General features: G+C 35.3%; 1 long non-coding RNA gene and 1 other non-coding gene across 2 annotated transcripts; one reads left to right on the top strand and one right to left on the bottom strand.

Annotated features, from left to right (window-relative positions):
- Window positions 1-55,362: 55,362 nt before the first annotated feature.
- LOC136393272 (uncharacterized) lies at window positions 55,363-136,802 on the top strand. Its single transcript, XR_010749071.1, has 3 exons — window positions 55,363-55,893; window positions 57,592-57,652; window positions 135,357-136,802. It is a non-coding gene; the product is annotated as an uncharacterized lncRNA (long non-coding RNA).
- LOC136396208 (small nucleolar RNA U54) lies at window positions 133,620-133,685 on the bottom strand. The gene has a single exon (XR_010749604.1). It is a non-coding gene; the product is annotated as a small nucleolar RNA U54 (small nucleolar RNA).
- Window positions 136,803-144,179: the final 7,377 nt, after the last annotated feature.

Here is a 144,179-nt window from a genome sequence, read left to right as displayed (position 1 = left end):
GGATAACTTCTCTAGTAGATGTCTTATATTTTGAAAGACAAGGATCCAAAGTCTGGAAAAAATTATTCCCAAGTAAAGGAAAAAAGTACCCTAATCTTGGTATTTATTTCACTACTACAAGTATTGTTTTTAAACAATCAACTTTATATTTTGAATCACAAATGTTCAAACTCGTTCTGTTCAAATACGATCAAAAACCATGATCAAATGTTATGCAGGACTTTTTTCTAACAGGTTTTCTTTTTAAATAGTTTTATAGCAATCAACTTAACAAAAAACAATCTTCTCAAAGTGTGAAGTTTTCGATGATCAAACTCATTCAATATTTTTGTTTGTATTGGCTCATTAGAAAAAGTGCCAATGCCTGACCAGGCAGTGCTGCAGTGAATAGAGCGTCGGACTGGGATGCAGAGGACCCAGGTTTGAGACCCCAAGGTCGCCAGCCTGAGCGCAGGCTCATCTGGTCTGAGCAGAGCTCACCAGCTTGGACCCAAGGTTGCTGGCTCGAGCAAGGGGTTACTCAGTCTGCTGAAGGCAACAGTCAAGGCACATATGAGAAAGCAATCAATGAACAACTAAGTGCCACAACGAAAAACTGATGATTGATGCTTCTCATCTCTCTGTGTTCCTTGTCTGTCTATCCCTATCTATCCCTCTCTCTGACTCGTGCTCTGTCTCCGTGAAAAGAAAAAGAAAGAGTGCCAATGACATAAAAATAAATGAAAGTAAAAATAAATTAAATATTTGACCTTATAAACATATTGCTCAACTCTTATTTTATGTGTCCTTCATATAAATTAGTATAACCAAGAAGATTTTGTTTTCTACACTATAAAACAAAGTTACAAGGCCCTGGCCGGTTGGCTCAGCGGTAGAGCGTCGGCCTAGCGTGCGGAGGACCCGGGTTCGATTCCCGGCCAGGGCACACAGGAGAAGCGCCCATTTGCTTCTCCACCCCTCCGCCGCGCTTTCTTCTCTGTCTCTCTCTTCCCCTCCCGCAGCCAAGGCTCCATTGGAGCAAACATGGCCCGGGCACTGGGGATGGCTCTGTGGCCTCTGCCCCAGGCGCTAGAGTGGCTCTGGTCGCAACATGGCGACGCCCAGGATGGGCAGAGCATCGCCCCCTGGTGGGCAGAGCATCGCCCCATGGTGGGCGTGCCGGGTGGATCCCGGTTGGGCGCATGCGGGAGTCTGTCTGACTGTCTCTCCCTGTTTCCAGCTTCGTAAAAAAAATGAAAAAAACAAACAAACAAAAAAAAAACAAAGTTACAGAAAGGTTAAATGACCACAGAGACATAGTCTAAAAGATTTTTTTTTTTCCTTTGGGAATTAAATACATTGTAGGCAGCTATTACATCTTATAAAATATATTTTAGTCCAATATTTTAGTCAAGCTAATATTTACCTTTTGATTAAACTTATACACATTAATGAGAACTCTGTAAGATCAATATTATTAAGACAATATTAGGTAGTATGCCATAAGAATGAATCAATCCATTGCCTTGATTCATTATTACTTAGCTTTTACTATATTTGATCATCATTAAGATTTAAACAAATCAATGAACTTTTATCAAAGCTAGAGACAAAACCTAATTACCTAATTTGATAATAGCTTTTTTCTAATTATGTTGTCAGAAAATTTATAACATTTTTATTACATTGTCATAATCATCATTTAAAAAAATATATTTTGGGCCATGTCTAGGTCATAAGTAAACAGATAAAGCTTGTATCTTTTATAATAGTCATTTGTATTTATAGTCAAAAACTTAATTAAATTTTTTTTAGAAATTTGCATCACCAACAAAAATAATATATTATCGAGGTATTTTGATGAACCCTCATTCTTCATGAACACTGGATTGATCCTTTATCACACAAATTCTCACATAAAGCTCTGACCTGTGTATGGTCAATAAATATCATGAGGATTTGGATTGCTTTGAAAAAACAACTTTTTTTATTTTTTTTAATTATTTTTCCGAAGCTGGAAATGGAGAGGCAGTCAGACAGACTCCCGCATGCGCCTGACCGGGATCCACCTGGCATGCCCACCAGGAGGCAATGCTCTGCCCATCTGGGGCATCACGCTGCCACAATCAGAGCCATTCTAGCGCCTGAGGCAGCGGCCACAGAGCCATCCTCAGCGCCCAGGCAAACTTTGCTCCAGTGGAGCCTTGACTCCTGCACGGCAGGCCAACGCTCTACCACTGAGCCAACCAGCCAGGGCTAAAAAACAGCTTTTTACACTTTCTGAAGGAAAAAAATAAAGCCAAATTTAAAAGCAAAGGGAAAAAACCTCTGTTCTTAAGTTCTAACCTTTCATATGTTTTTTTTTTTTTTTTTGCAAGAGGACGGGGCAGGAGTGAGAAGAAGGTGAGACAGAATGGTTGTTTGAATGTTGAAGAATTTTATCAACTAAGACTGCTTTTTTTAAAAAACTTCTTTTTTTTATTTTTTGACAGACAACCAGAGAGAGTGACAGAGAGTTGGACAGATAGGGACAGACAGACAGGAAGGGAGAGAGATGAGAAGTATCAATTCTTCGTTGTGGTGCCCTAGTTGTTCATTGATTGCTTTCTTATATGTGCCTTGACCAGGAAGGGGGTGGGGGCTACAGCAGAGCCAGTGATCCCTTGTTCAAGCCAGCAACCTTGGGCTTCAAGCCAGCAAGCGACCTTTGGGATCAAGCCAGTAACCATGAGGTCATATCTATGATCCCATGCTCAAGTCAGCGACCCCAACTCAAGTGATGAGCCCATGCTCAAGCCGGATGAGCCTGAGCTCAAGCAAGCGACCTTGGGGTTTTGAACCTGGATCCTCTGCATCCTAGTTCGAGGCTCTATCACCTGGTCAGGCTGAACTTCTTCATGCAATATATAATTAAAATGTGTTGCTTATTTTAATATTGTTCCAATCTATTTTGAGAAAGAGGCTTGTATTCAATTTTATGGACTGTATCTTATTTTTTTAGCTTTGAATTTTATGAGCAAAAATATTTGTATTTTTAACATCAATAGCCCATTAGAATATAAAAGTTTTTGTCATCTTAAGTTTAAAATAAAGAATTAGTGTATTCATGGAGATTAAAAATTAAAAATGCTTAGGAAATAAGTTGTATTGAGAGAATGAAGTGTTCTTTTTGTAAAAATTAGACTTTTCCTCCTATACCAGGGGTCCCCAAACTACGGCCCGCGGGCCGCATGCGGCCCCCTGAGGCCATTTATCTGGCCCCCACCACACTTCCAGAAGGGGTACCTCTTTCATTGGTGGTCAGTAAGAGGAGCATTGTCCCCATTGAAATACTGGTCAGTTTGTTGATTTAAATTTACTTGTTCTTTATTTTAAATATTGTATTTGTTCCCGTTTTGTTTTTTTACTTTAAAATAAGATATGTGCAGTGTGCATAGGGATTTGCTCATAGTTTTTTTATAGTCCGGCCCTCCAATGGTCTGAGTGACAGTGAACTGGCCCCTGTTTAAAAAGTTTGGGGACCCCTGTCCTATACCCTAATTAACCAGATCTGCACTTTTTTCAAGAAGCATTTTTGTGATGTTTATTTTTTTATTTATCAACTTACATCTACATTTCTTTTTTGACACATTCCATTCAGCTTGAGTCAACTCACTCTCTTCTGGATCCATGGTTAGCTTCTTCTTACTCCTTTGAGATTTCCATTATTTTGCTTAAAAGGTTCTCATTTTATTCCTTGATATCCTTCTTCCCTCACCATCCTTGCAAAAATGGGCCTCACAACCTTCTCCAGAAGAGCCACCCTCTTTCTTTATTTTTCTTCCTACTTTCTCTATTCTCTCCCCACCCTGTGTACCCTACCTTTGCCTCAGCATTGCCTGCTCAGGGCCCTCCTTTCCATGTCCACACTCCCCTAATCTATGAATAGACATCAAGAAGAGAAGGTCATTGTACTTATTTGGCATCTGACTATCCCTAATTTGTTATAAGTTGAATTATTTTTGTGTTTTTAGAACCATACTAAATGATGACAGGTATGCTCTAGATGGTTCAATATTGTTTATTATATAAAGGAATAAATAAGTCCAGCCAGAATAAAATATGTACAATTGTCCCTCACCATATCATGGTTTACATTTTATGGTTTCACTGTATCACGGATTTTTAAATTGTATATATTTAATTTTGTAACAGATTTTTTGCTATATCATGGGATTTTGTGGTATATAAGTATTTTTATATATTTATTATTTTAATTATTTTTATGATAAAATAAGCATTTTCTAGTCTAAAAATTTGAAAACAATATAAAACATGTAAAATATTAATTAAAACATATTAAAAGAATATTAAATAGAATAAAGCCTTAAAATATATACCAATAATAAAATAAATATAAGGTCATCACTACTTTCCAGATTTTCACCTGTCATGGGGACTCTGGAACCTAACCCCCATGATAGACGAGGGACCACTGTACATGAAAATACATATAATTCCTATACACATTCTGCCTGTTTAATATTAATTTAATAAGTGTTTTGTATGATTATCAAATTGCTTTTTAAAAATTTTACAACTCAAATTTTATTTTATGTACACATTATTCCTCTAATAGAAATATTTTTCTGTATTTTAATTTTTCTTATGAAATATTTTTAGAAATAAAACTACTATCATCCTGAAATTTAGGTCTTTTGATATATTCTGCAAAATGTCTTTCTAGAAAGATAGTACCAAATTACAGTATCATGAGAAATTTGCAAGACTTCTAAACCCACCCGTCTCTTGCAAATATTGGAAAAACCTATGATATTTAATTAATGCTGAATTATATAAATTATTTAAAAATTATAATTTTAAACTAGATTTTTCATTTATACTAGGTAGTAGATGTTTATAAATGTTAACATCATTTTTGTAATGATGTTACATCATTACAGTCTTTTCACTTTTGTCTCTAATCCTCTACTATGACAGTGTACTTTCTATAGCACACTCTGACTACATTGTGTGGGAAGTATCAACAATTCCTAGTCTTCCACAAAAAAAATTACACATTTGTGGTTCATATTATTATCACCTTTACAACCTATTTAGAAACTCCTTTCTCTTTGTTACCTTTTTCAACAACTTCTTCACATATTCTATAATTGTGTCAAGCTGGTACATTTTTCAATCCCCCTTTTCCTATAATTTTCCCCCTATATCTACCAATTGAACTCTTACCTATGGTTCAATATTTGGTAAATATGTCCTAACATTTATGTGAGATACTGGTATTTAATACTTCATTTAGTTTTACATTTTCCTGTTCTTGGTGTTTAATTTTACCTGAAAAGTTTCAATACTGACATTTCAAAATACTTTTGAGAACATGTTCTATGGTTGTAAGATTTAATTACAATCAGTAGACCCTTTTTAAATCTTATGTTTTAAAATAACCTGAGGTCTACATATCTAAAACTTCCCAGTAATATTTGTCAAATTTATTTGCTGAGACTTTGAAAAATAGCTTAAGGATATATAAATAATAATTTGAACCAATTAAGATAATTTAAAATAATTTACATATGATAGTTACATTCTGTATGAGTGTACATTTCAATTTAATTCAAAGATTATGCGAAGTAACTTGCATAACTGTCACCAAATGGCAGTCATTAAACCCTGTTTATTTCTGTAGTGTCCTTGGGATATATATGCTTCACTTGTGGCATTTTGCTTTCCATTCAGCCAAACGTGCTTCCTCCCAAAGAAAAAAATTGAGACATAATAATCAAAATATACACTCAGTTTACAAACTACCAGTTATTGATGGAAAAAGTAAACCAATTGATTTGATAATCACTTCTAGTGGCTGGTGTTTAAAGCTGTAACTTCAAAAACTAGAAAACAAATCAGATGTTATTTTCTTCCACCTGTTAATACACCTGTCTCATTTGGGTATATATTCATATATGCATTTAAGTGTATATTTATATCTTATTTAGCATAGTATTTACACCAAGTCATTAATAAATTGTGGTAGTTCTCTTAATATAAATTATAAAATCTATATATAGAAAATCAGTAATTTTTATTTTTATTTTTTAAAAGTACTCTCTGAAATATACTCCCTCTTCCTCTAGTCTAGGTAAAGTCTGAATTCTTTGAAAAAGAATAAAAGAAAAGTGTAGTTAATGGTTTAGTTCAACTAAGAGTGGAAAGTAGCAGAGATGAGATTCTTAGGTCATACCCTGAGTTATCAGGATCTACATTTATTAATGATTGTTGACATATCAGATGTAATTGTTAATTAACTTTGCTAAAGAGAAAATGATATTTTTATATTACACAGCTTAAATCATTTAATTATCTAAAATAAAATGACTTTCTGGCAGAAAATAATTTTTGCTTTGCTGTTAAGCACTTTTTTTCTAGAATCTTCAAACATATCAGTCACACAAAGTACAATTCCAGTAATCTTCAGACCTCACAAATAATACAATGTTTAATTCTTGATTTAACAAAATAGAGGCATTAGCACTCACAATTTTGATTCATTATATATATATATGAATATATATATTCACACTCACAATTTTGATTCATATATATATTTTATTTTTTATATATAAAAAATAAAATAAAATTAAATTAAATTAAATTAAATCTTAAGCCTTAAATGTTGGCTTTTTAAGAGCTCAAACCTCAATTTTTTTTTTTTTTTTGTATTTTTCTGAAGCTGGAAACGGGGAGAGACAGTCAGACAGACTCCCGCATGTGCCCGACCGGGATCCACCCGGCACGCCCACCAGGGGGCGACGCTCTGCCCACCAGGGGGCGATGCTCTGCCCCACTGGGGCATCGCTCTGTTGCGACCAGAGCCACTCTAGCGCCTGGGGCAGAGGCCAAGGAGTCATCTCCAGCACCCGGGCCATCTTTGCTCCAATGGAGCCTCACTGCGGGAGGGGAAGAGAGAGACAGAGAGGAAGGAGAGGGGGAGGGGTGGAGAAGCAGATGGGCACTTCTCCTGTGTGCCTTGGCCGGGAATCGAACCCGGGACTTCTGCACGCCAGGCCGACGCTCTACCACTGAGCCAACCGGCCAGGGCTCAAACCTCAATTTTTGCGTTAGCTCCTATTTCAAACAAAAGGGAATTTGTCAAACCTAAGTGCTGTGTGTTGCTAACATTTTCTGGTCTTATTGTAATATTTTTTCCTTTTATCAGCCTGCCTCCTGCTTTTATTATTTCCTTTAACCTATGTTCTCTTTTAATTTTTCTTTTTTTTTTTTCTGTGTAGCCTCTCTTTTCTCTCACTTTCTTTATCATCCTGTTAATCTTTGTACTTGAATCGAATACTTAGACCTTTTAGTAATCTACTACTATACGTTTGATTGCTTGGAATCAGCTTGTAACTTTCTCAGTACCTTCGTCCCACCTCCATTTTTTTTTATAATTGATAAAACTTTAAGAGATGACATTTAAGTGAATATTTTCAATAAATAATTTCCATCTTGTTATTCTCAGTACCAATTTGTACTGTCATTTATCTGTATCCTTTCCATTGACAAATGTTATTGGAATCCTTTCCTACTCCTCAAAGGAGTGATAGTTTTCATCTCTAGATTGTTTCCAGTGTTTTCATCTCATATCACTATGACTTCCTTTTGCTTTATTAAGAAAAGAGATATGCACATATAGGAAATATGCTCTGAAATCATGGGATGTAGAAAAGTCTGAGAACCAAAGTATAATAGAATTGCATCTTGCCAGGTGGCACTAAATCACAGTCCTCCAGGCCATACAAAGTACTTCATTAGCACTTGTGTTAAACTGGCTTAATATATATATTAATTAGCCTGACCTGTGGTGGCGCAGTGGATAAAGCGTCGACCTGGAAATGCTGAGGTCACCGGTTCAAAACCCTGGGCTTGCCTGGTCAAGGCACATATGGGAGTTGATGCTTCTAGCTCCTCCCCACTCTCTCTCTCCTCTCTCTCTCCCTCTCTTTCTCCCTTTCTCTCTCCTCTTTAAAATGAATAAATAAAATAAAATAAAAATAAAAATTTTAACAATATATATATATTAATTATATATTATTAATTTTTATATATTATTAATATATATTAATTAATATATATTAATTTTCATTTTTTGGTTGGTAGTCTGGAATCCAGTACATTGGCTTTAATCATAAAAATGCCTTTCTTATAGAAGGATACAAAATGCAAACTCACTAGAGTAAAGCACATAAAAAATTATCAAGTTGAACAAGGCATTCAAGTAAACACCATGGCAAGGAGGTTAGCTCTTCCTTGACTCAAGGCTGCTCTCCTCTCTGTTTGGTCAAGGCTGCCCTCCTGTCTGTTTTTGACAGTTGGAAATGATAACTGAGTTTATAAGGCAAAACTAAATATTGTCCTTTCTAATGTGAGGACAGTATGAAATAAAGATTCCTAAAATAGAATTTATGAATATAAGTATGTGCAATATTGGAGGAAAAAAAATACTCATTACTATACTAAGTCACTGATTTGAGTTCAGGAACCAATACATTTAGTTTATTTTTTTTAATTATTTGGATATATATATATAATTTTCAGGGAAATGAGTGCCTTCATATTACTGCACTTGGGTTTTTACTGAAGGGTTGCTGAGCTGGACATTGGTTAGGAAAGGGGACTGCTAGGCATTGCATTATTAATTGTTGAGATTTTTTTTTTCCTGGGCAGGTGAAACAGAAGTAGCAGTATACCATCTCCTCTCTTTAATATTGACATAGAAATAACAGTTATTTTAGAAAATTAGGAGCGGGAAGAAAAGAATAAGATTTTAAGTTTAACACTGATGACCTTTCTAGAGAAGTAAAAAGAGACATTGTAGATTGGTGAAATTTTCTTTACTTATTTCTTTGTTTGCTGAGCTTTTCCTGTGTAGTAATGTTGTTCAAAAATTAAAAGTAACCCAGCATTCTATCAAGAATACAGACCACCCCTTTATTGGTTAGTGATTTTTAAAAATGCTTTATTTGAATTTGAAACAACAAAATTACATTTCAGGAAACAATTTTATGATGCTGAGATGAACACATATGGAAGTAAATTGGATATCACAGCTGTCCTCATCACTTGCACATTTATATTATATACACCAGAAAAACGTGTTCCACTAGTCTCCCTAGATCATCTCATGACTTTGATCTTTTCAGTCTATTTTATTAAAGCTTTCACATTTCTCAGTCCCTGTCCCTATATGTTATAAACAGTTTCCTAAACTGCATTTATTTCTGGAATACTAAGCATCTCATCATTTGATTATTATTAGAACTATTAGTTAATAAAATATCTATGATTAATATTATTAAAATATTATCAATATTAATATTATCTATGTAATATATCAGTGTTCATTATCCTGCATTCATAAAAAATAATAGATATGCAGGCAGATAGCAAGTTAAACCAGAGACATGATGGAGTTGTGTGAACACAGGTAATAATGAGACCCAGAGAAATTAGAAATCTCACTTAAGAGAGCTTCTACCAGACTCCTTGTTGCTGTTTTGGTTGTTTGGGGTAATTTACCACTGATCCCTGTGTTTTTAATGTAGTAATTATAAAACAGAATTGCTGTACCTTTTGACTTATAAAATGTCACATCTTTGTAAGTCTATAAAAATTTTTACCAGAATTCCGATGGGAGCTGATTTCTAGAATTATAGGTGTCATTTAAAGAAATGTAAAAACAGGCCCTGGCCGGTTGGCTCAGTGGTAGACCGTTGGCCTGGCGTGCGGAAGTCCCAGGTTCGATTCCCGGCCAGGGCACACAGGAGAAGGGCCCATCTGCTTCTCCACCCCTCCCCCTCTCCTTCCTCTCTGTCTCTCTCTTCCCCTCCCGCAGCCGAGGCTCCATTGGAGCAAAAGATGGCCCGGGTGCTGGGGATGGCACCTTGGCCTCTGCCCCAGGCACTAGAGTGGCTCTGGTCGCGACAAAGCGACGCCCCAAATGGGCAGAGCATCGCCCCCTGGTGGACGTGCCGGGTAGATCCCAGTCGGGTGCATGCAGGAGTCTGTCTGACTGCCTCCCCGTTTCCTGCTTCAGAAAAAATAAATAAATAAATACAAAAAAAATGTACAAACAAAATAATAAACTGAATTCTTATCAAAGTACAAAAGGCCTTTTAAAATGGTTAAATGGTTAAATTCTTTAGTGCAGTTTAACAAGACTTGATCACTCCTGAGGTATGTGTCATTGTTACTGATCATGGAGTTTGAAAACTAATTGCTAGCTTATTTAGTTTTATAAAATGAAAAGAATTAGTAATTTTAAAAAAAGTTTCTTCAGAGATCCAAAAATAATACCTTTCTAAAAAATTATTAAAGTTGTGCTTATTGCCAAGCTTCACTATACTATTATTATATTTGTGCTGATTTTTGATAATTAGAAAAAGTCTTAAATGGTGTGTAGTGTTTTGGAATTAGTTTGTATATTGTTGAGTACGTGTACACAGAAATTAAGTTATTTACATGGATTTTCATTGTTCTGAAATACAGATATATGTATTAATGAAAATTCAAAAATCATTATAAAGAAAAGTTCTACCATTTAAAGTCAATGCCATGTAAGAAATTTTAATGTTCATAGCAAAAATATAATAATAATTTTTTAATTTTTTTTAATTTTAAAGGTTGACATTAATAAATCAGGGTACAAATGTTCAAATATAACATGTCCAGGTTATCTTGGCATTCAATTATGTTGCATACCCATCACACAAAGTCAGATTGTCCTCAGTCACCTTCTATCTAGTTTTTATTGTGCCCCTCCCCCTCCCCTTACCATCTCCCTCCCTCTCCCCCCCACCCCGTAACCACCGCACGCTTGTCCATGTCTCTTAGTCTCATTTCTATGTCCCACATATGTATGGAATCATGCAGTTCTTTGTTTATTCTGATTTACTTATTTCACTCTGTATAATGTTATCAAGATCCCAGCATTTTGTTGTAAATAATCCGATGTCATCATTTCTTATGGCTGAGTAGTATTCCATAGTGTATATGTGCCACATCTTCTTTATCCAGTCATCTATTGAAGGGCTTTTTGGTTGTTTTCATGTCTTGGCCACTGTGAACAATGCTGCGATGAACATGGGGCTGCATGTGTCTTTACGTATCAATGTTTCTGAATTTTGGGGGTATATACCCAGGAGAGGAATTGCTGAGTCAAAAGGTAGTTCTATTTTCAGTTTTTTAAGGAACCACCATACTTTCTTCCATAATGGTTGTACTACTTTACATTCCCACCAACAGTGAATGAGGGTTCCTTTTCCTCCACAGGCTCTCCAACATTTTCTATTACCTGTCTTGTTGATAATAGCTAATCTAACAGGTGTGAGGTGGTATTTTATTACAGTTTTGATTTGCATTTCTCTAATAATTAATGCAGATGGAGCATCTTTTCATATACCTGTTGGCCATTTGTATTTCTTCCTGGGAGAAGTGTCTGTTCATGTCCTCTTCCCATTTTTTATTGGATTGTTTTGTTTGTTTGTTTGTTGTTGAGTTTTATGAGTTCTATGTATATTTTGGATATTAGGCCCTTATCTGAGCTGTTGTTTGAAAATATCATTTCCCATTTAGTTGGCTGTCTGTTTATTTTGTTATCAGTTTCTCTTGCTGAGCAAAATCTTCTTAGTCTGATGTAGTCCCATTCATTTATTTTTGCCTTCCCTTCACTTGCCTTTGGAGTCAAATTCATAAAATGCTCTTTAAAAGCAAGGTCCATGAGTTTAGTACCTATGTCTTCTTCTATGTACTTTATTATTTCAGGTCTTATATTTAGGTCTTTGATCCATTTTGAATTAATTTTAGTACAAGGGGACACACTGTAGTCTGGTTTCATTCTTTTGCATGTGGTTGTCCAGTTTTGCCAGCACCATTTGTCAAAGAGGCTTTCTTTTTTCCATTTGTGTTGTTGGCCCCTTTATCTAAAATTATTTTACCATATATATGTGGTTTTATTTCTGGACTTTCTATTTTGTTGCATTGGTCTGAGTGTCTATATATCTGGCAATACCAAGCTGTTTTGATTGTCGTGGCTCTATAATATAGTTTGAAGTCAGGTATTGTAATGCCCCAGCTTCATTCTTTTTCCTTAGGATTGCTTTGGTTATTTGGGTTTTTTTATAGTTCCATATAAATTTGATGATTTTTGGTTCCAGTTCCTTAAAAAATGTCATTGGAATTTTGATGGGAATTGCATTAAATTTGTAAATCACTTTGGGTAATATGGCCATCTTTTTTATATTTATTCTTCCTATCCAAGAACAAGGAATATTCTTCCATCTCATTGTATCTTTTTCGATTTCCCTTAACAATGCTTTTTAGTTTTTGTTATATAGGTCCTTTACATTGTTATGTTTATTCCTAGGTATTTTATTTTTTTTGTTGCAATTGTGAAGGGGATTATTTTTTTGAGTTCATTCTCTAATGTTTCATTGTTAGCATATAGAAAGGCTATGGACTTTTGTATATTAATTTTGTATCCTGTGACCTTGCTGTATTGGCTTATTGTTTCTAGTAATGTTTTTGTGGAGTCTTTCGGGTTTTCAATGTATAGGATCATATCATCTACAAAAAGTAATACCTTTACTTCTTCTTTTCCGATATGGATGCCTTTTATTTCTTTATCTTGTCTGATTGCTCTGGCTAGAACCTCTAGCACCATGTTAAATAAGAGTAGAGAGAGTGAACAACCCTGTCTTGTTCCTGATTTAAGGGAGAAAGCCTTCAGTTTTATGCCATTTAATATGTTAGCTGATGGTTTATCATATATGGCCTTTATCATGTTGAGATATTTTCCTTCTATACCCATTTTGTTGAGTGTCTTAAACATAAAATTGTGTTGTATTTTATCAAATCCCTTTTCTGCATCTATTGATAAGATCATGTGGTTTTTATTCTTTGTTTTGTTGATATGGTGTATTACGTTAACTGTTTTACATAAGTTGAACCATCCTTGAGATTCTGAAATAAATCCCACTTGATCATGATGTATTATTTTTTTCATATGTTGTTGTATTTGATTTGCCAGTATTTTGATTAGTATTTTAGCATCTGTATTCATTAGAGATATTGGTCTGTAGTTTTCTTTTTTTTTGTGCCATTCTTGTCAGGTTTCAGTATGAAGGTTATGTTTGCCTCATAAAATGTGTTTGGAAGTATTGCTTCTTCTTCAATTTTTTGGAGGACTTTGAGTAGAATAGGAACAAAATCTTCTTTGAATGTTTGATAGAATTCATGAGTATAACCATCTGGGCCTGGACTTTTATTTTTGGGGAGGTTTTTAATAGTTTTTTCTATTTCTTCCCTGCTAATTAGTCTGTTTATGCTTTCTGCTTCTTCTTGACTCAGTCTAGGAAGGTTGTATTGTTCTAGGAATTTAATCATTTCTTCTAGATTGTTGAATTTAGTGGCATATAGTTTTTCATAGTATTCTATAATAATCTTTGTATATCTATGATATTTGTGGTGATTCCTCCTCTTTCATTTTCGATTTTGTTTATATGAGTCCTTTCTCTTTTTTCCTTGGTGAGTCTTGCCAAGGGTTTGTCAACTTTATTGATCTTTTCAAAGAACCAGCTCCTTGTTCTATTAATTTTTTCTCTAGTTTTTCTATTCTCTATTTCATTTATTTCTGCTAAGATTTTTATTATCTCCTTTCTTCGGTGGGTTTTGGGTGTTTTTTTGTTCTTCTTTTTCCAGTTCCTTAAGGTGTGAAGTTAAGTGGTTCACTTGGGCTCTCTTGTTTGTTCATATATGCCTGAAGTGATATGAGCTTCCCTTTTATAACTGCTTTTGCTGCATCCCATAGATTCTGATATGTCGTATTGTCATTTTCATTTGTCTGTATATATCTTTTGATCTCTGCACTTATTTCTTCTTTGACTCATTAATTTTTTAAAAGTATGTTGTTTAGTTTCCTCATTTTTATGGGTTTTTTTCCATCTTTTTTGCAGTTGAATTCTAGTTTCAAGGCTTTATGATCAGAAAATATGCTTGGTACAATTTCAATTTTTCTGAATTTGCTGTTGTTATTTTTGTGGCCCAACATATGATCAATTCTTGAGAATATTCCATGTACACTAGAGAAAAATGTATACTCTGTCGCTTTGGGGTGAAATGTCCTGTAGATGTCTATCATATCCAGGGGCTCTAGTGTTTTGTTTAAAGCCAATATATATTTATTGATTTTTTGTTTGCATGAAAATCTAGAGCCGTCAGCGGTGTATTGAGGTCTCCAAGTATGATTGCATTTTTGTCAGTTTTTGTTTTAAGGTTAATAAGTAGTTGTCTTATATATTTTGCTGCTCCTTCGTTTGGTGCATATATACTAAGAAGTGTTATGTCTTTTTGATTCAGTGTCCCCTTATTCTTTATAAAATGACCATTTTTGTCTCTGAGTACTTTTTCTGTCTTGTAGTCAACATTATTAGATATGAGTATTGCTACACCTGCTTTTTTTTGGATGTTATTTGCTTGGAGTATTGTTTTCCAGCCTTTCAGTTTGAATTTGTTTTTATCCTTGTTGCTTAGATGTGTGTCTTGTAGGCAGCATAGAGTTCGATTTTCTTTTTTAATCCATTCTGCTACTCTATGTCTTTTTATTGGTGAGTTTAATCCATTTATATTTAGTATAATTATTGACACTTGAGGGTTTCCTATTGCCATTTTATTAATTGTTTCTGTTAGTTTTGTATCTTGTTTGATTCTCTTCTTTTGTTTTTCTATCCTTTGTTTTTGCTTGGTTGTATTCCATACTTCTTTCCTCCGTTGCTATCTTTTTAAATTCCTGTGCTTCTGTGGTGGTTTTTTCAAGAGTGTTTACCATTAAGTAATGAAAAGGGTACCTACCATGTTCATTGTAGTACACTATCTTATGAGTACTTCTACACCCCATTGTCCTTTGCTACTGTTAATCTCCATCCTCTCCCCCTTTGTTTTTTGTTGTTGTCACAGTTTAAATTTGGTTTCATTATATTCTTGGTGGAGCTTTTACTTGTGGTTTTGTTTTGTCTTGTTCTTTATATCTGGTTGGAAAACCCCCTTTAGTAATTCCTGAAGTGGGGGTTTTCTGATGATAAATTCTCTCATCTTTTTTGTATTTGTGAATGTTTTTATTTTCCTTCATATTTGAAGAATAGCTTTGATGGGTATAGTATTCTTGGCTGAAAGTTCCTCTCTTTTAGGACTTTAAATATTGAGGTCCACTCTCTTCTAGCTTGTAGAGTTTCTGCTCATAAATTTGTTGTTTATCTAATAGGCCTTCCTTTATATGTTATATTCTTCTTTTCCCTGGCTGCCTTGAGAATTTTTTCTATGTCGTTGGTTTGTGCCAGTTTCATTTTGTGCCTTGGAGTAGGTTTGTTGGGGTTAAGAAAACTCAGTGTTCTGTTTGCTTCTTGAATTTGAGGCTTTAGTTCTTTTCACAGGCTTGGGAAGTTCTCATCTATTATTTGTTTGAATATATTCTCCATTTCATTTTCTCTCTCTTCTCCCTCTGATATACCTATTATTCTTATATTATTCTTTTTGATGGAGTTAGACAATTTCTGAAGGGGCTTCCTCATTTTTTTTTTAATTTTTGAGTCTCTTTCTTTTTCTCTCTGTTGTGCCTGAAGTTGCTTGTCTTCTATTTCACTAATCCTACCTTCTATCTGGCCTGTTCTATTAGCTAAGCTTGTTATTTCATTTTTCAGTTTATGAATTGAGTTTTTCATCTCTGTTTGATTTGTTTTTATAGTTTTAATTTCCTTCATAATATATTCTTTGTGTTCATTGAGTTGTTTTTTGAGTTCCCTAAATTGCCTTTCTGTGTTTTCTTGTATATCTCTGAGTATTTTTAGGATTTCTATTTTAAATTCTCTGTCATTTACCTCCAAGGTTTCCAATATATTAAATTTTTTTCCATAGGTTTTTTCTCATCTATCTGTGCCACATCTCTGTCTTTTTTATCCATGATATTTGATTTCCTTTTCCTTAATGGCATCTGAGGGTGGTTTTGTTGATAGTACTAATGAGATTAATATAAAAATTATTATTTCCCTTTTTTTCTCCTCTCCTCTCCTCCTTGAGATAAAATTGTGATAAACTGTGAATTATATTGTGCTAAATGAAACAAAAACTACCTATAACAGAGGGCCTAAGTTAGGGAAAAGTGATAAAGGGGCAAAAAAGGAGTTATGGACCCACAAAATGCAAAAAAGGAAAAAATTTTGGTCAATAATAAAATGATTTGCTTGTAAGTGATGGTCGACTAAGAAATATAATGAGAGGGATAAGAGGGCAACTGGAAAAAGGGAAAAAAATTATTGTTTTAAGTGGAGCAATAACTAGATAAAATGGAGCGCCAGGGTTGGCAGGAATGCTTATGAGTTAAAAAGCAAAGTAAAAAGCACCCAAAGTGCCACAAAGAAAAATTTGAGTCCCAAATAAAATAATTTGTTCCTGATTGAGGATTGAATGAGAAGAAAAATAAAGGAGAAAATAAGAAACTCATATAGAGGGAGAAAAAAAGAATGAGGAAAAAATGAAAAGAAGAAAAAAGAACAAAGAAATAAAGAGAGAGAGAGAGAGAGCTAGGGGGTTTGGAGTGTAACTCTCATAGAGAGAAACGAAGATGAAAAGAAAGAAAATGTGAACTGTAACACTTATGGGTAGTGTAGTTCAAGAAGAGGAAAGGATAAGACGGGCAGAGACTAAAATGACCAAAGTGGCAGAAGAAGAAAATAATCAAGACAAGAAGATGAGAGAAACAAACAAACAAACAAAAATGAAGAAGGTTATAAAGTCTGTGGACTTTTCTTGATTTTAAGAGGCTATCTTCTTCCTTTTTCTTTCCTCTTCTTCTTTCTAGTTGGTGACTCTGTACCCCAAGCTCTGCCCCTGTGGCACGCTTAGGTAGAGATTTGCAGTTGATAAGTGTCTATGGCGATGTCATATATTAGGCTTCAGTCTCATTGGTAGTCGAGGCTTGTTAGCATTTGCAGGTTCCGACAATGAGAGAGTTCATTTTCTTTTAGCCTCTCTCCTAGTCTATTCTTCCTGAATTAGCAGCCTGATGATCGAGCTATGGGGTTGCTGCTGCCTCTGCCTGGAGAATAAGAGGCTCAAAGAGCTGGCAAATCCCCACTCTACCTCCACTCAGTGCAGGGTTCTGGGTAAGGCTCTGTCAGTCAGAGCCACTAGCATAATCAGGCGGGGCTGGGAGCCAGTTGCTCTCAAGATGGCTTTCTATGTGCCTCCAGGCATGTTCAGTATGCCTCAGCACTCTCTGGGACCACTCTCCCCAGGCTTTTTGCACTTTGTAACCTGTTTTGGCTGGGTAGAAGATGCCCTAGTCACTGTTTGCAAAACAGGAGATCTTACAAGCTACCAAATCCCTCTTTTTAACATACAGCCCTGAGTATGAAAGCTCTGCCAATCAGAAGTTGCCCTCACTCCTATGTGCATAGCAAGAGGCACTAAAAAATATCATGGCTCTTGTCTTAGATCGCTGAACTGAGAGAGATCTTGTCAGAGCTGCGTAGGTCAGTTGGGAGTGGGCAGACTGTGGGTTAAGCTAATCCTTCTTGGGCTGTTAGCTTAAATGGTTGGGTGAGGTGCCCCACCCACCTGGAGAAGTTCAGGTTTAGGGAAGTTTGCTTTCACGCACTCCCCCTGCGCCGCTGTTCAGGGTGCAGGAACCACACCAAGACTCTGGTCACAGCCCACACAAAGGCCTCTGACTCTGCCCCTCTGTCTGGGAACACGGGCGCCCACTCCCGGAGCTCTAGGAGGAACCTCTTGCACATTATTTATGCTCCCGACCACTCGCCCATGGTGAGGAACCCCGCCCGCCCGGAGAGGTTCTGGCATAGGGAAGTTCGCTTTCCCACGCACTTCCCACATGCCACTGTTCACGGTGCAGTGGCCACACGGAGACTCTGGCCATAGCCCATACAAAAGCCTCTGACTCTGCCCCTCTGTACGGTAACATGGGTGCCCACTCCCGGGGCGCCAGGAGGAACCTCTTGCACACTATCCATGCTCACCGACCAGGATATCGGAGCTAATGGTGGCCACTACCCGCCCATCTTTGTCAGGGTCCTGCGCGGGTGTTAGCTTTTGTTGGCTGGGTCGCCACAGGCACAGTCTTTCCTTGGCTTGGACGTCTGTGCCGCTGTCCAGTTCCCTCCACACCCTTAGCTCTCTATCTCAGTTCCCAGTGAAAGCAGCCCTAGCTTAGGTTAGTGAGGAAGGCAGAGTGTTCCTTTCTCCATCTTATTTCCAACAGGGTTGGTTATATATTTAGTCAATTTTTCGCTTCATGTTCAATGTGTGATACTTCTAGACGCTCCAAGTATAAGATTTTTTTTTCTGTCTCTGGTTGAAGAACTTGTTGAAATTTTGGGGATATTTAGCGGTATCGCTCCTCATGGCACCATTTCTCTGATGTCACCCAATAATAATAATTATAGCTTAAAAACCACTTCCATTACTGGAGAAGCAAGAAAAAAATGTTTTGTGAATTCAGAAGTACACAGAAATATAATGCTCTGATTTTTTATTGCTTGTGGAAATGCACTGAAATTGATCAATAATTTTTAAGTGCTTTTAGTATTTTAGTTTAGTTTTTGTTATAGGAAAAGGTACCAAAGTAAATAGCATAGTACCTCTCCTCAAGTATGGTACAATTATGGAAATGTGTCTAAAAGCCACAAAAGAATCTTGAATAATTGTCATTTTACCAGGAAGAGTTATTAAGGATATAGGTGTTGAGAGGAGATGGGGTCAAAAATAGTGGTCGTAATTCACAGAAGCCTTAGGATCATAATGATGAAGACTATGTAGAACTTCATCACTGGAGTGAGGGGAAAGGTGGAAGACATCTGTATAAGATGTAGCTCATGAATGAAACAATGCAGTTCTCAATGGATATAATCATCCATGAGACAATGAAAAGGTGACTCAGAAGAATTTGTTGGTGAATCTCAGTAAATAAATTTAAATCAGAGTGAGGGAAATAGTTAATGTATGGTCTTGACATCGAAATAGAAAAGTTTATCGCCCAAGTCAGATAAGGGTTAGAGCCTTGTCTTGATACACAAAGATTGTTGATTCATCCCTGGTCAGGGCACATACAGAAACAGACAGATATTTTTCTCTCTCCTTTTTCCCTTCCTCTCTCTCTAAAATCAATAGGGAAAAAAAAATTGTGTTTGGAATGGTTTGAAATAAAAATTCATGGTATATTTCTAATCAAAGTTTTAATATGATGAAAGTAGCATTTAAAATGGATTAATCTGGCAAAGGTGACAGTTTCTAGGTGGTAGTTGAAGGGTGGGAAGAAAGGCAAAAAGGCGTATAGGAAACTGTTGCAGTAATGCAGGTGTGGATTGAATGATAAACTTTAGCCTCAGGTGGCAGCAATTAGAATGGTGTGAGAAAAGAGGATGCCTCAGGCGTTTAATTTACAATAACAGGACATATCTGTATTTTAATCTTATAACTACCCTAATGTTTGGTCTGAAGGTTGTTGATTTAGTTCTGTGAGCAAAATATGGTTTTGTTAATGCATTTCTTATCTCTCAGTTAAAGGTATTATTAAATGCCACATTGTCCTGTCTTCACAAAGATAAACTGCGTAGTATTATGGAACTACTAAGAGCAAGCACTTGGAATTATTTTCCAACAGTGGCAATAGAATTTGCTGAACCAGGCCTATCCATCCTTATTATGTACCATCACTGGAATATTTGAGAGGTCCTTTTTGGCAAGGGATAGATAGTGCATGGCTTGGGACCAAAGACTCTGTATCTATAGCATAGAAGGTAGCAAGTACATTATGAATCCCATCCCTAATAGTTTCATAAATTTCATCTATTAAGCACTTGAACCAATCTACCATGTATGAAGGGTAAACTAGCTTCCAGAAAGATGTTTTTAAAAGTAACACAATTTCTCTTTAAGCTTACTGTATAGAAGATCTTTAAACTTATCACAAATTTTGTATATTGTCAGAATTCAGGCTCCAAATTAAATTATTAGCATATTTGACATGAGGTTGATGTTTATTTAAATTTATGAATGATAAAGGAGTATATTTTTCATTTTTAAAGTATTAACTCATATTGTACTTACCAATTAGAATGCCATTTAGAGGTAATTTATGAGATGAGTTCAGCAAAATGGGCATGAGAATTTTTTCCACAAATAGAAAATTTTTCTTTCCTTTCTATTGGATGGATAAAGTCTATATTGTAATAAAAATGTAGATATTGGCAACAGTGTTTTGCTGGGTCATTGCTGTTGCTGTTTTGTTTGATTTCAGACTTGGACCAAAGAGCCTTAAACATTGTATACTAGCATTTGCTAGAAAGCCTCTAACCTGACTAAAGGAGTCACATTAGGATGGTTTTGCTGTATCTTAGATTATGTATGTTGCCTGACCAGGTGGTGGCGCAGTAGATAGAGCATCAGACCAGGGCACAAAGGACCCAGGTTAGAAACCCCAAAGAATTGATGCTTCTCATCTTTCTCCCTTCCTGTCTGTCTGTCCCTATCTTTCCCTTTCTCTGTCTCTCTCTGTCTCTGTCACAAAAAAACAAACAAACAAAAAAAACATTATGTTGTATCAGCAATGGCATAGTCAGTTCCATTTGTCCTACTTTTTTTTTTTTTTTAAGTGAGAAGAGAGGAGATAGAGAAACAGACTCCTGAATTGTCCCAACCAGGATCCACCTGGCAACCCCTGTTTGGAATCGATACTCAAATCAACTGAGCTATTTTATCACCTGATGCTGACACTCTCTGGCTCAATCAACTGAGCCATCCTCAGAGTCCAGGCCAATTCTTAGACCAGTAGAGCCAGTGACTGAAAGAAGGGAGGGGAAGAGGAAAAGAAGGAGGAGGTAGAGGGGAATGAAGGAAATGGTCACTTCTCTTGTGTGCCCTGACCAGGGACTGAACCCAGGAGTTCCTATGCCAGGCCAAGGCTCTATCCACTGACCACCAGCCAGGGCCTGTCCTAGTGTTTAAAAATTGATTTCTCATATCAATAAATTGACAATTAAGTGATCTAAATAAGCTGCTTTCTGTGGGGGGACATTTTTAATTTTTTTAGTTCAAAGAATTGCTCTTAATATACGTTTTTCTTTTGGGCATTTACACAACTTTATACCAAATTCTATGTTTCTAATATTTTTGCCATTTTTGTATCTCCCTAAGAAGAATGTTACATAACAGATATTTATGGGTTAAATTGCTGTAGCCCATAACTCATGTTGCATGTAATTTTGCCGTATATTATTTCTACATTGTGGATCCTAGAAGAATTCTAGAGATGTAAGTAAGATATTGTGTGGATTCTATTTAATGAAGCAAGTATTTGTATGGCTCTTTGAACCCTGTGGTTTCAATTTTTGTTTTAGAAAGACATGAGTGACCCATATATGAAAATCTCTAGAAATTTGCTCTGGGCAGTACAAGTCTTTCATTTTTAAAAGGGGAGTATAAAACTTGACTTTATGAGTTGTACTTGCCTGAAGAAAAACTGTATTGGAGCTTTGCCATGATCCTGACAGGTAGTCTAATTGTCCTTGGCTCTGAAATGTCTAAGAAACTTGAGGGGAAAATCAATTTAAAATACATAGACTTCCTTTTTGGGGATCAATCTATCTTCTTATATAGGTACAGTGATAATTAAAATTTACTCATCAATGTGGGAATTACCTACTTAAAGAAAATAATTTTTTTTAAAATAACTTCCTTATTTATGATAAAGAGAAATTATAAACAGTTTAGAGGGGAACGTTAAAATGGTAGAAGTGAAATATGTCAGAATCATGGAGAGGAAAAACATCACAAGCTTCTCAAATACCCCAACTAACAAATGATGAATAAAATGTATAACAATAGTTATTAAGTGTTTTGATAGTTTTGATGACTACTTTAGGAAATGAAGACTACTGTATAGACCATTATAAAGTATATTTAAGATATTAAATCAAAATGCAAAAATAAAGAATTGATTTCACCATACTTAAAGAAAAAAATAATCTGTTTTAAAAATTCTAACTCTGCTAAATTAATACAAGTTAAGGTAAATTTAAACCAGAGACTTGATTATTCTCTAAAATATATTAGAATTAAGTTTATCTGAAAATAACTTATTTCTATCAGAAAAATTCATATAAATAAAAAAGTTAGTGTGAGAAGCTATAATTAAAATTCACAAGTTATAACTTTTGTATTACAATACAACTTTCATTCAGAGAATAAGTCAGGAAAAGAATGTTATATATTGCTTAAGCTCTAAAAACACAAGTATCTCATTGTTTTACAGCATAGAATAAATTTTTTTTTGTATTTTTCTGAAGTGAGAAGCGGGAAAGCAGAGAGACAGACTCTCACATGCGCCTGATAGGGATCCACCCGGCATGCCAATGAGAGGGCGATGCTCCGCCCATCTGGGCCATTGCTCCGTTGCAACCAGAGCCATTCTAGCGCTTGAGGCAGAGACCATGGAGTCGTCCGCAGTGCTGGGGCCAACTTTGCTCCAATGGAGCCTTGGCTGTGGGAAGGGAAGAGAGAGACAGAGAGGAAGGAAAGGAAGAAAGGTAGAGAGGCAGATGGGCGCTTCTCCTGTGTGCCCTAGCTAAGAATCGAACCCAGGACATTCACACACTGGACCAACTTTCTAGCACTGAACCAATTGGCCAGGGCTAGAATAAAATTTTTGAAAAAGGAATTTCTGGAAATACAAGGCATTTTTTAATTTTTTTGCCTCTGATTAACTACTTATAGTTCCAATCATCCAAACAGATTACTCATCATGAAACAATCAATTAAATATTTTTGGTTTTTTGTTTATTTATGTGTTAATATATTTTAACACTATAATGGATAAAATTTATTTGCTAATCTCACAATGTGTATTCTCAGGATTCTCTGTCAGTAGTCACTTTTTTATTGAAAAGTTATTTTGTTAAATTTACTTAGGTTTACTTTTGTTTTTTTTTTTCAAGATATTATGTACTGTATTTTTTGCTCCATAAGATGCACCTGACCATAAGACACACCTAGGGTTTTAAGGAGGAAAAGTAAGAAGTAAAATATTTTGAACCAAATGGTGTGTTAAAATATTTCATGAAATAATGCATTTTTCACTCCATAATATACATGGCCATTTTACCCTCCACTTTTGTGGGGGAAAAAGTGCATCTTATGGAGCAAAAAATATGGTATTGTGCCTGACCAGGTGGTGGTGCAGTGGACAGAGTGTCAGACTAGGATGCAGAAGACCCAGTTTCAAAACCTCGAGGTCACCGGCCTGAGCGCTGGCTCATCTGGTTTGAGCAAGGCTCACCAGCTTAAGCCCAAGGGGGTCACTTGGTCTGCTATAGCCCCTTGGTCAAGGCAAATATGAGAAAGCAGTCAATAAACAACTAAGGTGCCACAGGGAAGAATTGATGCTTCACATCTCTCGCCCTTCTGTCTGTTTGTCCCTATCTGTCCCTGTCTCTGTCTCTCTCTGTTTCTGTCACACACTCAAAAAAAGAAATTATATATTGTTATAAAATAATTTTTCCCATGAGTCTGTGTGTAATAGGAAAAGAATGCAGAAAAAAGAAAGAAAAGATGGGTCTTGAGTGAATGAACTAGAAAGTATGAAGACCTTTAGGAAGGAATTAGGGTACTGCTTCATAAATAAGAGAAATTGGTAATAAAAAAAAAGAGAACTGGTCAAACTTGTTATTGATATGTGTGTTATGTGCTGTTGTGTCAGCAGCTCTGACTCTGGCAACTCCATGAATGAATGATGTCTATAGTGTCCTGTCCTCAACAGTTCTGTTCAGTCCCTATAGATTCATGCCAATAATTTTTATTATGGAGTCAATTCATCTCATATTTAGTCTTCTTCATTTTTTCCTTCCTGCTTTATTTATTTCCAGCATTACTTTTTTTCCCAAAGAAAATTGTTCCAAAGGCAATTGTTTATATAGAATACTGTATACCATGAGACAGCTTAGAAATGTACCAAAGCATGTTTACAAACATTTGTGTATGTGTTTATGTGTGTGCCTGTGGTATGGGAAATACAGTCGTCCCTCATCATGTCGTAGTTCACTTTTTGCAGTATCACTGTATCACAGATTTTTAAATTGTATATATCTAATTTTGTATTGCCAATATTTTGCTATATTGTGGGATTTTGATATATATATGTATTTTTATATATTGATTATTTTAATTATTTTTCTGTAAAATAATCATATTGTATCTTAAAAAATTAAAAACAATATAAAATATTAAAAATATTAATTAAAACATATTAAAATAAAATACATAGCATACAGAAGAGCTGTAATGCTCTTCTTGGCTGTGCAGTACATTCATCTCATCATCATCACCTTTATTGTCATCAGTACTGCACAGCTAATTTATCATCATCTTTACCATTCAAGTTGTAGTATATTCACTTCTGAGTACCCATATAGGATTTTATGTTGTTAAAATCATGTAGGTTTAAGAGTGTAGAAACTGTTTACAGTGTTTATAAGAGTGTGGGAAAGGTTAATAACAGTGTGGGAAAGGTTTATAAGAGTGTGGGGAGGGTTTATAAAGCCTTAAAGTATACATAAATAATAAAATAAATATAAGATCACTACTTCACCTATTTTTGCTTATCACAGGAAGTTCTGGAACTTAACCCTATAATACAGTGGTCCCCAACCTTTTTTGGGCCACAGACTGGTTTAATGTCAGAAAATATTTTCACAGACCGGCCTTTAGGGTAGAATGGATAAATGCACAAAATAAAATTATGCGACCGGCATAAAAACTAATATTTTTAAATATAATTGTCAAACTTACGAGACAAGTGTCAAGAATGAGCCTTAGATGGATGTAACAGAGGGAATCTGGTCATTTTTTTAAAATAAAATATTGTTCAGACTTAAATATAAATAAAACAAAAATAATATAAGTTATTTATTCTTTCTCTGTGGACCGGTACCAAATGGCCCATGGACTGGTACTGGTCCGTGGCCCGGGGGTTGGGGACCACTGCTATAATAGACAAGAGACCACTGTATAAAGGAAGAGGGCATTGGTGTATTTTTTATTCTGGGTCAGTTTTCTGTTAGATGCAGTTACTACAATGGTGTTAAGATTTTGGGGGGGAAAAAGACAATAAAATATTTTTATTTTGCATATATATTTAACATAACACATCCAAGTTTATCTGAAATACATTTTGATAAAATTTGTAAGCCCATAATTCTTCAAGATTTGGAAGCAGTGGTTGATAATAATTATACATCTGTTATTAATTATCTCAGTTGGTTGAGTCATGGAGCTAATGAGGCCAAAGCCTGAGTCGGATCCCTGTGTGTGGGCCAGTGAGGTTTGTTCTCTTCTCGGGTCACTCCCAGACTACAGTTAAAATTCAGGCCAACTATCACATAATTGAATGCAACTAATTATAAAAAAATAACTGGTCAAGAGAAAGTAAATCCAACAGCATTCCTAAAAAAGTCCCCAACTATACAAAGTATCTGTGTGTTAATGATTTATCAGTCATGTGCATGTATGAACAAAAGAATACACAGGAAACTTTCTGTAGTCTTCTGGCACATTGTAGAATCAGTAATATTGAGACTTATCTTTTTTTTTTTTTTTTTTTTTAATTTTTCTGAAGCTGGAAACAGGGAGAGACAGTCAGACAGACTCCCGCATGCGCCCGACCGGGATCCACCTGGCACGCCCACCAGGGTGCGACGCTCTGCCCACCAGGGGGCGATGCTCTGCCCATCCTGGGCGTCGCCATGTTGCGACCAGAGCCACTCTAGCGCCTGGGGTAGAGGCCAAGGAGCCATCCCCAGCGCCCGGGCCATCTTTGCTCCAATGGAGCCTTGGCTGCGGGAGGGGAAGAGAGAGACAGAGAGGAAAGCGCGGCAGAGGGGTGGAGAAGCAAATGGGCGCTTCTCCTGTGTGCCCTGGCCAGGAATCGAACCCGGGTCCTCCGCACGCTAGGCCGACGCTCTACCGCTGAGCCAACCGGCCAGAGCTGAGATTTATCTTAAAGGAGCATAGAAGAAGACAAATTCATAATCACAAATTCAATCTATTTCAAATCGCAAGGGAAGCAAAACTCCACATGTTGATTTTTCTTTAATAGATTATAAGGGTCATTGAGAGATCTGCTAAAACACACACTCTGAAGGCTCTTTCAAGTTCTGAACCAACTGTGAAATTAGACAAAAGAGGGAAAAGAGGATGGAGGTGGAAAACCAAATTATAACATTTGTGTGGACTAAACTGGAGTATAGCTTCAACCTGCAGGGGTATGGGCTTTTGGATAATTTCAGAATTAGATAAATTTAGCCACCCATTCAGACTAAAAAAAAAAGTTATAGCAGTAAAGAAGATTGATTTATTCATGGATAGTAATTTTTTTCTTACAAACTTATCAGTCAGATTAGATCACTGGGAATTGAGTAAGAGGCAAGAGGACTAGATCATGCTACATGGAAGAAATCATCAGGAATGGAAAAGAATTCCTGCCACTCCCTACCTCACCTACACACACAATTTTTTTTTTTTTTGGATACATGGTCAGTATAAGATAAAATGTGGGGGAAATGCCAGAAATGACAACTAAAACTGTTTTTAAACTCTGGTAGATAAATGCTTGTAAACTGTTTGAGAATTAATATAGCCTCTTTAGTTTGGTGGTTCTTCCTAATGGTCTCACAAATTTTTGAGGGTGAGTGGTTCAAATGATCATAAATATGATCATAAACAAATGCTGGGCTCAAAATATCGACATAGTGTGTTAGAAAAGTCAAACCCAAAGCAAATATTATTGTGAAATCATTTATTTTACTCACTCTTCATAATTAACAATATATTCACAAACCATAGTCTAACGAGATATCCCATACAAAGTATTTTTTAAATACAGTGTGACATGTTCCCTCTTGGAGATTCAAAATACTGCAGTGCATTTCAGTTCTTTCATGTTTGACTAGATCTGTTTCCAATACTATGACAAGGAACTTCTTTGGAACTGGTGTTTGGAAAATTTTAAATTGAGAATCACTCATCAAAATCATGATATGACCAAGGTATTTGAAGTAAGATTTTATAGTGTCTCATTTATTACTACTGGGGAAGGGAGACTTTATCCTCAAATTATGTTTGTTTAGAAAACTTCAATGCATGGCATACCAAGTGCATTGTTTTCATGTTGTAGAAATAATAAAAGCTATTTTATATGTACACTACATTGCAATCTATAGGAAAGTCTATAGGTATATATTTGTATTGCTGGAATTATACAGGTATATATTGTAGGTATATATTTTTTTATATAATTGTAGGTATATATTTTTTAGCATAAATGACTACCAATATACTAATGATTTTTATAAAGCAAATTTCACATTTGTCTTTTTTTTCAGAATATTATTTTGGTCAATGAAGTTTAAACTTTGGAATAAGAAGGTATTGTGTTTTTCCCCAAGGAGAAAAACCACTTTGCAAGGTTAACTTGGTAATACAAGTGAGAACAAATATATGTTGATTAATTTGACAAATATTTAGAGAGCACCTCTTTTTTGCTCAACACTCTTCAGAGCACTGGGGATACCGCAGTGGACAAAATAAACAAATATCCCTGTTCTCATGGGGTTTACATTCCAATGGGAGAAGCTAACCTTTCCTCTACTTCTCAAATATTTTGAAGTAAATACACCTTCAAATTTAATAAATACAAATATTGGTCATTATCAGATTAAAATCCCCCAAATGAGTGTTTAAGCTCTCAGTAATAAAGAGGCAGAAGGATTTAATAAATACAAATATTGGTCATTATCAGATTAAAATCCCCCAAATGAGTGTTTAAGCTCTCAGTAATAAAGAGGCAGAAGGATTTGGATTGGTTGAAAATATTTGTTTACTCTTTTACAGAGAGGCAAAGAATTATAAAATTACATGCATTACAAAACCTCTTATGTATTTTAGAACCTGTAGAAAGCTCTTATATAGAGAAGTGACTAAATATTACTCATTAAGTCTTTTTTGTAGCATTTTGCTCTTTTGTCCTCTTCTCAATCTTAAAAAACTTCTAATAATCAATGCATCATCGTTGACTATCTTATTCATCTGCACAGTATGACTAAATATAGCTAAATTTTCAGTCACTAAAACAATAAACTAAATTATTAATTTCACAATTCAAACTCTTAAACTCTTATGTTTGACATACTAGTTTTATTTTTAATACACATGGTATTTTGTCCAAATATGAGGTTTTATGATAAGTGTCAAGTGTGAACCTTTACTTTCTGTCTAAAGTCTATACCTTTTCAACCATCTTGGATTAATATAGGTTAGGACAGAAAATATATCCTCCACTAGTAAAGAAAAAATCTTATAGCCAGAGATTCATAATTTTCTATCACAACACTAAGTTGTAATTATACTTTAAATACATGCAATTCAATCTAATAGGATAATTGTAGGTGTCTCTATGGATTTTTTTGATTTTTATTTGCTTTAAAGAAAACTTTATAACAGATACTTCAATATTTAAAAAAATAAAATACCAGACAACACTACATATTTTAAGTAAAGGTTTATTTAATCATGATAAAGTTGTTTTATTCAAAAATCATTAAGAATCTTCATTTGTGGTTTACAAATAAAAATTAGTTGAATTTATATAGAAATATTGATTAGATTTAGAACTCAACCTTGAGTTTCCATTAAAGGTGGATATATCACTGGAGTTTTGTAAAATCTAAGAGTCACAAACATTAAAGATTATACAGTTCTCTTTACTAATATATTCAGTTTTACTATTCTTTATAGGTATAATATGATCTTTGGAGAATTTGTTAAGACAAATAATTCTGCTACATTTGAAAGTAGTAAAAATTAATCGTGAAGATTTATAGAAAAATACCTTTAAAAGGCTTTTCAAAACCAAGCCTTTTTTGGTGAAATGATCACAAAAAGTATTTTTGGTATGTTTAGTTATTATGTTGATAAAACTGGATGACAGGATAATGCAACTTGAATTCTTACTTAATGCTTTTCAGGTGTTATCGCAAAACAGAACTATAAACACTCCTCACATTCCTCATGCCCTTCTCTGCAGAAAGCAAGCAGTCTGGAAAATCCAGGTTTCACCAAACTCAAATCCACTTACTTTCATTTATTTCTAGTAAATTTTATTTTTCCACCTCAAAAACCTCAATATCTAGTGCCCTAACCAAGACTAAAGAATATTCAGTATGCTTATATGGGAAAGGGAGGAAGACAGGGGAAGAAAGAGAAACAAGAACACAGAGAGAGACTGAACTAGAGAAACAGAGAGAGAGGAGAGAGACAAGAAGGAAAAAATATAAGCTAAATTATTTACTTTAAAAATAACAACATGCTTAATGAAAAAAAAAACACTATACTTTGTATAAGAATCAGATGACCTGTGTTCTTCTACTTTATGTTTAGGATACATTACTTTAAGCAAGTATGTTAATTACTCTGCCCTTCAGTTCATTGATTTGTAAAGGACAATAATAGCACCTGTCTTGCTTAACTTTTAAAGATGTGATGATTATCAAATGATAGATGTAAAATATAGCATTCTGTCAATGTACCATAATGGTAGGCTCATCGACATAAGTAATGTTGGTGGAAAATATTGCTAGAAAGATTTTTGTTATTAAATATTTTCAATTTGGCATAAAGCTCTGAGGCTTAAAAAATAGCTATAATAGCTAATGTTATTTAATGCTTGTTACATACTAGACATATTCTAACTCATTTAGGTGAGTTTATTTATTTAACTCTTTCAACCACCTAATAAGGTCATTATTATCTTCATTCCTATTGCAAAGGTGAGAAAAGTGAACACATTTTGGCTAAATAAATGACTTACCCAGCATCACTGTATAAAATGGGCCTCAGATTAGCTGGTTGACTGTGTCTCAACTGGCAATCTCTTCTATAGGATTCTTCCACACAGTTTTCCAGCCTCAACTGAAACATATCTGATACTATGAGGTGGAGCATATCAATGTGTTCCTGTTGGGGAGACTTCCACAGTGACTTTCCAGTCTTTAAAAAGCACTTCCTTGAATTAAGTTGATACTTATTTCCCTGGTACTAGCAAGCATACATATCTGGAACTGTAAAAAAAAAACTACTTCTATAATTCACTAATTTTTTTTAGTAAAATATTTCTTTATTTGAATCAGGTCAATGTCATTTCTTGAATTCTAGCTAGCATCGAATAACAACGAGAGAAAAACACCTGAAAAAACGTTATCCAAGTAAAATTATGGTGGATAGAAAATTCTTTTAAACTTTAAAAGAATATATATATTAATTAGGCAACATACAGATCTAAAAAGTTTTGGTTTATACACATGCACATATTAACATTTTAGTAACTAAGACTGAATAGTTAAATAGATCCATTTTCCACTACTTGGAAATGTATCCTCTAAGAACCTCCATTATCAAATTTAAATCCTTCAGTTAACCACAGTGATCACTGATGCATTGTTTGTGAAGTGAACAATGCAAATGAAATTAAATAGTCAACTCTGACCCTATCTCTGACTATACCAGGGGTCCCCAAACTTTTTACACAGGGGGCCAGTTCACTGTCCCTCAGACCGTTGGAGGGCCGGACTATAAAAAAAACTATGAACAAATCCCTATGCACACTGCACATATCTTATTTTAAAGTAAAAAAACAAAATGGGAACAAATACAATATTTAAAATAAAAAACAAGTAAATTTAAATCAAGAAACTGACCAGTATTTCAATGGGAACTATGGGCCTGCTTTTGGCTAATGAGATGGTCAATGTGCTCCTTTCACTGACCACCAATGAAAGAGGTGCCCCTTCCAGAAGTGCAGTGGGGGCCAGATAAATGGCCTCAGGGGGCCGCATGTGGCCCGCGGGCCGTAGTTTGGGGACCCCTGGACTATACTCTCAGCTCTGTTTTCTAAAAACAGGTTTGATTTCAAATTGTTAGATTCCTTTTATTAACCCAAAGTATATATTTGACATCTAAATATTTCTTTACTTTGTTAATTTAGTCTCTCTCTTTGTACCTTAAAATAACAATATGCTCTTTTAAATTGAAAAAAAATATAAAGAGTAGTCTTATTAAACTGTAAGTAAATAATACACACATATTCTTCCTTTGGAATATTATTTCCCATTTTAACAAACAATGAGTGGATTTTGTTCATTAGAAATAAATTTCACAATTATTTTGAAAACATAATCTTGGTACATAGTCTACCTTGTAGCACACTTGAACTATTTAACCAAGCAATATATACAATTAGCAATGATTTTATTCATGTATATGTATTGCACCTGAAGTTTATCTTTATCTTTTCTATCTTCTACCCCAAATCAGGTATGTTACTGCCTGCAGGCTAAAATAGACACTACACCAAAAGCTTCCTCCCTGGGAGCCTTCTAGATCTCATCACATTAAATTTTATCAAAGCTGTGCAATACGTACATTCCATCAGTTGTATTATTTTTATAATATCTAAAGCACAGAATGAATTTTGAAATATCTCATAGAATTGTTCTGAATTTCCAGGTTTTTATTTAACCATCAATGTGTAGGCACTCATAAAGCTCTTCTAAATTTTGTCTTTACCCCTTGTCACCCAACCTGTGTATACCTGTTCTCAACCACATTCTACTTTTAAAGGTAGATGTGACTTAACTGTCATAACCTATTAAAAGGGGGAAAATGGCCTTATGTTAAAAACACTAGGACAAATTTTATCATTTCCACGAGATTTTAAGTATTTTTAAGGAATGAGAATCTTTCTTGAATCACACATTGTACATATGCAGCATTCATTATTTATTAAACATTAAGAGTCATGATAGCTTTGACACTTACATTGTCTTGGTTATCCACCTTTTTACTGGGCAACAGAAGGTAAATAAGGAGTTTTAAATGGGAGTTGGCATAGACTCTGATAAACAGAAGAAAGATAACATCCTGAAACAAAGGAAAAAATGTATATGAAATTGATAAAACTCAAATTATAACATATATATAGTATAACATGTAATATAATGTGAAACATGAATATATCAAAATATAAAGACCATGTAGTTTAAGAATTAATAACCAAATTCTACTTTTAAAAAACTGTATCGACTTTACACTACATGTATACAATAGGCTACATAAGTACTGAATAATATGGCAAGTTAAATAAGCACATTATTTTTTTTAATATATTTAATTTTTACAACAAAATTGAGAGAAGATTCAAAGTTGAGTTAATTTCCTGGCCCAACATATACATAATCTCCTCCATTATCAATGTTGCCCACCAGAGAGTTACATTTGTTATAGTTGATGAACCCACATTAACACATCATAATCATTCAAAATCTAAGAAGTTTACATTAAGATTTACTTTTGAGGTTATACATTCTATGGGTTTAAACAAATGTATAACAACATCTCTCACCATTATACTATACAGTACAGAATAGTTTCACTAACCTCCTCTGTGTTCTAATTATCCTTGTCCCCTCCCACACAGCCTTCTGCTATAAATGTATGTGTGCAGGTGTTCTGTGAACTTATGTTTTCAATTGTTTTGAGCAAATACTGAGGATCATGCTTGCTGCATTGTCCCAGTAAAGCCCAAGCTCAAGGGCGATCAGGTGTCCCTGATTCGACTTACTCATACAGCGGGACACTCCTGCTTAACAGCAGGGCTAACAGCCTCTTCGAGACTACTCTCGAGGCGGTTATGAGAATTTTACTTACCAGTGCCCACACCAACTGCCACCAGAGGAAAGACATGACCCACACACAAGTTAGTTAAAAGAATCACACAGGCAGTTTATTACTTACAAATCATATAGTGTGCCTGGGTACAGCTTAATGGGGCCTCATCAACGTGTTCTTCTTGGCTGCCCTTGGTCAAAGCAGCATGAAGTCAGTTCACATTAAATGTTGGACTCTGGACAACTAACTGCAGCAGGGGGGCCCTCAGCTTTAGTACCCTTTTCTAGTTTATGCTTTCTAACAGGTATTAATCTATGGAATTATTATACCAAACCACTTTTTGGGAATTCCTTGCAGGGGTTTCTTTTTTATGTTAATCTACAGAGTTGTCATCTCAAGACACTTTTAGGGAGTTCCTCACAGGAAGTTCTTTTATCTATATAATTTCACACACATTAACTGAGCCTTGCACATAGTCTGCCTATTATATCTGTACACATTAGATTAGCTCCACCCAGAGGGTTTAGCCTTATTCACTTCCCTTAATGGCTTTTAATATTATATACTAATTTATTTCTATATATATTCTATATTTTTCTATATTTCTATATCTTTAATTACTATAACATTATATTCATGCATTGTATAGAAAGAGTGTGTTTGTTTTGTAAAAAAACCACCAAACTTTCTTCCAAAGGGGCTATACCGTTTTGCATTGCCACCACCAATGAATAAGAGTTCTTTATATTCCACATCCTTACCAGCATTTTGGTTTACCAATGTCTTTAATTTTGGCCATTTTACTAAGTGTGTGGTAGTACCTCATTGTTATTTTGACTTACAATTCCCTGATAATGTATATTATGGGCCATCTTTTCATATGCTTATTTGCTATCTATATATCTTTAATGAGGTATCTGTTATGGTCTTTCACTCATTGTTTAACTTGGTTCTTTTCTTTTTGTTCAATTTTAAGAGTTCTTCATATATCTTGGGTGACAGTCCTTTATCACATTACTTTTATAAACATTTTCTTCCCTTCTGAGGTTTGTTTTTGATTCTTTCATTGCACTCTTTTTCTATGAAAGTCTACCTTGCTCCATTACAAAACTGAGACATTGTGTGTTCAAACAAAGTTCAATAACAAAAGCCCACAATAACATATTTTTATTTATGATTTTAATTTGTGTTTACAGAGATTCAAATGTCCCCTCACCCCTTTACTCCCTGTCGGCCCCACCTTGCGCCCTCCCCCAATGCCTTTTCCCCTTCACTCCAGGATTTGCTTTCCTGTTCTCTATAATGCTGTTATGTATATATAATTTCATTAATATCTTTCCTCTCTGATCCCATCTTCTCTTCTACTTTCCCTCTGACTTCTTCCCTCTGGTCCCTTTGATCCTGCCTCTGATTCTATTATACAGCTACTCAGGTCACATTGTTCATTGGATTCCTCAAATGAATGAGGTCATATGGTATTTTTCTTTCTCTGCCTGGCTTATTTCACTTAGCATAATAGTTTCCAGGTCCATCCATGTTGTAGCCCTCAGGTATTAATCTATGGAATTATAACACCAAACCACTGCTTTTTAATTCATTCATCCACTGACAGACACTGGGCTGTTTCCAGATCTTGGTTATTGTAAACAATGCTGCAATAAACATGGGGGTGCATTTAGTATTCATTCAATATGTTCCTAAAAGTGGGATAGCTGGGTCAAAAGGCAGTTCCATTTTTAATTGTTTGAGGAATCTCCATACTGTTTTCCACAGTGGCTGTACCAATCTGCATTCCCACCAGCAGTGCAGGAGGGTTCCCTTTTCTCCACATCCTTGCCAGCACCTATTGTGTGTTGTTTTGTTGATGAGCACCATTCTGACAGGTGTGAGGTGGTATCTCATAGTGGTTTTAATTTGAATTTCTCTAATGGTTAGTGATGTTGAACATTTTTTCATATGCCTATTGACCATCTCTATGTCCTCTCTGGAGAACTGTCTATTCATTTCTTTTCCCCATTTTTGATTGGATTATCTTCCTGGTGTTGAGTTTTACAGGTTCTTTATAAATTTTGGTTACTAACCCCTTATCAGACGTATTGGCAAATATGTTCTTCTATTGTGTGGGTTGTCTTTTTATTTTGTTAATGGTGTCTTTTGCTGTGCAAAATCTTTTTAGTTTCATATAGTCCCATTTGTTTATCTTGTCCTTTATTTCACTTGTCCGTGGAGATAAATCAGCAAATATATTGCTACGAGAGATATCGAAGAGTTTACTGCCTATGTTTTCTTCCAAGATGTTTATGGATGGTTTCACGACTTACATTTAAGTCTTTTATCCATTTTGAGTTTACTTTTGTGAATGGTGTAAGTTGGTGATCCAGTTTCATTTTTTTGCAAGTACCTGTCCAATTTTCCCAACACCATTTGTTAAAGAGACTGTCTTTACTCCATTGTATGCTCTTACCTCCTTTGTCAAATATCAACTGTCCATAAAGGTGTGGATTTATTTCTTGGTTCTCTGTTTTATTCCATTGGTCTATATGCCTGTTCTTATGCCAGTACCAAACTCTTTTCAGTATGATGGCCTTGTAGTTTAACTTGATATCAGGAAATGTGATACCACTCACTTTATTCTTCTTTTTTAGGATTGCTGAAGCTATTCGTGGTTTTTTTTGTTTGTTTGTTTCCATATAAATTTTTGAAATATTTATTTTATATCTTTGAAGTATGTCTTTGGTATTTTAATAGGAACTGCATTGAATTTATAGATTGCTTTGGGTAGTATAGACATTTTAATGATGTTTATTCTTCCTATCCATGAACATGGTATATGCTTTCATTTGTTTGTATATTTCTTGATTTCCTTTAACAATGATTATTAATTTTCCAAGTACAAGTCTTTAACCTTTTTTAAATTTAAAGTACAAGTCTTTACATTTACTCCTAGGTACTTTATTTTTTTTGTTGTGATAGTGAAGGGGATTGCTTTCTTAATTTCTCTTTTAGACAGTTCATTATTGGTGTATAAAACTGCCACTGATTTCTGAAAATTGATTTTATATCGTGCTACCTTGCTGAATTCATTTATCAGGTCCAGTAGTTTTTTGATTGAGACATTAGGGTTTTCTATGTACAGTATCCTATCATCAGCAAATAATGATAGTTTTACTTTTTCTTTTCCAAATTGGATGCCTTTTATTTCTTCTTCTTGTCTGATTGTTATGGCTAGGACTTCTAGAACTATGTTGAATAAAAGTGGTGAAAGGGGACACCCCTGCCTTGTTCCTGATCTTAAAGGTATTTCTTTTAATTTTTGGCAATTGATTATAATTTTGGCTTTGGGTTTCTCATAGATGGGCTTTATCATGTTGAGGTATGTCCCCTATATCCCCACTCTGCTGACAGTTTTGATCATAAATGGGTGCTGTATTTTATCAAATAATTTTTTTTGCATCTATTGATATTATGTGATTTTTATCCTTTCTTTTGTTTATGTGTTAAATCACATTGATTGATTTGCAGGTATTGTAGCAGCCCTGTCTCCCTAGAATAAATCATACCTGATTATGATGTATGATTTTTTTTCATGTATTGTAGGATCCGGTTTGCTAATATTTTGTTGAGAATTTTAACATCCTAGTAAATCAGGGATTCTTTCTTTGTACTGTCTTTGCCTGCTTTTGGAATCAGTATTATGATTGCCTCATAAAAGGAATTTGGATGTCTTTCCCCCTCTTGAATTTTTTGAAATAGCTTGAGAAGGATAGAAGTTAGTTATTCTTTGAATATTTGGTAAAATTTGCTGTTGAGGCCATGTGGTCCAGAACTTTTGTTTGTTGGGAGTTTCTTCATAATGGTTTCTATCTCATTTGATGAAATCAGTCTGTTTTGGTTTTCTGATTCCTCTATATCAATTTTTGAAAGATTATGTTTTGAGGAATTTGTCCATTTTGCCTAGGTTGTCTAATTTTATGGCATACAGTTCTTCATAGTATTTTCTTACAAGCATTTGTATTTCTGCTATCAGTTCTTACTTCTTCTCTCTCTCATTACTAATTTTATTTATTTGAGTCCTCTCTTTTTTTCTTGGTGAGTCTGGTTTAAGGTTCATCAATTTGTATACCTTTTCAAAGAAGCAGCTCTTGGTTTCATTGATCCTCTGTATTGTTTTTTTAGCCTCTATGTTATTTATTTCCACTCTGATCTTTATTATTTCCTTCCTTCTACTTTCTCTGGGTTTTAGTTCTTTTCTAGTTCTTTTAAATGCAGGATTAAGTTGTTTATTTGAGCTTTTTCTAGCTTCTTAAGGTATGCCTGTAGTGTTATTAAATTTCCTCTCAGGACTGCTTTTGCTTTGTTCAATAAATTTTGAGTGGTTGTATGTTCGTTTTCATTTGTTTCAGGGAATTTTTTTTTTATTCTTTGATCTCATTGTTAACCCATTAATTATTTAATAACATGCTATTTAGTTTCCAAGTGTTTGAGTTTTTTCAATTTTTCTATTGCAGTTGATTTCTAATTTTATGCCATTGTGATCTGAGAAGATGCTTGATATGACTTCCACCTTCTTAAATTTTTTGAGATTCATTTTGTGTCCTAGCATGTGGTCTATCCTAGAGAATGTACCATGAGCACTTGAAAAGAATGTATATTCTGCTGAATTAGGGTGAACGTTTCTGAAGATATCTATTAAATCCCATTGATCTAGTGTGTCCTTTAGGTCTGCTGTTTCTTTGTTAATTTTCTTTTTTGAGGATCTATCCAGTGATGTTAGTGGGGTATTATAATCCCTTTTTCTTATAGTATTTCTGTTGATCTCACCCTTTATGCCCATCAAAACCTACTTTATGTATTTAAGTTCTCCTATATTAGGTTCATAGATATTTATAATGGTTATTTCTTCTTGTTGGATTGATCCCTTTATCATTATGTAGTGACCTTCTTTATCCCTCACTATATCCTTTGTTTTAAAGTCTATTTTGTCTGGTATAAGTAGTGCTATCCCTGCTATTTTTTTCATTTCCATTTGCATAAAATATTTTTTCCAACTTTTTACTTTCAGTCCCCATAGCATTTCTTGAAGCATTGGTTTTTTTGTAGTGAATTCCTTAAGTTTTGTTTTGTTTTGTTTTGTCTAGGAAGCTTTTTATTTCTCCTTCAAATTTAAACCATAGCTTTGCTGGATAAAGAAGTCTTGGTTGTAGGCTCTTTTTCTGCATTACTTTGAATATTTCTTGTCATTCCCTTCTGGCCTCAAGTGTTTCTGTTGAGAAGTCAGATGTCATCTTTATGGGGGCTACTCTGTAAGTAATAGACTGCTTTTCTCTTACAGCTTTTAGTATTCTTTCTTTATTTCTTGTATCTTTTTGATTATGGTGTGTCTTGGTGTTGGTCTTTTTGAGTTCATCCTTAATGGGACTCTCTGTTCTTCTTGAATTTGTGTGACTTTTTTTTTCATCAATTTAGGGAAGTTTTTAGCTATGATTTCTTCAATCAGATTCTTTCTTCCTTGTTCTTTCTCTTCTCCTTTAGGAACCCCTATGATGCAGATGTTATTTCTCTTCATGTTGTCACAGAGCTCTCTTAGAGTTTTCTCAGACTTTTTTAGCCTCTATTCTTTTTGATGCTTTGCTTCCATGCTTTCATTTTTCTTGTCCTCTAACTTGCTGATTCAATCCTCAGCTTCATCCATCCTGTTTTTAATTCCTTCCAGTGTGGTATTCATTTCTGTTATTATATTTGTCATTTCTGACTGATTCTTTTTTATTATTTCAATTCTTTATTTATACTTGCTATCTTGTTACTTAGGTGCTTGTTATGTCCATCCATTTGTTGCTCTAAGATCTTTGAGCATTGTAACACTCATTATTTTAAATCCTGTATCTGGTAATTTGGTTATTTCTGACTCATTCAAGTCTTTTTCTGGGGATTTCTCTTGGTTCATTTTGGTTGCATTTCTCTGCCTTCCCATTTTATCTGTGTATAAGAATGGTGTAGACACAGGAGTCCAATGGGTGTGGCCTCTGTGTTCCCTAGGTGTCGGGAGCCGATCAACAACTGCTGGCTGACAAGGTCACAGCAGGAGAAGACCCACAACTGCTGGCTGACAAGGTCACAGCAGAAGAAGACCCACAACTGCTGGATGACAAGGTCACAGCAGAAGAAGATCAAAAACTGCTGATTGACAAAGTCACAGTAGAGAATACCAATGGCTGCGGGGTGAAAAGTCACTGCAGTGAAGACCAATGGCTGTGGGGTGACAAAGTCACCGCAAAGGAAAGGCACAACGATACTTCCCCCTTTGACTTTTTGAATTAATCTGGCCTTATATCCCCCCTTTTCTGGGTGTGTGCTATTATTTATGGCACAGGGATAATAGTACCGTACTTTCCCTGTAGATTCGTAGTGATTTCTTTGGAAATGAGACAGAGGATGTGAGTTCCACAGAAAAGCCTGTAAGCCCCTTGAACTGGGCTCATAGACATAAGAGGCTGGCTATGATATCCCTCGTAAAGGGTTAAGTTTGTAGGAGAATTCCTTCTTAATCATGTTAGAAAGAATAGATTGTGACTTGTGAATGGGTAGGAGGCAGTGGCTGTGCACAGAGCACCTCCCGGCCTTCACTTAATTCAACATTTTTCCTCCCTAGCCTTTTCATGTGATAGAGTAAAGAAACATTCCTTTCTTCTTGCTTATTTGATCTGCAGATAGTGGTACACTCTGAGAAGAATAGAGTCAGAACTTACCTAGTGTTTAAATATAATAAATAAGTAATATTTGACTAGACAATAGTATCTTAGGTAAGGTATAGTAGAATGGCCCATTGTATGGCCTAGGATGAGAGCGCAGTCAGCAAGAAAATAATGTTTTACTAAAAGAATTGTCTTTTGACTAAAGGCAGTTACTGGGCTTTCTCAATGAGAAGTTCTCATAAGATTTATATACTTTCCAAAATTTTTTAATAATAAGAGAAATGTAGGGAAATCCATAGAAGTAATAACAATTAATGTCTTATGTTGCTACTAGGCTATCTTGCAAGTGCACTCTGTATATCTTTGGGTGAAAGCTACTCTTAATGTTATGTCAATTTCTTTATAGGCAAGTCTTTTAGAATCTTGTGAGAATAAGTAGGACACTGCTTAAACTCAAAGCCATTTACCTGAGCAAACGGTGGTCCATTGTTAGTCCTTAATAATCTCGTCTGCTAATCTCTCTCTGCCCCTTAACTCACAAAAGCAGTAAAGTTAGTTAACTATTAGTACTAATACCTTAAAAGCTTTTACCGATGTTGTTATCACTATTCAAGTTATTTTGTATTTTGAATGATTTGCTACCTGGTTTGTAATTTATAGATATAAATTAACTGTTATCCGGAAACATGTAAACATAGTGAAACAGAAGCAATGATTAACACCATGTAATTGTAACTCAGTGTGTGTGTATAAAAAGGGAGCTATACTAGCATTGAGCAGAGATGCCTGGCAGTAAAAGAATTCGGCTCTCTTACTCGATTTCGCCGACGCCGTCTCCTCCTGTGGGACCCCTGGATCCCCCCTGGGGCTGGACCCTGGCACCTAGGTGTGGTCTGTCAGCAGGCCTGCAACCTCCTCTGTCATGGCCTCAGCCATTTGTTCATGGGCATTGCCGGTGCCCAGCTCCTTCCGTGGTCGCTATGGTTTCTGCCTCACCTCTGTGGGTGGGACTGTGTTCGTGTTCCTGGGCTGCAAGCTTTGGCCTGCCTTGCCTTTGCACCTACCTTGAAGATGGGGCTGCATACACGTTTTGGTTGCAAGCCCTGGCCGGCCCTCTGCCTCTGCCCCTCTCCCACATGCGGGACTGTTCTCCTGTGTATTGGCTACAAGCCTTGGCCAGCCTCTCCTTTGCCCCCACCCCGTGGGCAGAACTGCACTTTCACACCGGGACCAGAAACCTCCACCTGCATGTGGGGCTGTGTTCCTGCACTCAGACACAGGTCTCAGCTGGTTCCTCGGCTTTTGCCTTGCCCCTGTGGATGGGAATGCAGGTAGAACCACTCTCACTCTCCTGGTTCACAGCCATGGGTCGAACCACTTTTGTGTGCCCCTTCTGCCACTGTGGCCGCCCTCAGCCTCTGCCCCTCCCAGGCAGGACTGCGCTCACACCGGACCACAGTGGCAGCCAACCCCCAGCTTCCCCCCTTGCTGATGGGACCTGCTTCCCAGTCCTGCTTTGCCCACCCTCCAGTGAGCATTCAGCAGTGTTTGGGAGGGCGGCGATATAGCTCAGACCATAGCACTCAATACTTTATTTTTGCTTCTAAGCTCCCAGCTTCTAAGCGACTCTGCTCTTAGTACAGCATAGAGTTTCTTTTTGGCTGGTGACCTGCTTCCCTTTGCTGGTATTGCTGGTTCCAGGAGTAATATTCACTTTTGATTTGGGGAGTGACTCAGCCAAGGGGTTAGGGTGGCTGTCCCTCAAAGTGTTCCTGCCTGTGCCTCCTAGATTACATTCTCTTCCTGCTACTCAGGTCCTCTCACCTCTCCCCATCCCCCAGAGCCCTGGGTGAGTGGTTGTGGAAGAGGTTTTCTGCCTGGTCCCTTTAAGAAGAATCCTGGGTCTGAGAATACGGTCTCTTTCCTGCAAACCGTATCCTGGCTTGTTTCGCAACTAAATACTGTCCATACACCTCTTCTAGGCTCTGGGGCTGCAGTGTGGGGCTTTGTTCCTGGGGCCCAGGACCCTCCCCTCTCTGCTAAACTCACTTCTCGCTGGGCGAGTCCCTCCCGGCTGCCATTTGTTCCTGGGACCTGGGCAGCCCTCTCTGCATTTCTGCTTTTCCTACCAGTCTCAGTATGCCTTCTTCAGTGTTCCTTGGTTAAAGAGTCCTCTTAGTTTTAGTCCAAAGTTGGTTTTTCTAGATGATTGTTCTTAAAGTTAAGTTGTAATTCACTTTGGTTCTGGGAGGTGGAAGCTGGTATGTCTGCCTACTCCATCGCCATCTTGCTGCCCACAATGACATTTAAAAAACTAAATCCACCAATAAAAACTACGTTAAGACAACATATGTTTTTTAGTAAGTCAAAATGTGCAAGCTATGCTAAATGTATATAATTATGTTTTTTAAATGGTTTTTCTTGTTAATGGAATAAAGTTCCATTACTAAAAATATAATTTGTGAGATATTCCTTTCTGTGAGAATGTCATATAAAATCTATGGTACTGTAATGTCTTTTTTATAACTAAGCAATTTGGGAATAATAGAAGAGTGATCTATTTAAAACAAGTTCAATTTATTTGCAAATCTCTTCAATTCTATTTTTTGTTGTTCTTGCAAATGTTTTTGTAAAGAATATTTTTAATTCATGAATTCTTAATTCATGAATATTCTTTCATTACTTACTAAATAAAGTTGTTTATAAACAACAAACAATGTTACCGATATTGATATCAAATTGAGGAAAATTTGCATGCAGAATCTGAACAGTGAATTCCCTCTGTAGCCTATGAGATGATTCCAAATGTAAGCATCTCATGAAATTTTTATTTGGTTCTTCTAGAGAGATGAAGGTGACATAAAAACCGATGTAGTCAGGTCAATGTCTACAAATATGGCAATAATCTGAAGACTTCCATGATAAATCTGGGGTAAATTTAACACAATTGAATACAGATTGCAGCATATGAATAATCTATGTTTTGTTAATTCTGCCCACTCTTGGTTCACCTAGACCCCTTTTAGGGAGAATCTGTCATCACACTTACAGAAGATACGCAAACCTGGAGGATGCTATTACATCAGCACAACCTCAAGTTAGTGGGGAAGTTGAGGGCAGTTTTATCTAAAATCAAAATTATTTGAAAGTATTAGTAATTAACAGTGTATGAGTGAGGGTAAAGTCAGGTCATATGTGACTTTTCAAAGGTAGAATGTGTTATTTATAATTGAGAACAGACACTGGAACAAGGTCTGGGGAGGAGTTAATAGAAAACCAAAATGCGTTTCCTTAGTGGACTTAGGCACTTTAGGACTTCATGAAATGGACTGCCTCTACCTTTCTGGAATGGCATTCATTAATAATTATTCTGGGTTTCATTCTATATGTATCCTTGCATTAAACTTGGAAATCACTTGAGGATATTCATTTGACTTCAGAGAACCACTCTTGTAAAATAATCCAGTTGCTAAAAGAAGGGGATTAATGAATAGGTGTTCTCAGTTCTGAGTGTCATGCCCTTCCCACCAGTACCCCCAATTTGTCTCAGATCTGGGATAAAGTCTTGACTGGACACCTTTGGCTCATGCTTTGCTTATTTCCAAGGGCTTTACCACTTACTTCCTCGGCCGCAATTGGTGAAGTCATATGACCATTTGATATCAAGTCAAGATTACCCTTGTAATGCTTTCTATCATGTAGAAAGAAGTATCTTTTCTTTTTATTACTTTGCTGCTAAACTCCTCTAATATAAACTTCCGTTTTTCTCAACAGAGGTTCTTATAGCCCTCCATTGCCATAAAATCTAAAATTAGTAAATACATAACACAGAACCATTAAGTGGGTAATAAAGATGTGAGATTTCCAAAACTGTCATGCTTAGTATATGAGCCTCACTTGGTATGTGAACCCTACATGAAATGGTCTGAGTATTAGATACTCAGATAAATGCTCTTCTTAAACAAAGTCAAATTAATGAGACAACTAACAGTTTTACCAGTCTGTATCATTAATAACTACACAAATTTATTAATTTTAAACTTGACATGCTTTATCTTTCTAGACTCTTAATATAATACTACAAAAGCCTATTAAAAGTCCCATTGAAGAAGAGTGTTTATGACATATTTTTCAAATTTATGGGCGTGAATTTTGTTCTTAATCTAGAATCAGTTTTTTTTTTTTATTCTTGTAATCTGCTCTGTATGCTTTCAGGGGGATGGTCTACTACCCCTAATTCTAAAATCAGCCCAATTCTGAAAGAATCTGCTAATTACTTGTGGGCCAAATCTCTATATCTAAGAAGAATCAGATATTCAAAATCAACAAAAGAGGTATTTTTAAAAATTACTTAGAAAAAACCCCATATACTGAAAATTGCATGTTATTCTGTTACTTTGTTTTGGAAAAATAAATTGAAATGTACAAATCCATAATTACTGCGAAAGTAATGGTTAAAACCTTAAGCCACTTAAAACACCAGTGTTTCCATGCACTTAAAAACAGCACTCTTTCTGTCACATGGTGGGTAGTATTATACTAGCAAAATTACACATGTATGAACTTCTTTTTGTTCATAGAAGTTTGGATTAATAAAGCTAATTTTAGAATTATCAACTGAATCAATTCACATAAGATGCTTAGAACCAGACCTATAATTTGAGGGTGCTCAGTAATAATTGATATTTCTCTATACATCTATCTATTAAGGGTTGATGTTATGGTCAGTATTTTAAGAAACTATGTCCTTTTAAAATTTTTCATTCCAATTAAAGTGTTTTTATCAACTCCCATCTGATACAAAGACAATGACTGGTCATGAGTTTTTCATGAGTCTTGGTGTTTAGTTCATCAAAAGGGTACAAATAATAATCAATTTAATTTTCTATATTAATTATTCAAAGTCAGCTTATTTTTAAAATTAAGGCTTTGTTCTCCATCTACTTATTCTAATATTTGAAGGAAATAAATGCTGGACAGTATTGTCTGAGAACTGCATTTATATGATTTAATAACTACTTTTTACATTGTCATTAATTAAGCATAATTTTGTGGAAAAATTCTTGGTTTAATGAAAATATTAATTCCAGTAGACGTTTAACTTTTTACCCACATGGCCTCTAAGGAGTAGTTTTACTTGAAGAACATACACTTTATTATTTACTATCCTTCCTCCCATTGAGGCGTTGGTTTTTAATTTCCCTTTGTGCTTGGTACTTGATGTGCTTTTATTTTTTTCCTGATTTAAGTTTAATTTAAAAGAAAAAAATTAACTGAGGCATATTGAACATTTTAAGAGTTTATTTGAAGAAAAAAATGGTTCCAACTGTGTAGCACCAAATCAGAAGTGTTTATAAGTGCTGAGATGAACCCTCCTAGGGATAGGTAAAAGGTTTCTTAGAGAAAACAAAGCAAGGAAATTGGCTAAGGATTAAGCAGCTAGCTGCCTTATTTGGGAAAGCCCAGTTGGTTGTTTGTGATTTGTCATCATTATACTTCCATTTCTTAATCTTGAGGCATTACAGGCTTAGTTTTTGGTTTGTTTAAAGACAATATGGCATTATGCCACTATAGTCCAGTGGCCACCTTAATTCATTTCACTATTTCAATCTCATTTTTACTGTCATGAGATGCTTCTCCCTCCCCACCCTGCTTTTTAATGCCATCTGTACTCATCACTCCCTAACCACACCATATTGTTTCTCATAGCTGTTTTATTTGAATATTTTCCATTTCTGCTCTAAATAAATTTGAATCTTTAGAGTATTTTGCCTTGTGTAATTTCTTCTTTTAATGATCTTCAAGGCATGCATCATCAGAGACCCTATAAAAGGCAGCACCATTTTCCAGTAAAATTATGAACACATTTAAACAGGGGAGATTAGGAAGGTAACTATCCAGTTTTTTACTTTGTCCAAAGCCCCATATTTTAACAGTAAAACTTCTGTTTGCGTTCCTTGACAACATGAGAAAACATAGATGGAAATACAGTGAGGGAGAACTTCTAAATGGGACAAGCTAGCAGCTTTTGCAATGTAGAAGATGCTTGAAAATAAAAAGAAGTCTGACCAGGCAGTGGAACAGTGGATAGACCTTCGGCCTGCAATGCTGAGGACCCAGGTTTGAAACCCCGAGGTCGCCTGCTTGAGCACAGGCTCATCTGGCTTGAGCACAAAATCATAGACATGACCCCATGGTTGCTGGCTTGAGCAAGGAGTCACTGGCTCAGCTGGAGCCCCTGCCAACCCCCCGTCAAGGCACATATGAGAAAGTAATCATGAACAACTAAGGTGCTTCAACTATGAGTTGGTGCTTCTAATCTCTCTCCCTTTCTGTTTGTCTGTCTTTGTCTGTCTGTCTGTCTCTCTCTCTTTCTTGCTAAGACAAAAAGAAAAAGGAAACAAAACTGAATCATGACACAACAGGGGATTCCAAAAAAGTCATTTATCTCAGAGGTCTGCTAACTCTATCCAGTGGGTCAAATCCAGGACCTGTTTTTGTACAGTCTGTGTGCAAAGAATGACTTTTACATTTGTGGATGCTTAAAAAAACATATCTTATATGTGAAAATTGATTAACTCAATTTTTGCTGTACATAAATAAAGTTTTATTGGACCACTGCCACATTCTTTTATGTATGTATGGTATATGATTGTTTTCATAATGCAATAGCCGAGTCAGACAGTTGCAACAAAAGCCATAAGACATGAAACACCTAAAACATTTATTATCTATCCCTTCACAGATATTCTGCTAATTTTCCTAGCTTATTAAATCGTTTACTGAATACCACTGTGGAATTTCAAGTCCAAATAAATCAACACATTCAGATTTTTCCAGGAGCATTTTCTTTACAATAGCGCAAAGACTGTGCAAACAGCCAGCCAAAGTTGTTGCCTTGGTGTATTTGTTACCTAAAACAATAATAATGATAATAAACTGTTTATTTCATGATAACTCCTGTGCAGTTGTAAACCATAAAACAGAGATGTATCATGTATTATTTGCCTGGTTTTCCCCAGTGGTAACATCTTAAAAACTGTGATACAATAACAGTCTAGATGTTAACATGGATATAGTCAGGATATAGAATATTTCTATCACCATAACAATTCCTAGCCTGACCTGTGGTTGGTGCAGTGCATAAAACATTGACCTCAAATGCTGAAGTTGCTGGTTCAAATCCCTGGGCTTGCTTGCTCAAGAACATACAGGAAGCAACTACATTAAGTAGATGCTTCCTGCTTCTCCCCTCTCTTTCTTACTCTGACTCTCCGTCCCCCTCTCTCTCTTTCCCCCCTCTCTCCAGAAATCAATCAATAAAAATCTAAAAAAAAAAAGATTCCTCATGTTGTCCTTTTATATCAACACCCACATACCTCCAACTCCCACATCAACCTAAACTCCTTAACACTAATCTGGTTCCATTTCTATAATTTTATCATATCAAGAACTTAAGAATTGAATCCTGTAGGATGTGACATTTGGGAATTGACTGTTTTCACTCAGCATAAGTCTCTTGAAATCCCAGGAAAGGGCGTAAATATATAGTTTGTTCCTTGTTATTGCTGAGGAGTAGCCCATGGTAAGGATGTACCAGTTGGTTTGACTACTCATCAGTTCAAAGACACTTGGGTTGTTTTCAGTTTTTGACTATTATGAAAAAGCTGCTATAAACACTCATGTGCAGGTTTTTGCATGAACATAAACTTTCGTTTTTTGGGATGAATGCCCAAGAGTCAAATTGCTGGGCCTTATGGAAAACATATGGTTTAGTCTTTAAATAATATGCCAAACTTTTCCAAAGTTGCTGTACCATTTTACATTCTAATGAGCAATAGTGTAAATGATCTTATACCAACCCCAATGGTTAGTGTTGTCACTATTTTTGTTTGTTTGTTTTAGCTCTTCTATGAGGGCTATAGTCATATTTCATTGTGATTCTAATTTGCCTTTTCCTAATGGCTAATGATGGTCAATGTCTTTTAATGTGCTTATTTGCCATCTGTATATCCTCATAGATAAAATGTCTCTTATCTTTTCCCCACTTTCCATTTGAATTAATTTTTTTTTACTGTTGCTTTATTAGAATTCTTTATATTTTCTAGATACCAGTCCTTTTTAGTAAGGTGACAAATCGTCCTCCTTTAGGGAGGACAGTCCTTCTTTTGTAAGTTCTGTCCTCCCTCAAAAAGTGTCCTCCTACATGTCCTCCTTTTTAATATTGGAAGACTAATCTGTAAATGTCCGTATTTGATCGATGCAGAGTCAATCTATTGCGTGTGATGTGATGTATTTGCATCTAAATGAGTACTTTTTTCTTACAATTATTATTAAAAATTAATAGACATCTAAGCATAATTACAATATAAAATATTACAAATGTTTTTATTATGCATTTATCATATTATAGTGTATTATTGTTAGAATGAATAAAATTTTTCTTTTATTTATGATATTGTTTTCTTCAATTTATTTTTGTCCTCCTTTTCATTGTAAAAAAGTTGGTCACCTTATTTTTAAACATGTGGTTTGAAAATATTTTTTTACTACTTGTAGTTTCTCTTTTCATAATCTTAATAAAATTTTTTATGGAGCAAAAGTTTTTAATTGTAATGAAGATCAATTTGTCAATTTTTCATTATGGTTTGTGATTTTGGAGTCAATTCTAGGAACTCTTTTCATGAGCTAAGAATCCAAAAGACTTTGTTTATGTTATTTTCTAGTTTTATAGTTTTGTGTTACATTTTAGTCTGTCACCATTTTGTATTAATTTTTTTATAATATATGTGACACAGGTAAAAAAGACCCAGGTCAAAAAGTTTTCTCTCTCTTTATATTTCTACTCTCTCTCTCTCTCTTTGACTGTGGACATCCAATTACTCCTGCAGCATTTGTAGAAAGGACTATTTTTCTGACATTAAGTAGGGGGGGTTGTTCTTTGTTTTGTTTGTTTGTTTGTTTGTTTGTTTGCAACAGAGAGAGAGGTGAAGGGTGGGGGAGAAGGACAGACAGACAGGAAGAGAGAGAGATGCGAAACATCAATTCTTCACTGTGGCACTTTAGTTGTTCATTGATTGCTTTTTCAGATGTGTCTTGACCCGGGGGGTCCAGCCAAGCCAGTGACCCCTTGTTCAAGCCAAAGACATTGAGTTTAAGCCAATGACATTGGGCTTCAAGCCAGTGACCTTTGGGCTCAAGCCAGCAACCATGGGGCATGTCTATGACCCACACTCAAACCAGATATCCTATGCTCAAACTGGTGAGCCCATGCTCAAGATCATGACCTCACAGTTTTGTGCTAGACCCATTAAATAGGTTTTTTGAATTTTTATCTTTGTCAAAAATTCAATTGGGCATATATGTTGAGATCTATTTCTAGATTCTTGTTCTGTTCTATTGTTGCTCTATTCCTCTTCCAATACCATACAACTTTGATAACAATCAAATAATAAGCTATTACTCTATTTATAATTAATAATATATTATATAGATAAATAATATTATGCTTCTAATATTTTTTCTAAAATTGTTTCAGCTATTCAAGTTCCTTTGCATTTCTACATAAGGTTTAAAACAATGTTATCTATCTCTACAAAAAAATCTTGTTGGGATTTTGATAGGAATTCCATTAAACCTATGTATCAGTTTGGGAAGAATTGACATCTTTACTATGTTGAGACTTGCAATCCATAAAGATAGTATGTCTCTTCAGATCTCTTAGGTTTCATTCATCACCATTTTACAGTTTTTAGCATACACATTCTGTATGTGTTTTTAGAAATATACCTAAATATTTCATTTTTGAGTGATTTTAATTAACATTGTAGTATTACCTATTTGTTTTATTATGCTAAGTAGAATAACACTATGTTGAATAAGAGTGGGAGAGGATGAACATCCTGCCTATTGCTGATCTTAGAAAGAAAACATTCAGTCTTTCACCACTAAAGATAATGTTAACTATAGGTTTTTTTTTAAAAAAAAATAGAATATCTTTATCAATTGATAAGTGCCCACTGTTTCTATTTGTCAGATAAATTTCAGTCATGAGTGGATGCTGAATTTTTGTGAAATGCTTTTTCTGTATCCATTGATATCATCAAGTAAGTTTTTTTAGCTTATTAATATGGTGAATTATATTGATTGATTTTGGAATATTGAAGTAGACTTGCATCTATGGAATACACCTCAAATTACCATGCTGTATAATTCTTTATATATATATTGCTAAATTCTATTTGCTAATATACTATGAAGTATTTTTGAGTCATATTTGTGAAGAATATTGGTCTATACCTTTCTCTTTTTATACTGTATATTCTGCTATTTTTGGACAGTGTATTCCAAAACTGTCAATTAAATCCTTGTGGTTGATGAATGTTCTTGAGTTCTATATCTTTGCTGATTTTTTATCTAATTGCTCTATGAGTTATTGCAACAGGTTTGTTGAAGTTTACAATTATAATCATGAATTTGTCCATTTTTCTATTTTACCAGTTTTTATTGTACATTTTACAGCTTGTTTTGTTTGTGCATACACATTCAGAGTTGTTATGCCTTCTTGATGAATTGTCTTTTTTATTATCATATTATTTATATCATGATGTTTACCTCTGATTCTGACAATTTTCTTTGCTTTAAATTCTCTTTAATTTGATATTAATATTGCTCCTTCTGTTTTTATAAATTCATGTTTGTATGATATACAAATGTTTTAACTTTTCTTATATTACACATTTGCCTGAGTCTCTATTTTTTTAAGTGTGTTTATTTTGTGTGGTTTTGACTGGATAATTGCTATGTTTCAGTTCACTGATTTTTTTTTTCTATTGCCTACTTCACTTTTTCATTTCAGTTATTGTATTTTTTAAGTGAGAGGAGAGGATATAGAGAGACAAATTCCCGCATGAGCCTTGACCATGATTCACCAGGCAACTGCCATATGGGGCTGATGCTCGAATGCTTGAATCAACTGAGCTATTCTCAGCACCTGAGGCTGACACTCAAACCAGTTGAGCCACTGGCTGGGAGAGGGGAAATAAGAGAGATGGGAGAGGGGGAGAGGGAGAGGAGCAGATGGTCACTTCTCATGTGTACCCACACTGGGGTTGAACCTGGGATTTCTGCATACCAGGCCAACATTCTATACTGAACCAACTGGCCAGAGCCTCAATTATTGTACTTTTAGTTCTAAAATGTCCATCCGGTCATTCTTTACATCTTTTATTTCTTTGTTAAGACCTTTATTTCTTTAGCCCTGGCCAGCTGGCTCAGTGGTGAAAGTCTCGGGTTTGATCCTCAGCCAGGGCACACAGGAGAAGTGCCCTCTGCTTCCCCACCCTTCCCCCTCTCCTTACTCTCTCTCTCTCTCTTTCCTCTCCTGCAGCTAAGGTTCCACTGGAGCAACATAGGCCCTGGTGCTGAAGATGGCTCCATGGCCCCCGCCTCAGGCATTAGAATGGCTCGGATTGCAACGGAGCAATGCCCCAAATGGGCAGAGCATCGCCCCCTTGTGGACTTGCCAGGTGGATCCAGTCAGGCACATGTGGGAGTCTGTCTCTCTGCCTTCTTGCTTCTCACTTTGAGAAAAATACAAAAAAATAATAATAAATTAAGAAAAAGATTTTTATTTTTTTAATTTGTTTCAACCATGTTCATGATTGTTTATTAAAGTATTTTTATAACTGCTTTGTAATCTTTATGAGAAAATTCTAATACCTCTATTGTTTTGGCTTTCCCATGTATTGGTTATTATTTTACATTCATTTTGAGATCTTCTGTCTTCTCTATATGACAAATGATTTTCAGTTGAAATCTGGATGTTTTGGGTGCATGTTACAAGATGTTATTTAATCTGTTTTAGCTATTTTCCTCTAATGCTACTCCAGCAGGGAAAGGAGGATACATGCTGACACTGCCAGGTATAGGTAGAAGTCCAGTCTTTCCCTCCAGCCACCATTAACACTGGAGTGAGGGCTTCATGTCACTGATGGGTAGGGTGAGAACTTTTGATCTCCTGTAGGCTTCCATTAATAACTCCCTGTGGTTTGTTACTGCTCTCATTGTGGTCTCTCCTGGCACTTTACAGGTTGGAAAATGATGTGGTGGGTGATATTGTTGCTGCTGGGAAGTTTCTATGGTCTTGACTTTCCTCTAGGCCTCCTCTGTTTGATACCGTCTCGTCTTGACAGAAATGAGGGAATGGAAAAGGATGCCTCATTACTGTTGGGCTCGGATGGAAGTCCCCGCTCCCTATGTAATTCGCATTGGCATTGTATTGTGGAGGGGAAATAACCCTCTACAGTATTAAAGTCTCAATTCCCTGCTCAGACTTCTCTATACCACCTACGAGTTAAGAAGACGGTTGGGACACTTTGTTCTAGTTGACAAGAATAGGTGCTACATTTCTCATTGTGCCTTTGCAGGTGTGTAGTGTGTGTTTGCCTAGAGCAAAGTGATATTGTCTTCCTGGATATTGCCCTTTCCTGATCCTATGCCTAGAGAAAGCAGGCTTTTGCTGGGGCTTTTCTGGTGTGCACCAGATTGTATCTTTGGGTTACAGACTTCTTCATCTGCAAGTTTTGAGTATATAAGGCAAAAATAAAATCCAAGGACCTCACCACCGTGCTGTTCCTTGGGTCCTGAAGTCTCTGACTGGTCTGTCTTTTTATCTCCTCCTTTCAGAGTCTCCTTACATGTATTTTATATATAATGTTCAGGGTTGTTTTTAGTTGTACCTGACAGTAAGATTAGGAAAAACTAAGTCTGCTCTATCTTCCTTAAAGAAACATCTCCTGTTTCTTTTTCTTTTCTCTTTTATTTCATTTTTTATTTGGGGTGGGAGAAGTAATACACAATTTTCTCATCAGGTTCTTTAAAGAAACTAAACAGAATTATGAAAAACTGATTAATAAATTGTGTATTAAAAAGAGAGAACTTGAGACAGAGAATGCATCTCTATCTTATTTATTTTTTAATATCCATTTCATTCCCACTCTCTAATTTACGCTAGTATGTTTTTTTATGACTTTGTTGCCAATAAATGCTCCCTTAGGACCAGCAATACTTATGTTTATTTTTATTTATTTATTTTTTTGTATTTTTCTGAAGCTGGAAACGGGGAGAGACAGACAGACTCCCGCATGCGCCCGGCCGGGATCCACCCGGCACGCCCACCAGTGGCGACGCTCTGCCCACCAGGGGGCGATGCTCTGCCCCTCCAGGGCATTGCTCTGCCGCGACCAGAGCCACTCTAGCGCCTGGGGCAGAGGCCAAGGAGCCATCCCCAGTGCCCGGGCCATCCTTGCTCCAATGGAGCCTCTGCTGCGGGAGGGGAAGAGAGAGACAGAGAGGAAGGAGGGGGTGGGGGTGGAGAAGCAAATGGGCGCTTCTCCTATGTGCCCTGGCCGGGAATCGAACCCGGGTCCCCCGCACGCCAGGTCGACGCTCTACCGCTGAGCCAAGCGGCCAGGGCCAATACTTATGTTTAGAAGTGAGTTTTTCTCTCTTGAAAGTTCTTCCTGAATGACTGCCACATGTGAGCATGTTCATTTGATTTATTGCTCTTCCCCTGAGCTTATTATATTTACTTAATAAATATCTGCTAAATAAGTAAATGAGAATTTAAGATTGAAACTTTTCTTTCTATTAGAGATTATCTCATTTCTTCTTGCTGTGCTAAAGCATGGGGCACATGAGTCTGCCAGCCACGCTGGATTCCCTACTAGGCACTCTAAGCATGTGTTAGGACATGAGTAAAATTTGTCCAGAATTTCATAATCTAGAATAAAACAATTTCAATTTCAGCACGTGTTCATTTTTGTTTTATCGTTTAGAATTGTTTGTATTTTGAATTACAAATGGAGAGGACATCAGAATGGTTCCCGTGTGTGTGTGTGTGTGTGTGTGTGTGTGCACGCGTGTACATGCACATGTGCGAGCATGTGTGCATGAACATTCCTTTCTATTGTTTCTAAAGAGAGTAACCTGAATAGCATGTTACAAAAAAGACTATAGACCATTTTTAGGATATGTTTTCTAGATCCCTGAATTTTTTGGAAGATTTTCTTTTATTAGGCAAGTTGGTTTATCTTTTTATATCCTTGTTTTGCATTTCACAGTGTGTGTGAGTATGTGTGCATGGAAGAGGGATAACATTAGTCCATCATTTTGTAAACTTGAATATACCTTTAAAATTTTTTGCAAATGAAATTATACCTTAGAGAAAGACTCTACCATCATGGAAACTTTTTTTTTTAATGCAGGTAGGAGAACATGATTGTTTTTAGTACTATTGAGTATGTTTGGTTTAAATACAAGTAAGACTTGCTTTTCCACTTGGCTTTAGATTCTACTTAAGGAAATGGTGAATGATTTAATTCACTGTACTTTTGTTAGGAAGTATGGAAATGTTTGTCCATGGGAACTTTGGTTGCCTACTAGAATGGAAATTTATCAGGGAGCGGGAATCATTTCATTTTATTGCCTAAAGAGCTGTTGATACATTCCCTGCATCTTTCAAAAACACCTTTTATGCCAGAAGGAACAGATAAAGCACTTTTTACATAAGTCAGTCTCCGCAAACAAGCACCGCAGCTGTCCTAGGTAGTGATGAGGATTACCACAGGACCCAGTTGCAGGGTTTTCTGTGATGGAAGAGACGACTGACTTCTCTCAGGGGACCACTTTGAGTGAGATTGCAGCAATCACATATCCTCACTGTACCTAGTAGATATTATGGTTTCTAGTACAAAATCAGTACAAGTTAAAATCAGAAAGAAACAAAAAGCGAGAATAATTTTGATCTTTTAAATCTTAATGTGGGCTTGTTATATTCACTCAGTAAGAAAAAGGAAAAAAGAGGAAAGTATGCCTTAAACTCAGAAACCTTGCAGAACATCAGTCTTTTATTTGAGAAGCATTTGGGTGTGTTGTGAAATAAAGTTGCAGAGTAGGCACGTTCAGACCTTTATTTGCTACATTTAATAGGAAAGATTCCCCTTCTCTCCCCCCCTCTTCCCCACCCCTGAACTACAAGGAGCCAGAGTTTTCTGTGCAAAGTGAAACAGGCTCTGCAAGAATCAGATTCACTTTGGACGACTCTTCACATTCCAAGTCATCATTGCATTAGGCAGCACAATTCCATCTCTGGTTGATGGGCAGAAAAAGTGGGCAGCTTGCCAGGTAGACGTTTCCATGACTCCCAGCCCCCAAAGGTGATGCGTTTTTTCAGCTAATTCAATGAAGAGTGGGTTGAACTTTGGGTCTAAACGAGACAATAGCTGCCTTCGCAGTATCAGCAGAATGGTTGATGGGAACGCACTCTACATTTGGCAGAGAATCATGTGACCTTACGACTGAGATTTTGTGATGGTGCCAGCGGAGACTTGGATAGCAGCAATCGTCCTGTCTTTTTTCTTCTTTTCTAGCATGTCTCAGAAAATGGTGGATCTTAATACTTGACTTTAGCCAGACTCAGCAAGCGACTAAGCTTTGAAGCACAACTTAGCCTTTATTCTGGGTTTTTTGGCAGGCCACCAGGAGGCTGTCCCTTTCACGCCTGATAAATTCTGCTGCTTATCTCTACATAGAAAAAAAAAAGAGGATAATATAAACAGAATATTGAGGCATAAAAGTGAATCCTAAAATCGTGTGGGCATTTCGTTCTTTATTATTATTATCTTTTTGCCTTTTTTAACTGCTGATTTTTAAATGTTAATACCCTTTATGCTTGTTGAAGAATCCAAGTAGTTCCTTTTCTTTTCTTTCTTTCTTTTTTTTTTTCTCGTCTATAATGAACAGGCATTTGAACTGGGCAAACAGGACGGCAGCAGCAGTGAGCATGAGATCATTGCAGCAGTGTAGCAAACTGGCACTCTGCCTTCTCACCCTTTTGGTTCAGGAGACAAACGTGTGCAATCCTCATTTCTAAAGTCAACGCAGCCTGGAAGGATTCCTGGTCTCTCCTATCTTCTACCATTCTGCTGCCAGGGACGGCAAGGATTGGTGCAGCTTCTGCGCAGCACTTTGTGCCTGGAATACCGAGAAGGAAGAAAAAAGAAGACAAGCACCCTGGTCCTTTTTTCCCAAGAAATAACAGGAGCCCTGAAGAAAAAAAACAAAAACAAAAAAACTGAGTTTGTCCCACTGCATGCAACAGTGATGGGGGAAAAAAAATGAGATGTTCCTGCTCAAAAACAAAAACATACCAAAAAAAAAAAAAAAAAAAAAAGCAAACATTGGCTTGTATAACTACAGAGAGACATCGAGCTTTGTAAAGCAGCTTTGTAAGGCAACATAAGCAAAAGAGCCTTCTTTATTTTTATTATTTCAAAAATATGGCATGATTAGCAATGTATTCCACTTGGTGAAATCGCACCTTTCATAACAGGTATAACTTTTTTTGTTGTTTCTTTGTAAGCCTATTGTTATATAAAAGGGAATCTTTCAACTTTTAATTTACTCTTATTTAACTCGTCACCCACTTTACTTTTAACTTTTTTTCTTTTTCTTTCTTGTTCTAATCCTGATTAGAATAAATATGTAACTAAAAATAGAAAAATATCTATGATAAAAATGGCACGTATTTTTATTTTCATAATACGTAGAAGTTTTGGAAGGATATTAATATGTTATCTGTGCTTTTGTGTACAGTATTAGTTTTTGCCATCTAAGAAAAGTGAGCGTTTAGCTCTAGATGGTAAAAAAAAAACAACCAAAATTTTCATGTGCTATGACTCAATAATTTGAAAGGTGAAAGCCAAAACTTTTTGAACTTGTAAAAGAAGAATCATATTAGAATATGCATTAAACTGCTGATAAATAAAATTACTTTGGGGGAAGTTATATTTAAATAATTTACCAGGATTTCAGTATAACCAAAATAAGGCTGATAATATCATGGTCTCAGTTGCTAAGTAGAAAACAAGCTTGTTCCACAATAATACTCTCTTTTAAAATGTACCTTAAAAGAAATTTGTCTTAGAGCTGTCGCAGAGTGCATTGGAAATATCTCTTAAGTATTTTAGTGGAAAAAGTACATTCAGAGTTGTTTTAAGTTTCTAGTAATGTATTGGCTCAGCAGATAAATACATTACATTCTAATTATTATGTGTGTAAAATTAAATTGTTAAGGAATTGAAGCATTTTATAACAAAACTCAGTTTTGCCTGACTCAATGGAATAGGATTAACAGATGTATTCCACCTATTTTAATTTTGATTAAAACTTTCTAATCATGTTTAAATTTTGTTTTAAAAAAGAAAATGCTTTTGAAATATACAGCATATATAAATGAAGACTACAATTTGCATATTACAAATTAATACAATAATATTTTTATGAAAAGAATAAACTTTAAGTAAAACTGTTATGCTTATAAAATAATTTTTCATTATATTGAAAATATATAGCGTAAACAATGAATACATATAGAATCAATAAATTTTACTTTATTTTTTGTTATTCTATGAAGAATTATGGGGAGTTACAAATACCCTATATACTGATAACATGCAAATAAAATGTTGCATTAAGTTTATGGTTTGTTGTTCTCTAATTATTTAAAAAATAGTTCTTGTTCCTTCATGCTGCCTCAGTTAATGGAACATCAACTTTCACAGGCTTAATTAACATTTATAAACCTGTTTTCATGTTTCAAGATCCTTTAGTTGAAAAACATTATTTTAAATGTTATTTTTAGGAGCTATTAATCTCTACACTCTTAATTATCTTATTAAGCTCATGCCAAATCCAAATCTCTTTTCATCTTTCACTAGTTCATTGTGCAAAACCTAGTTGCTTCCTTAACAGACATGCCTCCTTTCACTTTCAAAACTGTTACTGTGAAAACAACACCAACCAAAATGAATGCATAAATGCAAACTATGAAACCACATTATATGTCATATGAGTAGCCTTGGGTGGGGCTCTGTGTGTCTTCCAAGCCTTTTAAAAAATAGTTTAAAAGGCTTTTCCCATTTTGATATTGTGTTTTCTTCTCAATCGTTCATCTTCATTCCCACCATCCACCCAGATGCTCCTTCTAGACAGCAGTTGTCTGATATTTCTCCTTTTGTGGTTGTTTTAGGGGAAAACTTAAAATGGATATGAGAAGTGAAGAAAGTGATCATAAAAGAAAACCATCTCAGGTAAAAATAGAAACCAAACAGTAATTAATATTTAACATTTTTAAAGAAAAAACAAAACAATATTGACTGTTCAGTTATAAGAATTTGTTTCATATTCTTTATGAAGCTAGCTGTTGAAATTTTAGTTGATGGTTTGAGACTATATAATGTTACCTACCTCTGTGAAATATTTTCTCTGAGTTTGTCAGCAATATATTCTTTGAGTCACCTGGGTTATATATTTCTATATCCATACATATAACATAAGTGAAATGTGGTTGAATAGGAAGTTATTTAAGGAAGAAAAAGCAGATTTTATCATTTGTTTTGCCATATAAAGGAAGTGAAATCTGGGGGGAGGGAAAAAAGTCATGTTTTTTTTAAACATATGATTTAATATTGCAATGAAACCAAAATATACATTTTTATAGTTATGATAAAACCCAAAACAGATGTTACCTTTTAGTCATATCTATTGAAATATTTTTACTGTAATTGAATGCATAAATCTTGAATGTTGATTGATTTTTTGCTTATTAATAGGTATGAGAATAATTTGAAAACAAATAATGGTGAAAATTATGTAGAGAAAATTCTGTATATAAAGTCAATAAAACACATTTTATATTATTTATTTCAGAACAAGCTGATACACAATTTTTATATAGTACTACTATTTTCACAATGAAGGTATACTTAAAAAATGCTATGTATTGTGGATATGAATAAAACAATTAATGATTGCACAAGTTATCATTTTTCTGCTGTTGAGGTTAGACTCTTAAGCAACATGAATATGGTTATCTTTGTTTATTCTGTGTGCTTGCCCATGGTCTGGAGATTTAAATATTTTTTAAAAATTCTTTTTACCCAACCTGTTGACCAGATGAGAGATGTATGTAGCCGTATATTATGTCTTAATTATATCATTTGTTAAAAATCAATTTAAATACATGGTGTATAAGGAAGATGTTATCTTCTTTTATGAAATAGTTCTGAAATATAAATGTTAGCATGCAATAGTAGTAATACTTTTAATGTGTGATTAATTTTAGTTTTCTGATATTTATTTATCCAAATATTGTTAATTTCACTATTATTCCAACTATAGGCAGTTATGTATATATTTAGTACTTTTAAATAATTTCCTTCGGTACTCTGCTTAGTCAACAGGATTTTACTTGTTTTATGGGAATAGTTATGTGTTACCAATTTCTTGAAACCACTAACCAAAATTTTATAAGAATTAAAACAAATACAGTCTAACTCTTACACAATTAGCTTAATACTTAATTTGGTCTTAATTATAGGCTCATAACACTACATTCATGCCTCACAATTACATAATTCATACATGCATGTATAGATTATTTTTTCTTTTAAAAGTCATCATTAGTTGAAGTAGTCTAATTTTTAAAATACTATTAAACAAAAGTCATCGGTAGAAAATCTTTTATACAGTATTTTTAAAATTGTTATGTATATAAACCTTCATTTAGTTTAGAATAGTTATGAAGGCCTTTAATTGGGAATATGCATACTTACAGCAGTTCAACATTTAAAATATTTGCTAGAAGATTGCTATTATTACTTTTATCTCCTAATTTTATCAGATATTCACAACAAATTATGTTTTGATAAGGAGCCCATGTGAGATGTTGCCTATTGGCATAAACCCGTAGATCCGATCTTGTGGTGAAGTGGACCGCACAAGTTCGCTTCTATGGGTCTGTGTCAGTGTGGTAATCTGACAAAGTGCTATCCACAGTGCTGTTAAATAATATTTCAGTTCAACTCCTGTAAAACTCTAGTCAAATATCTTTGAACTAATTACATTTTCTTTTGCATTTTTGAATATATTAATCCTAATCTGTTTTGCAAGGCAGGCTTCACTTATTGACCACTAGAAGAGTTTATCGCATAGCCATTCAAGTTTGAATGTACATACAGCAAATTGCTTAAGAAACTTGGATTTTTTATAACAAGGTATGAACTAAGATCTGAACAGATTCTGTTCAAAAAGGTCAGTTCACATTAGAGTGGTTTGTGTACCTCAACTTCAATAAGAAAAAGGCAATGTTTGGACTTATGTGTTAACTATTAAGCCCTTTTGTTTGATATATACTGGAAAGCCAAGATGTTAGGCTAGTCCTAGTAGAGACATATGAAGTTAATTGGTAAAATGTTAGAATATAATATCTACATCCTTGCCAAGCCCTTAGGTGTATGGCCGCCATATTTGGAGGAACTGACTGAAGATATGATAAGGATTTTGAAGCAACAGTGGAAGCTGTGTGCATCCGGGTTGAGGTAGTAGGTTGTATGGTTTAGAGTTATACCCTGGGAGTTAACTGTACAACCTTCTAGCTTTCCTTGGAGCACACTTGAGCCGTCGAGGAATTCTTCATCTCTTTAATTTGATTGAGCCAATTTCTGTGTGAGAAGGTAATGTGTCATGAGTATTTTAAATAATTTGAGTCTTTAATACATTAAGATGATCTTTTTGTTTCTAAATATTAGATTATTCCATTTACATCTACTTATAGACACGGGCAAGATGGCATTTCTAATAAGTTGTTACTCAGAGTTCAAACACTTTTAAGAACTGGTGAGTAATGACTTAGTAAATTGCATCAATATTGCAGCTTTTTAATTCATAGATTCACAGAACTTGGCACTTAATTTTTTAAACTGATAATTGGTTATTTTTTCTGTTTTTATTGGCAACTTAAACACTACAGTAAAAAAATCTGCAAATGTCAGTGACTTCCATAGCACCTGTCTGAGTCTTTCTTATGACACATCACTTTCTCCCTAATGTTATGCTAAGTGCTTGCTTATTTTTTTCATACTAGACTGTAAGCTCCATGAGGGCAAAGTCCATGCTTTATTTTTATTGTATCCCCTGCAATGCCTTACACATAATAAGAACTAAATATTTATTGGATGAATGAATGGAGTATAAGATTTCACTCTGTGATGATTTCTATTAAATGTTTGATTCAATTACAGCAGTGGTCACAAATCTAAATTTTGTTTATGGATTCTAAAATTTTCCTAAATTTAATTCCCAGACTGTTCTGATTCAGTAATATACTTGACTTATTTCTTGATGGTATTGAGTAGGTCCACTAATCTTAAACATGAAATTTTAAATTTAGAGGTGTTTTTTAATCTAGAATAAAACAATACAACAGATTTATTTTTGTTAAAAAAGTTTATTACAGTTTATAACACTAAATATTGATTGTGCACATTTCTTTTGAGTACTTACATTCCTTAATTTCCAGGAGAATTGTTTTTATATTGGCATCAATTTTAAAATTAACTTTTTGTATTCTGTATAGTTTCTTTATTGTCTACCCTTTGTATATATCTGTTGAATAAACTAGAAACAACTAAACCAGAACCATGTCAAGAAATAAATAGTGAATTAAGCATATGAAGTATAATTTGAGCCTTGGATCACATTTTTTTTGAAATAAAGACACCTACAATAGTCTGTCTGTACAAAGCAAATGGGTCTCTTTAGAATCCATTAGCTTGCTGCCAAGATTAGTGGCAGTGAATGCTTTAATTTATGTAGGGAGGCTAGTTTAGGTAGGCCATCTTTCAATCACAGAATTAAATAGTTGTGGATATTAGAACTAATTTAAACTTCAAACATAAAACATTGAATACATAAGAAAAGAATTGTAGGTACAATTATTTGTTTAAAAACCACAAGCCCCTGACTGTGTGTTGATTAAGTTTCTAGACAACACTCTGGCACTCAGAGTATCTCAAAATCTAGAATTAACCAACAGTGGTAGTGAAGAAGAAACTTTTTCACCAATAGGAAGAACACATGAGCCTTAGTAAGCCAAATACCAATGATTTTAAGCAAAATTATTTAACTGGTATGCAGAAGTTAAAGACTAGTAGTCTGTAAGAAGAACAAGTATTTTTAAAGAGTAATCAAGATACAGTGAACAAAAGGCAGAATACATAGACAAGAGCGCAAGAAAGAAAGAGAGAAAATGGAGAGATTCCTAGCAAAGAGAAGCAATCATGTGTCTAATAGTAACAGTTCAAATATAAAGGTGGGAAGGAAAGGACAACTAAATTGTAAACCAGTAAATCTTTGTGAATAGTTCAGCCCTTGAGAGCTAGGATACCTTTCTTGAATATAAATGTATGTAATTGTGTGTATCCCAATTGGAGACGAAGTCACATAAACATTGATGGCCTAAATAGAATACTGTTGCCAGTAATTGCTGCAGTATAATTAAGAATATCACAGAAGTCAACTATGATGTGTAGAATAAGGATAATCTCATAAAAATTCTATAATAAATGTATAAAATTGTGGTCTCTTATCTACTTTATATAAAATGAACTATGAATAATATTATAGAAGAATGACTGGAAAGTTGCAAAGATGTAGCTGTGACCCACTGTGTTCATCATGCAGAAATCATAATAATTCTGAGAGTCAGAGGATATAATTAGCACCAATGCAGAAAATAGGGTGAAAATAGTACATGGGGTAATTATGCTTTCACTAGTGATTAATAATAAATTTTTTTCTTCCAGCAAGGGGGGGGGGGTTATTTAACTTATTATGTATTTATAAAAACATGCTAAATCACAAATGCACAAGTGGATTGGATTGTTTTTAAAGGAACCAAGAATCAGGTCCATCGCTGATATCAGCATTTAGAAATAGTTAAATTTTGTCTAAGAAAATATGGGAAAACATTGTTCATTAGTTGGCAGAACAACTATGTAGATTCACTAAGTCCTTTAAAAATTTTTAGTAATCATTTTACTGTAAATCAAGGTTTCCATATTTGGTAACAGAAGAAGTGTGAAAATTCAGGAAACAATTATATATATCAGTAAACCATACTCAACCAATATCTCTTGATATTTTGGGACACTAAATTGTATATATATATCTTTATGTTCATAATGGCTGATTTACCTTAAGTACTTTATGGAATGAGGCAGGAAATAATTGAAGTAGGAAAAAATGGGGGAGGAGAGGAAGAAAGGGAGAAAGAGAAGAAGGAAAAGCAAGGAAAACCAATTGCAAAACAATTGTTTGGGCCTGACCAGAAAAGCCGAATATAGTTCATAATATGATGAACTAAATTAGCCAAAGTAACACTGAGGAAATCAGATAAATTACTTGGCAATTGGACTAAGTCTCCTTGAAGACAATCCTATAGTACATAAACTATTATTAGAATAAATGAGTCCTCTGTGTAAGTAATCATTTGTTTCTGTTATTCCCTATTATCAAAGGCTGCCTCATGAAGACAGGTGATTCCCCAAGATCCTCCAAATGGTGTGATACAGGATTCTGCCACCCTGAACATTATTTCACATCCACATCTAATTTCTCTTCAACAGAATATAGGAATAACTCTCTCGAGGTCACTGATTCTGACTACCCCTATATTGCCCCCCAAAAAACATCCCTAGAGAACACCTGAAAAATCATTAGGTAAAGGTTATGACATATCAAAAGAGCATTTATCTCTTACTTGCTTACTAATTTCTACCATCCACTACTCCTTCCAAGCAAACCCATTTTTTAATACTATGTTCTTCAACATCCTTATATATTACCTCTCTATCCAAAAAGCCTTTACTCTTTCTCTAAGAGGGACTTTCTCAGTTTTGAATCCTCATAGGACTTACCTTTGTACTTCCTGCAATGTGCATATTTACTTTTTAAGTGTTAGATTGAGTTAAAATTTATATCATTTACAGGCAATGGTGAGAACCTATACATACCTTAAAATAAACTATGCTTCACCAGTAAAGTCTTACGTTAACCAAGAAATTTCTAAACCATCCAGAATATATCTTTATGGGATGAGCAATTTTTTAACTCTATGAGATGTGTAGGCCAGTCTTGATTAAACCTGTGGCATGCCATTTGAATGTGATACTAACTAATCTCTATTATAAAAAATCTAAGCTCCTCATATACAGGAAATATCTGTCTTTTTCAAAATTCACTTCTACCACAGTACTGAGCTTATGGGATGAATTCAATAACTCCTTGGTGAATGAATAAACACTTTTTAAATTAAATAAAACCATTATGTGATACAGTAGAGCAATTCTACATTTAAGTGGACTTCTTCAAACTATAAAAATTTGGAGTTTAAGAGAAATTAGAAATATCACTTTTAACTTTTGGGAAGTCTGCTAGATGGCTATGGTGGTCCTTGGTTTTTAAAATCGACACTGTTGAGTGCGTATCTTTATTTTTAACCTCACACTATACTGTGTGAAATGTGTAAGTTAAATAGACTACCCATATTTCTTCCTTACATCTGACTTCCCTGGACTCTCAATTCCATTTCTCTTCACTCTGAACTCTTTTAGACTGTACTTGACTCCAATCATACTGAGCCTTGTGTTTCAATAGATTTTTGGGTCATCTCATTAAATAAATTTTGATTACTTAATTGATATTAGATAGTAAGGTTTTATTTTGAAAAGACTACAAATAATAAAGTAATGTATAATTGAACTCAAATATGATACATATATAATTAATCTTATTTAAAATGAACTTCATATCCTTATAGTATTTTTCTTTTCAAATACAAATACATAGGCATAGAGAGAAATTTCTCTACCTTCTAGTTCCACTGTAATATATCCCTTTCTTTCAGAGCACTTCTCCATGGGATAGGACTATGGCCTAGTTATTGGTGGTATATAATAAGTAAAAAGGAAATAAGTACAAATTGGTAAACCCATTAGCATTGTGTTGCTTGAGAGAATGAAAGTTATATGAAATGCTAAGCATAACTTAGTCTGATTTAAGAACTCAATTGCCTATATCCCCCATGAGATATGCAAGATATCTTATGTAATGAGGATCATGAACTTAAATAACTTCATGGCCTAGGCAGTGTAATAAAATAGACTTTAAGACAAATGAGAGTAATGGGGACTGTGGTAGACCAAGAAAGGCATACTTACTTTCAAGCTATTCCAAAATGACTTCTTCAGTCAATCTAAATTTGGCCCACAAGGACAGCCAATTTTCCATTTTGATATGAAGGTATCACATAGTAAAGCAACACTTCAATAAATATGTTTTTTTGATAAAGCTAACAGCATTTCTATAGTTGAACTAGATAATTTGGAGTATTTATGATATTTTCAAGTAATTCCAAAGTATATAAAAATAAATTTTACACACTTGTGTGTGTTATTTTAAAGATATGTGTTGCTGTTATTTTAAATAGATATGTATGATCCATGACAGTGTTAGTATTTTCTTTAATTAATTGACTAATAAAAAATATTCAGCCTGACCAGGTAGTAGCGCAGTAGATAGAGAGTCAGACTGGGATGTGGAAGACCCAGGTTTGAAACCCTGAGGTCGCTACCCTGAGTGCAGGTTTATCTGGTTTGAGCAAGGCTCAACAGCTTGATCCCAGGGTTGCTGGCTTGAGTAAGGGGTCATTTGGTCTGCTGTAGCCCCTGGTCAAGGCACATATGAGAAAGCAATCTATGAACAACTGAAGTACCGCAACAAAGAGTTGATGTTTCTCATCTCTCTCCCTTCCTATCTGTCTCTCTTTCTGTTTCTGTCACAAACAAACAAAAAAACTCATTAGTCAAGCAACACCTACCAATTACAATATTATCTTGATGCTATTTTAATGAAAGAAAGTAGTAGTAGTGCCCTAGCCGATGGGCTCAGTGGTAGAGTGTCGGCCTGGCATGTGAAAGTCCGGGGTTCTATTCCCAGTCAGGGCACACAGGAGAAGTGTCCATCTGCTTCTCCACCCCTCCCCCTCTCCTTTCTTTCTGTCTCTCTTTCCCTCCTGCAACCAAGGCTCCATTGGAGGAAAGTTTGCCCCAGGTGCTGAGGATGGCTCCATGGCCTCTGCCTCAGGCGCTAGAATAGCTCCTGCCAGCCGCAATGGAGCAATATTGGCCCCTGATGGGCAGAGCATTGTCCCCTGGTGGGCATGCCAGGTGGATCCCAGTCGGGTGCATGAGAGAGTCTATCTGACTGCCTCCCCACTTCTACTTTGGAAAAATACAAAAAATAAATAAAAAGAAAAGAAAGTAGTAGTAATTTCAGTAGTCCTAGTAGTGTATGTAGTTTTAGGTTTTCATTTGCATCTAAATTTCAATGTACAAAACAATAAAATTCTTGTACTTTTTAGTTCTCAAGTTATTAATGCCATAGATAGATAACATTTTCAGGTCAGAAAAATTAAAAGGTTAAATAAAGTGAACACAAAGTTCAAGTGTTTTCATCTCAGTATAAAGTCATTTCTATGATCCCACGCTCAAGCCAGCAACCCCACGCTCAAGCTGGTGAGCCCATGCTCAGGCCGGATGAGCCCACTGTCAAGCCTACAACCTTGGGGTTTGGAACCTGGGTCCTCCCCATCCCAGTTCGATGCTTTATCCACTGTGCCACTGCCTGGTGAAGCCAAAATAATTTTTTGTTTAAATTTTAAAACAATTATATATTTATTTGCCAGTGTTGTTATGGAAGCCAAGAAATATTTTTGAGTTTGGGTTGCTGTTCATAGATCTTAGTATTTTTCTTGCTAGAAATCTCTTAATGCATCATCTATGATGCATTAAAAAGTTGTTCTTTTCTTTAAAATGCTCATATTTATTTATATATTTTTATTTTTCCCATTAATTTTTATTGAATTTATTGGGGTAACATTGATTAATACAATTATGTAGGCTTCAGGTTTACAATTCTATATCATTTGTATATTGTATTCTGTGTTCATCGCCCCAATTCACGTCTTCTTCCATCTCCATTTATCCCCTTTTACCCTCTCTACCTCTCTCCACCCCCCTTTCCCTCTGTAATTTTGGTTCCTTCATAAATGCCTTTAAGTGAAAATTCAATGCAAAGAAATCTGACAGCAAATTCTATAATCTCTATGATTTTTTTCTAATTTTTAAAAATTATCTTACCTACATCTAATGCAGTAACATTTTTAAAGGAACTGAATTTTAAACTTTTGGGGAAATAGAAATTCTCTTGTTTTCTTTATACTCATATTTATATTACTTTATATAATGTTCAATTACATAACACAATTTCATAACAAACAAGTTTATGCCCAGCTGGCATAAACTTGTTTGGGAACAGACATAATTGACTGCCTACCAGAAAGCATACAAATCACTTGCTGGACGCAGAAATTCATGGGTGTTCTAGAGCTTTCTAAGTTGATAAAATATTCTCTGCAATGCCCTAAACCACTAGCCATATGTGGGTTTTATACATTTGAAATGTGGATAGTGTGACTGAAGAACTGAATTTTAAATTTAGTTCATTTTAATTAACTGAACTTTAAGTAGTTATATGTGGTAGTATCTAGTGTATTAGTTAGTGCAGTACTGGAAAGTAGATCTCTTGCAGTGGACATGCTGGGGGCATCTGTTGAAAATATCAGATAATCTGTAAAGTGATGAATGGTTAAGAGTACTTCTGTAGTTGAGAATTAAGATTTAGGGCAAGAAGGCTTGGGAAATTCAAATTGATTTGGAATTCAGTAGGTTTTATCTTATTATTCTTTTCTATTTGTTTATTTTGCCTATATTTGAGTATGGATTTAGTTTATTGAACTTTAAAACTTTATTTCAAAGAAGGAAGCCCAAACATTAGGAACTATAGAAGTTTGTCCCTTGTTCTGAAGCATTCACTTATCAACACTTAGCTACTTAGAAAATAATAACATTGCTTCTAACATTGGGGAAAGAAAGTATTTTAAATTAAAAGCATAGATTCGCCTGACCAGGTGGTGTCGCAGTGGATAAAGCATCGGACTTGGATGTGGAGGACTCAGGTTTGAAAGCCCGAGCTCGCTGGCTTGAGCATGGGATCACTACTAGGTCTGCTGGAACCCCCCCCCCCTCCCCTGTCAAGGCACATATGAGAAAGCAGTCAATGAACAACTAAGGAGCTGCAATAAAGAACTGATGCTTCTCATCCCTCTCCCTTCCTGTCTTTCCTTATCTCTCCCTCTCTCTGTCTCTGTCACAAAAAACAAAAACAAAAAACAAAAAAATAAAGAACAACAACAAAAAAACAGCATAGATTCATCAGAGCCGTAGGATGAACTTGTTATATCTCTGGGCCCTTTAAATGTATGTACGTGTGTTTATTTTTCTAAGGAAAATGTCCCAGCTTTTGTCATAGTCTCTCAGGAGTCCATGATTTATCAAAAAACTTAAGAATAACTGCATTTGGGTTACTATTTAAGACTTTTTAAGGTATCAGAAGTTAATTAAATAGTAAACTTGATATCATTGAAAGCCTTCTCTTACAATATTATAAATCTGTGTATCTATTTGTCTATTTGCCTATCAATCTACCTATTCATGCATTAATCTACATATATATTTCAAATTATAGTTTATGTATAATTAAATATGTAAAAATTAATTAAATATTGTACAATATATAATGTATATATAATTTTATTAATGGTTGAGACAAGAAAGAATAGCTTAATTTCTTGGAAGGATTCAATAAAATCACTGTCATATTTAATTTGAACATTCAAATATAAATTATTGGAAAAATCATAAAATATAGATTGAACAGTCTCTGTATCAGTGCCATTATGTGGTCTTGCTTATAAATGATTGAGCCTATTAAAGTAGTATATTATGTGTATGATTTATATACCATAAAAGACTATTACCAGTCCCATGCTTAATGGAAGACGTTTTCTCACATGGAAATACTGGAAAAACTAGAATATTGCACTCTTATATGTTTTAAGAAAATGTAAAGATGTTTCTATTTAATGTATTTCCTTTTCTAAATATTATTTTTCTTTAATCTATCAATTATTGATCCCCAGTATATCAGGTAGGATGGCTTCACTTGTGATAGTACTAGTCCTCTTTGAAATGTGAGAACACCACAGTCAATGGTTTATAGAATTTTCTATAACCACATGAATGGTAAATCCTAGGAGTGAAACAAATGTGTCTCATACCAAAAGGTGGTAATTTCAACTACTTTGTTATTATACCTTCAGTAACAGGCTCAGACAGTTGAGAGTTGTAGGTACACACAATGAAAGTTTGAAAGTAAGACTTGCTCTACTTCATTTAGAATGAAAATACAGCTTCACTAATCAGAACTTCCTAGACCAGTGTTTCTTTCAATTTAGAGATCCATCCAACAAAAATTCAATGAGCTCTTTTCTTTTTCAGATTTTTTAAAACATAGAACAGTACAGCATTGCCAGGCCTCCCTAACAAGAGCAAATATATTTATGTCTAATTGGGAATTTATCAGCTCAGTGTGGTAAAATGTTTATTTGGTGATAAATACAGAGCTACATCTATCTATTACATAACGATCACTTCTATTTTTAAAGTCTAAGTTTCAAAATAAGAGAGTGCAATAAACAGGCTACTTGAGATTAACTGGTATTTGAGAAATACCTAACATTGTTACCTGCATAATCTAGCAGGGATCTCAAACTCAACTCAGCATGTGGGCTGCAGAGCAAGATCACAGCCGTTAGGCAGGCCGCACTAGGTCTACAAAAGGCAACTGTTACACAACACTTTTCTCACTGCAGTTGAAAACAAAAAAAAATCAGTACAAAATTGTTCGGCGGGTTGCATGCGGCCCGCGGGCCGCGAGTTTGAGACCCCCGATGAGAGCACTTTTTTCCCCCCTCTTCTAATAATATTAGCTTTACACTGCTTATTATTCACTATCTTGCTCTGGGTTTTAAGACCTCTTAGAAAAGTGATTCTCAACTCTATTACTTGAGGACATGAAGAGAAAGGGGAGTGTGTGGCAGGTGGTAGGAGCAGTTTGGAAAACTCCTCAGTATTATTCAGATTTATGTCTGCATGGTCACACATTCCAATAGGCATCATTTTGTGATATGATTTCAGCGGCCATGGAAATGTCACCCCGTTCCAAAATGTTTCATTGAACATTAAACTTAGCATATAATTATTGACTATTTTCTGTTCCCAGTAATAGAGAGATTGAACTGCAGTCTTGGAGTCAGGCACACATACATTCATAACAAATATACATATACTATTACTAAGAATGCTGATTGTTTCATCAATGCTGTGTATTCTTCATCTGTAAGTGAAAATGTGGACACTAGTATTATAAGATTTTTGTGAGGATTAAAAGACTATGTTTATATGGCACTTTAGCAAGCATGATGCCTCTTAGATCATTAGAGTTGAAAAATGTATAATTACTATGACCACCATTACACATGTATTAAATGGTGCAGTGTATGGTTTACTTATTCAATGCCCCCACAGGTCCAGTACTGTGGAATTTACATAGAGCCAGCCACAAAACATTAGAATGAGGCTGTTTTCTTTGAGACCTTCCCCTTGATTCCTAAACATTATGGCTTTGCTTTCTGGATTTGTTATTTTGAATAAACTACATTTCAAATATTCTTCCTACTATCAAATCGTGATAGACAAGAGGTCTCATCTTCTCCTCTCGAAATGATAGTACTTCCTCATATGTCTGTAGTTTTTTTTCCTTCTTGTATCATTCTTATTTTGAAAACATAAGCAATGTGTCATGACTGTTTATGTACAAATAAAGTGATTAATTACTTAAGTGCATTAGTTTTCCCATCTGTAAAAGGTAACAATCCCTTCCTACTGCTCTTCTCTAGATTATTAAGAAAAGAAAATATATAATGTAAAAGAAGAAAAAAAATAAAACAAAACATCGGCATTTCTACAAATGAGAAATAACCCAATTAAACTGATCTTCAGGAAATTCCATAAACAGATATCCAGGGAAGAAGTAAAGTATTTTTAAATGCCAATATCAATATCTCAATACCTCTTCTCCCCCTCTCTCTCCATTTCTCCCTTTCTCTCTTCCTCTCTCTCCCTCTCTCTCTTCTTTCTCTTTCTTTCTCTCTCTTCCTCTCTCTCTGTATCTTTCTCTATGTGTTTCTTCCCTTTCTCTATTATGTTCTTAAATTCTGCTATTCCTATTGTTTAACTTTATATTTGTTTTCATTACTACAGAACTACAGAAAAGGTTTTTTTTAATTTAGCCAAGTGTCCAAAGTATATATATATATTTAGCCAAGTGTCCATATATATATATATGTAATATTATTTAGCCAAGTGTCCATATATATATATATGTAATAAACCAATTATTAAGTTAAATCAGTTAATGAGCAGCTACAGAAATGTAGACTTTAATTTATAGGTAACAGGAAGGTATTAACTACAGTGTAATTAATATATTCATTGTTGGCCTTCATGAACATGGAATGCCATAGGAAGCTAGGTCAGTCTTACACTTTTTGCTTAACAGGTTCCTTTTCTAGAGCCAACCACCTCATTATGAGCAACAGCATGCACAACATGATTGTGCAATGAGCTTGACTAACATTAAACATTTCTCACAGAAAATTAAGTGTGTTTCTGTTTCAAAACTGGGTTAAAAATTTTTTTACCTTGTGGAAACTAAATTCACTTTGTCATGAAGTGAAAGCATTTTCAGTAATTTTATTGTAACCAATTTTCATCTAACTTAGAACTTTGAAAATGCTGTGGCCTTCAGAGTAGACCTTTTCCAATTTGGTGTATTGTTAGGTGCAGGGAAGGTAGACCTCCTTTCTTTGCTTAGATAGTTTCATTACATAGGCTGAGCTTTAGATAGAGGCCTGCAAGATTTAGCAAATAAAATATGGGATGTCCAGTTAAATTTAAATTTTAAACAGACAAAAAATGATATTTTAGTATCACTGTGTCTGATATGTCATGTTATTTTTGTAGTTTATCTAAAATTCAGATTTGACTTCATGACATATGTTTTTTATTTGATACTTCTCTTTAGATAGCCTTTTCCATCAGAAGGTGTCTTATTCCCATTTTTTCCATATATGCTCTATTTACAATAAATAAGAGAGTAGAAGCTAATAACAAAAACAATAAAATCTATCTATGAAAGTTTTGGAAAAGCATGTAAAATTAATAAAACATTTCATATTAAAATAATAGAAAATTAAAGATAACTTTTCTTCTTGAATGTTAGAATGATGTAAAATAACTACTAGGCTATATTACTTTACATGATTAAACAAAGTAGTTTAGCAAATGACATCTAATAAATAGAAGCTAGTTGATAACATCAACAAAAAATTTAGGACATTAAAAATTTGTTAGAATGTGGCCTGACCTGTGGTGGCACAGTGGATAAAGCGTCAACCTGGAAATGCTGAGGTTGCCGGTTCAAAACCCTGGGCTTGCCTGGTCAAGACACATATGGGAGTTGATGCTTCCAGCTCCTCCCCCCCTTCTCTCTCTCCGTCTCTCCTCTCTCTCTCTCTCTCTCTCTCTCTCTCCCTCTCCTCTCTAAAATGAATAAATAAAAAAATAAAAATAAATTGTTTGAATGTTAAGCCATTTTACCTGATACATATTGGGTTGGGTGATAAGTTCGTAGCGTTTTTACCGAAGACTTTTATTTAAAAAACAATAATTACATCAATAAGTTAATCAATTATATATTCGCCATTGCTGTTTACAACCTCTTCCCACCTCTCAACCAATTTGTTGATGCCGTTCCGCCAAAAATCACCTGGTCTGGTGTCAAAGAAGTTGTTGAGCCAGTTTTTAAGGACCTCTTTGTTATTGAAGGTAACACCCTTCATATGGTTTGACAGGGAGCGGAAAAGATGGTAATCGGTCGGTACAAGGTCCGGAGAATACGGCGGATGCTGAAGGACCTCCCATTCGAGTTCTTGGAGTGCGGCTTTGACGACTTGTGCAACATGGGGCCTGGCGTTGTCGTGAAGGAGTATGGCTTGACCATGTTGATCAGGTCTTTTCAGTCGAATAGCCTCATTCACGCGGTGTAGCTGGGCAATGTAGAGCTCCTTGTTGACCGTGGCATTCTTTTCGAGCATTTCCCAGTTCTTCATCGAATTCAGAAGGCCTTCCGCTGCGGCACATGTCATCGACGTCAAAGTCGCCATTTTTGAACTTTGCAAACCATTTCCATGCTGTAGACTCGCCTATGACACCTTCTCCATACACGTCGCAAATGTCCCGGGTTGCTTCGGCAGCTTTTTGACCTCGATGAAAAGCAAAGAAGAGCAGGTGTCAAAAATGTTGATTTTTGCCTCCTGGGTATTCCATTTCTAAGCCTCAAAACTAATAAAAAAATTAAATAACTCAAAAATACAATTAACATAGTTTTGTAGAGCAGAAAGAGTTTTATCGAATGAATACTTACCCTTTGCCAAACAGCAAACAAATCGTTGTAAAATAAAAGAAAATATAAAAACGCTACGAACTTATTCCCCAACCCAATATTTTAAGCTGTCTTTGCATTAGTTATGGCAGATTTCTTTTTAAGAGATCTAGAGTAAAATTTTTCCAAAAAATTAACATTCTAATTAAAGCATTTTATTTTGAGTTCATATGAATAAAACATCACTTGCTTTTCACATGGTCTATTGCTATAAGTTACTTTCAAATCTTTATTAGCTTTTGAAACATCAGTTTCCATCACAACATATTTTATATACACATAACTTATGTTGTGTCTATTTTGCCCTAAACTGGCAAAAAAAAATGTTCTTTTTTCTTTTTTTATTTAATTGTTCAGGGTGACATTGATTAATAAGATCATATAAGTTTCAAGTGTTCATTGATTTGTGTTCTGTATATTGCATTGTGTGCCCACCACCCAGAGTCAGATCATTTACTGTCATCATATATATTTGACTCTGGTTACCACCGTACTGTTGTCTGTGTCTATGAGTTTCAGTTTTAGATCCCATATCTGAGTAAAATCCTATGGTTCTTAGCTTTTTCTGACTTAATTTGCTTAGCATAATATTTAGAGTCCATCCATACTGTCACTAATGGCAGTATTTCATCTTATGGCTAAGTAGTGTTCCACTGTACATATACACCACATCTTCTTTACCCAATCTTCTGTTGAAGGACAATTTAGTGGTCTCCATATCTTGGCCACCGTCAATAATGCTACAATGAACATAGGGCTGCATATATCTTTGTGAATAAGTATTTTCAAGTATTTTGTGTTATTTATTTTTTACATGGCACCTAGAAACTGGTGGTACTCTCTCACTGTCTGGCCCATGTTGCAATTTTTTCCTTTCTCACAGCCTTATCTTTTCCTTCCTGACATCCCAACTGCTCAGTAGCTTCCATCCTTTCCAGTTTGGCCCAGACCCCCAAGAGAACTAAGTTTGCCAGCTAGGTCTTCTCCTCACACTCACCATCCCCAAGTTTCTTTCTAATATTGCAACCTTGAACAGAGAATAACAGACCTGGAGACGTTCGAGTGTCACCCATCAAGTAACACTAGGCACACACATGCTTGTCCACGTGTTCACATGCAATGAATCCTTTCATTTTATGAGGAAATTTGCCCTAAAACTTGGCCTCATTCCCTTTATTTTATATAGAAGGACATAAACACATAAAGATCAGGAGATTGTTTTTAAAGTCATATTGTCACAAATCGAGGCTAGGACTTTGATCTCTTTATTAAATCAGTCTTTTCTAGAGAATTAAGATCATCCTGTCACATAGAATCTATGGTCACAGAATGGTGGGGGGGGGGTTTGTTTGTTTGTTTCTTTGTTTTATTTTTAGAATTAAAGGGGATTTAAAATATCCACCTGAACTGCTCATAGTCGGCTTTCAGTAAATGTTCCCTTTCCCCAGTTTTACTAACAGACAATTTATTAGAATTTCTTAATAGAACTTTTAATAAGACCTAGCTTTGGTGGGGGATAAGAAATTATTCATTCCTTGATCTCTGCCTACCTTGCTTTTTGACACTGACAATTTAATTTAATATTTTTGTTCCCAGACATAGTCCTTTCTCACATATAAATGTTCTTTGAATATATACATTTTCTATTTTAGCTTTTTATTACACATTTGAAAAGAATAAATGGCTTCTTTGATTATTTTAAAGTAAACAATGCAATATTTTTAAGTAATTAGATTTTTAATAAATGCCCCATATATCTAAATTATATTTTTACTCATTTTTACATTGACCCTCACTTAAGTTGCTGGCTTTCTTTAATTTTCTGACGTTCCTTCCCCTCTATGTAAGTCACTACTCAAAGAGTAGGTGTAGTTTGAAAAAGTTGTATTATCTTGTATATACAATAGAGTTTACATTACTTTCAGGACATTAAGGAACTACGATCTGTTTCTAGTGCACCAACTTAAACTTATGTCAGGTGCCCCCTCCATCTCCTGGACCTATCTCTTTCCAGCTCATATCCCACTAAATTCAGTCACACTACGGCTCCATGCCCCAAAGTAGCTTATGAAAGGGTTGTGCGATGGAAGGCAAGCAGGTGTATAAGCACAGGTTTTGGAATGAGGCAGCCAGATACAAATGTAGCTATATCAGTTAGTTGCTGTCTCTATAAGCCTTGCTTGTTTTTATCTCAAACCAGAATAATAACACAGCACAGAACTCCTGGAAGATTAAAGGTAGCATAGTTTAAATGATGTTATAAATTGCTTGGTACACAGAAGGCACTAAGTGGAAACTATTGTGATATGATAAAGATGAACACCACAAAGGCTTTGCTTAATTTGTTCCTTTTGTCCAAAAAGTTTTTTAATTAGTTTTCCTTTTTGACAATATTACATTTATACTTGAAAATCTGCTTCTCTCTAATATTTACATTAATATGTAATTAATAATGTATAAGAAATGTGTTCTGGCACTTTCACTTTCTTATTTCTTAGTTGATATTGTATCCTTTTCTATTCTTTAGATGGACACTTTTTAAAACACCAGTCATAAGTAATGAGTAAAGGGGACTTTTGCAATCATTCATTCAAACTCATTAATAATACCCTTGTGGCAATTATACCATCTTTCCCCATGTATAAGACACACCCTCTTTTGAAAATTTTGGGGTCTAAAAACTGGGTACGTTTTATACAGCGGTTGTAGATCTTTTTACTTGCATTTCCTTTTTTTTGCGCTTGTTTTTATGCTCATTGTTGAAGATAGTTATTCGTCATCAGACACAGATGAGGATGAGCGAATGGGTGAGAGTTTTGACAGTGATAAGGAATTGTATGAATTTTATGATGAGTAAAACTTGACTTTAATAATTTTATGTCTGGTCCCAAAATTAAAGTGCATCTCATACATGGGAGTGTCTTATCCCTGGGGAAATACGGTATACTATCTGCCTCCCTAGTTCTCTATTTCCAAAAAGCATATGTATATGATTGATGTAGTATTCATAATGATTAGAACAAGTCAGAACCATACTGATGGATATTTCTGAAATAAATGAATGTCATGAAACCACTTCTGGCCAGATTTCTGAATTCTAAATTAGTGCTATGCTCTATTTCCTTTTTTTCAAACTTCATCTTGCTTTTTATATTCACTTGCTGAAAATCTCTCTTGAAAGCTTTTGATCATCCTAGAGTGGCTCTTCTAAAACTGATCTTTAGAAGATCCAGGAACCCTCCTGGTTTGATAATGCAATTACTTAACTCACTTTGCAGTTGTAACAATGCATGCTCCAAGATGCAGGCCCAGGGGACATGGAAGCTGCAGCAGTAGTATTTTTGCCCGGTAAAGTTTGTCAGGAAATGAGGTTCTATTATCCTTGACATCAAACAGTCCTCTATTTTGTCTAACAATTGATTGTTTCAACAGTGACTTTATAGTAATACCTACTTGGTGATGATCGTGGCTGTCTGCAGACTTTCTTTCATGCTTGTAACCTGTTCCTGCTCCATAGTAACCCAAGGAGAAGCAGCAAATTATTAAGTTTCATGTTTTACAGATGTGGAAACGAAGGCTTGGTTTGAATTAGGATTTCCTTTTTACCATCCTGGTGTGCTTACCCTGCATGATTTCACCTCTCATGGCTCCTCTGGGGCTGCCATAGGCCTGTGGTCGAAATAATCTACACCAGTAGAATCTTGTACACTTTTTTTCCCAACACTTAGAGAAACCTAATATTCTTTCATGTAATTTCTCGCAAAATTCCAAAAACAGCCAAGGGATAGAGACCCGATGAGTGTCCATGCAAAAGGCCCTACAGTTCCCGAAAATAGACAACTGGCTAGATTGTGGTTTAAGGGTGTACACACTGAATTTACTAATTAACACTTGAACTGCACAGTAACCTTCAATGAGTCTTTTACTCCTCTTCCCAGGGAGAGAGAACCCAGCAGAGACAGAGTATGCTCCATTATCGGTTAGTCAGAGTTAGAATCACTGCTAGATGTATGGCCGTACACAAGCTGTTTATCTTCTCTGTGCCCTCGATGCCCTGTCTGTAAAGCAGTGTCGGCCTCAAAGGTTATGGAAAAGGATGAATAAAATAATAAATGTAACAGAGCAATGCTTGCCTCATAGTGCTTAATATTAACTCATAATTATTATTACTATAGCTATATATAACTTTGTGAGAATTAAGAATAGTTTTGAGTAATCTCAGTTGATCATTGAAAATATAATCATACTTTTATGCATTTAAATAAAGGCAAATTGCATTTAAAACAAGAAATAAAGAAGCTCAGAATTAATTCTTTTATCTATCATTAAGTAACTTTAATTCAGTTTATTCTCAGAAGCATCTTTGTCAGTTTTGACCATGGTGAAAACTGTAAATATCTCCTCCAGCATTGTTGGCATTGCACTGGGAATATATATCACCTTATGTTAAAAATATAATTACAAGCACCAGATTCTCTCTTGTTACTTGCCTGAAATTCACCCTTCTGGAGATATATGAAGGGTAGAAATTTGCTTTACGTATTCAATTTTGATTTAGACATAGGTTAACATTGTTTGCCTGTCATATATTTAATATTCCAAAGCTACTTTCTGATTTATTTTATCATCTCCATTGTAAAACTTACAATTATTGATCACTCTCATTTTTCTATTAAAGCAATCAAGGATACAACAAAGCAGAGTATTAATATAGCTTAATATAAACAAGTGATGGAATGACAAAGCTCTCTTTTCTCAAGATAATGGAAAATATTCTGTGCAGTCAATTGTCAGTAAAAAGGAAATCTGGCCCTACAATGTTATGTTGTATAAATATTAATGTTCCTTATATGGCCAGTACTTCCAGCATTTTATTTTTCAAACATACTTTTTACAAACATGTATTATCATGGTCCATTACCAACCACTAATGGAGGATTTTACAACTAACTTTTGTACCAAAAGTGATTATTTGCTATATGAGAATAGATTAGCAAAACAAAATAGGTAGCATTTAAATGGATACTTATTTTTAGGAGAAGACTGCCCTGACTGTGGCCTAAAACTTGAGTTGCTATCAGATGACATTGTTATCAGTCGTACTCAGCTGAGCATCTCTTGTACTTAAGGAGCATAATGGAGGCCAATATAATTAAAATAGGCTGTTTCTTGTCATTAGAAAATTTGGGGATGAAAAACAAAAATGACTTCTGTTACAAATATATGGTTTGAAATCATGTTCACCCTCTGAGGTATTTAGTAATTTATTTCTTAAGGAAACAAGAAGGCAACAGATATTTCTACTGTGCATTTCTATGGATTGGTTGGTTGGTTGGTTGGTTGGTTGGTTGGTTGGTTGGTTGGTTGGTTGGTTGGTTTTAGGAGAGAATAGTGTATCTAATTCTTGAGAGGTCAGACTGAGAAAATGAACTTGTGCGTTTCTGGTGTGAATATTATGAGAAGTACTCTGTAGCTCATTTCTTCCTTTCAACCCATGAAATTGTTCTCTTAACACATTTGCAATCAAATTTCTAGAAATATGCCTGTGGATATCAACTTATAATAACATTATAATTTTTAAAATTTATTTTCTTGGATTTGTTTGTTTGGCTGTCATTATAGTGACTTTAAAATTGTCTTCCTCTGTTGATGTTGCTACGGCCATTTCAAACACTGATATCTGAGGATGGTGGTAATGTAAACAGTGATTCAGTAAAACAGAGAGTTTACATTTATATTTTAGGTAGTGCTTAGGAAATTTGAATCTTTGTTTAGAATTCATGCACTGAAATAGAACGTGATCATTGATAACTTTCCTCTAACTTCTTATATTTACCCCTACTTAAATAAACTAAAAGTATTTATTTTATAACTACTCTCCACTGAGAGCTCTTGCAAACATTGTTTCCATATTATTTAAAGTGTAAGTGAAGAGGATAAAGAAAACATTTATTAAATAAAATAGAAGTAGCCTGCCTGAAGCCACATGCTAGTTCATGTCTATGCCAAGAATCAAACCTAGATTTTCTGATTTGCCTATGCTCTTTTTACTACTTCTTTAAAAAGTTAATGTTTTAAGACATCTGACCTTAGTGCATGGTTTAATATCTTTACTTATCAACACAAAGTACAGTTCACACTCTTGCATTGTTTACATAAAACATACAAAACATAAATGCTAATATGGCACCCGATATGTGCTGCTTAATCACAAATAACAATTATCATGTGTCAAACATTTATTAAATTGCTAACCAAGACAATATAAATATTTCTGTGACTAGTATTTTTTTTTTACCTTTAGGAAGGCACATAATACCAGTAATTAATAAAAGGCAAAACCAGTCAGTGGTATGATGCTTTCAAATTTTTAAAACTAATTCAGCAATATGCAATATATTCAGCAGCATTATTAAGTTTATTTTGTATCATCAAAATAAGATTCTGCTATTTCTATGACAGAACATTTGCTAAATTACAAAAGTGATAAATAAGTTCCGATGAGTTAGACAAAATTTTGAAGTGTAGTTCCAAAGAGAAAGCTTCCTCCTACATGATGGAAGAAAAAAAAGTAATTTAACTTAGATGTTTTTCTGAAGTAGATGAAAAATTACATAAGCATTTTTATGTGATCTTTGGAATAAGGCTAGGACTTGTGGAATTGAAAAAGCCCCACCCACCCACCGTTACACATATAGCATTATGCTCTCACTCTTTTCATCTTCTCTTCCATTGCCTGAAATATTTACCTGACGTATATCAGTCTTAGGTACCACATCATCCAAAAATCCTCTTCAGATCCCTCAAGGCTATGGTAAAGACTCTCCCATATATTCCTTAGTGTTTTGTACTTCGCCCAACCTTTGTCACAGTATGATTAGTGGATGTTACCGTGATTGCCCAATCACCTGTCATTTTCTGCCACTAGACTCTGAACTTCATAAGGAAAAGAATTGGGTGACCGATTACTTAGCCCAGTGTTTCACACATACTCAGTGACTAAGAGGGAAGGGATAGGAAAGTTAGTTAAGCCCTGGTCAGGTCTTTCCAGCTTATTCACACAGGATGTCCTTTGAGGCTCTTTACAACTCTTATTTCACCCATATTACAGATGTGAAACCTGAGACTCACAGAAGCTAAGAGGTAAGAAGCCACATACCATAAATGGCTGCATGAGGAAATCAAGCCTATTCTCTCTCCTCACTTATTTTTTATTTAACAGTTTTATGCTAAATACCCTCTACATGACAGACATTATGTCAGAACGGGTACCCAGAGATAAATAGGTTAAGATCTCCTGAAACTCTCTGCCTAGTTAGAGAGATAGACTACAAACTGTAATTATAACACAATATGATGAGGGCTGTGACAGAGCAATGAATGTACTCTTGTGTGGTAGGATTTCCACAGAAGGAATAAGGACTATGCATATTCATATGCTCTATTTTATTTTATTTTATTTTTAATATTCTTTTCAATAGCCTTTTATGTCTGAATGGTTAGTACACTATATACCCACTCTAATTCATGAAAAGGTAGGCAAAGCTTTGCAAATGAATAAAAAATTAAACATTTCAATCCTGTTTCTCAACTAGTTTTCATTATTTTTCATATTGTACATTAATTAGAATATCAAACAAAAGTCTATATAAAATCTAATCCATGATAGTTTTTAAATACTTGCTTAGAAAAATCATTGTTATTGTCGTATATGTAAAACTTAGAATCCTAAAATAATTCTCAAGAGAGAATGATCAGAAGCCCACTCCCAGGGTTAGATGAGTGGAGGAAGGAGGGTAGAAGAGCAAGATGGTATGAAGATGGCTTAGGTTGTTGGGTCAGGAGCTCGCAAGACTGTTCTGGAAAGCAGGTTGTGCTTCAGTTTGGATCAGATGTGCATTTTCTATTTTTAAAATTCTTTTAAAGAAAAACTAGTTAACTGAATTAAAAGATTTATTTGAATTTTCTTAGTTTTCAATTTATGCTTCAGAGAAAAAAAATAGCCATAGAAAATAATGTTATTTTATAATGACTATTAAGATATTTTACTGATTGAACCTGACCAGGTGGTGGCACAGTGGATAGAGCATTGGATTGGGACGCTGTGGACCCAAGTTCAAAATCCTGAGGTCCCCGGCTTGAGCACGGGCTCATCCGGCTTGAACATGGGCTCACCAGTTTGAGCACAGGGTCACTGGCTTGAGCGTGGGATCATAGACATGACTGCATGGTCCCTGGCTTAACACCCAAGGTCACTGGCTTGAGCAAGGGGTCACTCATTCTGCTCCCCGGTCAAGGCACATAAGAGAAAGCAATCAATGAACAACAAAGAATTGATGCTTCTCATCTCTCTCCCTTCCTGTCTGTATTTCCCTTTCGGTCCCTCTCTGTCTCTTTCTCTGTCTCTGTCACACACACACACACACACACACACACACACACACACACACACACACAAAGTAATAAAGAAAACAAAAATTGAAAAGACTTCTGGCTAGAGAACTCAATTAGTTAGAGCATCATCCTGGTATATCAGGGTTGTGGGGTTGATCCCTGTTCAGGGCACATACAAGAATCAAACAGTTAATGGGTAAACAAGTAGATATCTTTTTATCTCAATATATATCTCTCTCAAATCAATAAATAAATTTTTAAAAAATTGAAGATATCTCAATTAAATTTGAAATGAAATGAAGCTCTGCTTTAAAACTAGTTTTAGAAACCTAAGAGCAGTCTGTATTCAGTGACTAAGAGCTAGGAAATGCACTGAATGTTTAAAAGTAATACCTGTACAAATTACCAGTTATATAAATAGCCATGAGGATGTGAAGTACAGCATAGGGAATATAATCAATAATATTAGAATAGATATAATCATTTCCTAAATTATATAAATGTCTAATCATTGTGGTGTACACCTGAAATGATATTGTCTGTCAATAGGAATTGAAAAAAATTTTAGAAGGAAAAAAAAAGAACACTTAAAACATTGCCACAATTTGTCCTAGATGCTGTAGCTAGTCAGCTGATCAAGTTTCAAAACTCCTCATCTAGGATTTTTTTCAGGACATCATGCTTAAATGACATATTTATATATTAATGTAAGTCATTTTGTTGGCAATGCATCATGAAAATATTACCTACACATCACTAAAAAATAAAACACATGCTTCCTACAGCCAAACCAGTGAAAATAGATAGAAGCCAAGAAGGAGGCAGTCACCCCTTCCAAGCATCCAAACAATGCACATTCGATGCATTGAAGACGCACCTCCCCCGCTGATGACTTTGCCCAGCCCAGTTTATTCACCTCAAACCACACTGCAACAATTAATAGTGGGAAGAAAAGAAATGCTTTTCTGGAATTGTCAAGTTGCTCCACTCTGGTAACGCTTTCTCTTGTAATCAGGAGACAGTCAGTCATAAACCCATTGTGAAAAAAGGAAAGGTATGTACCCAAAGTTTCTGGTAAAAGCAGTAGAAAGCTATGCAGAGATTAAACACAGTAGCCTACGTAGAATTTGCTGGATTTTTTTCCATCTTGGCACTACTTATAATTCTTTGGTTAATCCCTATCTGACCATTTTCAACCGAATGCTCATATACTCTAATTATAAGAATGGAGGAGGAGTTGCTTAACTAGATTATGGCTACCTACCTATGGTTTAGTAATGTGAATGGCATCAACAGACAGAAAAAACAAACAAACAAAAAACTCTGAACAGTGTTTACCGACCATCCAATTGCTACCTACAAATCAGGCATGTCAGCCTGGCCTGTGGTGGCGCAGTGGATAAAGCGTCAACCTGGAAATGCTGAGGTCGCCGGTTCGAAACCCTGGGCTTGCCTGGTCAGGGCACATATGGGAGTTGATGCTTCCAGCTCCTCCCCCCTGTCTCTCTCTCTCCTCTCTCTCTCTCTTTCTCTCTCTCTCTCTCTTTCTCTCTCTCTCTCTCTCCTCTCTAAAATGAATAAATAAAATAAAAATATTAAAATAAATCAGGCATGTCAGTAAACTCATCCCACCCTTGATAGCTAAAAGCGGTATATAAGCAATGGGGCTAATTATACTACATCAGTAGATTTTACTGGTGTGGAGATACCTATGGATACACATCAAGGGACACTAGGACATCATATGTATGTAGATGACTTGCTCCCAGTTCTTTTACTTTCTGTCAATACTATCCATGTTTTTCTTAGAAAAATCAGAAAATTTTAGCAAGACTTTAAAAGCTAAAAATATACCTCTTATAATTAAAATTTCTATTGTAAATAAGGCAAGGTAATTGTAGTGAGGTCTAGTAATTATGTGTTTTTGTATTTAGTGCAATTTTACTGTTAATCATGTTTTTTTTTAATTTATTAATGACTATCTTTTTTGGGGGGGGGGTATTTTTCTGAAGTGAGAAACAGGGAGGCAGAGAGGCAGACTCCTGCATGCACCCGACTGGGAAACACCCGGCATACCCACCAGGAGGCAATGTTCTTCCCATCGGGGCTGCTGCTCTGTTGTAACCTGAGCCATTCTAGCACCTGAGGTGGAGGCCATGGAGCATCCTCATGGATGTCAACTTTGCTCCAATGGAGCCTGGCTGCTGGAGGGGAAGAGAGAGACAGACAGAAAGGAGAGGGGGAAGGGTGGAGAAGCAGATGGGCGCTTCTCCTGTGTGCCCTGGCCGGGAATCAAACCCTGGACTTTCACACACCGGGCTGACACTTTACCACTGAGCCAACTGGCCAGGGCCTATTAATGACTATCTTAAACACAGTTGATTACTTTTTTACCAGAGTTATCATGCTTTATTTTTTTCAAAAACAACTTTTATCTTATAGCTTCATATTCTAAGGGAATCCTAACTTAATGTTTACTTTTCATTAAAATTATATGTTAACTTGAGGTCATAATCCTGCTGTTAACAGTCCCCCTCTTTTCTAAATTATAGATGCAGGAGGATGGAAGTGTGTGTTTACCTCAGAACAAACTCTGGGAATAGTTTGGTTTTGCTTTTAAGTCCAATCATTATGTAAATATTTTATAAAGTAAATTCTAAAATAAATGGCATTAATCACTGCTTGTCATGTTTTCTTATTTCCTTTTCTTTTTTTTTTTTAGCTTGCACAAGAGAGAGAGAAAGAAAAAGAGAGAGAGACAGACAGGAAGGGAGAGAGATGAGAAGCAACAACTCATAGTTGTGATACCTTAGTTGTTTATTGATTGCTTTCTCATATGTGCCTTGACCAGTGGGCTCCAGCCAAACCAGTGATCCCTTGCTCAAGCCAGCGATCTTGGCCTCAAGCCAGCATCCTTGGTCTTTAAGCTAGGGACCTTTGGACTGAAGCCAGCAACCATGAGGTCATGTTTATAATCCCACACTCAAACCAGTGACCTCAGGCTCCAGCTGTTGAGCCTGTGCTCAAGCTGGTAACCTCAGGGTTTTAAACCTGGGTCCTCAGTGTCCTAGGTTGATGCTCTATCCACTATGCCACCACCTAGTCAGGCGCTTGTTGTGTTTTCTATTGAAAGTGAATTTTTTACTAAACCTACTTGACTCAAATTTTTAAGGCAATACATTCTAGTCCACACTTCATATGATTAATGGCTAATGAGACAGGTTATTTTTACAAGACAAAAAGCTAGAAACAGACTTTCTCCAAATAGCTGTATTTCTTTGTCATTCTGTCATGTAAAAAACATATGTTCTTGCGTTTTACCTGCATGGTGTTTTTCTAATACTAAAGCTGTATAATTTTGGTTTGTGTGCATGTGTTTATTTATATATGTATATAATTTATATATATTTCAAACTTTTGATACGATTTTTATCACGAATAGGGTGGATGAATTTACTCTTCAGTGTCCTCTCTTTCCTAAGTATCTACAGAAGGTATAATAAGTTATGGTACAAGCCTTCCATTGAAAATTTATCTACTTCTTTTGTCAGTTGAAAGACATTAAGAAATAGAGAAAAAAAATCAGCACAATTCTGAATATCATTTTGATGTCAAAAGCATGTGACTTGTTCATTTATTATGGCCCCAATGTACTAATCTAGGTGACTCTTATTTTTTTCCACACATACTTACAATCTTGCTTTGCTATTTTTACTTGATTTTGTGTCTACAATTACATCTTTTGTGTGTGTGTGTGTGTGTGTGTGTGTGTGTGAATGTGTCTGTGTGTGTGTGAATGTGTGTGTGTGTGTATGTGTGTTGGGGGAGAAATGATGACTGAAAAATAATGTAGACACAAGACATAAATTTGGGAGGAAGTAAAATAATAGTCATTGTTTAAGTGTTCTAAATACCATAGTTTAAACTTCAAAGGTTAATGTATATGTTCCATATTAAAAATGAAAATATTAATATAAATTTTTAAATAATAAGTACTTTATCCTAAAGCTATGCCTATTGAAAAGTGCATGAATTCTAAGTATGATTAGTCAGGAAAGTTTACACTGAGTAGTGAACTGCAGTCTACACTGTGAGACTAAGATGCTTCTAGCTAAACACTCCATAACTTAAATTTATAAGATAGTTTTAAAATCTCTATAACTTCAATATAATAGAAGGGTTTGCCCTTAATTTAAGTATGATTTCCAATTAGTCATTGTTTTTTGCTTTGATCTGTGAAATTGTCAGTTTGAAATTTGTATAGAGAATGCAGATGGATAGGTTTATAAGGTTTTTGAAGTGATGCCACCATTTTATGGAATGTACAAAAAAGGGAGGCTCTTGTGCCAAATAAACATTCTTCAATGAATGTTTCACAATATGTAGTATGAACGTTCATAGTCTGTGTTTATACATCCTGAGGCTGCTACTTTTAATGCCTCCAAAACTGTTGCTTGTATGTATTCTCCTTCTGGTGGATCTTGTGGGAAAGATCTGATTACAGGCACATTTTCCCCTGGACTCTGTCTAATAAACTAAACTAAAACCAAATGAATATAAGACAGAAAGCCTTTTATGATGAATTAAGTTGTGTCCTATAAATAGAGATTAGAGAGGGCTGCAAGGAAACTAATGTTGTACTAAACTCCTTGTATTTGAACATATAATACTTAATTTTGAATTCCGTAACTAGGATATTCATATATAAAAAATAACCTACACATGGAGGTTTATGGGGAAAAAGTTATTTCACTTTATTGTGAGGTTTTGAATAGGCATATTGATATCCATTATCTATTTTAGGGAAATGATGGGCTTTCAAAATAAAATAGACTGGGCCCTGGCCGGTTGGCTCAGTGGTAGAGCATCAGCCTGGCGTGCACGAGTCCCGGTACGATTCCTGGCCAGGGCACACAGTAGAAGCGCCCATCTGCTTCTCCACCCCTCCCCCTCTCCTTCCTCTCTGTCTCTCTCTTCCCCTCCCGCAGCCAAGGCTCCACTGGAGCAAAGTTTGCCTGGGTGCTGAGGATGCCTCTGTAGCCTCTGCCTCAGGCACTAGAATGGTTCTGATTGCAGCAGAGTGGCGCTCCAGATGGGCAGAGCATGGACCCCTAGTGGGCGTGCCGGGTGGATCCTGGTCTGGCGCATGCGGGATTCTGTCTGACTGCCTCCCCGTTTCTAGCTTTGGAAAAATAAAAAATAAATAAAAATAAAAAATAAAATAGACTGTACTATCTGCTCTGTCTCTTTTGCAACGGATTTATTCACAGTGTTTATTTTTTGTGTCTGTGCTATGCTTACCTCTTAAAAAAATGCACATTCCTTTTTAATAATTCTATTTATTCAAAATAGAGTAGGACATCTTAATTTTTGAATCGTTATGAATAGCTTTATGTGTAATTTCTCAAAAAAGTTAATGTTCAGATAAATAGTTAACCCTGGAACAACATGGGTTTGAACTATAAGGGGACCAGTTATATGTGGATTTTTTTCAATAAATATAATCGGCCCACCATATTTATAGGTTTCTCATCTGCAGATTCAACTAACTGCTGATCAAAAACAATATATTTTTATCATAACTAGGAGTTTGAGGATGTGGTGAGTCGACTGTGCATTGTCCTGTGCCATTTTATATAAAGTAGTTGAGCACCTATGGATTTGGTTATTGACGGGTGTCTTGAAACCAGTCCCTTGCAGATACCAAGGGACAATTACACTTAAATTTTGGAGGAGTCAAAAGTTACATGTGGATTTTCAACAGTGGGGGTGTTTGGTGTCCTTAACCCCCATATTGTTAACTGTATAATGGTTATATTCTTTATGTTTATTATATATTTCTCCATGTTCTGAATGAAACTGCTTATACTTGTAAAGCTTAAATTGTGTCGCCATGATTTTCTCAGGAATGTTTGTATTTCTTGGAGCAGCCAAAATATATATTGTATCAGCACTGTACAGACTCACAGTGCTAAGTGATTATGCTTTAGTAGAAGGGCATATTTTCTTGGTGTTTTATCACTGAGTCTGTTTCAAGAATCTTTCTTTTCTGTTGTCTATCCCTTGAACTATTTTTCTTTGCTTATGTTAAATTCAGCTTCATAAACTTATATAGAATGAACTGTTCACATAGTTGAATAGTCATTTGATGCTCAGATATTAGGTCTTCTTTGGTGCTACCTACCCAATTTATTCCACTTAAACATTAGCCCACTCCTTCTAAAGCTACCTGTTAGGTGGCAGTAGCTGAGGTAGAAGTAGGTCCATTGTCTCGCAAGAGAAACAGGGATGGACATGGCAGATAATCTGGGAAGTAAGTCTACATCAAATAATGGCTTTTAGATAATTGTTAAATTCACAGGTTGTTCCAATATAGCCAGTGTGATGCTTTCTGACATGTGAGCAGCTGGACTGCTTCTTGGTGCCTGTTTTACCTTTCTCATCACTGCTAGCATATTTTTTTTCCATTTCTTATTTTCACTGGAGAGAAGTCTTAAAACGTTAGCCTTGTTATATTTCATTCTACATCATATATATGTACATATTACTTAAATCATATGTGAATTAATCCACTCAAAAATTTTTTTTAGTTTTCTGCTTTTATTGGGGCAATAATACAGCAATAGAAGATATAATCTTTAACATTTAAATTACTTTTTTATTAATTTTAATGGGGTGAAATTAATAAATCAGGGTACAAGCCTGACCTGTGGTGGCACAGTGGATAAAGCGTCGACCTGGAAATGCTGAGGTCGCCGGTTCGAAACCCTGGGCTTGCCTGGTCAGGGCACATATGGGAGTTGATGCTTCCAGCTCCTCCCCCCTTCTCACTCTCTGTCTCTCCCTCTCCTCTCTAAAATGAATAAATAAAAAATAATAATAAAACTGTATCATCCAATAAATCAGGGTACATATGTTCAAAGAAAACACCTCCAGGTTATCTTGTCATTCAGTTATGTTGCATACCCATCACCCAAAGTCAAATTGTCCTCTGTCACCTTCTATCTAGTTTTCTTTGTGCCCCTCCCCTCTCCCCTCTCCTTCCCTCTCCCCCCTCTCCTCTGTAACCACCATACTCTTGTCCATGTCTCTTAGTCTTGTTTTAAAGTCCCACCTAAGTATAGAATCATGCAGTTCTTAGTTTTTTCTGATTTACTTATTTCACTCCGTATAATGTTATCAAGATCCTTCTATGTTGTTGTAAATGATCCGATGTCATCATTTCTTATGGCTGAGTAGTATTCCATAGTGTATACGTGCCACATCTTCTTTATCCAGTCATCTATTAAGGGCTTTTTGGTTGTTTCCATGTCCTGGCCACTGTGAACAATGCTGTAATGAACATGGGGCTGCACGTGTCTTTACATACCAGTGCTTTTGAGTTATGTGGGTATATTCCTAGTAGAGGGATAGCTGGGTCATATGGTAGTTCTATTTTCAATTTTTTGAGGAACCACCATACTTTCTTCCATAATGGTTGTACTACATTGCATTCCCACCAACAGTAAATGAGGGTTCCTTTTTCTCCACAGCCTCTTCAACACTTGTTATTACCTGTCTTGTTGATAATTGCTAATCTAACAGGTGTGAGGTGGTATCTCATTGTAGTTTTGATTTGCATTTCTCTAATAGATAATTAAGATGAGCATCTTTTCATATATCTTGTGGCCATTTGTATTACTTCCTGGGAGAAGTGTTTGTTCATGTCCTCTTCCCATTTTTTTATTGGATTGTTTGTTTGTTGTTGAGTTTTATGAGTTCTTTGTATATTTTGGATATTAGGCCCTTATCTGTGAAATTGTTTGAAAATATCATCTCCCATTTAGTTGACTGTCTGTTTATTTTGTTGTCAGTGTCTCTTGCTGAGCAAAATCTTCTTAGTCTGATGTGGTCCCATTCATTTATTTTTGCCTTCACATCCCTTGCCTTTGGAGTCAAATTCTTAAAATGCTTTTTAAAACCAAGGTCCAAAAGTTTAATACCTATGTTTTCTTCTATGTACTGTATTGTTTGAAGTCTTATATTTAGGTCTTTGATTCATTTTGAATTAATTTTAGTACAAGGAGACAAACTATAGTTGAGTTTCATTCTTTTGCATGTGGCCTTCCAGTTTTGCCAGCACCATTTGTCAAAGAGGCTTTCTTTTCTCCATTGTGTGTTGTTGGCCCTTTATCAAAAATTATTTGACCATATATATGTGGTTTTATTTCTGGACTTTCTATTCTGTTCATTGGTCTGAGTATCTATTTTTCTGCCAATACCATGCTGTTTTGATTGTCATGGCTCTATAATACAATTTGAAGCCAGGTATTGTATTGCCCCCAGCTTCTTTTTCCTTAGGATTGCTTTGGCTATTCAGGGATTTTTATAGTTTCATATAAATCTGATGATTTTTTGTTCCATTTCTTTAAAAAATGTCATTGGAATTTTGATGGGAATTGCATTAAATATGTATATTGCTTTGGGTAATATGGTCATTTTGATTATATTTACTCTTCCTATCCAAGAACAAAATTGACAAACCATTGGCAAGACTCACCAAGGAAAAAAGAGAAAGGACTCATATAAACAAAATCCAAAATGAAAGAGGAGAAATCGCCACAGATATCATAGATATACAAAGAATTATTGTAGAATACTACGAAAAACTATATGCCACCAAATTCAACAATCTAGAATAAATGGATAAATTCCTAGAACAATACAATCTTCCTAGACTGAGTCATGAAGAAGCAGAAAGCCTAAACAGACCAATAAGCAGGGAGGAAATAGAAAAAACTGTTAAAAACCTCCCCAAAAATAAGAGTCCAGGCCCAAACAGCTATACTAGTGAATTCTATCAAACATTCAAAGAAGACTTGGTTCCTATTCTACTCAATGTGTTCCAAAAAATTGAAGAAGAAGCAACACTTACAAACACATTTTATGAGGCCAACATAACCCTCATACCGAAACCTGGCAAGGACAGCACAAAAAAAGAAAACTACAGACCAATATCTCTAATGAATACAGATGCTAAAATACTAAACAAAGTACTAGGAAATGGAATACAACAACAAGTTAAAAAATAAAAAATTTAAAACTAATATGTCTTTCCTAATCATTTCTGTAGAAATAAGGTAATTATCTCCTTGGTCTAGATGCTTAACATACAGTTAAGTGATGGTCTCTGATTACCTAAACTCAAGGTACAAGAATTTTTTTATTATTATTATCAGAAACATAGTTAGTGTGACCTAAAGCTCCAAATTGTCATTACATTTTTGAAATTCAATTGTCTGGCTACCTTTTTCTTAGGTTATCTTCCTGCAAGCTATGCTATCATTGCACTTTAGGAGAACGTAAAGGTTTTCCTTGTTCCAGTCAATACTAGAAAATGTAATAAAGCTTTCTTTAATTAATTTTGCATGTATAAATAGAAAGAAATGGGGTTACACTATTATTGAAAACAAGGGTAGCATATTTTTAAAAATTGATGTAAAAGAAACCAACATCTTTTTTTAAGCATGAGAGAGAGAGAGAAAGGGAAAAATAGGGACAGACAAGCTAGAAGGTAAAGAGATGAGAAGCATAAATTTCTCATTGTGGCAGCTTAGCTGTTCATTGACTGCTTTCTCATATGTGTCATGACTGGGGGGCTCCAGCAGAGCAAGTGACCCCTTTCTCAAGCCAGCAACCTTGGACTCAAGCCAGTGACCTTAGGCTTCAAGCCAGTGACCTTTGGGCTCAAGCCACCAGCCATGGGGTCATGTCTATGATTCCACTCTCATGCTGGCAATGCCATGCTCAAGCTTGTGAACCTTTACTCAAACCCCATGATCCCATGTTCAAACTGGCAATCTCAGGGTATGAACCTGGGTCCTCAGCATCCCAGGCTGACACTGCACCACCGTCTGTCTGATCAGGCAAACCCAATATTTATTAACAATGCTCATGCTAAACTATGACCATCTAAATATCAAATGTAAAAAACTGGATAAATGAATAAAGTATTTCTGAAGTCATTGCTAAAGTCTCAAAGGAAAAAGTGTCAGTCACAGAAACATCATTTAAAAGTTTGGTTAAAAAGCCAACAGAAATTATAAGAGTGTAGCAAAAACATCCTGAGTGTAGATAGAAATAGAGGTACACTTGACTGGGCAAGAGTAGAAGGATCTGTTACCCCGTAGCTGCATTAGTGATTGGGAGACAGGCTAGAAGGCATTGTTTTCAAATTACAGTATCTAGTGCATCTGCTCATTGGATGCTTAGCTAGGATATGGAGGTGGTCTGGGAAATCCCACGTGGAAAAGGATGTAAGTATCACAGGAAGGAAAAGAATGTGAGAGTAACATGTTTGAACCTATGTTGTTAAATTCTGAAGCCCTTGGTAATTTCATATTTTTTATTATGTACCATTGTTATTTCTCAAGAACAGACTGTTCTGTGGCTTTTCATTCTTGTCTTTATATTTTTTTAAAATAGTATCTAACACATTTTGTACTTAATATCAAGGAAAATTTACAAGGTTTCTTTAAATTCTCAGTGTTTTTGAAGACAGGGCAAAGCATTCTGAAGAAAGGAACATAATACTCCAGATATCTTTGAGATATGCAAAACCTTTGGAAGTACCTGGATCCTAAAAAAGTGTAAGCACAGTTTTTGACCTATGGTGGCGCAGTGGCTAAACCATCGACCTGGAATGCTGAGGTCACCAGTTCAAAACTCTGGACTTTCTTGGTCAAGGCACATATGGGAGTTGATACTTCCGCTCCTGTTCTCACTATCTCTTTCCTCTCTCTCTCTCTCTCTCTCTCTCTCTCTCTCTCTCCTCTCTCTCTAAAAATGAATAAATAAAATATATTTTAAAAAAGTGTAAGCACAGCTTAGGTAGCTATCCTGAAAATTAGGAAGGTCAAAGTCTCCTTCTTATTTAGGAATTCTATCTCTATGATTTGTTCAAGACAGCTTTTCATGAGGAGTTTTGACTTGAAGGAGTGAATGAATGAATAAGCAGTTTTTACTAAACAAGATCGACTCTGTTCTATTGTTACTGTTCCTTTGTTGTTATAATGTATGCTTCTAATTCATGGAATACACAATAGTTTTGATCTTTTTAAGCCTTAATCCCAGGCTGGGTAGCTCAGTTAAGTAGATCATTGTCCCCATACGCCAGAGTTGTGGGTTTGATCCCCATTCAGGGCACATAAAAGAATTAACCAATAAATGTGTAAAAAACCCCTGGAAAAACAGCCTAACCAGGCAGTGGTGCAGTGGATAGAGTGTCAGACTGGGATGCAGAGAACCCAGGTTTGAAACCCAGAGGTCAGGCCTGACCTGTGGTGGCGCAGTGGGATAAAGCGTCGACCTGGAACACTGAGGTCGCCGGTTCGAAACCTTGGGCTTGCCTGGTCAAGGCACATATGGGAGTTGATGCTTCCTGCTCCTCCCCCTTCTCTCTCTCTCTCTGTCTCTCTCTCTCACTCCTCTCTCTCTAAAAAATCAATAAATAAAATATTTAAAAAAAAAGAAAAGTAAAGGAACCCAGAGGTCAAAGGCTTGATTGAGCATGGGTACATCCGGCTTGAGCGTGAGCTCACCAGCTTGAGTGTGGGGTCCCTGGCTTGAGCATGGGATCTTAAACATGACCCATGGTTGCTGGCTTGAGCTCAAATGTCACTGGTTTGAAGCCCAAGGTCGCTGGCTTGATCACAAGGTCACTGGCTTGAGCAAGGGTCACTTGCTGTACTGTAGCTCCCCTGGCCATGGCACATATGAGAACACAATCAATGAACAACCAAGGAGACTAAGGAGCCACAACAAAGAATTGATGCTTCTCATCTCTCTCCCTTCCTGTCTGTACCTTTCTCTGTTTCTTTGACTCTCTGTCACAAAAAAAGACAGAACAACAAATTGATGTTTCTCTCTCTCTCTTTTTCCCTCTCTCTCCCTTCCCTACTTCCTCTCTCTCTCTCTCTCTGAAAGCAATCAGTCAATTAAAAATATATTTATAAAAATAGCCCTTAGTAAAATACTTTCACTTCTGAACAATAAAATATTCTTTTAGTTAAGACATCTTTCTTTCCAAATAGCCTGAAGGCTACTTGAACAGGGGATGAAGAGTATTCAGAATAGAAATATGTCTTCTATACCCCCACACTATTTATTGATTTAAAAAAAATAATTAATAGAGCCTTGTGGTGGCACAATGGGTAAAGTGACAACCTGGAACACTGAGGTCGCCAGTTTGAAACCCTGGGTTTCCCTGTTCAAGGCACATATGAGAGTTGATGTTTCCTGCTCCTCCCCCTTCTCTCTCTCTCTTTCTCTCTCTTTCTCCTCTCTCTCTAAAAATGAATGAATAAAATCTAAAAATTAATAAAATAATAATTAATAGAAAAGAAAAGAAGATATAACAATTATTCAGGACATATTAGCATGTAGTACTACTTTACTATGATAAAAGTTGGATATCTGAGGTTTGCAATCACAGATCAGCTTTCTTTAAAACTGATTGGGATTATTCAAGAATCTACCTAATGTATGCCCTTCTAGCCTAGTGAGAAAGTTCCCCATTGCTACTGCTTTTAGGACAGAAAGACCAGGTTACATGGGGGAAAAAAACAGTAAACATTACATTTCCTTGACTTAATCACTTCCTCCTCCTTCCTGTAAGTAGTGGATTTGTTTTTTAGGGTCTGTGTGTAGTAGTTATTTTTAAAACTTAATACAAAGTTGTCTTTTCAAAGGGAGCTAAAATATCTTTCATATTTTTCATTGGTTTGTAAATTTAGAAAATTTTTAAAGGGACCTGTGAATTGAGATGATGTTATTACAGTTTGGAAATGTTATTTATCTGATTCTTCAACTCAGAATAATAGTGCCCCCAGATCCTGAAAATTCTCTTAGCTATCTTTATTTCTTTTTATCCTACTAAACCTTATGTACATCAAAGGAATAAGTCTGGACTTTTTTCCTTTACTCTCTGCTCTGCTTCACATCTTCAAAACTCAACAATTCTGTCACGACATTCCATCTACTTTTTTTTTTTCTTTTCTTTTTTTTATTATTAATTTTGAAAGAGGAGAGGAGAGAGAGAGAGAGAGAGAGAGAAGGGGGAGGGAGGAGCAGGAAGCATCAACTCCCATATGTGTCACGACATTCCAGATGCACAAAGTCAGATTTTAAAAATGGAAGTCAACTGGAAATTTTTTTCCATTTAACAAAATTTGCTTTAAAAATAGCAGGTAAAATAACCACAAATCACTCTGTTACATGGAAATGTTATTTTACAATTATATAGCAGCTTTTTTTTTATTGGGCTTACAGTTGCAAAATTGGACATTGCAGTCTAACGTGGTGGCTTCCTTGTGTTAAGTACCTTGACTGTAGTTGCACAATGAACATGGCAGAGACATAATTAGAACTCAGAGTTTCAAAGTTTCAGTGTATTATTTCTTCTGCTTTTCTTTTATGCATTAAAATTCCCAATTAGAAGCACTGTTTGCTTTTCAAATTAATTTAGACCTCTCAAAAACCCTTGTAGTAGAATACACTTGTGCTTACTTTTCTGCAGTATAAGCTTTATTTCCCCCAAATTTTAAAATGTTAGAAATGTGAATGAAATAGAAATTCAAATAAATGCGTCCAAACTGGTATATTTCTTGTTTTGATAAAATGCTCATGGGGAATTTGGTACAATTTATGTTCCACCACTGACTTTATTTCTTACGTTAGGCATAATAGTGTATTGCCAAATGTTCTTTAATCATGTAACTTGAGACTACCACATGGGGGAGAGTAGAATATTTTGTTATATGTTCTTTGAACATTATTCAGTTGCTATTTCCAAAGCCTACTAGATAAACACAAAGTCTTATCTTTAGCTGATTTTTCAGTTATATAATATGTTGTCTAATCAGAAATAGATGAGCAATAAAATGGCTCAGTAATGAACCAGTGGAAAAATGAATGAAATTTATAAGCAAACATTTTAAAGAAATCATATTAGATATCATAGTCCTAAGTTTAGTATACAGTATTGTTAAATTCAAATAAGAATGAAAAAACATCTCTAGGCCATCAATTATTCAGTTATGCCAAAGTTACTCAGCTGTTTTAAATCATTATAACCTTCCTATTTCTGCAATGTTATACAAAAGGGAATTCAAATAGGGAATAAAACACATGAAGAAAAGGATTGGTTTCAACACTATTCATAAAATCCCCAAATTGGAACCCCTAGAGATTCTCAGTAGTTGGGAAATTTTTAAGCAAATTATGGTACACTCCCAAGGTGAATTTGATATAGCTACTTAAATTATTAATTACACAAATTGTAGCATGCAATGGAACAAAGAACATGAGCTTTGAGACTGGACAGACCTATGTTTCATTCCTTCTGTTGCTTCAAAAGCATTCCAAATACAAAGAGATTCCTAGAAAGAATTTTTGTGCCCTCTCAGAAGTTTTTTGCAGGATCTTCCTGGCATGATGTAGATGGCCTATGTTGTTGGGTAGTAAGGTCCAAATTCAAAAGTGTATATGTACTAAGAGAGGCCAATTTAATTTTGATAGGTGCTTTATAAAAACAAAACAAAACAGTTAACAGATGAACTTCAGAATCAGATAAGCCAGGATCAGATTCTAGCCATTTATTATTGGTATGGCATTTCAGTAAATTACATAACTGTCTTCGAAACAATAAATTGCAAATAACAATAAATACTTAACCTTGTGGAACCACTGTGATGATAAAATGATATGATATATACCAGTATAGAACTAGATAGAGATTGTGTATTGAACATGGTAATTACGGTTTTATTGTTGTTTGGTCATTAAACTAATCAAAACCCCCTTATCTGAAGGATTTTAGTTGTTCATTTTTGCCTAACCAATGAATTCATAGTGACATTAAAGATCCTCTAATACTGTACTCCAATCCAACTGGCTGGCCATTTTTTTCTTACTGTCTGCATAAGCCAGCATTTGACTCCTCTTTCCTGGTCATTTCCCAAACATTACATGAAAGATTGAGCCTTTCCTCTTTCTCAGCCCTCAAACTAGATGTCTTTCTCTTTCTACCTTTTCTTCTAACAGTTCTGTTCCTTCACATCTCAATTCAAATGGAGCTCCTTGCTATAAGCCTTCTTTATAACGCTCAATATTGTCTCTCTCCCTTGTGATCTCATAGTACTTATATTTAATAGTGTGTTTCATATTTTTTATGTATTATAATTTTGTTTGTGTCTGACTTTTCTACACATATTAAGCTATTTGAGGAAAGAGGGCATCTCTCTTCTCATTTTATTAATCCTTTCAGTAACTTAGTCACTTGTATACAGTAGAAACTCATAAATATTGTGTCCAATGAAAATCAAGACTGACTGAGAGCTATAGAAGTAACTTCATATCACTCTTGACAAGTCTGTCTTTTGAAGTGCCTACTTGAGTATTATTTTTCTAATTTTTACATATCAAAATTTTATTTGTATGAAGTTGGTTCTAAAAAGGCAAAACCTATTGGGATGCTTGAATCCAAATCACCTTTTTCCTCCCTCTCACTTTATTTTAATTAACTTCACAGATATAAGGCTTATGGGTACAAATATATGGGTATAATATTTTTCTGTCTGGGCTAATTCACAGACATTTGCCTTTATGTAATTCACAAACTCTACTTCTGGCTTGCTAACAATAGTACCTTTAATATTTCAGGGACTTTCTAGTGCTTAAAGATATGGAAGGACATCTGCATTGATTAACATGGTATAGCTGGAAGATTTGCACATGCTCTGGAAGGAAAATAGACTCAAGATTTCAAATATGGTTTTTTATAATTCTTTCTTGTAAAGGAAAAAAATAGTTCTTTAAACTACATGAGTGATGAGATTGGGCAAACATAAGGTCAACACTTGACTTTAATGTGAATGTCTGCTAATCTTGTGAGAGCTCCTGATTTTAGTCTAATTTAATTAAATTTCTTAGCAACAAGGTTTATAAAAACCACTGATACATAATCAGTCCTCAAAAGACAAAATTTCTCATATAAATTCTTGATTTCTTTATATCTTTACAAATCTATGAACTGTTTTTACCATCTGAGTTACTGAAAAGATTAATGAAACTGCAAAATTTGATATATATGCTACATAATGTATGTGTATATAAATGTATTTTTGTATATGTATGTATGTATATATATATGTATGTGTATATATATATATAAAGAGAGAGCATTTTCTCCCAAGATTATGTACCCAAATTAATGTCCTGTTACTTTCTAACCTAGGGAATTTAGCTAAAACCCTTAGATAAAACATTCTAAAATGGCTAGTGATATATACTTTTTGGCAAGTGGTCAGTATATGTGATAATTTAGTCAACCAATCAAAATGCCTGCTCATAATCCTATGATTTTTAAATATCCTGATTACCTTCTCTTGGTATTTCATTTTGAATGTATATTATCAAGATTTAACCGTGGACAGAGAAATGACTAGACTTGTCACAGTTTGACAAAGAAAACTCATCAACGTTTAAAACTATACAGGTTAGAGTTACTTTCAAAACTCTTTATTCCTGGTCAGATGCAGTGGTGAACTTAAGTTTAAAGACAAATTTATCAGGATTTAGCAAGTCGGTATAAATTTAGTTCTCTTTTGTCAGAAACAGAGAAGAAATATTACATATTTTTCTTTAAATCGAAAAGTGACATAGTAGTTCACATGTAATCCTAACTTGAAAGTATTATTTGATTCAGATAGGCTCTAGAATACATTTTAAGAATCTTGTCTTGCCTTGTGAGCCCTTTCTCTGTTTCATTCCATGTTTCTTCTATAGCCACACCTTCCTGCCATGTCATGTTTATCTTTATGAAAAAAATCTGGACTTTTCATCCTTCCTTGAATGAGTATTTTTATTATTTTTTACCCTGCCAGGTTTCAAACCACTTTTAAATATATAAAATTCTACTATTTCCCCATGGAGACTGATAATACTCTTGTACCTTTATAAACAAAATATGCATGTAAGCAAACAACTAATATAAATAAGTGCTGACTTAATGGTTAAAAATCAATTATTAGGATTTAAAAGCCTGTATGAAAGAACAATTAAGTATACTTATTTAAGCTAGTTTATTGATAATTATGCTGTGTGGGCAAAATTTGGTTTACAATTGTGAGTACACAAACACAAAATTCATTCTTTTATTAAATTTATTAATTATTGCATTATTTTTCATATGAACAACTGTAAAGTTACCTTTTCCCAAGCCTGTATTTAAATATATCTTATAACTTAATATATTTGATACATCTTAAAATTTATCTTGTGGCTTTCTAAGTCTTTTGAGACCTAGCCCAAAGAAATTAAAACTATTATTATCACAAAAGTTCATGTGTAATATGCTTAACAAAGGATTTGAAATTTTATGACCTGTGAGTACTTAAGAAAGAGTCAGGCTAATATTAATGGACTAAAAAATCTTTTAGTATAATAAGAGCAAAGTACCATCACAAATAAATATGGAATATTTGCTAGTTTAGACTATTTTGCCTTAACCTACCAGTTCAAAGCTAGATGAGAAACTGTTGTTGGTTCTTGAAGTAGAAAGAAGGCTGACATAGATTTTTAGAATTTTAAAAATTCTAAATCCATAGCAGATGACACCAATATGGAATGTTTTCTATAAAGTTTTCATAGCCTTTGTTACATAAACTGCATATTAAATGTTTACAACTAAAAGACTGAAGACATTGTGTAAAAAGAAAATGGGTTTAAAGTTAATCAAACTTTGATAATAACAAAGTTTAAGCAAAGAACTAACTTACTTCTATTGTTCTGAAAGAAAATTTTTTGTGTGTGTTTTTCCGAAGTGAGAAATGGGGGGCAGAGAGACAGACTCCCGCAGTGCCAGACTGGGATCCACCAGGCATGACCACCAGGGGGCGATGCTTGGCCTATCTGGAGTGTTGCTCTACTGCAACTGGAACCATTCTAACACCTGAAGCAGAGACTGTGGAGCCATCCTCAGCACTTGGTCCAACTTTGCTCCAGTGGAGCCTTGGCTGCGGGAGGGGAAGAGAGAGATAGAGAGAAAGGAGAGGGGGAAGGGTGGAGAATCAGATGGGTGCTTCTCCTGTGTGCCTAGGCCAGGAATCAAACCCAGGACTTTCACATGCCAGGCCAATGCTCTACTGCTGAGCCAACCGGCCAGGGCTATTGCTTTGAAATTTTTAAAGGTAATCCTCATGACAGAAATATTTCATTATTTACTAAATCACATTTCTAACTTTCAGACCATTTTTCTGTAGCCTGTTTACCCAGTGACTGGCACACAAAAATCAGTCACATATTGACCAAGTGAATGAATTTACCACCTTTATGTGAATTTGGTATCTAATGGGAAATTGCAGCTAACTATGTGATCACCATATGTATATCATTTCAGTATAAGCTGATAATGTACTTTACTACTATTTATTTTTATACTTTTCAGTCAGAGGTACATCAAGAAGTTACTGTTGATCTAGTGTTATTGAAATAGCCCCACATTTAGTAAGGTGACTTAAATAATTAAAATAACTTGTTTACTTGTATGTTGACTTAACTAAAGAAGGCAAAACAAAGTGTATTTGTGATTTGTTTGTGTGTTATTTTTTAACGTAATAAAAACTAGTTTGAGAAGTTTGCCATATATATATATATATATATATATATATATATATATATATATATATTCATTTTCCCAAGGTATATATTTTTTTGATGGCTTTAGTGAAGAAAATGATGCACTTGAAGTGATATATAATGTACAATTTAAATGCCAAGAATACATTTATTCTCTAGGTTTCTAGTTGCTTTTAGTTTATCTAATTTTTATGGAAGGCTGTTTACATCAAGGATTAGCTTTGTCAGTTTTTGTTTTGATGAATCTTAACTCATGCCCTGTGTGCATTGAGGTGCTTCTAAGGTAGAGTAGAAGTGGCTCCTGCTCTGAAGGTTCTTTTCTTCTATTGCCAGAATTGCCTCTCTGCAAGACTGCATGTGGGACATTCTTGATCTGAGTTTGTTTCTCCCAGGACTCAGGCTCCATGGGGATTTGCCTGCCTAGCTGGAGGGAAGTATTCCAGCCTGCTTTCTTTCAGATAGTATTTCTTCTTCATTTTATCTAAATAAAGGATTATACTCGTTAAACATGATTAAACTTGAGATATGAGTAGGTACATTTCTGGTATCTGGTTTTGCTACAGATTCTTATGGTTCCCCAGTGTTTCTGCATGTAACCTAGTTTTTTAATGTAACCATCTTTAAATAGCTATCACTTCTTGGAAAAAGTTTTTGAAGAACCTTAAGCAAGTGTTTGAAAGAAACAGGCATTTAAATGCTTAATTCAATTAGGACTCATAAAGTCTATACTGATGAGGATGCAAATAGCCTTTATAAGCATTAGTTTCATGAAATGAACATTTTGTAAAAGTGAATGTGGAGTGTGTAGTTTTTTAGGCAGATCTTCAGTGTCGATTGAATTTACTTAAAGAGCTTTTCTGGTCACTTTTGAACCTCAATGATTTCTCCAGATGTACAGAAGTGAACAATGTAAAAATCTTGCTGTTTCAGCAGACCTGATTCCAGCTGGCTGGGAACTGGATCTGCAAGTCATTGGTTACAGCTGTGTTTCAATTTATATGCGATGGTTGAAAAAATAAATTACCCGATTAGATGGCTAGAAAGAGGACTCTTTGTTTAGCCCTTGTGTGGGGACTGAAAGTGTTTATGGTGCTGTTTTCTACAGTCTTTGCAAAGTAAGCTGGACAAATAGATTTATTCAATGCTCCTAAAAAATGTTGCATATTCAGCTTTAATTCTTTGCTAAAGAAACTTTTTTTTTTTTTAAATAATGCTGTCATCTAGAAAATGTTTTAAAGATCTAGCATTTAAGAGAAGCAACAAGTTTTTGTCCTACTGAGGGCTGCATTTAGTCATTGAAAAGCCATTTTCTTTGTTTAATGTATACTTTAAAACATGTCTTTTTTAGGCATAGGAATGGAAATACATTTCTCTTAAATTCAAAGTTTCATAATAACAAAAGATTTGAACAAAAATTCCAGTTTAACCATTTTTCTTAATGAGTTATGGCTCATGGCAGATAAGATAAAATGAATTCATTATATTGCTAAATAAAGAAGTATAATCAACAGTTACTATAAAAGAAATTGACATGCCTGGAGGCCACTTAGGCTAGGAGGGTTTTTAATTTGTGAATATTTTCTTTATCATTTAAGTAAAGTTTACAGATAGAGTAGGAAGAACATGTAGCATTTCTGATTAGTAAAAGTCAAAATGTTAGTAACTCTTGGAGGGTCAGAGTACAATGTCTTACAAAATTCCCTCCCAAGAGGATTAATATACTACTGCAATACTGTATGATGGTTTCTGTTTTTGTTTTAAATTATTTCCCAAGTTCTTCAGCTTCTTTAAGTTATAAAGTTGTCAGACCAGTGCATTGTTTGTAGTTTAAACAGTTCCATTAAGACATTTAAAAAAAAAAATGAGTAAGATGACTCTGGGAAAGAAAGCTACAATGATGTGTTTTCATTTTTATTTTCTCAAATAAACACTAATTTTCTAAATGAATTCAACATTTTTTGAAAGTGTTTTGAATACTTTGTAAAAGTCTGAACATGAACAGAATTCTTAAATGAACTTGCAAATGAGGCTGAACACTTGATCAAGTACTACAATGTCCACCACATTCAATAGCAATTCAGTGATGGGAATACCCAGTAATGTATCACTTTTTTTCTCATAAAAATAGACAGTTTTTATCCATTTCCTTTCATGATAAAAAATGTATTATGGAATTTAAGTGATACAAAATGAATAATCATAATGTATCCAAAAGGAAACAAAGGTGGGATGTATCTATCTTGAATTGGCAAACAGTTTTGCTATGTCAGGCAATTTCCTTAATCAATGAAAATATTCCCTGTAACCCTTAACAGATCAATATAATTGATTGGAAAAGATGGATCAAAGCATGAGGATGCAGGATACACTTGAACCTTCACTGTTCAGAAATATGTAAATGATGTTGATAACACTTAGAAACATTTTCCTCTACTCCCATATAATGGAAACATCTTAACCTGTGTTGAAAACCTATGTAATAAAGTTTGAGATTATGATATAGTGGTATTCTTCATGAAAGAATAACTTTTCAAAAGTTAAACGTGTCTCATAGTATTTTTACTTCTAAGAGTGTATTAATTAGGATATAATTTGTATCATTGAGTACAGAGATAAAAAGGTAATAATTCAATCTTGAAAAAATGTATGATTGTGTCATATTAAGTTTCAGAAATATACATTATTTTAATAGGAAAAATCAGGAAGGAAATAATAGTATCTAAAGAGATAATACTTTTTATTTAATCTAATTTACTGTTATTTGTGTTCCATTCCTGCCTACTATGATCAATGAATAAGTATTTCATTCAATACTTATAATAAAAAAGACCCTACTTTTTCCTAGATAAGAAAACTCTAAAACTCTAGAATAAAAATGAACAATCAGAATAATAACCATTTATTAATAACTTTATTCTACCTAAATTAAGCAACAGTCAAAATCAGTATTTTTAAAAACCAACAAGGATTTTTTTTAAGTTTTTGATAGTTGATAGAGACATATTCTTTTTATTTAGAATTTCTAAAATCTACTTAAGGAGGTTTTATAAATGCATTATTAAAACTAAAGTATATCTATTCAATCAATTAAACCTAAAATATTTTTTAATTTATATAGGCTAATTTTTTACCAATAAGTTATCAAAGAAAACTATGAGTTTTTCTCCTGAGTGCAGGTACCATAACAATGTCTGCACATTTTTCTGATGCTTAGAAAATGACTGCCTCCTTAGCTCTAAAATAAAAATACTATATTATATATTGTTTCAAATAAATAAAAACTTAAATGTAAATAGGGCAATCAATAGAAAATATCTAATATAGCATTTTGATATTACCAAATTATGCAGCTAATATGAAATTACAGATTTTTAAGATTCAGTTATTAGATGAGATATCCTGGGGACAAAGAAAGAGTATATATCATTAGTCTTTCTGAGAATAAATACTCTAGGACAATACTTTGAGGATTAAATGAGAAAATTATGTATACAAATATTGTATCTAACCAGTAGGCAGTAATGATTAACATATATTTCCAATTTTACTCCCCTTCGTTTTACAAAATTTTATAGCTGAATTAGGCCTTAGTTATTAACCTAGTCCTTTCTCCTAGTTTGAAAGGTAAGAGAACTAAGTTTCTGAGCATTCAATGACTTATCCAAAACCATAAACTATTTTTTACCAAAGTGGCACTAGAAACAGTTTCCTTCCTTCTTCCCAAGCTTCTGACAAAGTATTGTTTATAAAATATCAGGAAAATAGTGCTTTTCTATAGTTATGTTAGCTAAAATAAAATTATTATTGCTTCGCTGCCATAAAAAGTTAGCTTTAACTGCAGCACTAATTTTCAAGTCATTTGCTATCATTAAACTGTTCCACTATGTCCCATCTTAAAAAGCCAAGATTCACTCTTTTCTCTCACCTGTTAGGAAACACACCAACAAAGCAGAAACATTTCTTTATTACCAGTATGTACATATTCCTGGTAACTGGACCAATAATTTTCCAGATTTAAATATAATTTGATAATGAAATAATCTTTTGTAGTCTCTAAATTGCCCCTCATTACCATATCCTGCCTTTTTTCTGGAAAAGAAACACTCCACCAGCATCCTCAGAACCTATTTGTTCATGTGTATAGCTGTACAACAGTGGTTATTATTGTCACTGTCCCTTCAAGACTTCCCTCAAGTTCATGTTGTTCCTCTAATTCACCTGGCCTCAGACTTGCTGGCCTCAAGTCTCATCTCTCTGGTATGGGTTTGAATGTGGTCCCCTTGTGAATATTGGTAACAGCCTGGATTGGCGAGTGAAAAGGGGAGAGTAAGGGGAAAGGAAAAATGGAGGGAGGAAAGGTGGGAGAAATACGGATAGATTGCAAGTGAGAGTTACAATTATATCCATCTCCCAAATAGGAGAATGAATGTTAGATTTCAAATGCCAGAATATAAAGTATTATCCTTGAAAGGAAGAAAAATCAATGATATTATTTTTCCATGTTAATTGGGACACTTTGCAGTTAGTTATCAAAAGAGAGAGAGAAAAAAAACTAATTTCAGGTTGACAAATAAACCTATTGCATCCAAGTCAAAAAGATATCTGAGTTAAATTCTGAATCATCTTCTAGTCCAAATACTAAAATTCTGAAAGAAAATATAGGTCAGGTACTCTTCCTCATTAAAAACCATCTGTATCTTTCACCATGAAAATTTTAAAATAATAACTCGTATACATTTATATTTTACTTCATTTTCCTTTTGTTTAAAGTAATTAGTTCCAGAATATGATCAGTAACTCAAAATTATCTTAACAAGGTTTATATACACACATATACACATGCACACACCTGTTTTTTCTCAGTGTTTTATTTAATAGAAAGTTCCCAACAGATCATTGTAGGTCATCTGAATCTGATATTTGTTGCCCTTGCCCTTTAATTATATCTTTTTTTTTTTTTGTATTTTTCTTTTTCTTTTTTTTTTTCTGAAGCTGGAAACGGGGAGAGACAGTCAGACAGACTCCCGCATGCGCCCGACCGGGATCCACCCGGCACGCCCACCAGGGGGCGACGCTCTGCCCACCAGGGGGCGATGCTCTGCCCTTCCTGGGGCGTCGCTCTGTTGCGACCAGAGCCACTCTAGCACCTGGGGCAGAGGCCAAGGAGCCATCCCCAGCACCCGGGCCATCTTTGCTCCAATGGAGCCTCGCTGCGGGAGGGGAAGAGAGAGACAGAGAGGAAGGAGAGGGGGAGGGGTGGAGAAGCAGTGGACGCTTCTCCTGTGTGCCCTGGCCGGGAATCAAACCCGGGACTTCTGCACACCAGGCTGACGCTCTACCACTGAGCCAACTGGCCAGGGCCTAATTATATCTTAAAGAAAAAAATCTAACCATAGTTTTTGCCACTCTTAACTGTTATTCCTTTCTTATATTAATAAGATTTTTAAAAAGCGCGTGCTCTCTCTCAATTGTTGCTACTTACACTACTATTATACCCCTTTATTAAAAACAGAAATATGTGATATCTGTTGTTTGACACTAAAAAGATCACAACTCTTTTTTTCTGGAAAAGATAGACACATAAGAATCCCTCAGATTTATCCGGAGACTTTACATATTTTGTGTGTCTCCTGATTTTTTTAAAACTACTTTAAAGTTAATTTCTGTATAACTAATCTCCTTAAGTAGTTTTGTATATTTCAAAACTATTAGTAAATAAAACCACCAGATCTTCTTCAGTAAAATGGCATTCTCTTATTTTAGATCTTCAAATAAATCAATGTAGATTCACTCTCTTAAAACATACTAGAATGAAAGTATTGGTACCCAAAGATCAGTTATACTATAAACTTTTCACAAGACCAGTTTAAGTCATCATTGTCTAATAAACTTTACAAAAATTTGGAAATGTTTTATAGCTGTGTTGCCCAAAATGAAAACCATCAGCCATATGTTCTATTATACATTTGAAATATGGCTAGGACAACAGAGGAACTAAATTTTTCCTTTTTTTTTTTTTTTTTGACTAATAAATAAAGATGTTTTTATTTTTTTTTCTTATTGAATTTATTGGGTGACATTATTTAATAAATTTATATAAGTTTCATGTGTACAATGCTATAATACATCATTTGTACTGTGCGTTCACCATCCCGTTAACTCTCTTTCCATCACCATTTATCACTCCTTAACCTTGTTCTACCTCCTCCCACCCCCATTTTCCTTTGGTAATCACTATGCTGTTGTCTGTGTCTATGAAGTTTTTTAATTTAATTTTAATATTAATAGCTACATGATGCTTGTTGTACTTTATTGGAGAATGTAGTTTTATTAAAACAAAGAAAATATCAAAAAGTGATAAACATATTCTTTACATCTATGAATTTTGAATCAAAATTTGAACTCTAGATCATTTTTGTCCTCCTTCTGTCTTACCCTAAACTAGTTTTTTAAAATATGATTCTTATAATAAAACTGATTTCAAATGGTCTTTGTAAGAAATAAAATATTCCTGCCTTAGTAATATGGTAGAAGGCAGATTGTGTTAAAATATTTCACAGTAGTTATTACTTCCTTTAACTCAATGTATTATTTGATGATAGATATATATATTAGTTATTTTTTAAGTTAACAGAACAAAATTCAAGTAACACAAAAATAATTGATCTAACAAGATCATAAATTGTTGCATTGCTTAAATTAAATATGAAACAGAGAAATGTTTACTTTGTAAATACTTTTAACTATCATCAGAGTCTCATTTAAGGATATTTTAGTATTGATGATTAGAAGTCCAGAATCAGAAGAGATCTTAACCCCATATCTATGATGGTGGTAACTGAACTGATTAATTACAACATCTTCTTGCAAATAACATTGATTATTCAGACAGTCCACAGAGCTAAGATATCAGTAGGCAGTTTGCTGTAAGCATATGTTCAATTATTAAAATAGTCGACATTTTATGTCTGATAGCCATAGTGAGGTCATGACATTAATTTATCCAGAGAATTGTGGGCAACTGTCTAGATAAAAAAATAGCATAAAGGACACAGATGGTAGAATGCTAAACAACAAAACAAATCAAAACAAAAGATGAATCTCTGATGACTAGTAGATTTAGAAGTAGAACAAGAAGTCAGAACGTGTCTCACTGTTACTGACAATACCTATGGCAAGCTATGCTGTGTATGCATTAATTTCTGTTACAGTGTTTCATTAAATTCTAAGCCTGAACACTATCCCAGAGCCTCTGTTTTCTACAGTCTAATTTCACATTTTATTGCATCAGTGCTGAGTGATTCCTGGCTCTTTACTCTGATCCTTTCTTCCCCTCCTTCATTCCCCTCCCTCTTTTCATTTCTGTTTCTTTTCTTTCTCTCTTTTTTTTTCTTCCTGCCTTTCTCTCTCTCCAAAGAAAATGTACTTGATTCCATGTTTTCTTCGAGTGACCACTTCTTTTATGTTATTATTTTGTTTTTTGTTTGGGTTTTTGTTTTGTTTTGTCAGGAGCCTGTAAGAGCTGATTATAGAGATACATGTCTGCCTGCAGATGCTTCTTTCTCTTTTTATGGAGCTGTGTGTTGTTTTCTTTGGAACCTCTGCAAATGGTTGTCCTTCACGTTGGTTGACACAGATCTGTGGCCAGACTGCTACCTTAGTTGGTCCTGCATTGCCGCAGTGTATGCTGGGATCTGTCAGTGTGAGTAAACTGAAATTTCAAAAGCACCAGACAGCATTCAAGCTGGCTTGGGAAACGCCGTACTTCTCTTTCCTTTGTATGTACTTCTCGTGTGCTGCAGAGTCACCGGTGGCTAGCTCTGTCTGATAAGTAATTCAGGAACATTGCTCATGTAGAAAGGAAAGGTGGGTAGTTTACCACATTCTGTCATTAAAGGAAATAATTGAAGAACAAAGGAACTGGATAAATACCTACATACAGACTTTTGTGTTGTGAAACATGGTAGCACAAATATGACTACATTCAGCCAAATATTTTACTTCCTTTCATAACAATGCATATAGTTTGGTTTCATATATGTATACAATTCCACATTTTATGTAAACGTATATTCAATCTTTAATATGTTTAACCTGCATATATTTCTTAATCTCAAAGGCTTTTACATATTCAACCAACATCCAGCTATTTGGTATTATTTTTTAAAGTTCTTAAATCAAAAATAAAATAAAATAAAAAATATACTAATATCCTGTTGGTTGATTTTATTCCAGCAACTTAAGATTTCAACACAGCTTAAATCATATTGATGATTCAGACATTGGCAGAGCTTACAATTCTTCTGAAATGAGAGCATAGCTAATAAAAATATTAAGCAATAACTTTTATTAAAATTGTAGTTTCTTTCATTATTAAATAGAAATGATTAATATATAAAGATCAGTCTCACTCTTGTGTCTCGGGCGGTTTGGGGTTTCATACAGTAGTAAAAAGACTCCTTTTGCACTTTAGTCAGCAGGGGTGGTGGGGGGGATAAAAAAGCATATAATAAAGTCTAGGGCTGTTAAAGAATTGCTGGCGTTATTTCCCATTCTCTCATGTGTGAGTCTGGCTGCCTGCTCCCGGAGTAGTGGATCCAGGATGAGACTGTGTCAGAGCCTGTCTCCACAACTGCATTTGGAGCTCTGTCTTATTGATTAGGGGGAAAGGGGTGGGGATCAGACTGTGAGGTGAGGGCAAGACCAAGTGACTACTGGCTCATGGAAGCACAAGGTATTTTCTTCCCGAAAGATGTCAAACAACTGAGACATAGCCACAGAGGAAGTAGAAAGGTGAAAAAATAGACTGAAAGAAATGAAGGCATTTCTGATGAAAGTCTTGGGGCTTTCTCTTTGCACTCCTTTGCTTTCTTTCAGTTCTTTTCTTTCTTTTTTATTTTTTCTTCTAATGTCATCTGACCTGCAAAGGCTAGAGTGACAGCGTCATGCAAATGCTGCAGTCCCGCAGGTCTGGGAGAGGGTGGATGCTAGACTGTGAGTTAATGTTAATGATGAGCGCAGTGAAAATACCAGCCGCTGCCACCCCCTGCACACGGAGCGCTCTGAGTCAGCATCAGATGCTTTTGCCTCGCCTCTCGCTGGGTGTCTGTATGCCTGTGTGCGCGCCTGCTCGCTCGGGCACCCGTGTCTAGCCAAGGGGAGGGGGTGGCGTGTGAGTGCGTGGAGGGTAAAAAGCCAGTCAGTCAGTGAGAAGCAAAGGTACGTTGGAGAGCAACTAAAATCTGACTGATTTCCATCTTTGGAGCATCAGATGTATTCCCTAAGGAGGATGGGTCTCCGTGATGGGGGTGGTATAATTATGTTAATGTCATATTTATGGAGGGGTGAGATTTTTCATTCTAATAATTGGTTGAATGCTATGGTCAAAAATTGTAAAGACATATTCAGTTTTAAGGAGAAGCATGGACTTAGATTTAAGGACTGTTTTATTTTTTATTTTTTTGCTTCTGTGAGTGCTGTTTTTTTGTTTGATTTAAAAAACAAAAACTATTTACTATTTTAAGCCATAACTGATTCAGTATGGAAAAATCAAATGATAAACAGAAAAAGATCTTATATAAGGATGCATTGCATCATGGAGCAGAATATTTAAAGTCTTACAAGGCAAAGTGAAGATCCGGACAGCGGGTGGGGGTTGGGGGTTGGAAAGGGGTGTGGTACTAGGGTGGAGGAGGGGGGCCAGTTAGCAAATATTTTGTTCAGCAGAGCTTTCCTTGCAGCTTACTTGGAAATGGATGATTAACCTGTTCTGCAGGAAAACATTCTAATTCTTTCCGTGTTTTTTTTTGTTTGTTTGTTTGGTTGGTTGGTTGGTTTTTGTTTTTTTTCCTCCTCTTTTCCCTTTTAAGATCAACCACTTCAGAAGAACCAGATTCCACTTCTGTGGGCAGGACTTTTACGTATGGCTGGTCCGATGGTTTTATGCTGCATTGTATGCTACTAAACCTTGGATCATTCCAAAAGTACAAATTCTGTTCTCCAACCACCAACAAGGCTAAAAAAGATCGGAGGAATTTCAGTGAATATACAGGATTGGGATTGTGCATTTTCCAAAAGTATTGAGCTTTTGAATGCAACTATTTAAGATATAGAAACATTTTCTTTCTTATGTTGCTAGCTTTTTAAGTTACATGTATTGTGGCATTGCTCAAATAGCTACAGAGTATGTATGGAAATACTTGCTGTCTGAATAGTTTGGAGATTCAAAGAGAAAACTCGAGCTTCAGAGGTATTAAGTTATGACATGCAGAAAAGTTTCTGTTTTATTTTGTACTGCAGCAGTATATATTTAAGTCAGATTTAAAGTATTATATTTCCTGGGCCCACCTTAACAGTTGTGCTGTATAAAAGGCTACTGGGAAGAAAAATTTCAATCAGGGTCCCATTACTGGCATATAATCCTTTTCGAACATAATAGAGCTATGGTATTGCTGTATAAATCTACTAGAAACAGATTTTAACCCATTTGTAGTCTCTTTCTTTGGATCTAATAGAATGACTCTTAAGTGTTCAATGTTTGTATTGTTTCTCATATTCTTCATTATTTTGAGGTCTGTAAATGGTCACTGTTGTGAATATTCAGCTCATCCTAACTTTTATATATCATATATATAGAGGGATTTCTGTGTATATGTTTTAATTAGTATTTAGAGGGGAAAGTTTAACTGAACCCAACTATAATTTCTAACCTAGCCTTATAACTAAAGAAGAAGAATTCTACCGCATCCAACCAGACTTTTCCTAGTCCCTGAGACCCTAACTTGTGAGGTATTTCAGTAACATCACAAGTCAGGCTCTTGGGACCTAGGCGGAGGGGAACCAGCAGCTTCGGACCTTATTGATTGTCTGCAGTTACCATCAGAACAAAAGAACATACATAGATTCTGCCTAGGAGAAAAGAACAATGATCTTCTTTATAATCAGCAAGATTTTCACCAGGACCCAACCCCCTAAATACTATTTTCAGAAACTGTGCTCTAAATTGATTATAGAGTTTCACTGAATCACATTTATATTATAATGACCATATGAAAGCAATATAAGATATCTTTGTAAGGAGCAAAATTAAAATACAAGTGTTTTTAAAATGCTTCTTTTGGTGTATTTTAAGGTGGCTGATCTAAGAGAATATCTCCTTAGTTAATAATGAAAAGAGTGGTTTAGGTTTTTTATAACTTTTTCATATGCATAGAATATATACATTAGCTACTTATATAAATCTTATATGTCTCTATGTAACTGTGGCTCAGAATATGCAATATATAGCTATAATCATGCTTGAGGCCTAGAAATAAAATTATTTACAATCTTCTTTATTACCCTATTAGATTTTTACTGCTGATTTTAGAAGAATGCTGCTTTATATTTTGATATTTATTGTCAGAGTTTTCCTTAGTTTTTTGACGAGACAAAATACTTTATATCTTGTATTATATTAGGATATTCTCCTGTTGTATGAATTCAATCAAGTTATCAATAATTAGTCAAAATCTGGTACCTTTTAGTTCTTATATTTTATTTTGTATATATTATGGACCTATGTGAGATAAATCAAAACAGCACTTATGAAGTTAAACTGCTGTAGCTCATCTATCAGCTGAATCTGAAATGCATAGTTTTAGTTTTATGAGAATTTCAGTTTTATAAGAATTTTAGTTTTTATGGGAAGTAACTATTCCAACTGTAAGTAATGTGTCATGTTTGAACATTATTAGCCATTGCCACATCAAATACGTATTTTTTGGAAGTAGAATATATTAAGTCTATTTTAAAATTTTACAACAGTGTTGCAGATAAGCTTCAAAATGGAGATGAGAGACTTTCCATAATAGAAGAAACAAAGCAATTTCATTCTTTTAACTCAAATGCTTTCCATTAGCCCTATAAATTTATGTCTTCTGCATTGTTAAAATAAATTTATGAATGTATTTTAGAATACTTAATGGAGTCTTTGTTCACCTTTTTATTGAATTTGTTACAGTTACTTACAATTTAAAATACCACAGAATATGAATTACCCAGGACTTGTATTTCTTTAGAAAATGAAATTACAGTGTGGTAAACATTATCTTCCTCTGGGCAAGGCACATAGCATATGTTTAAGCATGTATTCACACTGTACTTATTCAGGTTATTTATCCAGGTTATTTATTCACCTATTTCATTTCTCTAGAAGCTCTGAAATTTTAAGTTTATGCATGTGTGTATAAACATATGTTTTAAAACTCTAAATGAAAGAAGGTAACATAAACAGTAAATATTTTGGCATATTTATCTTTTACTTCTTTTAACTTCATTCTCATTGTAATTAAACATTTTTAAAAGCATAAGTTTCTCAATACAAATAACTATACATATATCTACAAAGAACTCATATATATATATGTATCTACAAGTACACAGAAACTTGACTATATTTAATAGTAATGTTTACACAATGAATTAGAAACTATATCTTATATAAAACAATATTACTAAGCATATTTTTATAGCCACTTGTTTAACATAATCATAAGTAATATGTATAAGATGTTATGTCAGTTTAGTTTCAAAATATTGTACAAGATGTTTATTGGCTTTACTGATGTTAGATATAAGCTATTTCAAATGCGATGTTTTCTTTTTAAGTTATCATATTTGTGAACAGTATTTTATATTAACTTCCATTTCATAAAAAAGCTACCCCAAAACTGAGTTTACAATGCAATGATGTTTATTTTCCATATATATATATGGATATATATATATTTTACTAATCATTATATAATCTTTGAACCTTTTCTATACAACTTTCCTACATATAAACTCTCTTTTCTGAGAGCATCTTTTATAAAGCTTTTCTCTGGCTTCATAAAGGGGAGTAAAGCTATAAGTGGGTGACTTAATTTATATAAACTTATTTGTGCTTATATCTAGATAAATGGATGACACTTTTTCTGCATTTCTATCGTAGCTGTCACAGGATAATATTGTTTTAGGGCTGTATAGTATGATTTGGGAAATCAGATTATACTAAGCTTAAAATAAAGGAGAGATCTACAACAAAAAGCAAGGAAATGATGTGTGTTGCATACAAAAAAAAAAGAACTGATATTAACAATTCGATGTCTTCCTGGTTGGGAGACCAGCCTGAGCCAGACGCATATATTAAGGGCTGTCTGCTGCTGATGAGAGCTTGCTCAATGTGGTGGAAATGAGGAATCATCTCCTCTCTGATACTAGCTTACGTTTACATTTTAATTTTGAAATAGCAAGTGACTGTTTTACATAAGTATACTAACCCTTTATCTTTTCTTTCCTCACATTGTTTGCTAATGTACTATGAACTTCAAGTTCCCTTTTTTTAAAATATCATCACTTCCCTTAAACATCTATCAGAGATCAATGAAATATTAGTTTCTTTTTTCCTTTGTCTCTTTTGCATTGTTCTGTTAATTCTGTGATACATTGGCCTTTGACTTTTAATCTCTGTAAGGAAAACATGAATTTTCCAAAATGGCATTTCGTAAAGCCTTTTAGGATCCAATAAGGAAGCCACTTCTTGGAATTTTGCCAAATCTAAATAACATTTCCTTTTAGGTTCATGGGATCGATATTTTTCTTACTTTAAAGTCCTTAACACTTTAGTGTTTCACTGAAACTACAGAAGAAGTGTAGAGATATTTTTAAGCATTAGGCTACATTAATACTGTCTAGAATAGGCATAAGTATCCCTGGGGGATTATAGTACAAGTTAATTACTAATGAAATTAGAAAAGATATGTACTACCTGAAATTTCTCTTCATAAGGATGTGCTGGCACATGTGCCTAGGTTTGGTCAGATTCACCTGATAAATGTATAAATGGTTTTACAAACTGCCCCGTTTGAGTTTCAAGCCAAACAGTACATAGCTAATGGCCAAGTGTTCTTGCCATTCACATATACAGGGCAGCCTACTTTTCTATAAGCAGAAAATGCAGGAATCATTTTGATTACTTGGATTATTTTAATTACATACTACGTATTTAATTTAGCACTCAAATTCCAGTGATCTCTGAGTGACTGACACTGTATATGGAAAAGAATAAAGTTCTTTAAATTTTTTTTTAAATCCTGGGCATTGGTAGCATTTGCACAATATACTTTTTAGTATAGCTTTATGAACTCAAATTTATTCTGCAGAAATTTAGGTGGTATTATGTCACCTCCATATTTTATTTTCTGATCTACAAGACACCAAACACACACTAACATATGTGTGTGTGTGTGTGTGTATACGTATCTTTTATTTTTTAAGTCTTAGGAAAAACAGTATAAAAATTGAGACATATCTTAAAATCATTCAGAACATTTTTTCAATGAGCTAGCTTCAATTTTTATTGAAGGTTGCTTTTTGTTTAACCACATCTTCCCATATTAAATGTAGTTTTATCAAATGAAGTGCATTACTAGCCCATAATATTAACTTAAATGTAATGGTTTTACATATAGAAGTTTAAAAGCAGGTGGAACTTGATAGTAATTGAGATGAAATGAATTTGAAGTTAAATAGCTTAATTTTTGTATAATCTGTCAACTAATTCCATGCTTATTTTATACAGAATTTAAAAGTAAAAAATTCTCAGATGGTGAAATAAAATTTATTGTTGATATAAGTAGCAGGATTTTAAGTTTGATACTTTAATAATTCCTATACAAACAAAACAATTGTGAAAATAATCAGAGTATATTCAGTATGTCAACTAAGTAAGAATAATAACTCTTAGATTTATCTTGACCTTTTAAGGTTTTTTAGTATTTTGGGGTTCTTTTTTGCAGCCATTTAACCATTCTTTTTTTTTAAGAAGTTTCTCCCTCTCTGATTTGTGAACACCAGGTGACTGTTCTGTGAAATCATCTTTCCTTGCCTTTGAATTAGCTTTCCTTAGTCCAGGAGTCAACATCCATATTTTATATACCCAAATTAGTAGGTGTTTCTTGAAATCTTTCTATATATTTTTTCTGTATATAAATGTATTATGAGATAGTATAGATTTAAACTATAATTGTCTTTCCAGTTTCTAAACATCCTAAGTAAGAGATTTGGATGGCATTGAAACACTAGCCAGTGGAAGTATTTGGTTTTATAGGATTTACAAAAAGAAAAAAAAATGTCTTTCTCATAGTAGACTTGCTATTCTTAGCAAGGACGAGGGGAACTGAACCAGGCCTTGGCTAAGTTATTACTCTGTTATACATCACACTAAATTAAGCCCAGCCTGTGCATGTGTAAACCTCAGGGTGGTTTCCAGATTAGACAGCATTTTTTGTTGGGGGATTACACCACAGTTGGTGCCTTTCACTTCTCCCTCTCTTCCTGACCCCCCCCCCCCCACCCAACATGGAAACTTTTCAACTTTTTCAAAGAAGTAGGCGGGGAAAGTAGACTCTTTATTGATGGCAAAAAAACAAACTGGCTGCTGGACTTCCGAGACAGCTTTCTAATAATAAAATAGAGTAGGCCTTATGACAAAGAATTCCTGAATGTACTAAATATATAAGGAAGCCTATTTAAATTCACCAGAGGGGCTTAGAGGACAAGCAGCAGAAAGTTTAAAATTCAATTCAAGCCATGCCAGAAAATGAAAATTTACTTAAAAAGGATTTCTGAAACAATTGTTCAGACATGTCAACTTTTAAGGTTATTTCTAGAATAATGAAATTCGTACTCTAATTTCTGTGGTGACTTTTTCAATTAGAAAGAAAAAGTGATTAATAGAATCTCAAAGGAATTGTATGTTATGTTTAAGAAAATGTGTTTTCTTTCTCTAGAGAGTACTCTCGTGATGGCCACTTAGTGCACGAACTAAAATCACCTAAATATATGCATAGGACAAAGAGATGATGTATTTTTTTTTTCAACAATGAGACATATCATAGAATTGTTCTTCCTACTGTGGAAGGAAGACATTCAACTTGTGTGTTCTTTCTAATTTCCTGCTATCCAATTCTATGCTTTATATTTTAAATGAATGTAATGAAATAATTCTGAAAGAACAAATTGTTGATAAATAATACATAGTACTATGTGATGCTAAATTGGAAAGATTAATATCCCTACCTTATCTCTTACTGACTTTAGAAAATGCTCTTTACCTTTTCTTTATCTATCATGAGTACCCATATCTATAAAAGTATATATCTTCTTAGTCCTAATGTTGAGTCAAAAGACTGCTTATAAAGTTTATATGAAGGCCAATATGGCCTTCGCTAAAGGATGAAATTTTTAGCTGGCTTTTTCCTAATGTCTACTTTTAGGGTTAACATGAATATTGGATAAAGATTGTCATTCTTTGTCTCAGGGATTACAGGTTGTAAAGAAGATGGCAATTTAACTACAAATGGATGCAGCCTGGGTCATCATTTACTAAACAACTAAATTGATTTTCATTTTGTTAAGTCGTAATGACATTTTAGTATTGTTGATCAAAAAAAAAATCTACGTAAATTTCTTAGCCCCATTCCTAGCACCAAAAACAACAATGAGAATGACAAGATAACCTGGAGATGTTTTCTTTGAACATATGTACCCTGATTTATTAATGTCACCCCAATAAAATGAATTAAAAAGAATAAAAAACAACAACCAAAAAACAAAAACAAACCTCCCCAAAATAAACAGAAACCACTCAATTAATATTAGCATATTTCTTCCTTTTGGGCCTTAGTATTTGCTTTTGTTAAACACACTATTTTTTACATCACCAAAATTTTAGTGTGAGAGGCAGGATACCATTAGAAAATCATTTCTACTTCAGGAAAAAAAAAAATTATTCTCAAGGTCTTTATCATATGTTTCCTGTGTATTAACTGTAAGAAATAGAAAGAGAAATTCTGCTCTCATATAGCTTGTGGTCTACAAAAGAAATCTTTGACTTGTTCAACATGTTTTGTCCTTTTTCTGTGTCTTTGCATTTTATAAATCTTGTAATTCAGCAGTTTTATTCTTTTTTATATTTTATAGATAACATACTGTGTGGTTTGTCCTGTTTTCTAGTTGTAGATGAGATAACCTATACACTTTGAGTTGCTTTAGACAAAATATGGTTGGGATATAGTTAGAATTTTTCAGTGCCTTCATATTATTTCCTATACCACACAAAGGTCTTTAAAAACCATAAATAGACTATGAATATTAATAATTGAGGTTAATAAAACTGGTATTTCCAGAATAATTGAACCAACATGTAGCATATACATATGTTTTATATCCTCCTAAAAATCATCATTTAACTTCTTTTTTTAAAATATGTTGTATATGATATTGATTATGCAAATTTTCATGAAGTGGCAGTTACATACATGAGTCAAAGGACCAAAGCATTCTAATCAAGCTATTCTCTTGGAGTTTATATATAGAATAAACTTGGATTTTTTTACTTTTACATCTTAAATGCCACCATTGAACTTGAATAGTGAAGTAGAAGGTAAAAGACTGGAATTCGAACACCATTCCTACCACTAGTTATCTTATAGAACTAAACCTCTCTCTTTCACTTTCCCAATTTACAACTGATTTCCAAAATAAAAATTAAAAAGATGTGGAAGAATATGATTTTAAGGTAACTCTCAGGTAAAAAATTAGTATGTCATTAGCTACTTGGATAATTTTTTATCTCACAGGGGACAATTTAAGTCAAAGAGGTAAGAAAGAATAGTCTTAGTTTAAATCACTACATTAATCAGACTCTACAGAAAAAGAACACAGCTCAAACCAATTTAAGCAAAATGGAAGCTGTATGTATTTCATGAACTCCTCCTCCTCCTCTTCCTTCACCTCCTTCTCTTCTTCCTCCTTCTTCTCAGGCTTCTCCTCTTCTCCTCTTACTCTGTCTCTCTTTCCTCTACCTCTCTTATTCCTTCTTCCTTCCCTTCCACCTCTCTATCTCCCTCTCTTTCTGCATCTCAGTATTTCTTCTTCTCTACTTCTTACTGTCTCCAGTGTAGTGACTTTATCCTAAGGTGGGTGACTTCATTCTCACATTCTTTCTATACATTGGCAGAAATGGCCACTAGCAACTCTAGACGTGTATCATGTGTCATTCTTAGAGCTTGTGATTCCAGAAAGAAAAAGAAAAAGATTCTCTCTACTCTTACATCAATTCCCTTTCTCAGAAGGCTCTGATTTGCTCTGATTTTTAGATACCTCTTTGTCCAGATGAAAGTTACTCATATTAGTCCTGTAGCGGGGCAGGGTAGGGTTAACCTATCAAGGTTAATGTCAATGGCAGAAGGTGACAAAATTCCAAATCAGGCAAAAATGTAACAGAGGTCCAAACAACCACTATAAATTTCTAAATTTCTTAGCATAATATGTTATGGGCTTCTGTCAAATATGTTTACCTTTGTAAACTTAGTGAAATCTGTCAACATTCAGACAATATTAAGTTATTTAGCCCAAATATACTTTGTACAAGTGTTGTAACTAAGAAACATCTACAGCAACAAATTTCAACTTTGTTTATCATGGGGGTTGATTACATTTGGCTAACATCTTCTGTGATCATTTAATATGCAGGATATATCAGGAACGTCAACATTGGGACTCATTTAGGTATTTGATGTTTTAAAAATTATTTAGGTTTATTAGAAATGGGAGTTTGGTAAAGAAGCGATGGTGATTATATTTTGTAGTCCAGTGCTTGTGTTCAGCCATGATATGATCATGTGCTCCTGTACAGCAAATTTATATCTTTTTCACTTTTACCACCAATTCTAGGAAGCTTTACATAGGTGATTCTTGAAACCTTTTATTCTGGTTTGTGAATTGATTGATCCCCTTCCATCTTCTACTAGTTATATATACATATTTGTATCTGTATATAATTGCACTCATTATATGATTTTATATGATTAGGATGTTAGATCCATATCTTTTTCAGCCCCGTTGTTTATCATGATATAACCTGGGCAGTTTTAAACATTTTCCTATTAAGAACTATTTAGAGATCATCCTCGATGAAATAAAAGATTAATTTACTATGAATAATGATACAGATGAGCAATGCTATAAATATAATTTAGAGAGTTTGAAAATGTATTTTTTTTTTTGTATTTTTCTGAAGCTGGAAACGGGGAGAGACAGTCAGACAGACTCCTGCATGCACCCGACCGGGATCCACCCGGCACGCCCACCAAGGGTGACGCTCTGCCCACCAGGGGGCGATGCTCTGCCCCTCTGGGGCGTCGCTCTGCCGCGACCAGAGCCACTCTAGTGCCTGGGGCAGAGGCCAAGGAGCCATCCCCAGCGCCCGGGCCATCTTTGCTCCAATGGAGCCTTGGCTGCGGGAGGGGAAGAGAGAGACAGAGAGGAAGGAGGGGGGGGTGGAGAAGCAAATGGGCGCTTCTCCTATGTGCCCTGGCCGGGAATCGAACCCGGGTCCCCCGCACGCCAGGCCGACGCTCTACCGCTGAGCCAACCGGCCAGGGCCTGAAAATGGATTTTAACATAGCAATTCTTCCTAATTAATCAGATTACAAAATTAGGCTATAATGTCTAGTTTATTAGAATAAGTTATCATATTTGCAACATCTGTTTATGCTCCTATTAGTATGTATTTCTAAATGTCTGAGACATAGATTGCCATAACAGTATCTGTTATTTAGTCTGTGAAAGTATGTTACCTACTTTGCCCCCACAATATTTGCTTATTTCTCGCAAAGTAAATCTTCCAGACTGTATTTTATCATATCCTTATCAAGAAGGAGGAAAAAAGACTAGGATTTTAGTTCAGCTCTGCTGATTGGTTAAATAAAGTGATGACTGTCATTGGCAGCCTTTCCAGACACTGTACCTTAACTCCAGACAGTCAGCTGGTATTTAACTATTGCTTTGTCTTAACTATAAATCACTGTCTCCTAGTGGCCAAGGCTGACACCTTGACATTTTCAAGAAGAGAAAAGACCTGATTTGAATGGAAATCAATTTAATTCTACAAATCTTGGAATACTGCTCTAAGCTTTATCTTGTGTCTTTTTGAAACATATTTGGAATTATCATGATTATCAGAGGATTATTTGTGCGTTATATTTTAACTTATTTTAGCTGTTAAAATTATATTCCTACTTCCTTATTTAATCTCAACAGGAAAAAAAAATTTTTAAATTTGTATGTAAAAAAATAAAATCACTAGGCCCTGGCCGGTTGGCTCAGCGGTAGAGCGTCGGCCTAGCGTGCGGAGGACCCGGGTTCGATTCCCGGCCAGGGCACACAGGAGAAGCGCCCATTTGCTTCTCCACCCCTCCGCCGCGCTTTCCTCTCTGTCTCTCTCTTCCCCTCCCGCAGCCAAGGCTCCATTGGAGCAAAGATGGCCCGGGCGCTGGGGATGGCTCTGTGGCCTCTGCCCCAGGCGCTAGAGTGGCTCTGGTCGCAACATGGCGACGCCCAGGATGGGCAGAGCATCGCCCCCTGGTGGGCAGAGCGTTGCCCCATGGTGGGCGTGCCGGGTGGATCCGGGTCGGGCGCATGCGGGAGTCTGTCTGACTGTCTCTCCCTGTTTCCAGCTTCAGAAAAATGAAAAAAAAAAAATAAATAAAAAAATAAAATCACTAATAAAGGTTGAATGTAACAAATTAAGAAAGAATATATAAATACAATTCTTTGGGAATTGAGAATTATTTATTTGAGTTGTTGAGAATTATAGGAAATTCCCTAGAGGAGGCTGAATTCTATAGGAAGTGATGGAAGGGCTGGCTTTCAGACAATGTATGTAGCGTATGTATGATTTTTATTTTAAACATGACGTATCGATAGTTTTAAAATATTATAGTAGCAGTAAGTACTATTTAGTTTTGCATTTTTTTTTTTTTTTGTAAAATGTCCTGTGATTTAATAATCTGAGCTGTGTACCCAACATCTAGGTTAACCTTTGATTATCTTTAATACATAATGCTTATTTTGGAGTGATTTTGAACTTTAATGGGGCAGGTCTCAAGCCTAAAATGCTCTGAAAAGTATTTTTATTTTTATATTCTTGCATTATAAAAAGCAGGATTAGTATTATAGAGTCAATGAGGAATAGCATGTACTTAATTGTATTAGGTGGGTCTGGCATTAAACTCTCCCATTTTTTTTTTTTTTTTACTCAAATGGCATAAAAAATAACTCCACACTTGACTCATGTGAAAAGTTCTTTTTAGATATTTTAAGAACTTGACATTGAATGTTTAAATAAAAGTAACCTACTCTGTTGTCATTCACTTTAGGAGAACAATGCAATTTCTTTAAAACCATAAAATGGAAGAAACTTCTACTTAATACTTTGCTAACTCTCTTTATAAGAGTGATGTAAACTCAGTTAAGCCTTAGATTGTCTCTTCACAATTATTAGTGAAGAATTTGGGCATCACCTTCTGTCTTGTCATATATGGAAAGATTAACAGTGTCTGGTAGTGATTTCACTTTATCATTTTTATTATTAGCTTCATCTTTGTCCCAAATCTCACTTCTCGACAGAAATACTCTTTGAATGATACATTGATATTTTGCAATGTCTTGTGACCAAGTGTAGTTATAGAAAATTCAAAACAAGAGACTTCCAATACTTTGATCTTTTTACCCACCTTTCTACTCATCCATCCATTCATTTATAATCTATGCAAAACAAATGCTTATGTCAGAAATAGAAAATAATGTTAGAATTCCTTCTTTAAAGAATATGATGTTCTCATGAGAAAATGAAAAAAAAACTAATATTAAAAAAGTTATAGACCTGGCCGGTTGGCTCAGTGGTAGAGCGTCGGCCTTGCGTATGGGGGACCCGGGTTCAATTCCCCGGCCAGGGCACATAGGAGAAGCGCCCATTTGCTTCTCCACCCCCCCCTTCCTCTCTGTCTCTCTCTTCCCCTCCCGCAGCCAAGGCTCCATTGGAGCAAACATGGCCCGGGCACTGGGGATGGCTCCTTGGCCTCTGCCCCAGGCGCTAGAGTGGCTCTGGTCGCGGCAGAGCAACCCGGAGGGGCAGAGCATCGCCCCCTGGTGGGCAGAGCGTCGCCCCTGGTGGGCGTGCCGGGTGGATCCCGGTCGGGCATATGTGGGAGTCTGTCTGACTGTCTCTCCCCGTTTCCAGCTTCAGAAAAATACAAAAAAAAAATAAATTAAAAAAAAAAAAGTTATGGCCTGACCAGGCAGTGGCGCAGTGGATAGAGTGTCGGACTGGGATGCAGACGACCCAGGTTCAAGACCCCGAGGTCACCAGCTTGAGCGCAGGCTCATCTGGTTTGAGCAAAGCTCACCAGCTTGGACCCAAGGTCGCTGGCTTGAGCAAGGAGTTACTCGGTCTGCTGAAAGCCCGTGGTCAAGGCACATATGAGAAAGCAATCAATGAACTAAGGTGTTGCAATGAAAAATTGATAATTGATGCTTCTCATCTCTCTCTGTTTCTGTCTGTCTGTCCCTGTCTATCCCTCTCTCCCCTCTCTCTGACTCTGTCTCTGTAAAAAAAAAAAAAAAAAGTTATCAAGGTTGAATATGACAGATTCAGAAAAAATATATAAATACAATTCTTTGGGAATTGAGAAGTATTTATTTGAGTTGTTTAGAATTATGGAAAATTCCCTAGAGGAGGCTGAATTCTATAGGAAGTGATAGAGGGCTAGCTTTCAGGCAGTGTATGTAACGTGCAAATGTGCAGGAGCAGAAAAAACGAGTTGTGTTTGGCATTCAGTTTTCTTGGAATATTAGGTGCCATTTATAAAATGACTATTGAAAGCTGAGCTGAGATTAGCTTGAGGAAAACCTACACTGCTCACAGTGGCTCTTCTGGTAATTGTGTAGTTTTACAGTGTATTTGACACTGGGAAACCTTTAACAACTTTGGACAGATGCACGAATGGAAGATGCAAGATTAATCTGAAGTCAGTGTGACATAAGACATTAGCATAAAGGACATATCAGAACTACCCAACAAGGCTTATGAAGACATGTCTCTCTTCTTACTCATGCAGAGATGTATTTTATAAAAACTCTTAGGTTATTGACTGACATTCCAGTTGAGAAAAAGTCAGATAGAAAATGTTAAATAAGAAGACATCAGTGACAATTAGACACTAAGAAACAAACAAAAAAAAAAGAGATGTAAACCAGAGATTTTGAACCTGAGGCCCACATACCCCTAGCCATTTGATGTTTCATGTTCCCATGAGATTCCATGAAATATTTTGGGTGAATATTTATTTTTCTTGGGAGTCTAGTAGTGTTTAGAAGATTCTCAATGGAGGCTGGCACCATCCCAAAATTAAGAACTATGAAGGATAGTGTAAAAAGGAGGAGGTAAATGTGAGAAATATCTTAAATGTATAATTAAGAGAATTTAATGATTGAATAAATTGCATGGAGATACAAATTGTGGCAAGTAAGAAAGGAGAAGATGGCACTAATTTTTCTTACCATTTGACACTAGAGGAATGAAGTTATGATAATCCTTTTGTGAACCAGCATCAGATCCCCCTTGGTTCCTATTTCAGTTAATAGACCTTTGATTCAGGCATATTGGCTTCATAGTGTGAATGTGACACCCAGAATAGATGTCAAACATTTAAAGAAAATTGTGGAGGTGATTGCGTAGCTTTGAAAATCATTCTCATTGAAAACTGGTAGAATACTTTGAAGTAAAAAAACTTAATCTGTTTCTACCTATTTTCTCTCTTTGAATGACTTCTTTCCCAGGTTATCTCAAGATGACCATTGGAGTTCTACCATATTGTTTATTTTCAGTCAATAAAAATAAGAAGTCAAGATCAAGGACACTATTTTTCTTTTAAAAAATAAAGTCTGGAATTGTTATACACACCTTCCACTATACCCTTAGACCTTAGTCGTCAAATACATAGAGCTTTTGGGTAGTGGGTTCATGGAAATATAGACTTTATTTTGGATGAACATTTACCTAGTGAAGGACCTAGGAAAAGGGAGAATAGATATAGCAGAAAAACTAGTACTCTCTGTCACACTGAACATAATTTTGAAGCATTCAATAATTAATAAAAGTGAAAATAATATAGAGACATTTATCTTAACCTTCTATCTAAATAATATATTTTGATTGGAAAGAAGCAGACATTTCTTCATAATATCTTTTCATAAAAACATAACTAATTTTAAACTCCTGTCCTCCTTAAATAATTTATATCCTGCAACGACTGGAATTCTTTTATGTTAAGTTAGAAAGATTATTTTACTGACTAAAATTAAAATTAAACCTACTGGTCCAATGGTATTAAGTTTACTGGCATAAATCCATCATAAGCCAATTTAGGATATATTTACATTATTCTAAAGACAACTAGTTTATTTACAAAATAAAATCTCACAAAGATAACAAGTGTTAGTTTTTTGAAATTAGAAATTCCAGAAAAATAGAAAAAAATGTATGAAACTCATCAATCAGAATATCTCTTTTTGTCTTATTTAAAACACATATACCTTTTCTCTCTCCCTTTATCTCTCGTTCACATACATACCTACACTCCACTATTTTCATAATTATTTCTAATTTGTATTTTAATTGTTAAATGCCTAATGAACACTTTTTTGCCTGTTATCATTTTAACACATACTCATTATGCTATTTGACTAGAATATAATTTATTTAACTTTCTAATTCACAGTTGTAGATTGAGTTTCTTTTTATCCTTTTTTTCCTTAATATAAACAGAATTCTTATGGCATTTTCTATAATTACATATAATAATTTTTTGGAATATTAATTGGGATAAATGAATATGATCTGAATGAAGGTGATGGCAATAGAAATGAAAAACCAATGAAATATTTAAAATATATAATTGACAGAGCCAAATAATTAACTGGACAGAAGAATGTTTGGAAAATTTTAACAATTTCCCAAATATGTTTGTTGCTACATTTTTCTCTACTCATAATATCAATGGCATTTATTGCTTTAGTGGGATGTTAGACACAATCAAGAACAGAGTCAATAGGAGATTTAAGGCTTAGTAGACTTTTAAACTTATAATGAATATACTAAGCCCAAAACAAACTGTTGTGATTTGGAAGAAATAAGCTATTAAAAGATAAATGGCTTTTAACAAAATAATAATAATAAAATAAATAAAAGATAAATTGTTTATTTTTAATTTCTAAAGGGCATGGCCAGAAATATTAACCTGATTCTAGAAATCTGGATCATAGAATTTATAAATGTTAAGTATAAAGTAGAGGAGGGTTTGGGACATGAGCTAGATGTATTTTCCCATCACACAGGACAGCATGAAACTTTCTGGGTTGTGGGCAATGAGGAGCCTAGAGTGCTAGAGGGAGGAGAAACAAATCGGATATATACAAAGAATATATCCTATTTCACTCCTCTTAGAGTTGCAAATTCTAGGAGAAGAAAGTAGGTAACAGATTACCTTTGATGGGTGTGAAGACATAAGATACAAAGAATTTAAGAGTGCTGCCCATCTGGAACCCTACAGGGAGACTGCTTTGTAGATGCCTGTAGGAATAACAGTGGGGAAGAACCACAGACTGAACCCTTCTCCAACCTTCAACCCATGGCCTTCCCCAAGAAAGTCCTTCAGAGAAGCACAAAAGAGATTTGGAAAAGTTTCCTTGTTTTCAAAGGCATCAAAGAGATAGCTGCAAGTAAGTGGAGGATGTTGTGGGATTTCAGAGGCTCCTCAACAGCAGCTAGTACCAATGGTAGAAGTTTAATAGACAAGGCTTTGCTTTATCTCTTTTTGTCTCAGTCATTGGCAGACACGCCCATTTATTTACTCAGCCAACAAATACATTGAGTATCTTCCGTGTGGCAAGCAGATTATTTTAAACTGTAAATTTAGCTTTCATTTGTAAATTTACTTTTCAGTGCAAATTATTTTATTGTATTTGTTTAGTGTTAATTGAACATATCAATGTCTTTATATTGAACGGAATATATGTTTAACACAATTCTTATGAATGGATATTAGGATTACAATTAGAAATAAACAAAGCCCTGGCTGATGTTAGAGCATCAGCCCGGTATGTGGATGTCCTGGGTTTGATTCCTGGTCAGGACACACAAGAGAAATGACCATCTGCTTCTCCAGCCCTCCCCCTCTTGTTTCTCTCTCACTCTCTTCCTCTCTCTCTCTCTCTCTCTCTCTCTCTCTCTCTCTCTCTCTCTCCCTCTCCCCCTACTGCAGTCATGGCTCAATTAGAGTGAGTTGGCCCCAGGTGCTGAGGATGGCTCCATTGCCTCCACCTCAGGCACTAAAATGGCTCTGGTTGCAACAGAGCAAAAAGCCTCAGATGGGCAGAGTATTGGCCCCTGGTGGGCTTGCCAGGTAGATCTTGGTCAGGCGCATCCGGGAGCCTGTCTCTCCACCTCCCCACTTCTCACTTTAAAACCCCCCCCCCAAAAAAAAGGAAATAAACAAAAACATGTACATCCATACAGACAAACCTACTCACAAAAATGTAGTAAAGAGTCATGATGCTAGAGAAAATGTGTAATAGAAGAGTTTAGAGAAACTGTGCTCTGTGAAGTCATGGCATTTCTCTTCAAAATCACCGACTAAAGGAAGAGCCTGAGAAAAACAGTACGTATTAATATTACTTCTTCGTTTAGTACTTCTAATTTCTTTTCTGGGAATTCAAGTGGAACAGAGAATCCAGTGAAATCTGGTGCTTTACATCATATTAAGCTCATATTTGCAAGTTAATCAAGTGTGATAGCTAAAATGTAAAAGCATTTGAATCAATACCTCCTTCAGATGCTTTCCTGATAAAAGTGGTTCATTTCCTTTTTTAACTAATTAATTCATGCAAATGGAAAGATTAAAAGAAAAACTTATTTAGATCAGGGTAACTGAATCCAGTGTATTGGACTGCGTTGTTGGCATCTTTGCAACCAACCAATAAAACCCTATTAATAATCAGATCTCAGAAACATCTGTCTTAGAAAGTGATACACTTTCTGGGTCCATTTACTTGAATTAAGTTAGGGTCAAGAGCAGAGGCTAGGTTACTTCTACCTGGAAATTAATCAGAAAATTCATTTTGCCCTTTGATGTTTTTTAAAGTACCTTGTGCCTCCCCCACCCATGTTTATCTTCTTAAAATTCTAAAGCTCTCTTTTATGCATTACAGTTGTTTAAATTTGAATTTGAAGTTGTGGGTTTCTATATTTACATAATTATATACTGAAAGCATAATAGGGTAGTGCAAAATGTTTTCAAAAGATGTGACATCTTAAAGAAAATTGAAAAGCATCATAGTGGCTCTACTATATTGGCAAATGTCAGGCTACCATCTTAGTGATATTTCTGCTAGAGGAAACCTACTTTCTATTTTGTGTTTTCTCATTTGCATTACTACAAATTTATTCATGCATATGAAAAGGATATTATTCATATTCATATTCCTTCCTCTCCTTATTCCAAACCTAATGTGTTTATAAGTTACACATAAAAGGCACTGCTATATCTATATATTTATACATATTTATATGATTAAAATTTGGTATTACAACTGGAGAGTAAACCCAAGTGATAACATTATGTGTTAGGTGTGTCTTATTATTACATCATTAATAGCATATCAAAATTGTCAAATACCTTGAAATCCAGTAATTGTAACTGACAAACTTGAGCATAATTTGTCTCTATTGGTAAGTATTGAAGTAGGAAGAGAGAGAGAGTGCATGTTACTGTATGGTAAGCTCTTGTTTCTTCTGCAAATATTTTTAATGAGATGCTGTTTTTATTGTATTCATGGTAAGTAGCTACTGAAGTTAATATGTGCTTAAGGCATGTCATCTTCGAAATTCAGAAACTCAGTGCTGTTTGGAGAACTATAAAGATTAACTGTCAAAAAGAAAAATGATCAACCTACCAGAGCTTATCTCCCTCTAATGTTTGATTCTTCTTAACTCACTATTCCAGGAAATTATTTGAAAGTTTAGGGAGAGTTCACAAAGAAAAATTATTTCTATCCAGTTTTAATCTTACCCCTTAGAAAAACAAATATTATTGCTTAATTGCCAACAGGTTTCTCTCATAAATACCTCAGCATTTGTGAATGAGAGAAAAATGGACAATTAATTTCGTGTCCATTCATTACAATGATAAGGTGTCAAGAATACCCATTCTTGGTGTTCCATTTTATCTGTATTTGAGGATAGCATGAAAGAGGATAAAGAGGAAGCTTATGTTTTCTCTTTAAAATTAATTCCCAGTTAGCCATTTACTAGTGGATTATTTTTCAGCCAAGAATACATTCTAATTGCATTTTTCTTTTTGGAGATTGTAGCAGATATTAAAGTGAATAGATAATGGTAAGCATATATAGAATAACCTGGTTTTCTAGACAGACTCACTTGTCCAAGATCAGACGGCTACAGCACATTTAGGGTTACAGTCTCCTTCCCTTCCTCCTTATTCTCAAGTGCAATGGAGCTTTTTCCAACGTTGCCATGGTAACACTATATCTGGCTGCTAGCTCTGTCGTAAGTTATTGAACTGAGACTGGCTTTTGGTTTAGCAGATAATTAGGTTCTGTCTCACAGGTTCATTTTCCTGTGACTGGGACATGAATATGACCTACAGCTGGCCTCAATTTCAGTGTCATAGGCAAAACTTTAACCCTTCCCAAGCTCCCAGGCACTTTCCTGAGCCTTGCTAGTGAGGTAGAAGTCCAATGCAGTTTACTCACATCTTGGAGAGGATTCCCAAGTCCCATTTCATTTTTTCACCATTATCATAACACTAAGGTAAATATGGGCAAGGTTGCACACTTAAAGTATTATCAAAATTAAAAATCTATCAACAATATTATATGTATTTTTATATACTTTATCTAGAACAGGGGATGGGAACCTATGACTTGCAAACCAGATGTGGCTCTTTTGATGGCTGCATCTGGCTCACAGACAAATCTTTAATAAAAAAAATAATAACGTTAAAAAATAAAACATTCTCATGTATTACAATCCATTCATTTCCTACCTCTCATGTTCATGGTTGCAGGTAGCTGGAGCCAATCACAGCTGTCCTCCGCGACAACAGCAAATTTTTATTGGATAATGCGTAATGTACACGGGTCGTTGTATGGCTCTCACAAAATTACATTTTAAAATATGTGGCGTTCATGACTCTCTCAGTCAAAAAGGTTCCCAACCCTTGATCTAGAATATGTGAAATAAATAGTGTTATTTCCCTGTTTCTTTAGTAATTTTTAAGTTACATCAAAGTATCTTGTGTTGCAATTTGGATTCCACAGTAGTTTTCAGAATCTCCACTGTAGGAATATCAGCTTGGTACACTTATTCTCAGCTCTGAGAACTGTCTGTCAATTGATTCTGCTCCTCCCTTTCCTGTTTATAAACCCTAGATTTTTAGCCAACATGTAAAGGCTCCTTTGGAGTCAAAGGCAGGTCCATATTATAGGAACCAACATCACCACTCTACTAAAATGCTCAAATGTTCACTAATGGCATGAATCTTGCTGGCTTGAAATACCAACAAAGATCTGCCCTTTGTTTAGGACAAAGGAATAAGCATAACTTTTGGAATGGATATTAAATTCACAGTACCCAAGGCAATACAGAATGTTGCAGGGTTAATACGAGAGTATATATATTTCTATGTAAACAGTACAAAAGATCTTCAAGGGAATCTGACATTTTTAGTGTATTTCACCTAAAATGTTACCATGAAAGAATAAGGAAAAAATAAGAGAAAGTTGAGACTGCCATCATTAAAATACGAATCAAAGAATTCCATAGCTTAATTGGCTGGAAAATTATGTCACTATCTCAATAGAGATGGGGCAAATTTATAAAAAGACTTAGAAGATTCAACAGTTGTATACTGAAATCCTGATTAATCTGTATGTGTTCATGTACACCTCATAGACATCTGTTTTAATCTCTTCTTTGCATTAGAAAACTCTGGATGAGAAAGCATTTTGAATGGCAGAAACCTCAGTTGTCCTGACTGTGTCTGATGAACGCAGAGAACTTAATAGAGAGGGTTAGTATGAGGGGAGTTTGTATGAATTAAGAGAGAGAACTGATATGTGAGGAACCTAATTGATGCAAGCTATTTTTCAGTAAACTAAGCTTCTTTTAACCTCTAGTCTCAAGTACATAACATCTGCTGTTCTCTTATTAATGACCAATAAGTGTTTGTTGAATGAATGTATGAATTTTCCTTACTCTCTATTCTATGTAGTAAAAACTAAATTAGCACAGGCTTTAGGAGGTCTACAAGCATTTTCAATCCAAATTTCTTTTTAACTGTCTTCTTTTGATCCCAGTAATCCCTAAACCCGACACATGCATGTCATCTCTAGCCTGAATTGTTGAAAGAGCATCTTTACTTGTCTCCTCCACTCTTATTACCCACTATAGTACTGACCATGCCCAGGAGACTGAACACTAGTTTAAAATGCAAGTCACTTGAAGTAAGCACCCTTCTCACTCACAGCTTCCCAGTGGGTTTGCACATAATTAGAATAGTACACAAAATCCCTACTGTGCTTAAAAAATCTCTGTGTGACCATGCCCCTGCCTATAATGTTGACATCATCACTTCTCTCTTCTACACTCTCCACATTGCCTTTCCTTAGCCAGCCAAGCACATACCCATTGGAGAGCCTTAGCCTTTGCTGTTGACTCCCCAGGAATGCATGGCTCACTCCTTTACTGTATTCTGGTTTCTCTGCCGAAATGTCACCTCCTTAGAGATGCTTTCCCTGAACATTTTTAAAAGTGCCTCGTTTATTATCCAACAACTTGTTTGCTTTAAGTTTTCATCATAGTGCTTATTACTTTTTGATATATTAGATAAGTATATGCCTTTCCAATTAAAATATAAGCTTGTATGGGCAGGAGCTTTGATTATGCATGAGTATACCTCTAATTCCTAGAACTTAGGGCTGGACCCTAATAGCCTTTATAAATATTTGTTGAATGAATGAATAAGTGAATGATTAAATAGAAAGATCCAGAAAGAAGGTCTATGATCCCAATCTATGTGAGACTAATTATGAGTGTCCCTGATATAATGAATGAAATCTTACCCAACATGATAAAATTGGATGAATAGATACACTAAATTTAGGAATATAGTGTGTATTCCTGTGGCTGTCTTCATTAGATTTAAGTAAAACAGGAAATTAAGCTTATTTCTACCTCATTGTTGCATGAATAAAATCTAAAATAAAGCACAACTCATGTACCAAAAACATCACAACCTCAGTTGTCCACAGAAGACATTTTCTGTAAAGGGCTAGATAGTATATATTTTTGACTCTGTGGGCAACACTGTCTTTGTCACAGTGACTCAACACTTTCGTTGAGGTGTGAAAGTAGTCATAGACAACATATAAACAATGGAGTGTGGCTGTGTTTCAATAAAATATTACTTATAAAAAGGAAATCAGCTCCATTTAGCACCCAGGCTATACATAGTTTGCTGACCCCTGTCAAAGAGTGTTTCCCCAATTTCTCTTCCTGCCAAGTTATGGCTCAAAAACTATGGCTCACTTACCTGATCTGTTCAAGAAATGGTACAAATTGGGGGTTGTCTGGTGGATGGAACACCCCTGAGGCTGGTCCCATTATTCCCTCATCTTCTTTGTTCACAATCAATTCTCAACTCTAAACTGTCTTGGTCATAGCAAAAACAGGGCCATGTTTGATCCTCACAGTGCCAAGTTTTCTTGTAAGAAAACAAAATAAAACTAGATAGAAGGTGATGGAGGACAATCTGACTTCGGGTGATGGGTATGCAACATAATTGAACGACAAGGTAACCTGGACATGTTTTCTAGGAACATAAGTACCCTGATTTATTGATGTCACCCCATTAAAATTAATAAAAATTTATAAAAAAAATAATATAAAGAAAACAAAAGAGAGACACATACAGTGATGTATTGGTGAATGTCTAACAACTGACTCTCTAGGGGGAGAAAAGAACAATTACTAATTTCTGTAGTATATTCTTTCTCCATGGCCATATGGAACTACCAATATGATGTCACTTAACTTAGAATTTAAAAAGATGGACATTAATAGTCTCCTGAATCAGCAGGAGCTGGCTCCAGCCCACAGCAGGATATGTATTTAAAAGCTGCAATAACTTTGCTCACTGCCATTGCTAAGTCTGGAGGAGAGAGTGGTGGTCTTTTTGGGAGCAACTGGCTGGATGCTCTCTTGGAATGTCAAACATATAATGAAAAGGTATATAAATATAATCCTGGATGTAAAGCCCTTAGCTCAGTGTTTGGTCAAAATACAAACTCAGTAAATAGTAGCTATTACTTTACCTTCTTAGTTTGTTATTATAAGCAATAAAATGAAATGTTCAGCTACAGATTCAATCCTATTTTAATGCCTTTGTGTTCATAGAACCTCTTAACATTGAAGCAATTTGTATATATTTGTATATATTTTTGTATATTTGTATATATACAAAGAAATTTTATATAGCTATTCATGACTCTGCCCAGCTCAAGGTTAAGATTGCAACAACATACTCTAGCCAGCATAAAAGAAGCCTCCACTTGACTGAAGCTCTTCATAATACTTCACAAGGGTCAAACTGTGTTGTTTTCCTTCCATGTTAAACAGAATGCATCTTAGGAGCATATTATTGATGGAATAATGGGTTCAATTTGACTATAATCCAAGCAAATACAAGCCATCAAGTTCAGGAATGGCCCAACAAAAAGGTAAAGCTTCACTACAGTTTTGAGGCAAACATTTGAATTGAATTAGCAATATGGATGTCTTATATTTTTTTGGCCAAAACAGTACAGTTCTATCCCAGTTGGACAAAACTAATGAAATGACAAAATATTGACAATAAATTGAGTAACCAGACACCAAAATGGACATCAGTCTGAAAGAAATTAGTGAAAAAATATATATGGACCCTATAAGTGATTAATACACAGCTTAGGTCTCAACACTATGAATTAAGAGAAAAAAGCTAATAGCTGTTCTTTGGAATACTATAAAATTACATTCTTTACCCTCTAGTCTCCTCTGCTTATTCTCTTCAATCTATGAAGTTCTCTATAACTCTATAAGAGGCACGAGTTAGTATTTGGTCTGTGAAATAAAAAAGAGTATTCCTTTTAACCTTACAGCTAATTTTAATCTTTTTCTCTGTACTTCATTTAGTACACAATCCCAATACATTGGTTTTGTAGGTGTTATATCCTGCTCTGCTCCTTTATAGCCTCTTTTCTTTCTTTCTTTTTTTTTTTTAACAACTGATAATCAATTTATTAAAAAGGCTGATTTAAGCATCTGCAATGGTGACTTCAACCTCAACTCCCGGCTCAATACTGATGGAAGTAATCTGTTTAACAATCTCAGAAGGGCTGTGCAGGTCAATGAGACGTTTGTGGATCCTCATCTGAAACCGATCCCAAGTCTTGGAACCCTCCCCGCAGGGAGTTTTTCTTGTAGTGATTCTCAGAGTCTTGGTAGGCATGCGAATGGGTCCTTCCACTTTGAGATTCTCTTCCTTTGCACCTCTGATCAAGTCAGCACATACTAGAGAAAGAAAACGGCCTTTCAGTTCACTCTGAACAACTGAAGGCAGCTTAAGAAATTTTAACTGCTGCTGGCTCAGAATAGCGTATAAAACTATCATTTTAATTCAACAAGTGATTATCTCCTCATTGCCACATAGCCTCTTTTCTAAGAAGACACATGTCAAGTGTGGCCCAAATCCTGATCAGAACTCCTCCTCAACCCCCAAATGTGACTGCAGGAACTGAATTTTCTGTCTCAGTGAATTCTTCCAGATATACTTTTGCTACATTTTCTTTTGGTTTTCTGATTATAGTAATATTAAGAAAAATCTATTTTAGGTAATCATTTTTCTTTTAAAACTTCTATTTCATAAAATTTCAAATATATACAAATTAGAGAATAGTATAACAAACCTCCATGCGCTTATCACACATAGATGTTCAACTATCCAAACATTTTGTGTGGGAGAAGTAGATAATTTACACCTTTCTCCCAGCTATATTGAGATGTACTGACATATAACATTGTGTAATACAGTGAGAAATGATTCCCACAATAAGATTAATTAATGCATATACGTTCATCACCTCAAATAGTTTAGTGACATAGTTATTTTATTTTTGAGGGTAAGAACATTTAAGATCTACTTTCTTAGCCACTTTTCGGTAAACAATACAGTATTATCATCTATAATCACCATGTTGTACATTATACACCCTGAACTTATTCACCTTGTAACTGTCACTTTGCACCCTTTGACCACCATCATTTTCCCCACATCCCTGCCAGCCACCAACCTACAATTGGTTTTTATGAAATTGGTGTTGTTAGATTCCTCATATAAGTGCAATCATACAGTATATTTGTCTTTCTCTGTCTTACTCATTTAAATTTTTATAATGTACTCAAGGTGTATGCATGTCACAAATGACAGGATTTCCTTCCTCTTATGGCTGAATAATATTTTTTTTTAGAGAGAGAAAGAAAGAGTTGGAGGGACAGACAGGGGTGGACAGACAGACAGAAAGGGAGAAAAATGAGAAGCATCAACTCGTAGTTGTGGCACCTTAATTGATCATTGATTGCTTTCTTATATGCACCTTGACCTGGGGGCTACATTAGAGTGGGTGACTCTTTGTTCAAGCCAATGACCATGGGGAGCCCCACGCTCAAGTGGATGAACCCACACTCAAGCCAGTGACCTCAGGGTTTTGATTCTGGGTCCTCTTGGAAGTCCAAGTCTGACATTCTATCCATTGCACCACTGCCTGGTCAAGCTGTATACCACATTTTCTTTATCCACTAATCCAATAGCAAACTTAAGTTGTTTGCAGATCTTGGCATTGTAGATAATACTGCAGTGATCATGGAGGTGCAGGTATCTCTTCAAAATAGAAATTTTCTTTCTCTCCAATATATCCCCAACTATTCAACTTTTATTATTTATATTTTTCTGGTTTTATTCATACCCATCATTCACACATTCTTAAATACCTCGATTATTTTAAAGCACACCCATGCAACATGTAAAATGCATGCATCTATAAAAAAATTCAGTGTTTTTCTCTAAAAAGAGAACACTATTTTTTAAAACACAGTAGCATTATTATCCTTAAAAATATCTATAATAGTTTTTTAATATAAAAAAATCCCATAAGTATATATATTTTAATTGCTATTTTTTACAGTTAATTTGAAGATTTAAGCATAAATCATATACAACATATAGTTAACATATTTCTGAAGTCCTTTTCAAGCTATAAGTTTTCTCTTTTTTTAGTTCTTTACATTTTATTTTTTTATTTTTTATTTTATTTTTTTAGGAAAAGAAATGGGGAGGCAGAGAGACAGACTCCCACATGTGCTCAACTGGGATCCACCTGCATGCCCATTAGGGGGTGATGCTCTACTCATCTGGGGCATCACTCCATGGCAACCAGAGCCATTCTAGCACCTGAAGCAGAGGCCATCAAGCCATCCTCAGCTGCCTGGACAACTTTATTCCAATGGAACTTTGGCTGCAGGAGGGGAAGAGAGAGATAGAGAGAAAGGAGAGGGGAAGGGTTGAGAAGCAAATGGGCACTTCTCCTGTGTGCCCTGGCCAGGATTCAAACCCAGGACTTACACACGCTGGACTGACACTTTACCACTGAGCCAACCGGGCAAGGCCTAGTTTACTTATTAATGAAACTGATTGATTTGTCTTTTTGTATCTTCTTTTTTTTGGATTTTACTGATTGCTTCCCTATTAGAATCGTTAGTCATATTTTCCTCTACCAACATTGCCTGTAAACAGAGTGCTAGACTGAAGTATTTCATTCAGGGTCTTTTCTAAGATTGATTTAACAAAGCTCATTCATAAATGGTACCATATATATTTCATTAGAAAGCACATAGAAAACCTGCTTTTATTTGGCTGAGTGCAAAGATGTTTGTGATTTTAAAAGTAAAACTGATCCTGGAGATTATGGACACTGACACTTGCACAGTCAAAAATCCATGTACAACTTTTGACTCCCTAAAAATTTAACTACAGTCATCTCTCAGTTTCCATGGGTGATTCACTCCAGGATCCCATGGGTACCAAAACCTGTAGATGTTCAAGTTCCTTATATAACATGGCATAGAACAATGCATATACTCAGCCCTCCACACCCTTAGATTCATGATTGCAGGTTGAAAACACTGTTTTTGAAACTCAGTTTGTTGAATCCATGAATGCAAAACCCAAAACCAAGAATATACATGGTCACCTGTATTTTTATTTAAAAAAATCCTGATACAAGTGGACCCATACAGTTCAGACCCATTTTGTTGAAGGGTCAATTGTATATATTATGGACACATCATTGGGAATCAAATATTTCATGTTAGAATATAGTATGTCATCATTTCATGATATTTCAAAACCAAAACCTTAATATACAGTGATTCTACCAATTGAGCAAGTTTGAGCACCATACCTATGAATTTTTCAACTCATAGGTCTGAAACTGAATTAAAATAATGGAGAAGTTTCAGGGGAAGGTCTATGTAGACCTTCTCTAATCCAAAATATCCCTAGGTTATTTTCAGGAAAAAATGAGTAATATTATAGTAATACTGTATGGTGGTGACCCTTATAAGGGAAGATTGTTATGCACTAGATTACAGAGGCAGTTGAAAGTATTAAAACTGTCATGTGGTGGAGTTCGTGAACCATTCCCACCTACTTCAATGAGATAGTGCATCCCTGTCACTATCCTGGTATGCAGAGTTGAGAAAAAATATGAAGACATGGTATGAAATGTTAATTGTCATTTAAAAACAGAATGAAAATAAAAATATGTGATTGTTTATGGACTTTTAGAAATGTATATGTTTTGATTCTTTTTTAAAAAAAAATACTGGAGAATTAGGGAGTTTTAACTTATAGTTAGCTCATTGTAACAGAACTCTAATCTCATGTCATTTTCCAAATATGAAGAGAATATATCTTTCCACTATATATTTATTAGGGATAAATAATTATACTTCATTTTCCATAGGTATGGATGCTTTAAAAAAAAAAAGACTTGCCTGACCAGGCAATGGCACAGTGGATAGAGTGTTAGACTGAGACACAGAGGACCCAGGTTTGAAACTCTGAGGTTGCCAGCTTGAGCATGGGCTCATCTGGCTTGAGTTTGGGCTCACCAGCTTGAGTATGGGGTCACTAGCTTGAGCATGGAATCATAGACATGACCCCGTGGTTGTTGGCTTGAGCCCAAAGGTCACTGACTTGAGCAAGGTATCACTTGCTCTGCTGTAGTCCCCTGGTCAAGGCACATATGAGAAAGCAATCAATGAACAACTAAAAACCTCAATGAAGAATTGATGTTATTTCATCTGTCTCCCTTCCTGTCTGTTCCTATTTGTCCTTCTCTCTGTCTGTCTCATAAAAAACTACTTTATTCATTTTAAAGAGGGGGGAGGGAGAGAAAAAAAGAGAACTTGGGGGTGGAGCAGGAAGCATCAACTCCCATATGCGCCTTGACCAGACAAGCCCAGGGTTTTAAACCAGCAACCTCAGCATTCCAGGTCAATGCTTTATCCATTGCACCACCACAGGTCAAGCTGGGTGATTTTCATTTAAAGCTATGGTATCATGTATAAAAATACTCCAATTATTCAATAATATATCACTAAAATTAAGGTCATATTCTATTTTGAAACCATTGGAGAATATCTTAACTTAGATTCTGAGAATTATATTACTTTTATGAGTTTTCCACAAGTTTCAAGATTCCTTGAATATCTTTTATTCCATATCAGGGATTGGAGAAGTGTTTTTAAGAAGTTACATAAATCTACAAAATGAAATGTGGGAGTCTGTGATCCAATTCTTATATTTACATTCACCCAACTGCATTTGCTCCCAAAGTAAGAATATAGACATGATACCTTGCTTTATCACTATTGCCAATTTTTAAAAGAATCATTTGTTTTAATTAAGTTCCTTAATCTAACACATTTTAAAATTATTATTTCACATTATACTTTACTGGTCACATATAGGAACCTGGAGCCAGCTCTGCCTTTAGAGAAAACTGATGGAGTTATTTGAGAAAATAAAAAAAGATGGCTGAAGGCAACTCCAACCTTATAGTCCATACAGAGCCATAGCAATAAGATATTCTGGGCAAAGTTAGACCAGGTGTTATTACACTTGTCATATGGTGGGATGCTTGGTATATATTACATTTTATAACAGGACCACAAAATAAACTCTCTTAAATAAGGTATTTAATATTGTGTGCCCTGACAATGTTTTGTGTTGAGAAGAATATTAACAGAACAGTGTGAAATGCAACTTATATCAAAAAACAGGTTAGTTTATAGTCAATTAATAAAACCTATAGTCTGAGAGTTTTATTCAAGAACCTCAAATTCAGTTAAGTATAAAGAAATAACAATTAACCCTTTGAGTAGTATGAACATTCATGTACGTCCTCATGCCTCCTGACCATCCATAGTACCATCGTTCAAAAATTTTTATTTAAAATGTGTAAGGCATTAAACTAGTGACCAAGAAAGACAAAAGAAATTCTGCCTTACCGGAGTAAAAACATAAATATCTTTGATATAAGTAGGTGATGAATTAAGTTGCATATCTGGTGCCATAATGGAAATGAATGGGAGAACGAAATCCTGGTTGGGATTAGTGGAGAACGCTCCTCTAAGAAGGTGGCATATCATGGAAGGCCCAGAGCACTACTACACTCTGAAGGAACTTTTAGAAATAGTGAATAACACTTTTCAGAATTTCTTAATAAATTTCCTTACCAGAAAAATGAATTTCAAAACATGATGTAAATAAATTCATGAGTAAAGGAAAAAATATAAATAAAACAATCTTCTTCTCAGAAATGGGCCCTCAAAAATAAATGGCAGTGTTAAAGAAAAAAACCCAAATTTTTGGCTTTGTATTTAAAATATCTGTTCATCTTGCTGGGATGTAAAGAGACTGTTTTTGTGCTTTGGAGTTTAAAAACTAAGAAGACTATATCCAATTTCAAAATGTATTATGTCAGTTTTTTATTTTATTTTATTTATTATTATTTTTTTAGAGAGATCGTCCTCCGTCACCCTCTATCCAGTTTTCTTTGTACCCCTCCCCCACTTCCTCCTTCCCTCCCCCCAACCCCCGTAACCACCCCACTCCTGTCCATGTCTCTTAGTCTCATTTTTATGTCCCACCAATGTATGGAATCCTGCAGTTCTTGTTTTTTTCTGATTCACTTATTTCACTCCGCCTACTGTTATCAAGATTCCACCATTCTGCTGTAAGTGATCCGATGTCATCATTTCTTCTAGCTGACTAGTATACCATGGTGTATATGTGCCCCATCTTCTTTATCCAGTCTTCTATTTTTTTTACAGTGACTTAAAGCCTTTAAGCAAACTTTTGGCCAATACAGCAAGAATCCATAAAAAAGTAGTGTCCTTAACATGTTCACCAAGTCCAAATTGGCCCCATCACCATGCCAAATCCCTGAAAAATGCAACCCAACCACAGTTCAGTCTGTTAGGAGCTGTCACAGGGAGCAGGAGTCCAGAAAAGTCCACATTCAGGAAAAGTCCTCATGGCACTGGAATTGTTGTCACCATTCTATACTTTGCAGCTCATGTCCAGGTCCCAGTGACCACTGCTTCTAGCTGGTAATGATTCAGGTAGACTGGAAAAGCCATTTGCAGCATGCGTGGATATGGAGCTTCTGTTCTCCTCTGACTGGAGAGATAAGACCAGGTTGCTCTTCCCTGGAGCTCTGCGACTGTGGCATGGTAAAGAGAACATTGGGATACACTAAGCTGGGTGGCAAAGGTAGATTCATAACAGAAGTTGGCAAAAGGGGGAAAGAGAGCTCTAAATTAGGAGTAGGTCCCAGCCTGAAATATGAGTGGGGCATTGAGGTAGGAGGGATAAAGGAAACACTATATATTAAGCAAAGCAGCAGAAAATAGGACTATCAACACCCACAACAGAGATCTTTGAGGGAAGAATAAAAAACCTGACTATTCAGGCAAAACATAGTTAAGTGGCCCTTGTGCAAATGAGATCAGTTTACCTGCTTCTTGGAAGAAATACCCTAGGCTCGTCCACAGTGTCGTAGATGGGGCCGACGGCCCTGGGCACCTTCAGCCTTCAGTGGCAAACTCCAGCATTCTGGGCAAGGTTAGGTCATAGGTGGCTGGAGCAGGGCTGGAAGAGACTGAACCCTCCCTTAGAGGAGCGAGGGGGAAGCCTACCTTCCAGTGTCCCTGTTTCCTCACAGCAGAGGTATGTAAGCCTGGCAGGCTTTAGCTCAATGACCTTCCTTTCCACTATTGAAGCAGGACCCAGATGGCATCTTATGAGACCCCTTTGGGGCGTTGGAGCCTTTAAGGGTGTATCCTAAAAGCTGGTAGTTCCCCTGATCTCTATTGGGCTTTTTCTGCCTCTAGGTATCTTAAAAGCCATGCTCAGAAGATCTCGCTGAGGGGTTTGAGGATCCCCATCCACCTATATAAATCTTTTCCATATATCTGGAACTATTTGGAAAAAGACAAAACAGTGTTATTAGCTGGATCTAATAAAGAAGGTAGTAGTTTGCAGGCAAAAAAGATTTGGTGTCTCCTGTTTACCAGCATTCAAAAGAAATGTAATTTTTTTTTTAAGTAAAAAGCATGATATGGTAGACCCGTACGGGTTCCAGGATATGACTACCCCCTTTTAATTTTTTTTTAATTGACCTTAAAATGTTTGCTGAGAACACTTTAATAATACCTTAACTTTAAATATTGTAAGCCTGACAAAATACAGTAAATGCTTTTGCTCCATATGCAGGAGCGTTTTCAGTTTAGCCAGTTTAGGAAATCCAATAATAGAACAATGCATACAGGCAATGAGCTATAACATGCTTAGCAGCCTCTCCTGTTCTGACAGAGGTTACTATACATCCGGAATATGTATCGACTGTAATGTGGACATATGACTGTTTGCCAAATGAAGGTATATGAGTAACATCCATCTGCCAAAGTTGTCCTGGTAGGGATCCTTGAGGGTTAACTCCAAATGAAGGGGCAGTATAGGACTCCTAGGACAGGATTTCCCAATCTGCCGTGCTGCTTTCTGGGAGGGTTGAAACTGTTTACACCGGGCTGCAGCGTTCTGGTGATGAATAGTATGAGACTGACTTGCTCGGTGTGTCATGGTTGCTCCATATAATTTTCATTTGGGTAGCTTGATCAACAAGGGCATTCCTAGGCCCTGGCCGGTTGGCACAGTGGTAGAGCATTGGCCTGGTGTGCAGGATTCCTGGGTTCGATTCCAAGTCAGAGCACACAGAAGAAGTGCCCATCTACTTCTCCACCCCTCCCCCTCTCCTTCCTCTATGTCTCTCTCTTCCCCTCCCACAGCCAAGGCTCCACAAGAGCAAAGCCACCCCGGGCACTAAGGATGGCCCCATGGCCTCTGCCTCAGGTGCTAGAATGGCTCTGGTTGCAACAGAGCAACACCCTAGATGGGCAGAGCATTCCCCCCCCCCCCGGTAGGCATGCCAGGAGGATCCCGGTCAGGCGCATGCGGCAGTCTGTCTGACTGCCTGCCCATTTCCATCTTCAGAAAAATACAATAAATAAATAAATAAATAAAAGAGAAAATACAACAACAACAAAAAAAAAAAAAAAGAGAGGGAAAAAAAAAAGGGGGGCATTCCCTTGTGCTAAAACTCCAGGGAGCATGGAGTGAGCTTGAGTATGTCCTATGAAACATGGAGCTCTATGTTGACATATAAGTCTTTGAAGAAGGAGGAACTGCTGAATTTGCCCCTAAGACAGCAGTTTTTATAGTGGAAACACCATAAGTAAATATTTGCTGTCTGTCTATAGATTAAAGGGGGAATATGGCAAATGCTGAAAAGCCATGATCTTTGTGCCCCTCCCCTCCCCAAACCCCCTCCCTCTCCTCCCCCCACCCTGTACCCCCAACACTGTTGTTCATGTCTCTGAGTCTCATCTTTATGTCCCATCTATATATGAAAACATATAGTTCTTAGTTTTTTTCTGATTTACTTCTTTCGCTCGGTATAATGTTATCAAGGCCCATCCATGTTGTTGTAAATGATCCTATGTCATCATTTCTTATGGCTGAATAGCATTCCATAGTATATATATACCAAAGCTTTTTAATCCACTCATCCTCTGATGGAAACTTGGGCTGTTTCCAGATCTTCACTATTGTGAACAATGCTGCCATAAACATGGGGCTGCATTTCTTCTTTTCAAACAGTGCTATGGTGTTCTTGGGGTATATTCCTAACACTGGTATAGCTGGGTCAAAAGGTAGTTCGATTTTTAATTTCTTGAGGAATCTCCATACTGTTTTCCACAGTGGCTGCACCAGTCTGCATTCCCACCAGCAGTGCAGGAGGGTTCCCTTTTCTCCACATCCTCGCCAGCACTTATTCTGTGTTGTTTTATTGATGAGCGCCATTCTGACTGGTGTGAGGTGATATCTCATTGTGGTTTTAATTTGCATTTCTCTAATCATTAGTGATGTTGAACATTTTTTCATATGCCTATTGGCCATCTGTGTGTCCTCTTTGGAGAAGTGCCTATTCATTTCTTTTGCCCATTTTTGGATTGGATTGTTTGTCTTCCTGGTATTAAGTTTTACAAGTTCTTTATAAATTTTGGTTATTAACCCCTTATAAGACGCAATGTCAAATATATTCTCCCATTGTGTAGTTTGTCTTTTTATTCTGTTCTTATTGTCTTTAGCTGTGCAGAAGCTTTTTAGTTTGATAAAGTCCCATTTGTTTATCCTGTCTTTTATTTCACTTGCCTGTGGAGACAAATCAGCAAATATGTTGCTGTGAGAGATGTCAGAGAGCTTACTGCATATGTTTTCTTCTCAGATGCTTATGGTTTCACGACTTACATTTAAGTCTTTTATCCATTTTGAGTTTATTTTTGTGAGTGGTGTAAGTTGGTGGTCTAGTTTCTTTTTTTTGCAGGTAGTTGTCCAATTTTCCCAACACCATTTGTTGAAGAGGCTGTCTTTACTCCATTGTATGCCCTTACCTCCTTTGTCAAATATCAGTTGTCCATAGAGCTGTGGGTTTATTTCTGGGTTCTCTGTTCTGTTCCATTGATCTATGTGCCTGTTCTTATGCCAGTACCATGCTGTTTTGAGTACAATGGCCTTATAATATAACTTGATATCCGGAAGTGTGATACCTCCAGCTTAATTCTTCCTTTTCAAGATTGCTGAGGCTATCGTGTTCTCTTTTGGTTCCATATAAATTTTTGGAATATGTGTTCTATATCTTTGAAGTAAGTCATTGGTATTTTAATCAGTATTGCATTGAATTTATAAATTGCTTTGGGTAATATAGACATTTTAATGTTTGTTCTTCCTAACCATGAGCATGGTATATGCCTCCACTTATTCTTATCTTCCCTGATTTTTTTTATCAATGTTTTATAATTTTCTGAGTACAAGTCTTTAATCTCCTTGGTTAGATTTATTCCTAGATACCTTATTTTTTTGGTTGCAATGGTAAAGGGCATTGATTCCTTGATTTCTCCTTCTAACAGTTCATTATTAGTGTATAAAAATGCCTCTGATTTCTGACTATTGATTTTATATCCTGCCACCTTGCCAAATTCATTTATCAGGGCTAGTAGTTTTTTGGCTGAGACTTTAGGGTTTTCTATATACGATATGATATCATCTGCAAATAATGATAGTTTTACTTCTTCTTTTCCAATTCGGATGCCTTTTATTTCTTTTTCTTGTCTAATTGCTGTGGCTAAGACTTCCAGAACTATGTTGAATAAGAGTGGTGAAAGGGGGCACCCCTGCCTTGTTCCTAATCTTATGGGGCTTGCTTTTAATTTTTGCCCATTGAGTATGATGTTGGCTGTGGGTTCATCATAGATGGCCTTTATCATGTTGAGGTATGTTCCCTGTATTCCCACTTTGCTGAGAGTTTTGATCATGAATGGGTGCTGGATTTTATCAAATGCTTTTTCTGCATCTATTGAAATTATCATGTGGTTTTTCTCCTTTCTTTTGTTTATGTGATGGATCACATTGATTGATTTGCAAATATTGTACCAGCCTTGCCTCCCTAGAATAAATC

This window comes from Saccopteryx leptura, chromosome 2, assembly GCF_036850995.1.
Source record: "Saccopteryx leptura isolate mSacLep1 chromosome 2, mSacLep1_pri_phased_curated, whole genome shotgun sequence".
In the NCBI taxonomy this organism is placed as follows: Eukaryota; Metazoa; Chordata; class Mammalia; order Chiroptera; family Emballonuridae; genus Saccopteryx; species Saccopteryx leptura.
Note: the sequence above shows the minus strand (reverse complement) of the source record. Positions and strands in the feature narration are given on the sequence as shown.